The sequence below is a fragment of the Tachypleus tridentatus genome, chromosome 12, assembly GCF_004210375.1.
Source record: "Tachypleus tridentatus isolate NWPU-2018 chromosome 12, ASM421037v1, whole genome shotgun sequence".
NCBI classification, from domain to species: Eukaryota; Metazoa; Arthropoda; class Merostomata; order Xiphosura; family Limulidae; genus Tachypleus; species Tachypleus tridentatus.
In genome coordinates, this window is record NC_134836.1 from 11,939,465 (window position 1) to 12,082,399 (window position 142,935).

Consider the following 142,935-nt stretch of genomic DNA (forward strand, 5'->3'; position numbering starts at 1 on the left):
GAAGCTTCTGACAAGATCTTCTGAGATGAGTGCTCTCAGGATAAAGCTAGGAACAAGTTCTTGCCACCAGAAGTCACTCAAGGATAGGAATGTCATATGGAAGTGTCTGAATTGGTAGTTTTTAGACAGAAAGTTGAATTTTGAGCTTTAATATACTTTTATGTTAAATTGTGAGTTAAATCTTGTATGTTGGATTAAAAGTGCAAATTTGTAGCATGAATTTTTATGTACTTAAAAGCAGCATATTAATGTCAAAGATATTTTATTGCTTCATGGAAATATATTTCAAACCACTTGGCTAAACACTGCATTGGCTTAGGTGAGGAATGGTATTTAATTTTTAAGTCACATGAAGAAGAGTGAGAATACAGTTATTGTAAGCATTTGAATAAAATGAGAGAAGTTTTGAAATTATTTGTGTATATATATATAACTGTTGATATAGGTATACTAGTTATATTTGCATTCTTTGTTTTTTGTAATAATACATATTATCATGGAGTATAGGTTCATAGTTGATTTTTATTGTTTCTGTAGTTGTCTGCTACTCTGTGACATGAAACTGTGTTTTTGACAAGAAAGTTTCTCCAGCTTGTATCTGCTAATGGACTGATATTTCAGATTTTTTAGATATGTCTTTAAGTCAAGTGAAATGCTATACTTTATTTATATCTGCGATTTGTATGTTCATTGTGGACTAGCAGTAACATAATGTTAACACAGTTTGCCAAACTAATTTATTTAAATGCAACTAATCAGTGTAACTATTGTTGACACACAGTCAGTTGCAGCTATGTAACTACATTTATTAATTAATTTATGTGACTTGCATTAATGAAATATTGCTGGTTAAACCTACAGGATTTAACTAATGCTTAGTAACTAATGTGGGTGACTTATAGTGTGGATTTGTAATCAGTTGAAGTTTATTTATCTTTCTGGTAAAATAATAGTCCTAAAACATTAAACTTGTGTATGCACTGTCTTGTTAATGTACTTAATTAGATAAGATGTGATCTTTAAATGTATCCCAGAATATTTTTTTTGGGGTGGGTGGGGGGATATTACCATTTCTTTAATTTTCATTTTAATGGCAACAAGTGGCCAAAGTAAGTGTATCTGAGTAGAAACTTTACAGCACTCTACTCTTGGTTATCATTACTTGTCACTCTGCATGTATGTCAGTATTTCTTTTTGTGCATATACTCTGAACATTGTGATGATGTATTTAATATCTTCCATTTAATTCTTCATTATATGATTTTGCTGTGTGTGTAGCAAACACTTGAGAATAAAACTTATGTCCTTAAAATAGTATACAGTTTAAAGTACATAATCTAATTGTAATGACACTCACTATCAGCATTAATGGTGAAATGTACCAATTTATCTTTAGGTTTAGTTGAAGTAGACCAATATATAAACTTCTTGATCAGATGTGGTTCATTGTTTGAACTACATCTTGTTACTTTAGTGTTGGATGTTTACTTGTGTTCCACATGCACAAGCTGTAGTTGCTTATTTCTAATGTTCGAACTACTAAACCAATAACCCCTCTTTCATGTCGAGAACAACTATACGTATAGATAATGAGACTCGTTTTGAGAAGAAATTCTGGCTCTAATTCTTAAAGCTAAATTTTTAGTTGTCATTTGAAAATAACTTTTGTTTTCAATAAATACTTTTTAAGATCACTTCACTTTGTATCTTATAGTTTACCAAATGTGTTGATAATGATAAGAGAAGCTAGTCATATTAAAAACATGGTGCTTCAAAGAATTCTGTGGTATATTAATATCTGAGGCCAAATACATGGAAGTAATTGTAAAGTGATTGTATAGATCATGCTGTATATTGTTATTCTATTTAAGCTGTAAGCACTTGTTGATAGGCCTTCTCCAAGAAAAATGTCTTCTGTTATTGGATGATTAGAACATTAATTTCATTTGTCAAATAAAAAGGATCCATAAAATCTAAGATGATAAAAGTGAAATTATCAAAACTTTTGCCATTTCCTCTCGGTGTTTTCAGTGATGACTATTACTAAAAGATATTTAGACAATATTAATCTTCACTTAAAAAGAAATATCATACTTAATTATTCAGAAGATATTGCAGAGAAAAATAACTTAACCCAATTGTAACTGTAGCAAGTTAGAAAATATGTGGTAATAATATGATTTGTGAAGTTTATTTCTGACCACAGCAAAATATATTTAAAAATTCACTTGATTCTAATTAGTAGTATCATAACTTCTTACCTAATTTTCTTATTAAAACATTATTCCATTTAAGTAAAATATTAATGTAATGACTTTATTGGTTTCAGTTTATTAGTTATTTATTACTTATTCCCTTTGAAGGTCAATGTATTTATGTTACATAATTTGTTAAGGTAGGTGGAATAAGAAATTATACCAGGGTTCCTCTATTTGGATGAGTAAGAAATTCAATATTATATATTTCAAATAGAACTATAATACCCACAGTGTACATTTTTATAACAATGACAGTTATTCTACCCTAATAACACAAAAATGTTACACTAATGTGTAAATAATTTGTGAAAATGGCTAATATTCTTTGAATATTTTACATTTCTACACCATCTAATATTCCTAATAATGATAAACCTAAAAAGATCTTTGTGGCAATTTTTATTCCGTTGTCACTGATTAAACAGTGCTTTCCTTCAGAGTACCACATGATGGGCTACATTTGTGTCACATCAACCTGGAAATTTACTCAAAATATACCCCTGAGGTTTTGAGTTGTGAAAAAGTTGTGTCAAAAGATACTGAAAGAAATAATGAAGATTGTTAAAGAACTTTATAAAGGAAAAAAAAAAAAGTTGCTGATTGCCTTGGCTAGAAAAAATGGTAAAACTCTTCAGAAAGTTGGAAATATATTAATTTTTTGTAAACTTTAGAAAAGATATTAGTGCCAATGTACTGAAGATGTAGGAAATTTAAGGCCTTTTACCGTATCTCTCATTGGCATAGATATGTTTTTTAGACTTCCTGTTATTGATTCTCAAGCCTGTAATAAATATGAAACAACATTTTTATCACATCTTTACCAAAACTATTTGCAGTGAGGTCAGCTGTTTAATACATATTATATTTTCCAGTGAATAATCATGATTTGTGGCTATTGACTTGATCTTTTTTTTAATACTTATTCATGATAATTAATTACTATAATCACTTTGAACTTATGAAAACTTTTCAAAACAAAGCAGAACTAAACTGAATGTTTGAGTGAATATTTACTATACTTCAAATTCTTAATAAAGAATACAAGTTGGCAATCATAAGGCATAGGTTAAATATCCAAGCCTAACACTAAAAGAGTTTTTATCACATCTTTACCAAAACTATTTTCAGTGAGGTCAGCTGTTTAATACATATTATATTTTCCAGTGAATAATCATGATTTGTGGCTATTGACTTGATCTTTTTTTTAATACTTATTCATGATAATTAATTACTATAATCACTTTGAACTTATGAAAACTTTTCAAAACAAAGCAGAACTAAACTGAATGTTTGAGTGAATATTTACTATACTTCAAATTCTTAATAAAGAATACAAGTTGGCAATCATAAGGCATAGGTTAAATATCCAAGCCTAACACTAAAAAAGTTTCAGTTTGCCTTATGTTGTGTTTTATTTATTAGAATTTCTTGCACAATTCTGCTTAGAACAGATGTCTGAAACATAAATGTCATTCAGGTCATCCTGTAACATACAATCACTTGCAGATAAACAGGTCACCATTCCTCTAATTGCTTTTTACTCTGAGCCTCAGTGTTATAGCTAACCCCTATGTATTTTGTCCTCTATAGAGCCCGAGTGTTACAGCTACTTATTTAATTTTGTTCTAGCTCAGTGTTGCAGCTACCTATTATGCAATTTCATTCTAGCATCAGTGTTACAACTAACTGCTATATAATTTTCATCTGGCCTTATTGTAACAGCTAACTACTGTATAGTTCTTTTAGTGTTAGAGCTAAATGTTATGCAATTTTCTCATAGTTTGTGTTATGGGTAAGTACCTTAGTTTTCCAATAATCTTAGTGTTACATTTAACTGCTACATAATTTTTAGAATTTCAATTGAAGAGTTATGCTTTTGCATTTACATGAGAGGTTCACTGCCAAGCCTTGTTTCAGTGGAAGAGTTATGTTACTGTGATAACTTCAGCAGTTCAGTGGTAGAGAGGTGCTACTGTGAGAATGCCAGAGGTTTGACGATAGGCCTTGTTCAGTTGGAAGAGGTACATTACTGTGAGAACAATGATTCATTGCCAAGCCTTGTTTCAGTGGAAAAGGGATGCTACTATGAGAACACCATAAGTTCATTGCTAAGCCTTGTTTCAGTGGAAAAGGAATACTACTATGAGAACTTGAAGTTTGCTGCTAAGCCTTCAGCCTTCTTTAGTGGAGGAGTTGTGCTATGTTGTAAACAAAATAGGCTTATTAGAATTTGTGATGGACCAGTTTCTTTCCTTTCAGTGCTAAATCTAAACAATTCGAAACCGGGACTGGATAGGCCAACTTAGGTGACAAATATCAATGTTTGAACTGACCCGTTAGTTTTCCTGGCGAGTTATAATTAAAATTATACTACACAAAGTAATTTAAAGCTTGTATTGCTGTAGTTTCTCTTGCTGCTGTAAACTAGATTTAAAAATTAGATTTAACGTTATTTAAGTTTTTAATTCAAAAATTAAACTTTGTTTTGTTTTACTTTGTTTCCTTTTCGCAAATTTTAATAATTTTACTTTAACTTTTTACCAGGCCGGGTGGTTAAGGCACTCGACTCGTAATCTGAGAGTCGCGGGTTCAAATCCCCGTCACACCAAACATGCTTACCCTTTCAGCCGTGGGGGCGTTATAATGTGACGGTCAATTCCACTATTCCTTGGTAAATGATTAGCCCAAGAGTTGGCGGTGGGTGGTGATGACTAGCTGCCTTCCCTCTAGTCTTACACTGCTAATTTAGGGACGGCTAGCGCAGATAGCCTTTGTGTAGCTTTGCGCGAAATTCAAAAAACAAAAAAACTTTTTACCGGATGTTTGGCGCAGATCGCCTAGTTGATTTTCGACTAGGTGAAACGACAAACCAACTAACTAGTCAAAAATATGGAGTAAGTTATTGGAAGGATCTGCAACACTTTTATCTTTCAAATTATCTTGATCCACAATAGTAACAGATTTCCAGCAAAGCTCACATGAGGGCAGTGACAGACTAGAGAGAAGACAGTTAGTCAACACCAAACACCACAAATTCTTGAGTTACTTATCAACAAAGATTGAAAGGGTGAGTACATTCGGTGGTAACTGGTATTTAAACTTGCGACCCTTAGATTTGAAGTAAGATATTTTAATCATTAGGCCATGCTAAGCTGTTTTGTGATAGAAATTAAATTTCTCCACCAGAAAAGCTTCTGAAGTTCAAGTTCTTGATTAATACTACTGGTCATTTCATAGTAATATCTATTAATGTAATCGCAGTACAAAATAAACAATTTTATGTTGTAAAACATTTTAAAAGAAGTACAATGGATCGCACACGGCTATTTTCTTATATAAACATAATCCCGAAGGTGATTTGATGTTTAGTCGAGATGTTTTTGTTTTTTTTAATAAAATGTTTCACCTACTTTATTTTATAGTTTATTGGTTTTGATGCCATAAACGTTTCTGGTATATATTTTTATAACGCTCTGATAAACCAAGATGGACTTTCACCGAGTTCAAGGTAGAGAGGTTACTACTGAAGTAAAACTGTAACAAGTTGTACTAGAGACAGTTATAGGCTGTAAAAACTAGAAATGTTACAATGCACCACATTATAAATAGTTACTGTGAAATATTAATGAAATGTATTGGGCATATATATTTTAGACCAGTAGCTGGTTAAAGCTTCTAATTGTTGAAATGTTGGTGGTAGAAATGTATTTTGGGGTTTGTTTTCAAGAATTGACCACAAAGGGTCGAAAACATTTAAATTTCGTGACTATTTTGCCTAGTTTGTGTGCTATGTCCAAACTTTTTTTATGCTCTTTGAACGAATCTTCTTTAACAATATTTATAAATTATCTTCTTGCAACAGCATATTCATATTGAATAACGTATTCGTAAGGTAAACTTTGTCCACAATAAAGTTTTAAGTAATCACTTGCTGTCAATTTGTATTTCAGGGTCTGAAATATAGGCACTTAAGTTATCATATGACTACGTTTTATCGTGAGAAATAACACAACCTATAATTAAAAAGAGGGGTGTTTTATTGTTTAATGCGGCCAAGTATTAATCATAATCGGTCTCTTTACTGTACGATGAAGACACAATGGTATTTCTAACTAAAAAAAGCTACAAACATACTCGATTCGAGACTGGCGCATTGTGACTTTTAACTATTTATTCCATCATTAGGTTAACCAGACCTGCATCATCATGCACTGAAAGTTTTGTCATTAACAAAGTTTAAATAAATTTCATACCGTAGTATTTTTATCGTTCAATCGATTTACTTGCATCAGTTAGCATAAGAACAGAGCTCCTAATAAACCTATACCTATGTTGGCTGAAATACCTGCGACTAATATATCTACACTAATGTCATTTCATTCGGCCTACTAATCATTATTAAAAGGTTACATTTTCCCGTTATCGATCAATTATATCATATAAATTAGGAAACCAACAATAAAATATTTTACTTGGGTATTTGAATTATTTGATTACGCTCAGTTAAAAACTTTCTAAGAGTTGTTTTATTACAAGTTAAAGTTTTTACAACAATAAAATATTTAAATTTAAAAAAGATTGGATATCACTGGTTGTAACACTGCAATGTCGTGTGGAAGTCTTGAGCTCATATGCCAGTAGAATCAGGCTGTTATGTTTTATTTTTTATGGTTATATAAGAGTGTATCAAGAACAACATTTGCTCGTGCCATAAAAATATGGCTAGGCATGGCCAGGTGGTTAAGGCATTCGACTCGCAATCTGAGGGTAGAAGGTTCGAATCCTCGTCACACTAAAGATGTCTGCTCTTTCAACCGTGGGGGCGTTTTAATGGTACGGCCAATCCCGCTATTCGTTGGTAAAATAATAGCCCAAGAGTTGGCGGTGGGTGGTGATGACCAACTACCTTCCCTCTAGCCTTACCCCACTAAATTAGGGACGGCTAGCGCAGATATCCCTCATATAGTTGTGCGTGAAATTCACAACAAACACGCCATTAAAATATACTAAATTATATTCAAGGATACCTTGCAAAATATATGTGCGCACACACAAAATGTTTCAGTGAGATATTCTGAAAAGGATAGGAATTTTCTATACACATACCGTCAGTATACTATAATTAAATTTTAGAAAATATTTTCATGGAACATTTATTTAGACTTAATTTTCAGAAGTAAAATTTATTATCGTTAACCGTCATATGATAAGCATTGAATTAGTATATATAATAGAAGGTTTGTTTGTTTTTGAATTTTGCAAAAAGCTACTCGAGGGCTATCTGCGCTAGCCGTCCCTAGTGTAAGACTAGAGGAAAGGCAGCTAGTTATCACCACCCACCGCCAACTCTTGGGCTACACTTTTACCAACGAATAGTGGGATTGACGGTCAGATTATAAAGCCCCCATGGCTGGAAGGGCGAGCATGTTTGGCGCGACGGGGATGCGAACCCACGACCCTCAGATTACGAGTCGTACGCCTTAACACGCTTAGCCATGCCGGGCCCAAAACAATAGAGTATACGTTTTGTTTTGGCTTTAAAAATATTGATTATAATATAATATAATTAAGCAGAGGTTGGGATTTGTTGTTTCTGACGCAGTCCTTCCTCGTGATTTTATTTACGTATTTAACTTCATTTAAATGTATTTAATTTCACTGTGTTTTGTTTTGGCTTTTAAAAAATGGTTATAACATCCATTAATATATATATATATATATATTAGTAAAATTAAATAATAACATCCAAATGAAGCTCAGAGAATAAATAAAGTCATGAGGAAGGACTGCATTAAAAACAACAAATTCTAACCTTTGATTAATTATATTATAACCATTTATACATGCTTAAAAAAATGTATGTGGAATATTTTTTTTAATACCATACAGGCTATCATATCAGCTAAAAATAAGATTAATGAACAGCAAGAAAAATGTAGTTCATATTGGTATAATTTGTAAAAAATTTTGTGCATTAATTATAATAAAAAATATGGTTATAAAATATATAAAACTCGCATTCACGGTTACCATTTTCAATTTTCTAAAATTTAGTCATATCGAAAGGTTTGTTGACAATATTTAATTCCAATTACTACGTTGGCAGTATTTTCCTAACATTTTTAAATTATATATAAAAATAACTTGTTATAGTAGTTGAAAAACATTAAATAGGTAACATACGAACCTTTCAGAATGAAATACTGAAAATAATGCAGAAAAATATCATTACATGTTAAATGAATTTAATCTCTAAATATCACATAAATAATCATTTTATAAGGACTTTCTTCTTAAAATTATCGGTAAGGTCACATAACAGACATTAGTGTATCAGATACGTTCTAATACATTTACTATGGCTAGAAATATTTAAAAATATCGAAAAGTGACCTCGACATGATAAGGAACAAGTATATATGATAAACAGGATATTCGTTTTCATTACATTTTTAAGTATTTAAACTATAGGTACTTTTGGGTCTCGATGTTTTGTTTTTTACAGTAATTTGTCTTCGTAATACCATTGTTCACTTAAAAACAAAATATTAAATGGTTATAATATTGGAATAATTATGTGTCAGAATGAGTTTGAGCTCGCAACAAAATTTCATGAACTTTAAAAGCCAGAACAGTATGTTATTGTGAATAATAAATTTATCATGTTAACTATATTAGCAAGAGTGATAATATCTAGTTTTTTTGTTTTTTTTTTCTTTTGGCCCGGCATGGCCAAACGTGTTAAGGCGTACGACTCGTAATCTGAGGATCGTGGGTTCGCATCCCCGTCGCGCCAAACATGCTCGCCCTTTCAGCCGTGGGGGCGTTATAATGTTTCACTCAATCCACTATTCGTTGGTAAAAGAGTAGCCCAAGAGTTGGCGGTGGGTGGTGATGACTAGCTGTCTTCCCTCTAGTCTTACACTGCTAAATTAGGGACGGCTAGCACAGATAGCCTTTGAGTAGCTTTGTGCGAAATTCAATAAACAAAACAAAGAAACAAACTCTCTATGCTTCTATTCTTTTTAAACTTCCATTCGAATATTACTTGTCATTACAGATATTAGAATTAGGCCTATTACCTTTCTCAACATTGCACTATCTCTCTGAGAGCTAGATAAATGTTTCAGTGTTAGAAATATGATTTTAATACTAATGACAAGAAAATTAGTTATTATCATGCTTCGCTATATTGGTAAAGACATTCGTACGAAAACAGTTATTGCCTTTCTAATATTTTACTAATAGTTGATATAAAATTCTCCTGCCAAGTTATTGGCTTTCCATTGGTTAAGTAAAAAACGTCATATGTGACGTTTATCGATGATCATATGGATCGTGCCAAGTATTCAAAGAAAGAAGAAAGGAGGTTCTGATACAGGAGGAGGGCATGGTGTATGTTACTGTCAGTTTAGGTTTTACTGTAATATAGCTGTTATTTTAGCATTTAATTAATTGACCCACTTTATCTTATTGTACTTCAGTTATGTATCAGAATTTTTAATTAGATCTTTCAGTTTTTTATGGAATATGTATTTACATCATCGATTTCGCTGATTTATTATAATGCAGCAGTCGAGACAGCCTTTGTTATCAGTGCTTGTTTAGGCCTAACTATACAGATATTTATGCATATCCAGTCCGTCTTGGAATTTTCCAGCATAAATTTAAAAGGATATCTGTATCAAAATGCCATTATCTCGAAATAAGACTTGTATTCCTAGCGTAACTGGAACAAACAGCATTTCTTCTGCAAGCGAAACATATCTTCCAAAATTACCCGAAAATATAGAAAAAGTCACGTTGCCAGTTATTAACAATAGCTTCACAAGCAATAGTTTTGGATTAAATTGCCAAAGAGCATCCATACAAGCCCAACAGTTGCCCAGTGAAAACAGTCCTGAAGATAATAACAGAACTTGCAGAAGACTTGCAACGAAGTCGGGCAGTGTACACAATAACCCATACATGCCACAAGTTGGAAATTGTGATGAAACATCCGATAACAGAAATGTTTCTGGAAAAAAGACCCTAGTTGCCACCCCCGAGCAGGTAATAAAGTTGTATATGCATAAACTCACACCATATGAACGCCATGAAATATGTAGCTACCCACAAGTATACTTCATTGGTGCCAATGCAAAGAAAAGACAGGGTGTTATAGGAGCTCCAAGTAATTGTGGCTATGATGATGAGCATGGTTCATATTTACATGTACCTCATGATCATATAGCATATCGATATGAAATGCTTAAAATTATTGGTAAAGGAAGTTTTGGTCAAGTAGTGAAGGCATATGACCACAAAACCCATCAACATGTAGCTTTAAAAATGGTTCGTAATGAAAAGCGTTTTCATCGACAGGCTCAAGAAGAAATTCGCATACTGGACCACCTTCGTAAACAAGATAAAGACAATGGCATGAACATTGTTCACATGCTAGAGAACTTTACATTCCGCAACCATACATGTATAACGTTTGAATTGCTAAGTATTAATTTGTACGAGCTCTTGAAAAAGAACAAGTTTCAGGGATTTAGTTTGCAGCTAGTTCGTAAGTTTGCACATTCATTACTTCAGTGCTTAGATGTTTTACAACGGAATAAAGTAATCCATTGCGATCTGAAACCAGAGAATGTATTGCTTAAACAGCAAGGTCGTAGTGGGATTAAAGTGATTGATTTTGGATCCAGTTGCTACGAACATCAAAGAGTGTACTCTTACATTCAGTCGAGATTCTACAGAGCTCCAGAAGTGATCCTAGGGGCTAAATACGGGACATCAATTGACATGTGGAGTTTGGGATGCATCCTGTCAGAACTTGTTACGGGTTGTCCTTTGTTACCAGGAGAGGATGAACTGGACCAACTAGCTTGTATAATTGAACTTCTGGGTATTCCACCAAAGAACGTATTGGACCAATCAAAACGTGCTAAAAACTTCATAAATTCTAGAGGTTATCCTCGTTACTGTACACCGACAACTCTACCCGATGGAACTGTATTTCTTAATGGAAGTAGGTCAAGACGAGGAAAGATGAGAGGTTCTCCAGGCAGCAAGCAGTTTACAACTGCTTTGAAGGGTTGCGACGATCCTCGATTCCTTGACTTTATAAAGAAATGCCTTGTATGGGATCCAGCTCTTCGTATGACTCCAACTGTTGCTTTGAAACACGAGTGGTTGAGACGCCATTCAAGTAAGATATCACAGAGCACAGATAGCAGTTCTGGCCCTTTGATAAAAGCAGAAGTTGGTAATGCAGCTGTTACTAATAATGTTGGTACTCTGATAACTCGGATGAACACTATAGGAAGTACTAAATCTCGAGTGACAATCACTATGGTTGGGGAGAAAGCATCGAAAGCAGTAGAAAATCAGAGCAAGTTGCCAAAAATTATAAACTCAGTTACTTGATGATTGTCTTGCTTAGGACCAAAGAAATGCTAGCCAACAGTGGAACCATCCTACTAGCAGGTTACTGCTCTCTTATGACTCTAGCTGAATTTGCAATCTGTGTGAGTCTAAAAGGAAGGTTTGGTAGTTTTATAGGATTTTATCATTTGCAGTAGGGACTACTTGTGAAGAGGTCATTGTTGTCATGATGAATTGTGAATTGTCTGTTAAGTCTATAGCTCAGGTGAACGTGGTAGTGTATTATTTATATTTTCTGGAAAAGACTTGTATGGTTTCTTGTTAAGCTTTGTTGAGCTGTTGTAAATTTTCTCTTTAAACTGTGCTTTTGTTAGCATTGTATTAGCTTCTTGTTTTAAAATAATGTGAAAATCAAAATGTTAATCATTTGATCAAAATATTTATATGTAGATAACTGGCATTTAGCAGTGTGTGCATGGAACTTATTTAATAGGAATAACAAATTCCAATCCATTCTTAATGCATTAACAATATATTTAAGAAATGTGTTTGTTACTGTGTGTCTCTACAATGCATTTTAAATTGAGACAGGTTTTTACAACTGTGGTATGTTTATAATAGTTGATTTTTCATTCCCACAACTGATAAAGTGAAGTTGTAGAGGTTGTAATCTAATTATAGCTTAAATAACATTATATTAGATAGCCTGAAAGATTTTCTGTGTTTTTAATGTTGTTATGTCTTGGAAGTAAACTAAAAACTTTATATAAAATGCATTGAGTAAATTAGAAGACTTCGTGTTATGAGGTGTGTGTTTGGCCCCAATTATTAGTTTGTTCAATATAAAATTATTGAATTACAACGTGAAAAGTGTTTGTTATATTACATACTGTGTATCTACAGACTTTTTTATGGTGTAAATTTACAAAATTAGATTTTACAACCTCAGAGGCTAATCTTAGTGACTGAATTATTCTCTTAATTTAAAACCTCTGAGGTTATGAAATATGTGCATTGTAAATTGTTTTTTCTGAGAATTTAAAACACGATCAGTGCAAGCTACTTGTACAATGAAAGCTAAAAATTAGCCTAATAACTAAAAATATAGCTATTTAAGATACTCATTTAATAAAGTTGTATGTAAAACCATCATTTACCTGGAATCTGAAATTGTATGTGTTTGTCTTTGTTTTGTATTTCATAATGAACGGATACTGCCTTTGAAAAGTAACTGAAAACTTCTTTGTTTGACAGAAAATATATATATTCCATGTGACATCTTTTTAAAATTCTTTTTAACATGAAAAAGGAAGATAACCCTATATACCTGTGTTGCTATAAAATTAAATCATATTGTTTGTCAGAATTAATTCAGTGTACTACATTCACATGGGATGTGGCAATATGCCAGTTCGCCCAGCAGATCTGTTACTGAATGATATACATCTGTTCATTACTCTTTGAGAGAAGCTGTACCCTTACCTATTTGAGGGACATCTGAGTTGTACATCAACATAAACTGGTTAGTTTGCTTGTGGATGAAATTATTTATTGCTTGAAAGTATTTCTAGTAAGTGGTTGTTTAGAAATGGTCAACAAATAAGTTAAGCAATGGGTGTTTAAAAAGAACAAACTTACAAAAGTTTAGATAAATATTTATGCTCCCATTAGTGGTTCAGCTGTAAATCAAAGGGCTCATGCTGCTAAGAACCAAGTTTTAATACTTATGATTGGCACAGCACACAAAAAAAACCATTGTGCAGATCTGTCTTTATGAACAAAGAAATAGTTTTAGTTCTGCTAGTGTCTTGTGAGTGTGGTAATACATGTTAAAATAAAGTGGTTTACAATACAGAATTACCTGGTGTAGGCCTTTATCTGAAATGTACCAAATAAATTCAGTTTTAAGAGGTGAAAGCAGTAAATGTGTGGTTTTACTTTTACCTTTTTATTTGAAACTTCAACTTACTGATGTCTCTTGTACACACGTAATACTGTGTTGTTAAAATAAGTACAGATGAACAGTACAAGCTCAACAAAAGGTAGTATCCATATCTGATGTGCTTACTGTACAGATGTCAGCTCTGTGGAGTACACTGTTATTACCTTGAATCAACTTTCCCCCAATTAAACCTAAATAAAACAAAATTGATATTACTCAGGATTTTTTACATGTTTAATGTTTTATTTTTGTAAAATCTAAAAAAACTTTCTGTTATGAAAGTTGAAAATCTTGTAAAAAATAGTGATATAACATTTTACTGGAGAATAACAAATTAATTATAAAAATCAAATAAACATACACGTAATTACTGGAAATAAGAGTGTGGAAATCAAATTATTAAAAGTTGTAAATGTGAAGTGGTTTCATTAGTAACTTAATAGACTTTAGATCTAGATTAGCAGTAGGCTTAATCTGAGAAACGGGGGCCCTAATGTTCAGCTAACCTTTGATCTTAACATACATTTGGCTTAGGCTGTTTCTTTGTGGTCTTTGAAACTGTTAAAGAAATGGTTACTTTAATAAATGTATATCATACTCTCTTATTAATTAGTGATGTCGAGAAAACCCACTTGTAGAGGAATATATATGCAAAAAACGGCTCGTTTGGGTTGAGAAAATATTTTACATAGAAGAGCGAACAACGTTTCGACCTTCTTTGGTCATCGTCAGGTTCACAAAGAAAGAGATAACTGACCAGAAGCTGACCACATGTTTGGAAGGGATTGTGTGACTGAGTGTCAGAATGTAGAGGGCGGTGTTAGATGTTTGAATAATTTATTTATTTTATTATATTAATATAGGTATAAAGGCGTTCCTTTTTCACTCTTCTATGTAAAATATTTTCACAACCCAAACGAGCCGTTTTTTGCATATATAAGTCTCTTATTAAGTCTACATTATAAAAGGGTACCAGTCCATAAATTGCATATTTACATAATGTAAATATAATGGAACAAAATATTAATTTACATAATATAAATATAATGGAACAAAATATTCCTACAATGTTATTCCATCAGTCTTTCAGGTATTTAGATAGGACAAATGTCACTCACTTTTGAACTATATAGTTAATTATTCTGGTGCATAAAATACTAATAAAATTGACTCCAATAAAATTTTCTTTTCTCTTAGCAGAGTTTAGAAATACAAATGTCAAAAATTATTTATCCAACTGTCATTTTATATATATACAGGGTGTCTGTAAAGTCCTTGTACAGTTTGAATTTTTAATAACTTTTATATAAGATATAAACAAACTGTAAAATGAAAAACACAGACAGGTAATTTATTGAAGTTTTAGCATGTTTACAAATAGTAAATCCTCTATAGACAACATAGTTTCTATGTTTACCTTTGATCTTCCAGTTTGTGGCTTATCTTTAATAGAACCAGTCTCCTTAAATTTTTTTCATTCAGTTTTGAATTGAATTTCAGTGAGGCACTTTCTTGTTGTAGTGAGATCTAAATTTTCTTCTGATTTGTGATACTTTAACTCAGCGAGCCAGGGTACATGATTAACCTTTTCTTCAGTTGAAGCCATTCATTCTAGTAAAGGGTTTATTATCTGGAAAATAAAGAAATTAGAACAAATGAATCATTAACAATTTTATTTAAATCCTGAATAAATTCCCTTTTTATTTCATTTTAGAGATTAATAACTTGCATGATACAAAGATTCAAATTGCACAAGGACTATGGACACCTTGTGTGTGTGTATATATACACACACACAAAACAATTAAGTAAAAATAAAATAAGTTAGGAAGTGTTTAATTGTTTTATTTCTAATATTTAGTTTTTGTAGAATAGTAAAAAATAAGTAAGTTTTAAGAATTGTAGTTCCTATTCAGGCATTCAGTTCTTTGTGGGTATTTTCTGATCGATTTGCCTGTCACAGATTTGTAGTGTTCAATATATGTTCCAAGTGGCTTTGGTTTGGATATCTTAATGATAGTGTATACTTGAATTCACTTCTTTGTAGTTAATTGTCACTGAGTTTCATATTAACTTGTTATGACAACAGTATAAGTGTATAATGATACACAGGATTGAAATTAAAGAAAAGTATCACTAGGTATTGCATCTAGTAGTTGGTTATATCTTGTTCACTAAAAACTTTGGTCTGAAAAACAAGTTTTCAAACAGCTTAAAGTTATGTACTGGATTGTTGCTACAAAGTTAAGTTTAAACAATCCTATTTGTGTTACAGTTGGCAATGTACACTAAGGTTTAGACAACCCTATTTGCTGCTGATGGTAATGTACACAACTTAAGTTTTATCCATTGGTTTCAAGGCTGTGGATATCTTCCCCACCACAGTGTCACTCATGTTGTCCGGTTGTTTTGTCAAATAGGAGATTGCTGAATTTCCCTCTAATCTGAGGTACAATGTTGGCTATTACTTTTTTTATAAGCCTACTTGGTTGGATTTATACAGCTTCCAATACCCTCAGGAAGATAATTTAAGAAAATTTGGATAACTGTTCCTTGTTGTAGTTTATCCTTTCCAGGTTTTTAAGTGTACTTTTAAACTTGCTGGAAGACATTTACAATGTGTTTTAATAACATTAATATTATCAACTTGTGAGATGTTGGAAATTCTTGGTGTATTTTTTTTTGGACATTTTCTGTAAAACTCTTCTGTGTGTGAAGTCTGTTATTTTGCTATGGCTTTGTATGGTCTTTGTGGTGTTTGATTCAATGGCTTGGCAATAGTCTTCAATCTACTTAAAGCCTGAAGTGAGTAATAGCATTTATCACAGAAGACCTGTAACATGTCACTGAAATTGTTCAGGGAATGGTTTTCATTTGAAGCACCAGGACAGCTATTTCTAGTCAACAATGTATGCTTCAGAGGCTTACTAAATGGGGAATCTGTTTACACTGGGTGTTAATACACCTGCTGCAACACCAGAACCATTGAAGCTATAATCAAGCTACATACCACAGACATACTAAATGGCAAATTTGTACTGTCAACACACCTACTGTAACACTAACACTGTTGGAGCTATCGTCATTGCTATATATCACATTTACTAAATGGTGAATCCCTTTGTACTGGGTGTCAACACCTACTGTAATATCAGAGCCAATTATCCTCTCCACAGTGATCTTTGTGTGTGTGTTAACTGTACAGTTCTCTAACATTTGTGTATTGGTTTTTGTGACCTTTATCTAGACTTTGTTGTGTTTTTGTTTGCTTTTGTTGATGTCTCTCAAGAAATGACAAGTATTGTGAATTTTTGACAGTCTCACTTATTTCTCAGTGACTACATATAACCATTCCTGTGAATGTTCCATGTGTGTGGTTATTGTTATTTTCCAATATCTCACTTGAGTATCAGAAGTTCACACAGTATTTAATAATGCTTCATAAGTAATTCATTATTGGCAGCATAATAAACAAATGAACAGATTTTATTGTCTTTCTCTTTGATTTTGATTTAGCCTCATTGGTTGGATCTGAAAGAAATGCAACTCTTTTAGACATGGTATGTTTAAGCAGGTGCATATGCAGAATTTTTTTGAAGGGCAGGGCTCAGCCTGTACAAGGGCACATGTATATGAACAGTAATATATTTGTGATTTAACAATATAACATAGTTCCAGGAGTGTCTGAGAAAATTGACTGGTTCAATTAGTGTAAAAAATGTATGATCTTATAACTTGATTTAAATTTCCACTTATTCTTCTACCAAATGCTTTAATTTTTTATGGTTGTGATTTTTAGATATAAGATACTGATAAATCTTCAAAGTGAGGCCCCCTCGGTGTGGATTCCTGTAAGTGGTGAGGGGACCTCCCAGGGAAGGTTCTGTTCTGTCTGGTTACATTCTCTGGGATCTAAACATCCACCCACGTGTTTGCCATTCGTGGCGACTCGTGAAGGGGAGGAGAGGATCCTGGTGGTTGAGGGGTCAAACCCCAACACACCACTTTGGCCTTGAATTCCTGCAGACGGACGACCTTTGGGTGGCCCCCCTTGGTTCAATCAACTGGTCCACTTGGGCTAGAGCCAACCAAGTACCAGTGTTGGAAGTTCTCAACAGGTGTTGTGGACATTGTGCCTGATGCTGGTGTTTGGGTATAGTGTTCACGAAACCCTGGCGTTGCTGCATTGTCCTTGCATGACATTGTAGTGCATCCCCTTGTAGGGCTCCATGGTGGGTACCAAAATTCTTCTTTTTTCCTATGTATCCTCCTTCAAAAAATTTGAATAAAATAGTGAAAAACAGTCAATAAGTAAGCGACCACATCTTGAACACTCTGAGCAACAATCTTCAACATCTGTAACACATGTACCTCATTTTATTATATTACATTCTTTTTCAGAAAAACCTTTAGGGCAATTGTTCCCCTTTTTTATTCAGAAGGGACTAGAGGGTCTTGCTGGCTCTCCAAAGTCAGTAAAGAAGCTTCAATCTGGAGACATATTAGTTGAAACATCCACAACCCACCATAGTAAACTCCTCTTGAATTCAACGGCAATTGGGGATATACCTATTGAGGTTACCCCTCATGCTACATTGAATTCATCATGAGGAGTTATTGTTGAGAGGGATTTGAAGAATGTCCCCGAGTCAGAGATTCTCGCTGGTCTCTCCACTCAAGGAGTTTCTGCAGTGAGGTGCATCTACACTCGCAGAGATGGAGTTACACTGCCAACAAATACCCTCGTTTGGACATTTACTTCATGACGTGCACCTGCCACCATCAAGGCAAGATATCTAATTTGCAGGGTACAGCCATACATTCCAAACCCTCTCCGATGTTTCTTATGTCAGAGGTTCTGCCACTCAAAGACATCATGTCATGGTTCCCTGACATGTGCTCATTGTGGTGGCAAGGACCACGATGCCTATGAATGTGACATGGACCCACATTGCATCAACTGCAATGTTTCTGACCCTTCCTACTTTTGTTCTTGCCCAAAACGGTTGGAGGAAAAAGAGGTGCAGTGTTTGAAAATGATTCATAACATTTAGTTATCCTGAGGCTCGGAAATTGCTGTCCACAACTCCATCTCGGACATATGCTGCTGCACTTCATTCCACAACTACAGTGGGAGTGCAGACAAATCTTTCTGTGCCTCCAAGAGAATCATTTTCAAAACAAATGAAAAGCCTTTTGACCTCCATGGTTAAAAGGTTGATGAATCGACTTCCACACCCATCTCTGTTCCTCCCATACATTTCAACAAACCTCAAGATCCACATCCTTCAGTTTCAAATACAGGCATTTCTTCTGATACATCTTTTTCTCCCACCCCAAGAGGCAAAACAATCATTCGTTAGCGTCCTCAGTCACTGGAATCCCCTTCCAATAACAAAGACCTGTCCAATCGACCCAGGGCAGGATCCATGAAGGTTGATAGACCTCCTCCGACTAAGGACAGTAAAGAAAAAAGATGTGGTCATAACAGAAGGGTTCTCCAGCCTCTTCGCCTACCTGTCATTAAAAATGGCCACCTTAATACAATGGAATTGTCGAGGTTTACGTTCTAATCTGGATGATATCAAAACAATGATTACTTCCTACCATCCTGTATGCCTTTCCTTACAAGAAACATTTCTAAAACCTGCTGATACAGTCACCATTCAGCAGTTTTCTCTGTACAGAAATGACAGGCTGTGTGATGGACGAGTACATGGAGGGGTGGCACTGTTGGTTGATCAACACGTGCCCACCCTGTCTTTGTCACTCAACACACCCTTGGAGGCCGTAGCCATCCGTGTTTTCTTGGGTCATACCATCACTGTTTGTTCTCTCTACCTGTCCTCTGGAGAGAGACATGATCAATCAGACCTTGATGCTCTCGTTGAACAGTTGCCGTCTCCCTTTCTACTCCTGGGGGACTTTAATGGACAGCACGGAAGGCTCAAAAATGGGCCTGGGATACTTTTCGTAGATATCCCACACTTTCAAACCTTGTCACTTTCCAAAGGGCCCGAGCACGTTTTAGGTGGGTAAGACGTCAAAGCCAGAAGGAATCTTGGATTAAGTTTACAACTAGCATATCTTCTACCACCAGTTTCAAGGTCAAATGGGACAGGATTCAAAAAAGGTCAGTGGGCACTACAATTTGTCCCTCTCTCGATCTTACTCTCTAATGGTCTCTAATGGTGGCTGATGTCCGGAGCATCGCTGATACTCTAGGTGAAAGCTTTTGCTGAGTATCTAGCACTTCTGCTTGTTCCTCCACCTTCTTGGCCATCAAGAACTCGGGCAGAGAGTTCACCTCTTTCCTTTTGAACTGACTGTCTCTTTGACTATAATTGTCCCTTTACACTGGTGAAACTGAAACTGGCTCTTCGTCGGTCTGGCAGTACATCTGTTGGACCTGATGATGTACACTATGACATGCTGCACCATCTATCTCCTGCTTCTCTTGATGTCCTTCTAATTGTCTTTAACTGGATCTGGCATGAGAATATTTTTCCTGATGCCTGGTGCCAGGCTATTATTTTACCTTTGTCTAAGCCAGGGAAAAATCCTAAGATTCCTTCAAACTACCATCCAATTGCTTTGACGAGCTGTCTCTGTAAGATCTTAGAAAGGATGGTTAATGCTCGTCTTGTTTGGTTCCTCGATTCAAACAACCTCCTCTCGCCCACCCAGTGTAGGTTCCGACGACAGCACTCCACCACAGACCACCTAATTCAAACATCAATCAGAGAAGCCTTTCTCAAATGCCAACATCTTGTATCAATATTCTTTGACATTGAGATGGCTTATGACACAACATGGAGGTATGGCATTTTGCGAGACCTCCATACATATGGGTTACGTGGCCATTTACCCATGTTTATTAAAAAATTTTTACTGGACAGGAGATTCCAAGTTTGTGTGGGTTCGACACTTTCCTGTTCTTTTGTACAGGAACTTGGAGTCTCTCGGGGCTGTGTTTTAGTGTCACACTTTTGAATGTAAAGATAAATGCCATCACTGAACAACTCCCTCTCACTGTTGCGAGTGGGTTGTATGTCGACAACTTTCACATATCGTGTCAGTCATCGAACATGAGATATATTGAGCGGCAACTACAAACTGCCCTCAATCGTGTACTGAAGTGGACTATGGCGAACGGCTTTAATTTCTCTCTCTCTAAAATTGTTTGCATGCACTTTTGCTGCCAACAGGGTATTCACCCTGATCTTGAATTTTATATCGGTGAAGTTTCGCTGCCAGTGGCCCCTGAGACCAAGTTCTTGGGGCTTATCTTTGACCGCAAGCTGACCTTTATACCACATTTAAAGCAGCTACGGGTCAAATGCACAAGAGCACTGAACATCCTCCGTGTCCTCTCTACTACCAGTTGGTAAGCAGATCGATGTTCTATGTTAAAGGTATATCGTGCTCTTATTCAATCAAAACTCGACTATGGATCAATGGTCTGTGGCTCTGCCAGACCCTCGGCCTTAAAGTTGCTAGACCCCATTCATCACCAAGGACATTAACTCTGCACTGGGGCTTTCCGCACCTCTCCAGTTCAAAGCTTATACGTTGAATCTCATGAACCTTCTCTGCACCTTTACCGTTTGCAACTATCTTTACTATATTCTTCGAAACTTCGTTCCTTACCAAAGCATCCTACCTGGGGATGCGTTTTCCTTCCTCAGTGGGCCGTACTTTTTCAGGACAGACGATCTGCCATTGTTCCTTTTGGCCTTCACATCCAGGTGCAATTGGATGAATTGGGTTTGTCCTTGGATAACATTGCAGAATCCACAGGTCAGCCCATCCCATTTTGGCTCATTACAGCCCCCAAATGTGACCTTTCATTCAGTCATCTGAAAAAGGCAGATACTCCAGATTGGAAGTACCGTCATTTATTTAATGAACATCTTTCAAACAATCATTCCGTTTACATTTATACAGATGGTTCTAAATCAGGTAATTCAGTGGGCTTTGCTATGGTTTGCTGCGGTTCGGTGGTTCCTCACAGAATCCCCTCTACATCTTCTGTGTTCACTGCTGAACTGTACGCCATATCTCTTGCCCTGGATCATATTGAAGCTAAGCAGTATTCCAACTGCACTATTTATACTGACTCGCTTAGTTCTATACTGGCCCTGGAATCGCTTCACGTTGGCTCACACTCTGTTCTCACTGATATTCAAAACCGACTGGCCCATTTCTCATTAACTGCTACTTCTATCCAGTTTTTCTGGATACCAGGCCATGCTGGTATTCGCGGGAACGAGCTTGCAGACACAGCAGCTAAATTTATCTGCTCTGGCACTGTCACCACTGTGCCTATTCCGTACGTGGACTATGGTCTTGTATTCAAGACTCGGCTCCGTGCCAGCTGGCAGTCCACTTGGAGTGAGCAATGCAACAACAAGCTTTTTCAAATAAAACCTTATATTGGGCTTTGGCCATCTAGCTTCCATAGGGTTCAGAAGGAGAAAGTTGTTCTAACTAGACTACACATTGGTCACAGTGTTTTGACTCATCGTTTTCTTTTATCTGCAATTGATGCACCAGTGTGTAGTTTGTGTAACACTCAAATCACTGTAAGCCACATTTTACTTTATTGCCATCGTTATGACTCTCAACGACGGCACTATTTTAAACATGTTTTTTCCCAGGGTTTATGTGTAACATTGGACAGTGTTATTGGTGATGGTGACTCTGTCCACCTTGATAAAGTTTTTAGTTTTTTAATGGCCATTAATCTTTTTAATCTCATTTAATTTCATTCTCTTTAGTTCAATTTGACATTGAAAAATGGCCAGAACATTAAATAACTTGACACCAGGACTGGAAAGGCCAACTTCAGATGACTAACGCTGCTGTTTGAACTACTTGTTAGTCGTCCTGGCAAGTTGTTATTCCAATTTTGCTGCATGTCTTTTAAACTTTTATTACTTTACCCTTTGGTACTGGCCATAATGACACGTAACCCGGAACCAGAACTGGAAAGACCAACTTCAGGTGACTGACGGTGGTTCTGGTACTTACCTGTTAGTCTTCCTGGTAAGTTATGATCATTACCATTCTGCTACAGAAGTTCTTTACAACTTTGTAGACTGGATGTCAACATCGGTTTTGAAATTTTCTGTTTTTAATTGCTGTTTCGTTTTTACCTTCTTTTACTTTTACAAATTTTACTACATTTACTTTGCTTTTACCTTTTTACTGGACATTTGGCTGCTCATTATTATTATTTTGCTATATGTCTTTTAAAACATCTATTATTTTACATTTTGATAATGGCTGCTATGACACACAACCTGAAACCAGGACTGGAAAGGCCAACTTCAGGTGACTGACGGTGGTTCTTGAACTTACCTGTTAGTCTTCCTGGCGTGGTTATGATCATTACCATTTTGCTAGAGTAAGTACTTTACAACTTCTTTTACTCTGCTTTCTCTCTTACCATTGTAGACTAGGTGTCAACATTGGTTTTATGCTTTTACTGTTTTTCAATGATGCTTTGTTTTACCTTCATTTCCTTTTATGTATTTTACTACATTTAATTTATTTTTACCTTTTTACCGGACGCTTGGCGCAGATAGCCTAGCTGATTTTTGCCATAAAACACTAAATCAATCAATTCAAAGTGAGGTGATTTTTGTGTATTTGGATAATTTTGAAACAATGTTCAATGGTATTTTAATATTTATTATATACATATTTCACACACACACACACACACCTAGTGAGAAAAATAATCACCATTTCAAAATTGTGTCTACGTAAAGAGTTGCACATAAACAAATTTAAGCTTGGAAAATGAACTACATTTATCAAATGCATTCAAGAGACTATATAAAGAGGAATAAATTTGGAATTAGTGCCTAAAACCGTAAATTGTATTATTATTTGAAGGTAAAGGAACAGCATAATATTAATTCTATTACTTCTCAAATATATAAAAGTTCTGTTTGCCTGAAAAATTATTAAGTGATGAGATTTCTATTGAAATGTACTGAACAACCATGAGCAAAAGTCTCTCTGATAAACATATTAACACTGAAGACTCTCACTGCCAACATAAATACATATGCTTTTATACATCTGTTATTTCTCTTAAGATATTCTGTCACTACATTATTAGTGTTTATCTGAAAATTATGATGAATAATCATCAAGTATAAACCAGCTGGTTGCACTTCTCAGGTGGGTTTTTGATCTTCTTAGACAAGAAAAATAAACCTCAGCTCCTGCCATATAATAGGTAGAATATGGCCAGTAATCAGTAATGCTCTCACATTCAGATCTATATTTTCATCAGCTACGAAAATACATTTGGATATATTTTGGTTGGCTTTACTCACTTTCATGTGTTTCCCATTATTTCATTCCACTTTTTAGTGAAGAACAACTTGACATGTGGTGAACAAATTGGTATGTGGACCAACTTGGCATGTGAAAATGACTTGACATGAACATCTTGGCATGTGAAGAACATCTTGACACGTGAACAACTTGTCGTGTGAAGAACATCTTGACACGTGAACAACTTGTCGTGTGAAGAACGTCTTGACACGTGAACAACTTGATGTGTGAACAGCTTGGTGTGTGGAGAACAACTTGGCGTATCTGGCTTCCAAAAGTGTAATATTTTGTTAAACTTCAATTATTTTTTGCACAAAAATTTCTTAGCAGGTTATGTTTCCCTGAGACAGTCCATGTTTCATATCATTTAACATGTAATCAAAGAATGGAAATTGAATATTTTTAATGTGATTCTCCTCAGGTGTGTTACTAGGAGTGTTCTCTCTGTGACGCTGTTGTCTGTGGAATTGAAATGTTTGCTCCAGTTTTATCCATAATAGTTACAGCTTGTTTGTGTGTGTCATGAAATTGTGGTTCAGTGTTTTCTCAGTAAAATGTTAAATTCTGTTGGTAGTGCTGTCAGTTAGTGAGAAGGTGTAATGAGCATTGATGCCACTAAGGCTTACACAATAATACTTTTGGGATTCAAGTTTTCTTAAACAGACTAGGATCATTGTCTACAGTGTTTATTTACACATTAAAAAAATATAACCTCACAACTAGAGCCATACATGATCTAAGATCAGAATTTCATCCATTTGTCACAGAACTTGTAAGGTTAACTTATTTTGCCTGAGAAGCTGTGTATACACAGCCAGAAGTTCCAAAGACAAGTTACACTTAGAACTAGAAATTTGATCTCATTATGATGTGTTAAAAGAAAAATAATGCACTTGGAAAAGTCATATATTGTAAACTGTTATCTTGGTAGTACATATATCAGTTATTTATCTTCACTTAATTTATTTTTTTTTGTTTTATTAAAGGACCCATAACTGCAGAGATTCTCTAACCATGTTGAAACTTGGTAATTATATAAAGACTTTAGTGATGCATTAACCAGAATGCTTTGCCATGCTCATCTGTGTTTGGTCCTTTTTGCCAGTATATAAAATAATCAATATGACAAACACTTTGCTTATTGCTTTGGAGTTTTGTAGTTCTGAGCAACGGTAGCCATTGTGGAAAGATTTTACAATCTAGAATTATGCATGTATAAATTTAAGATATTTCACAATACATAAATGTGGTTAAATATCTCTTATAATTGCACAAATACTAATCGTGCATTGTTGTTTGTTAAGAAGCTAACAAAAAGAATTGGTGAACTCAACTTGTACTTATTTAACTTAAATTTTTTCATTGAGATGTTAGTGTATTCAATATAATTCATTAAATTAGTCAAATTAAAAGAGAACTATTCTTTGGTTTTTGTGCTAAATAATTGTCACTCTAAGTAAGCCAAGCCATTAATAAATACAGAATGTCCCATATTTTTGGAATACTTCATTAGCTTTTTTAAATTTTTCTGTCACTGAATCAACATAGAATTTAGCTGTGATCTCAAAACATTAAAAACAGTGCACTTTGAACATATTTGTTACATTCTATCACTGTTAGTAGGAGTAAAATGTTTAAAGAAAGTATTTTATATGTTAAAACATTTATTAATCTTTTTGTGAAGCATTTGTTTCACTGTTAAAATAAATTATACCAAATGATCTACAAATATGCCATACCTTTGTAACATTCATCATGTACCTTTGAAGACAAGAAAATGTTTGCATACAGTATGGCCTTAACTCATTGCAATAGGTAGTTTCTAATAGCTCTTGTAATAAGAACAGTCCTTGGAGATGTACTTGAATTTTCCAGTGAACAGAACTTGAACTAGATGGAAAATATGACATCATTCTGTTTATCTGTCAGTGCATCAAGACTTGTTTTCTGATGAAGACCTTTAAAATATGTTTATATTCATTGTACTTCCAGTGCATTTATGTATCTTTCCATCTTTCTCACAGTATTATTAAAACTTGTGGGAAATTCAGTTTTTCCAAACACAGGATCCAAGTTTTCCAGGTGCAATTTAAAATTTGAATGTTTTTTTTTTTGAGAATTCATGTTATGCATTTTCTGATTGATTCATGGCTTTCCAATCAGTTGCTAACTGTTCAGCTTACTCTTGCTGTTGGGAAACAATAGCTCAGGCTTAAACCTGGCATAATCTTATTGAACTGCAGTACAAAATATATTTTACCATACAGAATAATTATGGCAATACATCAGTATATTTGTGAAACATTACATTCCTAGTAGTTTACCTTGTCACAGGTTTTTTAATGGATGAATGATCATTTTGGAAATTAATGATGTGGGTTGGATAATTCTATATTGGGTAAGGCAGTTTGTACTAGTGGTTTTGGCCAGAATGGAACCAATATGGAAAATATTTTTCAGAGTTGGTTCATCTAGCACTTTACTATCTTGTTTCTTACTCGAATCATCATTGTGTTGGTTTATTCTACAAGTCTACTGCCCCTAATGACTATATGTTTATTGGGAAACCTATAGAAAAAGATTTTCAAATGCTCAAAATTGTTCAATATTTACAAAATGTTCTTTTTTAGGGTAAAGTATAATTCTGGAAAGTAGTGAATTGGATGCTTATAAAACAGAGTGGACTTGGTTCAAGTTTAAGTTGCTTCTGTTTAAAGTACATTGTAACTGGTGTAATATTTGATGTGATAAGTTATTCTATTACTCATTTGGCTGGCTTGATTGGGTAAGGACTATGGCACTGTAATTTTTTTAAATATAATATGCATTTTCCTCCACTAAAACATTAGAAGTTAAGGTGCATATAATATATGGTAGCAAATCTAAATTTTTTTTTTTTAATAGCCAGTCCAGATCATCTTTTCCAAAACACATTGTGAATAATAATGCATACTTACTAGAAATGTTGTGTTTCAATAATGTCTAACTTACGTTTGTAAGGTATAAACAAGGATTGTCTCCAGTTCTTAGGATTTTTAAACATGATTTTTGAAGTAAGATGATCAAGAAGCCAAGTCTTGTGATTTATTTACATGAAAACTTAGACATATTTGGATATACAAAACTGGTTACCCATACATTGTTTGATATATTCAGAACTACAAATTATTTTTGATTAAACTTCCAAATTCTCTTAATATTTTGACAATTTGCTGGCTGTGATTGCAAGCACTATATCAAATGTGCCATAAAACATTATACAGATTAACGTTCTTTTCATCAAATGGTTAATCTGACCACAGTGTTGCTAGAGGCTAGATCTGTATTATTTATGATAATGAGGGAAATTTAACTTTTTGTTCATTAATATTGGAGTACATGTTATATTTAGGAGGTAATATGTTTGAAAAATTATACATCTGAGTAAAGGACTGGGGTTTTGGTCTGGCTACCTTTGTGGCTTAAAACCTATGGTATATCTGATAAAAAATAAGTGAAGACTTTGGTCTGGTTGATTTGAAGAAGGTTTAAGTTAAAGAGTAATTGATATATCGACCATATCAAGTACCAATAAGTCCTTTTACCCAGTGTTATGGCTCATTAAGCCAGGTGTAATATGACAGACATGTAGTAGTGGTTGAGATGTTATGTATGCTGTCATTTGTATGAAAAACAAAACACATCATATTGTGAATTAGATAAAGTAAGTGAAGCATAATTATTGATAGTTTTAAATTAAAACATTGTCAGGATATGGAGATTTTCACCTGGTTCACAGGTAAGTTAAATCTATGGATCTAACTTATTACAGTGTTAAAACTATGTACAATGTTTCATGGAGATTGTTTAAATCCTATGATATTTACTCTTACATACAGAAAGAAACTGAATCTGTTTTGTAGTACCTTATTGTTTCCTAACTGAGCTAATGGTCCATCTATTGTGTTAGTATATGTATGTTATGAGATTTAAGAGACTAAACTATTCTTGCGGGATTTTTATCGTATTATTGGGTAGACTTTGTGTGTACATTGTTGTGTAGACTTGAGTACACTGTTATGTAGACTTTGTTTTAGCTTTATTACATATACTGTTGCGTTAACTACAGCTGACTGCAATAGGTGCAAAAAGTTATAGTTTTAAAGTTTAAAATATTAATTTTGTGTGATATTAATCACTAAGTTACGTAATGATTTGTTCAGGTGTAACGTTAGTGGAAAACCTTTTGACATAATTTAAAAAACAATCATTTACGGATATCTAAAGATGTTAAGCTTATAAGAAACTGTTTATTGAGCTCACAAACCGTGTACGATATTCATTAATTGTAGGACCTGTAAGAAAATGCTTTATTTTTTAGTTTCTAATGTGAGGGAAAATTGGTTTCTGTTTATATCGTTGTCACAGTGTAGTGTGTAAATAGCCTGTTTTCTCATTGCAGTGATTTATGATCTTTGTTCGTGTAATGATGGTTATTTACGATCTTCTACTGCTTTATATCAGTAGCTTATCTACGTAGATGACTACAGTATTGACTTAAATTCGCAGTCGTCTCCATGTTATTTCGAGAAGTACTTGTCATGTGCTTGATAAGATGGTGGTGTAGGAGGTCAAGCATCCTCATGGTTGTGTTAGTATTATCCTCTCATGTACCACCGATATCACTTTTAGCTCATTTAATATTTGGGGTATTGTTGTTATGCCGTTGTATTGCTTCTCTGGGGATGTTAATGCATTCCTAAAAAAAAAGGTTTAATAACATACGCTCGGGAAAGAGCACTGCCCATACCATTGGGTCTGTATTGCTCTAACCAACTGTCAGGAAAATAAGTTACTGGACAGTGCTCACAAAACGGAGCCCGTTGTATTACCTTTCAATTTCTGGGATATGTACAGCCTGAAGATATGAAATTTTGTTGCTTCAAGATCCAGAGTATGTTACTTGGACTTCTTTTTTCATGTATAGTCTGGCTGGATGATCAGGGACCGAACCAGTTTTGTTAAATTTGGAAATAAAAGAAGTGTTTCATACAAAATGTCCTGTCACTAAATCGGTTCAGGAATCTCCGAAACTTCCACCCGTCCTTGAAAGTGTAATGACGTACGAACCAACTATGAGTCACGTGGGATAGGTCATGGAAATATCATGGTAGTGAGCCAGATTTTGCATTACCCTCTATAATTTATTTCTTCTAGAAATATTTAACCACTCCGAATTTTAAAACAACAAACACGTGTACTGGATAATGTGTGTGCATCAGGTGGCATTCCATCTTCTCAGTTAATTCGTTTGGATTTAATGAATGTTTAACATATACTTGCTTAGATTTCAGGATATATTTAGTCAGTTTTGGTTATTATATATAGTTAAATTTATTAAAAAGAAAAAAGAAAAATATTAGAACCCCTGAAAAAGGAGGAAAAACGTTTTTTATCTGAAAGTGATAGAAACAGTCATGGGTATCTGTAGATTTTTTTCTGGAGGTGAGTAGTGATGTGAAATTATGAACTGAAAAAAATGTCGTATGCATATGCTGAATGAATAAATAAAAAAAATGTTTCTATGGGGACAACTGCTTTTCACCACCACCCCTTGCGGACTTCCATGGAAATAACTGTAATTACTATAGCTGTGTGATTAGTGAAATTTGCTACGTGATAAATCGTGAGAATTATTAATAAGTTACATTCAAGTAATCGATTGTTTTCCCATGATATGGCTAGCGCTTAAAATAATTTATAACGCTAGAAAGCCGATTTTTATACCTGCGTGAGCGTAGAGAACTCATTGTATAGCTTTGTGTGCTTTAACAAAAAACGTATATTTCGATTACTTAAATAATTGTTATAATCGAAAACATTAATTATCAGGAACATTAAATTCGATTGATTATTGAAATTAATCAATTCAATCAAAATTTTGATCAATCACTCAGCTCCAAGAATCATCTAAATCTAGAGCGAACTGCCAAATTATTAAGAAGTTAGTTAGTGGCCCGGCATGATTCAATATCTGAAGGTCATGGCTTCGAATCCCCGTCCCACCAAACGTGTTCACCCTTTCAGCCGTGGAGACGTAATAATATGACGATGACTTCCACTATTTTTTTTTTATATATATAAAAGAGTGGTATGTGGTCATGATTGGCTTTTACTGTTAAATTAGGGACGGGTAACTTAGATAGCCATCCTGTAGCATAGCTTGAATAAACCAATAACATAAGTAAAAATATGAAATATAATCGTAAATGGGCCCCGGCATGGCCAGGTGGGTTAAGGCATGCGAGTCGTAATCTGAGGGTCGCGGGTTCGCATCCCCGTCGCACCAAACATGCCTTTTCAGCCGTGGATGCGTTATAATGTTACGGTCAATTCCACTATTCGTTGATAAAAGAGTAGCCCAAAAGTTGACGGTAGGTGCTTCCTTCTAGTCTTACACTGCTAAATTAGGGACAGCTAGCGCATATAGCTCTCGAGTAGCTTTGCGCGAAATTCAAGAAACAAACAAATAATCGCAAATGAAAATATGTGTGACAGTTCTGTACTCCCTTTTCTTACCTGTGAACATTAATAGTTAACACTAACAATAAGTGTTGTACTCTACTAATTTTGACAGCTAACGCTGTTTAAACCGTGTCTGATGTTAGGTTTACAAAGTTTCTTTTCTTTACTTCTTAAGCCTACGTAACAAGTTTTGTGTGAATGATATGAAATTCAAGACCATTTTCTCTTTAAGATGATTTGTATAATAATTGGATAAAAAAACGTCTAAAACCACTCAAGACTAGCCAAAAACAAGTAGTGGCCTAGGTTGCACGCTACATCTATGTAGAGTGACAGAACTTTGAGAGAAAAAAACAACAAAAGATCCGTAAACCTAAAATAGACCAACTGTTTTGATTTGATAGATTTGCTTTGGTTTGTTTTAAATTTCGCGCAAAGCTACACGAGGGCTATCTGCACTATCCGTCCCTAATTTAGCAGTGTAAGACTAGAGGGAAGGCAATTATTCATCATCACCCACCGCCAACTCTTGTGCTACTCTTTTACCAATGAATAGTAGGATTGACCGTCACATTATAACGCCCCCACGGCGTTGTACGTTTGGAAATTTACCATTGTATGACCGGATAAAAGTATATATGTATATATAAATGTATGAAACTTTAACATGGGATTCTTGGTCGTATATCTGCTAATTACAAAGGTTTGAGTACATTATATTTTAATATGTAAATTGGCAAGTCCCAAGACAACCTACCTGAAATATACTATGGTTAAACATGATCTATCAAAAATACTTTTGGACAAGTGTTTAGCTTTGTGCAAGTTGTGAGATGCAATATAAAATTGATTACTTTAGAAGTGTGTGTAACAGCCATTTATGGCATAAAGTACTCATATACTCGGATCTTAAAGGTGTATCTAAATTATGGTATTTCTCGTGCTTGATGTGATTTGAAAACAAAGGAGTATAGATAAAATGAGACGAAAGGGCGAGCATGTTTGGTGTGACGGGGGGTTCGAACCCGCGATCCTCAGATTGCGAGTGGAAAACCCTAACCACCTGACCATACTTTGTATAAAGAATAAATAAATGCGTGTTCTCTCTACAAAAGCGGAGACACGAGGTGTTCTGTATATTGAAAGTTTAAGTTACGAATTTGTATACGTTTGTAAGATTTGCTCATAACTAATGTATAAGTGATTTTTGGCAGGTAAAACGTTAAACATTTAAAACTTCAAGAGCAGTACCACAAGGTTTCTCTCTTTTAGGAAAAAAAAAATAAGTAAATATCCCAGGATGCCATGTAATAGAGCTTACAGCGATAGTATCCCAAAGTTTGTTCTGTTCTGGAAACTGAACTAAAAGACGCCCTAATTCCCAGCTAAAGGTCTTAAAACCAGGAAATATTCTGTCAGCCTGTCTCATAAATCTCCGAGATAACTTCTGTTCTTGCAAGAAGTATACGATATAAAGCTATTTTAAAAGAAGGTCAGACAGTAACAATTCATTAATTGTAAAATAAATATTTGTCTGTAAAAATCTAGCACGTTGTTTGACTGAACGCTCTAGGGAATAATACTAGTTTTTCAGAGACGTTTAAACTATTGGAAATTACATTTACGTTGTTTCCATTGAATAGCTCGTAACTCGTGCTGATTGAACGAACGTCCAAGGCTGCTGAAACGATCACAAATTCAGGTTCTTATTCAAAAACGTTTTTTCGAATTAATGCAATGAATTAAAGACGATATTTTCAATAACGCTTACTGTCTATTTTTTATTCTCGTTTTTTAGCGTAAACCTACACAACGGGTCATTTCCACCACGAGGATTCAAAACCCAGATTTTAACTTTATAAATACGTAAACTTACCGCTGTTCCATTGAGGGGGTTCGTAAGAAAGTTTGCTTGTGTTAGAAGAAGTTGTAAGATAGGTTATTTACGCTCTGTACGTGAAGGAGAAATAAATATGGGATTTGTGAAGTTCGTAAACCACCCGCTGACATACTGGGGACGAATTTATTGTTTGTCTGTAAAACACTATTCATACCTAAAACCTGTACAAGCTGCTCCTGAAGAATTATTCGGGAATATTTATAATACAGGTTTAGACGGCATTATCTTAGTTTATGTCCAGTTGGTATTGGTACAAGCTGTCTTCATACTATGGCCCGGGATAGCCAGGTAGTTAAGACTCTCGACTCGTAATGTGAGGGTCGCGGGTTCGAATTCCCATCGCACCAAACACGTAACCCTTTCAGCCATGGGTATTATAATGTTACGGTCAATCACACTACACGGTGGGTGGTGATAACTAGCTGCCTACCTTCTAGTCTTACACTGCTAAGTTAGTGATGGCCAGCGCAGATTGCCCTCGAGTAGCTTTGCGCGAAATTCAAAAAACAAACAAAACAAGCCTTCGTAGCCGGTCCACTCTAGAAGTTTCTGGAAGAGAGAAATGAAATATGTTTTACGAAAAACTTTTGTAAAAAAATCACTAGCAGATTCTCCTTACTGATTAGGAACATATTAATATTTCTGAGGTAATTCGTGATGACAAGAAAGCCCCTTAAAGTAAAGATGTATCTCAGGACGGCTGGTATGGGTATTGAAATAAAGTAGAGAATAACGTTTTGATCTTCTTAGGTTATCTTCAGGTTAACAGAGAGAGTTTGCCACTGATCATGGCCCTGCGCATCTTAGGGACGAGGGTGTAAATGGGCACAGGATTGTTTTGTTTGTTTTTGAATTTCGCGCAAAGCTACATGAGGGCTATCTGCACTAGCCATCCCTAATTTAGCAGTGTAAGACTAGAGGAGAGGCAGCTGGTCATCACCACCCACCGCTAACTCTTGGGCTACTCTTTAACCAACGAATAGTGAGATTGACTGTAACATTATAACGCCCCCACGGTTGAAAGGGCAACTATGTTAGGTGCGATGGGGATTCGAACCCGCGACTCCTCAGATTACAAGTCGAACGCTTTAACTCATCTGGCCATGCTGGGCCTGTACAGGATTGTATTAATAACCTTACTTATTCTGTAACGCCCCCTACACTCACGTACCAGTTTACGTTCCCGTTTCTAAGACGTGTGCCTGGCAACGGTCAGTTTCAAACTCTCTTTGTAAACCTGAAGATGACCTAAGAAGATCGAAACTTTGTTCTAAGTTTTAATATCCAAACCAGCCATCTTGAGACACAATATTTCTTAGGCTCCTAGGCCTCGAATTCTTCATTGAGATGTAAAAATATATATATTTACTCTTTATACCTGATACATAAACTCAGGAAATCGTGCTGAATATACAGAGTCTGACTTCAGAATTTAAAAAAAGAACTGAAAAAAATAACAAGACTGACCCATATTTGGCTTGCTCGAGCGGCCTAGTTTGCAGTCAAGTTTCGTTGTTAATCCGTTGACATGCGACATTGACTTAATAACAGTAACCTGCCACTCATGTTACACCTGCAGCACGTGAACGCCATTGTCAGTGTTGGAACCACCTTCGTAGTTCACTTCCGTGTGCATAGGGTACTAATTTAAATGTCTTTGTTTTACTTTATTTTTAATCTGAAAGATAGCTGTTTTGATTAATCAACAAGGTTTTATATTTATCAGTTTCTAATTATTTTATATAAAAAAATTAAAACTGTATTAAATAAAACGGTGTCCTGCTTCTAGTGGAGCTAAAGCCGAATTAGAAGCAGTGTCCTCTGTCGGGGAGCTTGTGAACCTAGATCTTAGTTGCGTTACAAAAGTTAATCTTTCTTTCTCACGAGTGCAGAATGAAACATTTTTAACGAGTAATCTAAAAAAAAAAAAAAAAAAAGAGTCAGTTTTAAGTGGACACAACTAATATTGATTAGTTCTTCGTCTATTAATAAGTTCAATATAAATTAAAAAGTCAATCCAACTATTCTTTGGTAAAGGTTTGGCGGTGGATGCTCCCGGCCGGTTGCTTTCTCTCTTAGGACAGTAGTTCAAAACTAGGGACCGCGACAAATTGCCTTATTATCGTTTTCATAAGTGAAACAAACAAATAATACTAGAGTTATATAAAAGCATACAGATGATTTAAGAATCCTGAAAATTACCCGATTTTGTATTGATATTAGGCCTAGGATAACATTCACACAACGACAAAGAAAAAAACTTATTATGCTTTAAAACGAGATCTCGTGTTGGGTATTCGTTAATTAAGTATCTTTCTCCTCTATACCAAACTTGACGTGTCCTTATTTATAAGAGGAATATAAGTAGATTTTCAGAACTCATGGATACAGTTCTGACATCGAGATTGAAACTGTTCACAAGTATCGGGACCAAACGAAGCACACAGGTAAGTGTCCCGATATTGTTTTAAATAAGGGAAAGCTATGAAGATGACTGGGAATGATGAAGGATATTAATCATTAGAAAAGAGCCTCTATCAACTATGAAGGTGCTTTAAAACTCATAGCGGTGTTTCAAGCTAGTTCTTATAAATAAACACCTGTACATTACTGTTTAAAGTTTGAGTACGTACATCCATACGAAGTCAGCGTTGATAAAAGTAAAGAAAATTCATATTGATATAAACACAGAGTTTGTGTTTATCATACATATAAAGTTCGGTTAAAACAAACAAAACGTTTGTGTTCACATATCTTCATAAGGACCATGCCAATACAAATACAATAGGGTTATGTTCATATATAAAGTCCGTGTCAATACAAACACAAAGTTCGTGTTCATATATATAGCGTCCGTGCTGGTACGAAGGTAGGAAATTTTTGTTTACGTATAAACATCAAATTCATATTGGTACAAGTCATAAAATTCGTCTTTCTGTATATAGAAGCCTTGTTGATACAAGTACAGAGTGTGTGTTTATGTATATAAGTACATGTTGATACGAAACAGAAAGTTAGTGTTCATACTTACACTTAAAGTTTGTGTTGGTATAAACACAAAGTTAGAGATCATATATGCACTTAAAAGTCCATGTTGGAGATTATGTGTATACTTAAAATCAATGTTGCTATAAACAAAAAACGTTGAAGATCACATATACACTTAAAGATTGGATTGATACAAGTATAAATAGTTAGAAATCACATATGTAATTAAAGACTGGGTAATACAAATTGTTAGAGATTATATACACACTTAAAGTGAGTGGTGGTATAAACACAGAAAGTTGGAGATCATATATACCCTTTAATACTAGGTTGATATTAACCCAAAAACTTAGAGATCATGTATGCATTTAAAGACTGTATTGATATGAACATAAATACGAGGTCTAAATGAATGTCGTCCGTGTTTGGGTAATAAAAGTTCATACCCTGGAGGGTCAGGTTCTCTATGACCTCTTCTTCCTCCTCGTACTTATATTCTTGGCTGATTGATATTTATGACTGTGAACTGAATTTTATTTGGTCCTTTTCAGGACAATGTCCATGTATCTTGGCTCGTATACAGTTTGTATTCTATTAGCAGAATGTCAAGTTCACTGGTGGCATTTTTTTAATACATAAATAAAGAAACCATAATTTTTTTTTAATTTTTATTTATTATATTTTTTATTATTATTTAAAGTTTTTATTTTTTTACTTTTCTATATTTGAAATATAAGTTAACTGGGGAGAGATATTTAGGACTAGCTTCATTATGTATGAGGTACCTGTCTAGTTCGCATAGTAATTCGTTTTTCATCCAATTCTTATTAAAGTACATAATTGTAATATGTAGGAGTCTATCTGGTATGGTTGGTATGTTCGAGTATTTTTGAATGAATTGAGATGATATTGTTCTTGGAACTCTGTGTGCAGTTGTGAGGAGTGTGTTTTGGATTGTTTGTAGTTTAGTTTTAATTATTTTATTGCTTACAGTTATCCATGCTGGAGCTGCATAATCTATTACAGGTCTAATATATGTTTTATAGATTTTTAGAATGTTATCTGTAGATGCTCCACTGTTTTTACCAGTTAGACTCCTAGCATAGTTAGTTCTTCGCCAGACTTTATTTTTATTTCATTCACATAATTGATCAAAGTTAGTTTTGAATCATAGGTCAGACCTAAAAATTTTGCCGATTGGGCAGTCTGGAGTAGAATGCCATTCATATATAGTTCTGGCTGTTGTTTTTTGTGTTTTGTGGATTTAGTAAAGACTACGGGTTGTGTTTTTGCTGTGTTTATTTTTATTCTATATTTTTGACAGTATTCACTTATTCTATTTAGTTGCGGTTGTATGTTCGTGGTTGCTATCGTGGGTGTTGCGGCACTTTTCCAGACTGCCACATCATCTGCCAACTGTGAAGAGAATCCATGATTAGGATCCCTCAGTGGCATATTGTTTACATACATGATGAAGAGTATAGGGCTAACCACCCCTCCCTGTGGGACACCAGCTTGTGGAGTAAAGTATTCAGAAAAAGTTCCTTCAACATTTACTCTACATTTTCCATTTTTCAAAAAGTTAGATAACCAGCAAGTAATTCCTTGCGGTAGTTCTATTTCATTCATTGGGAACCTTAGACCATCGTGCCAAACAGTGTCGAATGCTTTCTCGATATCAAGGAAGCAAGCGACTGTACATTCTTTTTTGTTGAAACTATCTATTATGGTTTCGGTTAATCTGATTAGGTGGTCTGTCGTTTGTCTAAATTTCCTGAATCCATTTTGTTCTTTTGGCAATTTTGATGTTATCTCCAAGAATGTGGAGAGTCTATTACTGATTATTCTTTCAAGAATTTTGCCTACACAGCTGGTCAGGCTGATTGGTCGGTAGCTGTTAGGTTTATTCACTGGCTTTCCTTCCTTATGGAACAATAATATATTTGCAAGCTTCCAAGAAACTGGGATGTATCCTGAGGATAGTGATAAGTTAAAAAGTGAATTTAGGTGGTCAAACAATTTCGGAGTGCCCTTTTTTAGGAGGATAGCTTGTATTTCGTCTTCACCTGGTGCTTTGTTTTTTGTGTTTTTATTGCTTCTAGTAATTCTTGAAGGGATATTTCATTTGTTAGTAATGTGCTTGCATAATCTGTATCGGATCTTGTCTGTTCAAAAAATATGCGGACTGTTGAATTGCGCGGCTCCAGTTGGTTCCAGGGGAATTCGCTTGGTATCGCTAGGTTTGCACAGATCAGCTGATTACGTCGCCATTTCTCGATTGCAGATATCTTTATTTGTGTATTAGCTACGCGGTTTTAAGTGAAGTGCAATTTTTTCGTTTGGCGGATTTCAGAATGAATGACCTGAAGGAACAACGACTTGCTGTGAAATTTTGTGTTAAACTTGGAAAATCTGCGACTGAAACTTTTGCTATGCTTAACACGGCTTACGGTGATGTTGCTATGAAGCGTACGGCATGTTTCAAGTGGCATGAACGCTTTAAGGATGGTCAACAGTCCATTGAAGATGATGAGCGTCCTGGACGTCCTTCCACGTCAACTGACGACCCACACGTCGACAAAATCAACACCCTGGTGCGGGCAAATCGACGTCTGACTGTCAGGGAGCTTGCTAAAGAGTGTGGGATATCAGTTGGATCTTGTTACGAGATTTTGACCGAAAAATTGAAAATGCACCGCGTTGCTGCGAAATCTGTGCCTCAGAACTCGTGAGTTTTTGGCCAAACAGGGGTCCCAGACCTGTAACTTCTAAATAAAGTACATTTTGTTTTATGACGTCAGTCCGCGTATTTTTTTAACAGACCTCGTAGTTCTTGTTCGTGTATTCACGTAAAGTTGGCATGGTTAGAAAAAATTCGTGTTAATGAATATACGTAAAATTATTGTTATTTTGTTGTTACGTGGCTTACGTAACTTCAATAATAACTGGAGTAGTATTACGTATCTTAATTTTAATATTAACTGGGGTTGTGTTACGTTACTCACTCTATTTCAGTAATAATTACTTGTGCTGTGTTACTTAGTTTACGTAAGTAATAACAGTAGTAGTGTTATAATACTTACTTTAAAATTTAATTAATCGGAATAATATTATGTAGCTTACGTTTAGTAAATATTAATCTAGCGTTACTTCATTTCAGTATTGACTGGAGTGGTATTACATAGATTATTTTAGTTTAGTAATAACTGAAGTATTGTTAAGTAGTTTAATGTTAACTAGAGTAATATTACATAACTTGCTTTATTTCAGTATTTTTGCCGTGAGAGCGTTATAATGTGACGTTGTATCCTAATATTCATTGATAATAGAGTAGCCCAGTCAATGTTAAGCTGTGTTGACTCACCGTCTTCCCTTTAGTCTATCACTGCTAAATTAAAACGGTAGTACAGATAGCTCTTGTGTATCTTTGCGTGAAATTCATAACCAAGTGAGAATTGTGTTAGGTATCCTACTTTATTATGGTAATAATGTTGTAGTTTTACGTTACTTATATTATTTCAATAATAACTGCATTGAATTTAAGATTAAAAAATAATACATAAAAGTTCAGAGGTAGTTAGAATATTAAATTTAAATATTACTTAAATTTTATGAAATATCTTAAAGAATTTGTCATTTCTCGAAATAAAATGTATCATCCTAACCAAAAGATGGCAGTTGCTATTTTCAAAGTTTGCGGTCTTTCGTTCGTGATGTACACACATTATACTGTCCGGAAAATAGTCAACAAGTGGAGGGCTTTCAAAGTAACTGCCAACATGCTCAGGTCTGGTCATCCAAGCAAGTTCACCCCGAGAGCAGACCACAAGATGCTAAAAGAGGTCTCCAAACACCCTAACATGTCATCACAGGACCTACAGCAGGCTCTGGCTACTGTTGATGTGAAAGTGCATGCCTCTACAATCAGAAAGAGACTGCACAAGTTTAACTTACATGGGAGGTGTGCAAGGAGGAAATCTTTGCTCTCTAAGAGAAACAAAACATCAAGGCCGAACTGAAGTTTGCAAGAGAGAATGTAGACGAAGACCAGGACTTCTGGAATAATGTTCTTCGGACAAATGAGTCCAATATTGAATTATTTGGACACCAGAACAGAGGATATGTTTGGCGTAAACCAAATACAGCATTCCAGGAAAATAACCTCATACCAACTGTGAAGCACGGAGGTGGAAGTGTTATGGTTTGGGGCTACTTTGCTGCAGCAGGACCTAGACAGCTCACAATTATAGGATCCACCATGAATTCTACAGTGTGTCAGAGGGTGCTTGAGGATCATGTGAGACCATCTGTACGAAAATTAAAGCTGAAGCGGAACTGGACCCTGCAACACGACAATGACTCAAAACATACCAGTAAATCCACCAAGGTCTGGTTGAAAACTAAAAAATGGAGAGTCCTGAAATGGTTGAGTCAAAGCCCAGATCTTAATCCCATTGAGATGCTGTGGGGTGACTTGAAACGGGCTGTACATGCAAGAAACCCCTCAAACATCTCACAGCTGACAGAATTCTGCATCGAGGAGTGGGGCAAACTTTCTTCAGACTGATGTCAGAGACTGGTAGATGGCTACAAAAAACTGCAGTCTCACTGCAGTTATTTCAGCTAAAGGAGGTAACACTAGCTATTAGGGGGTAAGATGTTCTAACTTTTCCTCACTTAGAATATGCATTTGTGTAGAATTACATTTACAGAAGATCTTGAAAAGTCTTTTCTTCAGTTTTAATTGTTTAGTTATATTCTTATTATCTCTCAGTATTGTTAAAATTGAGATTAAATATCTATATATCCAAAAATGTTACAAAAATACACAGGCTTTCATAGCGTGTCCTAACTTTTTCACATGACTGTAACTTAATTTTAATGTTCGAATATGTCTGACAAATAGAGTATTATGATTATTTAATTAAAGTTTCTTTAATAGAAATGTGCCAAGATGTGTATTGAAAGGTTCTACATATGACTACACTAAGATACCTCTAATTATCAACCGGACTAGTGCGTTGTAAGACTACTTACTGCCAGACAATCCTTTTATTCCGCCTAAAACAGGGATGGCGAACCTTTTTGAAAGCGTGTGCCCATAATGGGGATAATCTTCTAAAATATTTCTCTTATGTGCACATGGTAAATTTTAGCAGCAGATTGCCATTTATTCTTCTTCTGAATTATTTTAAATAAAACAGCTTTATGAGTTACATGTTATTAATAACTACAGTAATTCACAATAAATAAAATTAATGAATTATTAGCAATAATAATGGACTTTTTTTGTAAGGAAAAAGAAGGAATCCTCTTGTTTATTTACATTTATTCATTGTTTTACTATTGACAGAAGGCATTTTGTGAAATAATAATCTCTGGTTCATATTATGTAACAAACAAAAAATAAAAAGACAAAGAAAGGAAAATAATCATATTTTACTCTTAGTGAGACTTTTGCTGCTGCACCAACGATGACAGATATTCTATACCAGGCTTGTATTTGGTTGTTTTGAGAGCTATACATGCAGCACTAGCTTCATCAGTAAGTCTATTCCTGTAATTAGGCTTTACAAAGGTCGTTACTGAATGGTTCGCATCGTTAGGTGGTTAAGGCACTAGAGTCGTAATCAGAGGGTCGTGGGTTCGTATCCCCGTCAAACCCTTCAGCCGTGGGGGCATTATAAAGTTACGGTCAATCGTTGGTAAAAGAGTAGCCCAACAACTGGTGGTGGGTGGTGATGACTAGCTGCTCTTGCTCTAGTCTTACACTACTAAATTAGAAACAGCTAGCGCAGATAGCCCTCGTGTAGCTTTGCGCAAAATTCAAACCAGTCATCACCGACAATAATGATTCGCATAAATGTGTTAATCAAAATACTGTTAATACTGCCATTGCAACATTTCTCAGTCTTTCAAAAGTTTCAGCAATAGAATTCCAGCGTTTCAGAACCTCATTTTCTGCGTTATTCCAATCACTAACCGATCTCTTTCAACATTTTCTAGTTCAGCTCTTTAAGTCGACAAATTTTTGCCTCCAAATTGAGCTGCTTTGTAAATCAATGAGTTGCATCTCAAACTTATTCGAGTCAATCCACTGCAAGGTTCTCAAATTCAGTTTGTCTAACGTTGCACTGTCTGCATACTTTATGAATTTTACAGTTTCTTCAAATAACCTGAACTTATTAAATTGTAAAGAAAATTGTTCAAAAATTGAATTAATGATGCTCCGAATGTATATTTTCTTATTAATTTCAAGATCTATCATGTTTGTTTGTTTTTTAAGTTTGGGAAATATTTGAAAGAGCCATTGTAAACATCACGTTTAATCATTTTCAGTTTGATTTCAAAAGATTTTATGCTATAAAGCATAACATCAAGTGTTTTGCTAGATCTCTGCAATTTGGTGTTCAGGTTATTTAAATGTGAGGAGAAATGTGTAAAAAACATCAATCTACATACCCACACAACATCAGATAATTCTTGACAAGAAAATTTTTCATTTGTCAAAAACAAACGAATTTCATCCAAACACTCAACAAAACGTTTAAGAACAGAACATCAACTTAGCCAGTAAACTTTGTCGTATATAAATAGTCCTATGTACACTGAATTCGCCTCTCTCAGTAAATTCCGAAATTGTCTTTTTTCCAAAGCATGCGCAGAAATACAGTTAACTACCTTGGTTACAATTTTCATCACTTTTTCAAGCTTCTTAAGGCCAGCTTTTGCACACAAAGACTCCTCGTGTTATAATACAATGAAAGCCTACTAGTGGATGTCCAACATATTTTGCAACCAGATTTACAAAATCTGCTTCTTTACCAATCATGCTGGGTGCACCATCACCTGTTAAGGGAACTATTTTTGAAAGGTCAACCTGTCGGTTGGATAATTCATTTACTACTGTTTTACATATTTCAGTCCTTGTGGTGTGTTCAGGTAACGTTATCAAGTTAACCAGTTCTTCGCAGATTTCATCAGTCCTACAAAATCGAGCAGTAACGGCTAGTCTAACTGATGATGTAACATCAGTGCTCTCATAAAGACAAATGGAAAGGAACTTAAATGAACCAATATCTGTTGTTAGCTGTTCTTATATGTTTGTTTCCATCTTTAATAGTCTATCTTTTACTGTGTTTATACTCACTGGCAATTCGTTAATGCGCTGAATATTTTTTTTTTCTTTTTCTGGAAAACCGTCAAAAAGTAAAGGAGCACATTCCAGTCACGATTCTTTAATATATTCCCCATCACCAGGTGGTTTCCCATGTTGAGCAGTAATCTTTGAAATATCAAAACTAGCAGTAACTAAGTTGGAACTACTTGAAACAAATTTCATCAATGCACTTGACTGTATGTTATTGTTGATATCTTGAGAAATGTGCTATTTTTTGTTCTTGATCACTCTTATCACAAAACTATTTATGAACAGTTTCATAATGCCGCTTTACAGTGAAAGTCCTGCACACCACGGTTTCGAAACATAAGATGCATAATGCTTTATCACACCAAATCTTTCAGTCCATGATCCTTGAAAATATCTGCTACTGCTCCTTCCACTTGGATGTGTTTGTTTTTTTGCTCGTTGACCTGACATTCTGACAAGCTGAAAAGGGTAAATACAATTTAAAAATATCTCACCACTTAATTTAAATACGAGAATTTAACTTATCGTAACATAACAGTAAGTGGAAATTTCTGTCATTGATATAAAAATAAATCTGTGATTATTTTTTAAAAAAATATACGCATACCACGCCAAATAACATAATTTTAAAAATATAATTCATATATTTACTGCGCTATTATCGCTAAATATCCAGTATTCACTTACAAACAACAAAAGAAAATTATGAGCAGAGCGAAGCCAATACCAACAGTTTACGTCTGTTTTTATTCTTTGAGTCTGCAAAGAATTCAAAACGTGTCATCTGGTATCACGTGCTTCCGAAACCGCAAAACTGACGCCAAGAAAGCGTGAGATGTCTCCTGTAAACATTTCTTACTGCTCCAGGCCTGGAAAAATTATTCGCTGCTGCATTTGGCAATAATGATAATCATTATATATGTTTATTTATTTATTTTGGGTTAACGTGAGGGTTTAAAGACGGCCTGGCATGGCCAAGCGCGTAAGGCGTGCGACTCGTAATCCGAGGGTCGCGGGTTCGCGCCCGCGTCGCGCTAAACATGCTCGCCCTCCCAGCCGTGGGGGCGTATAATGTAACGGTCAATCCCACTATTCGTTGGTTGGTAAAAGAGTAGCCCAAGAGTTGGCGGTGGGTGGTGATGATTAGCTGCCTTCCCTCTAGTCTTACACTGCTAAATTAGGGACGGCTAGCACAGATAGCCCTCGAGTAGCTTTGTGCGAAATTCAAAAACAAACAGGTTTAAAGAATCGAGAGGCGGCACTGCATACCGCGTGTCAGCAAAATTTTTTTGTCGTGCCACTTTGGGCACGCGTGCCATAGGTTTGCCATCACTGGACTCTAAAATGTACAAAGCCATTGTGTGGTGGATACTGCTGTCTTACTACCTTTTCCTATGGTCAGTGATTCAAAATTAAAGACATATTTACCTGAAACCTTGTGGTCTTTGAGTTGAGTGTTTACCCCGTATTTATAAAAGGTGACATTAATTTATTGTTTCTCCTTGTACGAGATCTCGGTTGTGTTGGAGGGGAATTAATTTATTGTGTTATAGTGAAGATAAATAAATTCAATTGCTTTGAATTTTTTTTGGTTTGTACATTGTTATTTTTGCAGTAAATAATAAATAAACAAGATTGTGATTATATAAGTAAGTTTTACTGTAATTAAACTGAGTATATTGGAACATTATATGTGGATAAATGTTAGAAAAACAAATTCATCTACTTAACCTGTCAGTAAACCAAATTAATTTCGAAATAGGCCCCACAGTAGCTCAGCGGTATGTCTACGGACTTACAACGCTAAAACCGGGTTTCGATATCCGTGGTGGTCAGAGCACAGATAGCCCATTGTGTAGTTTTGTGCTTAATTCAAAACAACAACAAAACAATTTTCGAAGTAATAGGTTATATTTCAATAAAAATGAGATATAGAAAAACATAGTTGCAAGTTTGCTCAACAGACGGCAAGACCATCAACTAAGCCTCAGATTGCAAAAATATTTTTATAGCGTTTTTCAGTTTAATACATGTTCAAAGGTGTCTTTTTTCACCCATACTGGTATAGTTAAACATCGAAAAACATGAATAGAAAACGTTACACATTTTTCATATAGTAGTTTCACATTTTATCAGTATTTTTGTGAGTTTTGGAATAATCAATTTAACATGACTAAATATTTAATAATTCAGTTCGCCACACAAAAAGGTGAAACTTTTAATACTTAAGGTGTATTGTTAGGACACTTAGTTACAGTAAACAATACAACATTTTTAGTACATAAACATTCATCAACTGCAGCCATGTGCTACTGTCAGTTGCTCTTACTTTTTTTGCTCACATACAAACTCTTATACCGAGGTTGATAAGAAATTGTTTCTTTGGAGTTAAGCACAAAATAACATATTTGGCTAGTGTACTTTGCCCATTGTGGGCATCGAAGCCTAATATTAACGTTTTTAGCCCTCAAACATACTGCTGAGATAGAGGAGGGCCTGCCGGGAAAAGACAAAGTATACTAATGAATAAAAGAATTGTTCACCACATACCAATCCATTCGTTTACGAAGTTTAGTTCTTTGGTGTCATGGGTACCAATATTTTCAAACAAAACTATAGTGTATTCGTAACGCTAGTTGAGTGTCCGGAATGTCTCGTTTTCCATGTTTCCCCGCCTTCTTCGTGGAAGTCAGAAGTGTTTTTTTAAATTTAGAAAAGGAGTTAATAACGTTGTTGTTATGTGGTTGGAAGTGTTAGTTGTTTTACGACAAGTGTTCGTAATATCCAATATTACGTAGGACGTTTGTAGTGCTAGTTATTTTTTGAAACAGGTTGGCTCCTGATTAAATTAAAGTGTAAAATTACAGAATTCTGGTTCTGGTTGTAAAGGGTTTTACCAAATTCAAACAAGGCCTCGTATCAAGTACGTGTAGAACTTAGAAGCCAACAAAAAATTCGGGAATTGCAGTTTTGTGCGGGACTGTATTCTACTCTACGATTTAATAGTTAATGACTGTTGGTAGATCGGAAAGATAGCTTACGATATCACACTTGACTTGGGAGAACTGGATATTATTTAAATTATACAGAAATTTTTGGAATCAATGCACAAAATATCAGCTACGTACAAGTTTCCAGTAAGTGTTAACACGATTTGTACTTACATTTTTATAGATAGAATTTTCTCTTAGTAACCTGCATTTAAAACTATCGATTTCATAGGTTTACCGAATAAATCTTTCCAAACTTTTAATTTTACAATAGTCAAATGTTAAATAAACGGTTTCATAATTTATTATTTTATTTTGCTATTTCAGTTTTTTTATAAAAAGTATATATTGTCTTTTGATTATGCCCAGATAACTGATAATGATGCTGATAAAGGAATGTAAATTTACTAAGGCAGCCAAGTAACACAAAATATTTAAGTTTTATATCAGTTTAACATTTTAAAGCTTAAGTGGTTCGTTAACTAACACTAACATTTATTTTTACTCGGTTTATGCTTTTAACAAGCTTTATCCAATCTTTAGTGAGTAGTTTAGACTAAATAATGTTGCCATTATTTGTAACTTATGATCATTAAATCGAATATGCCTTGTTACTATAATTTATAAACTTGTATTTTATTTTAATACTAATGAGTTTATTAACTACTGAACAGGCCCATAAGATCAGACTTTCTCTAAGCTATAGAAACATTATTTTTGTAACATAGCAACAATTACGATTATTGTGTTTGATTTAAAGTGTAGGCCTTAAGTTTTTAATTGATGTCAGTTTAAGCATAATTCTTCTAAAATAGACAAGACGATGTGGAAGACAACATTAGAACCAGGAATATATTAAAAACAAGTAAACATTCTATGTTTGATTCGTAACATGTAAAGTTTACTCATAGTTGATAATTACTGGTATACCATGTGTTTGATACCTCTTTATGTTACTGTAGAAACTTCGAAATGTTTTTTTTTATTTATTCAGTTGCATGTGTGTTTTTTCACATTATTTATGATGGAAATTATTAAATTTCTTTCACTCATTTATTTCTCTGTGTTATCAACCTGTGGTATCACTTATCTTTTTCCATGGATGATATTTCTACAAAGTTACCCATACTGTGCGGTAGACAGCAGCCTTTTCCAATGGCAGATCAGGTGATGTCTCGAGTTATAACATCCCTTATGATTAATGCAAATGATCAACAATCATGCGAATAGGGTAACTTGCCCTAGAAAAGGCTGACATTATATGTATAGAAATAAAATTTTTTTTTCTCAAAGTGGAACAGGTTTCTCAAACCCTTCACAACCTATGAACTATCAAATTTAATATCTATATTTGTATGTGAAGTTTGCAATGACTGGTGGAGGTAGTTATTACCTTTCATCTTATACTGCTGTTTTTTATACTAGAGCTGCTAGTATACACACACTTACATTTGTTTGATTAAATGTAGTTTCCATATTTGAAATCTGTATTAATATTTGATAATCCTATAATTTAGTTCTCTATTTATTGAGCTTGAGTTGTGCATTAGATAACATTTCATTATTCAAACTTTGTCTCCAACAGAAACCAGAAATGAAAAGCCGGACACCCATAGATGTCAATATTTATGCCACCAGAAAGACACTTGCTCAGGGAATGATGGACATAGCTTTGCTAACAGCTAATGCTTCACAGCTAAAGTTGGTTCTCTCTCAGCCAGATATTCATGAATATTTTCACATCACTGTTGTTCTTATTAGTGCATCAATTGTTCTGCAGGTAAGAAAAATTAAGTTAAAGAGCTCCATCAGAATCCAGCCAGGTTATTTATAACTGATAACCTGATCAGTATATCAGTAATGTCCCAGTTCTAAAGTTCAAACATATGAAGACCAAACATTTAGCAAAAAATGCCAGTGAGGATAGTTGTCAGAACAATTAAACATACATGTTTGTAGAACAACTTCAAGTTTTATTTACCCTGTAGAACAGTTTTTGATTGAGTTGTGAACAGTAGTTCTCTTCGTTTGTCACACAAAGTTACCCTCACATTTTGTCTAATTCTGGATGATAGCTTTTATTTCCAGTCTCTACACATTTCAGTCTCAGGTTATTTTGATATCTTGAACTAATCCTCTCTGAATTTGTTACACACTTTTGTTTCAGGTTTTTAAAACTATTTTGAACAAATGCTCTCTGACTTTGTTACATAGTCAAGTCTCAAATGTTTTTACTGTTTTGAAAAAAATGGATCTTTTTTATTGTTCACTATTGTTATGCAATCAAGTTTTAGGGAGCCGAAGGTCATCTGTTTTAACTACTTACAGCACTATACAGCAGTGAGTTATCTGTCATTCAGTCAGTAGGCACTAAAATGAAGTCAGTAACACATATACATGACATGAATCATGAGAAGAATTATGCACTCTGTAGACTACAACACAGTATGATGTATGAAATTCTAAACCAAGAAATAAAAATATTTGTTACCCTTAATTTTGGTTTTGTTAACTTTTCAAATAAAACATTTTTGGGAGCCTGTGAAAGTACATCCAGTGTTATATCTTGAATGGTCTTGGAATTCAGTAATTCTTACACCTTACAAACAGATAAGTGGTGGTATATTTTAATAAGTTTTACTCCTGATGCATTGCTCTGAAACTTAGGTAATCTCTCCAATATACTTAATTTCCTTTGTGGTTGGTAACATGTGGTGAAGTTATTCTGAAAAATGCTTTGAAAAACTAAGTATACATTAAACTTTACAGGTCCAGTATTAGGAGTTTTGTACCCAGTGATGGGAGGAGACAGTATGGGGACAGTGTCAAGTATGTACTTGGTTAGAGGTGTCTGGAAATACAGCTTATGGCCAGCATACTTCACTACAGTATACTAAACTGTAACTTTAACTATTATTTCAAGGCTAAAGGGGGTAGAGAAGACTGCCTTTGCACTGGCTTTCCAGTTCAGCTACATATTTGTTAATCTGGCCTGATTAGAAACATTGTACTAAATCTGTAGTTTTGTGCTTCTTTCCGAGTTCAAGGGGTGGTTGCCTCTATTGACCCCTCCACAAAAAAAAAAGACACTGCTGATTATTTGTACACAAAACCATTCACCTAGACTAAATGTTACAACAGCTGACATGTGAAACAAGTATCAGGTGGAACCTAGACTAAAAGTTGCAACAGCTGGCATGCTGTACCACAAATACTAGATGGAACCTAAACTAAATAACAACTGCTGACATGTTATGAAACAAATATCAGGTGGAACTTTCACTAAACATCATAACAGCTGGCATAACGTGCCACAAAAACCAAGTGGAACCTACATTAAATACAACAACAGCTGATAAGCTGTACTGTAAATACCAGATGAAACCTATACTGAACGTAACAATGGCTGACATGTTGTGCCACATACACCAGGTGTGAAAATGTTCTTTAAAATGAAGCAGGTGTGGTGACTTACCGTTTTTATTTTATTTGCTTACATTGTGATCATCACAGCATATTATACTGTTTGATATGCTGTGTCCTGTGCTTCGATTAAGTCTGTACATTTGTCAGCTGTAAAATAAATTGTGATGTAGTTGCAGCCACGTGTCTCATGATATACTAGTGGTTAAAAATATGTTGATTCATTGTTTTCTTAGAAATTAGGTACATAGTGTTTAGCTAGTAATTGTGTGTTCAGTCCAGAAATGTCTTATGATTATATGAGAGTGCTGTTAGGTAAAAGGTTGTGGTTTACACATGTACTGAGCTTTTTGTTTAGACTTTCAGAGAGCTTGAAATGACACATGAGTGTTTGTATCTTTTCAGATTAGGGTTACCAGGTAATTCACATAATATGAGTTAACTGTCTGATATGTGTTACAGTTTATTTCTGCATGAAAGACATCAATGTAAAAACAAATGTTTCCCATTGCTGTAAAACTTTGTAAAATACAAGGAGTAATGTGTAAAGTAATATGATATAAAACTTAAAAATAATGTAACAACTGGTAAACAGGAAGGTAAGTTTTTAAGTAATTATGCCTTATATTTTGTTTTTCACCTGTTAAAAAAGGTATATTTTGAAACTACCAGTAATGTGCAGCATTTTGAGTTGAATATAGTTCTTTATTTTGTTATAAGATTCCTTTACATTCCTGTATGTGTATAGAAAATATTGCTGTCCTAGCAGAGACCCGCAAAACATTTGCAACAGCACTTTAAATACAGGACTTCAACTTCTAGTTATTATTTTTATCAAATACTTTTCAGAATTGAAATTTCTCACCCTGAAAAAAACTACCTAAAGCTGCTCATGTGCATAAAGAAATTTCAGAACATAAATACAAGTTTTGGCCTCAACAATATACTTTGGAAACAGTTTTTTACTGTTATGAAGTATGCTAAGTTCTTCTTTTACCCCTAATCTATGAGTGTGCTTGTCTTAGGCATAATTGATTTTAAGCCTATGTTAAGTATGGCCTGTATCCCATAGAGATACATTACTATAGTAACTTGTATATGTTTTTTGCATTAGTTTAGTTAAGGCTAAACTTTACCTTTTTTAATGTTACCAATAAAACCTTTATAATGTTATTTTAAGACCTAACTTCAGACATTTTACAAAAAACTTTTATATGCTTTTAATACATTGTTTTACAAAATCTACTAAAGTATATTTACATCTGCCTTTTATTAACATCCATTGAAATGAAGTGCATGTGCACATGCATTTATTATAGTAATTTGTAAGCACTTTTTCAGGTCAAAAAATGGATTAGTTCTGTGTATTTTTGGAATTTTGTGACAGAGCATATTTAATGAGGGGCTTTATTTTCAGATTATTGTTGGTATCCTGCTCATACTGGTTGGCCGCTCAAACATAAACAGTGAAAGTGAACAACTTCGGGCTGACCTGTTTAACAACATTACTGTCATATTTAATAAATGGATTAGTTCTGTGTATTTCTAGAATTTTGTGACAGAGCATATTTAATGAGGGGCTTTATTTTCAGATTATTGTTGGTATCCTGCTCATACTGGTTGGCCGCTCAAACATAAACAGTGAAAGTGAACAACTTCGGGCTGACCTGTTTAACAACATTACCGTCATATTTATATTCATCATCACTGTTATCAATGTTCTGATATCAGCATTTGGAGTTGGGGACAGCTATTTAGGTGGTGGTCCAGAGTGGAAGGAGAACACAGATCCTCGAGTGACAGAAAAATTGATTGAAAGAACAGGAGCAGAAAATGACTTGGAACGTTTTGCAAGAGCAGCTGGATTTTATGTTAACTGTACACAAGAACTATAGACATGTAAGTTATTTCAAAGTGTAATGTGTTCCAGGAAGTTGTTTGAACCTACTTGGAGAGAGTCCTTTAATGCAGTCTTTTGGAAGAAAGAAATAAAAACTCTCTCATTGTGTAGTGTGATAAATATAAAAGAAAGAGGCAGCTGTTTACATCAAAATCTTGTCTGAAAGATATACCAAAGAAGTCTTTTTTGTACATAGAAAAATTATACTCTTCCAGTTACAGTGGCAAGCTTAGATTGAATTTCTCAAATCCATTTAGATAATGAACTAAAGTAAAACTTAAAAAAAAATGTATTTGAACAAATTATATTTTATAAAGTCAGCTACTTAAGGGAAGAAAGGTAACTATGTAAATATTCATTCAGTTTCAGGTATTGAAATCACTGTAACACATCTTACAGGGGGTGGACAAAAAAAGCAATTCCACTTAAAAATGTTCTTAATTTGTTATATCTTTTATTAGATAACAGAAAAATATGTAAAACTATATGTTTTTAAAGTATACTCACAAGATCTGTTCAAATATGACTTCAAATCCTAATTTTAGCACTGCCTCTCGTAGATACTTGCACTTTTCATGATTTTAGTCACATATTCTCAAAAGAAGTGTCGTGCAACTGCTTAGTTTTTAGACCTTATTCCAGTTAGCCTACAAAATGATCACTTTTGAAATTATTGTAGAAGAGACACGAATAATGTTGATGCCAAATTTTATTTCATTAGCAGGATGTACTACACTAAACTGTTGGGAACTAATCACACTGTCATTCAACTTTCAAAATGTGACTTACTTTAAACAATAAGAATGTAGATTTACTGTATATTATTTATAAAGGTTTTTAGCATAAAAGAAATGCTCATCAATTACTTTTTGTGGTACGTGGTATAAGTAGTTAAGAGTTTTGGCTCTGAGTAAAATCAAGAGTGCAACACAGTTAACCTCCTTAAGGTTCATGAAATAACCTAATTTGACAGATCAACTTAAGATCTTTGTGTCACTGGGGACAGATACTTTTGTTTTTATCAATTAAGGCTCAGTCTGTCCACTCCCAACCTCTGAATCAAACATTAGTAATTTATTCTCCTTAGAAAGTTCAGTTAGGGAACTGAAGGGGTGTTCGACAAAAACTCCAGGTGTCTACACTGTCCAAATTATGGACGCAAATAGTGTTATATTTAGGAATTGAACTAGTTTTAACAGTAAACTTTTTTTGTTTGTTAATTGTGGGTGGCAACAGGAAGGGTTAAGGCATATTTTCAGGTAGCTTTCGCCCCAGCAACCCCCTCCACTCCCCTCCCTGATTCATTATTTTAAAGTAGAAATTCGCTAAAGGAGTAATAAAAATAGTCTTAATTTTTTTTTCCCAAGGCAGAGTTTTGTTGAATTATAGTTTGTTTCTTATATAGACCGACGTAAGTTTCGTACAATGAAGAATCACTTGGGTGTGGGCGTAAAGTTGGGTTCCGTCATACTTGAAAATGTAAGCCTTCAAAACTTTACAGCCATTCCACCTTGACCAATTTGCCACGGATTTTGTGTTTTTAATAAATGGACCCATGCGATATGTTCGCGATGTCTTTATGATTGGCTGACCTATTTCTACAGTGTATAAAACCCCGACTCCACCGAGGAGACGTGATCCACTGAACGTTTTATTTTGTTACGTTTATAATCATTATATTGAATTCTGAGAAGCGTGTATTCAAGTGTAGCCCACGTTAGTCACGTGCATATTTCCTATTTGTCTTGGAATCCTACTTTAAACAAAAAAGTGAAATACTGTAATAGCTTTTAGTTGAATAGAAATCGTCATGTTAAGGAAGATATGCACAACACTGAAGAGAAAGAAGGAAACCTCGATCGAAGTAATAGATCGCCAAGTTCAATCACTCCCTCTACCTAAAGTTTAATGCAACTTCTGTACAGGGGCATAGGTTTTTTACATCCGATGGGGGGGATGATTTTTGCAGCCACTTATGTGGACTGTTCAATTTGCAAATTGGTAATCTCTGATTACGTGAACCTGAAAGCTGTAAACATGCAGTCACAGAGTAATCTTGTTGCCACGATACTTCAAGGTTTCCATGTAGGTTTGTATAAGTGAGGTGTTGTGAACAGTTTTCAAAATGTTAATCCAATAAAGACAAATGTGTCATAAATTAACTGGCACGAGAATTTATTCCTGTACACTGCACAGTATAAAAGATGGCCATTATACTTGGCAAGGTTACTAATAACTTTCATTGCATGAATTATGTTTTCAAATATTAATAAAATTAGTAATTACCCTTGATAAGTTTATATCTACTGAAAAACTGTTCATGTTGTTTGATAAAAATAATTAAAATGTCTTTGCGAACTCTTGAAAATTACACATCAATACAATGTAGCACATAATTATTCATACTTTTCATTGAAGTAAGATTCATTTAGTTCTCTACTCTACATGTTCCCAAACGTAGACCTCCTTTGTGATGATCTGTTTATGAATTATTTCATAAGCTCTTCTATATTTATCTTGTCGACCTCATCTTTGTGGGTATGACAAACTGCAACATGGTTGAAGCAGCACTGAGACATAGTTCACCTTAACCACGTCTTCGAGACCGTCTTAATGCAGAAGAGCTGCGTTCACATTCTTAGCTGGATACTGGACATACAAGCAAAATTTTCATGAGAAGAAACACTTCACTAAACATTTGCTGGCTTGCTTGATGCATTTTACAGTAAGCATCCTTCACACCTATCAGAGATATTGCTTTTGTTGTTCGTTTGAACATGGGCAACTGAAACTCGAGCCGTTGTGCAGAGATTTCTGGATAGAAGTTTATAACCGAGTTGTCAATCTTACCAGATATGATCATGTTCTCAAGTGCCAGATATTGCCTCAAGTCATTGTTGTCTGCATTGATTCTAGTGGTCAGATGTTCTGTGACTGTGTCCACAAATTCAAAATATTGGCTTCTGTAGTAATCTCTAACCGTTGCAGAATGGTGTGCTGAGCCATAACCTGTGATCCTTCTGGGGGGTCTGCGAATGCGTGGTAGTTCAATAGGCACCAGATCTAGGAAAGTTACCTTTTTTCAGCTTCATCAAATTTCTTGTTGTAATTTTCCTCTGTTCGCAATACCCGAAATTGCTCAACTGTCATTGCAGATGCTTCAATAATGCCAGATACTGTCGCTAATTTTGCTTGGAATGCACGGTTTTGTTCCTCTAATGCAGCTAATGGATGCTGAGCCATCAACAATCCTAAAACTGTCTTTCATTTGTCAAATCTGTCCAGCATACCTCGTGCTTTCACTGCTACATCTGATTTTTCATTTGCTAATTCAGACAAAAAATCAACAATGTCACTGTAGTGATCATTAGCACATGTGATTGCAGATAGGCGGCAAAACTAGCGTGTTGGACACAGTGGGCGGATGTATTTAACTGGACCATTGTGGCTGTCTGACGATATAATATTTTCAAAGATTGTTTTGTATTTGCCTGACCTCTGAAGTAAGGCACCAAGTTCATGTACCCACTGGATAGAATGTCGAACACATTCACAAGCTTCAACTGCATGTTGCATTATTAAATTAGCCTTGTGTGCTCCACAGTGAAAAACAAAGCTGACGATTGCTTCTCTTTTATTTTTGCCTGGCATCCACTGTACGCATCACTCATGTTAGTGGCTCCATCATAAGTTTGTGCTCTTAATTTTGACAGTGGTAAATTGAGTCTAGTCAGTACATCAAGTATAATCGAGGATATTGTTTCACCAGTTGTATTGAAAAACACTGTACCTACCAAGAAATGTCTCATGGACGTCAAGGTTCTCATCTACATATCGTACACATTTTGCTTCCTGTATGGCACTTGTAACATCTTGAGTGCTATCAACCATTAATGCAAAAATTTTACTATGCTGCACTTCGTGTACTATGTTCCTCAGTATTTGATGGCTGAACATCTTCATTATTTCATTCTGAGCCTGGGGTGATATGAATGTGGTTTTCTTTCACAAGTAGGCCGTCAACTCAGGATCTTCCTCTTCCAGGAGCTTCATCAACTGCAGGAAGTTCCCCTCTGTATCAGTACGTCCGCGTAATGCTAAACCTTGACGCAGTAAGAAACGTAAACTTCTGAATATTTTGGCTAGACTTCTTTTGCATTCTTCCTGCTGCTTCTTTTTTCCATCATGTAGCTGGATTGTCACTGGAGTTACATCAAGTGAACCTTCTGGAGATATAGCAAATTTGTGATGAGAGGAGGATTGGTGTTCATTGAATTTCTGTTTTGCCTTTTCCCAGTTGCAAAACCGGTGGATATGAAGGTACACTCCACTGGCCTCTCCAATTTCCCTGTAAAAAGGCCTTTATTTTCCGCCTTGGCACAATGAAAGCATATGACTTTTTAAGTCTGATTGTCGAAGTGCAGCCATGGGAACTCATCAAACCACTTGCCCTGGAAGTTGAGATTTTGCTTTCTGTCGTGGTATTAGTTGTTCGTCTGGATGATATGGCTTTCCATACTGTATCTGTGGAGTGTCAGATTTTTCATTACTACACAAACTTGTTTAACAACTATCTGGTGGTTCATGATGTGCAATAGTTGCACAAGCATTTTCAGACTCGTCCTCTGATGAACATGGTATTTCCTCTGTATGGCAAGTTTCTATTCCTTTGCTTGAGGTTGTTGGATTATCTGCATTGTCACTTGTAGTACTAGTACTGGCTTGCAGAACTGTCTATTATCGGAAAGTTTCAGACGCATGCTTGTCATAATTGGAATCTGTTTCTCAGATGACTCAACTGGCTAAAATACAGTCTTTATTGAAAAACTAACGTACAACGAACGAAGATAGAACAGAATGGAAGTAGGACTGAACTGTACAATGTATTTAAGTCGAACGCGCGAACCTCACAGTGACTACCGAGCCGACTGACCACCTGGGCATCGCTGGGACAATAATGTGTGCTAGTTACAACACAAGTAATTGCAAGTTTCTCGAAAAATACTTAAACAATCACAAATATATTATATTCCTGTTAAAGCTCATCAAAAGACAAACACGTTGTGATATAATGTCTATAAGCACGTCTATTAAATAAAAACACCTAAACAAAAACTAACAATACAATTCGAGTAGAGGCTTCAGGCCGTTGAAATCACTCCTTTTGTGTTCTAATTATACAAGGAAATACAATATTTTTACTATCTATGATAAGAGAATATATTGTTCTTTTACCATAAAGCACCAGCACTTTATTAGAGGGTGGTGATAATCTGAAATTTCATGGATTAATGAGGGACCACAAACACAGGTCTAATGAGCCCTGTTGTAAAATCGAGGCTCAGACTAAAGGGAGCGGAGGGGGATGTTGTAGGGCGCATCTGGATCCGAGCGTCCTGAACTTGTCGTTAACTGTACACTAAACATACACTATGGTCAGTGGATTAGGCAGCTAAGGAGAGTAAGGCGTTCGACAATAAAACCGGCTAGACATGCATAAGGACAATTGCTGTAGGAAAACCGCACAATATACACATCAGATTGATGCAACTACAAGCTACAAATGGCCTGCCAGATCTTGATCACAGGAGTTTACGCTTGGGAGTAATATTTTCGAATTTCATGCTCTGCTCAATCTGTTGTGATGAAAATTTTACTTAATCTTACACTACATACAAGACGTAGGTAGATTCTGTGATAGTGCTTGCAAGCCTTGCATGTTTACTTAGGTCTACTGACTGATACTTACGAATTATCGCTTAGATCGAAAAGCTTAGAAGCACGCCTATGTTAAAGATGTACATTTCGGCTTCTGAAAAAGCCTACATCTAGGCCTAAATATGTAATTCGTTTGGTAAGAACACGAGAATCACAAGAAAAAACATTTGTAGCTCTGTGATGCGATAAAACAATTCAACAGACCAAACTTTAAAGGGGGATGATTGTATGCACCATACCCCCCACCTAAAATGAAGGGAGGATGTATCCCCCCTCCCAGGTTTTACGCCCCTGCTTCTGTAGGGCCATTAACAGCATTAAAAGCCTGATTTACAAGGACCGAAACATTAAACGTACATACAATTGCGTAACGCAACAGGTGTGGAGTTCTAACAGTGTAGGTTACCACATCACAACTCGTGTTGTCGTATATAAATATTTAGTTAATAATCACGTCTAGTGTATTGATGTTGCAACCTTACCTTATTCATAGGTATTCCAGCAACCCAATTCTGTGTCACGTGTAATTATAGGTGGCGCTTGTTGCCGGTTTTATACCCAGGAGGATATTACAAGATAAGCAAGCCTTTTGTATTATTTACAATTTCATAACGCGTATTGTGTATATATATCCACTGTTATAATATTTATAAACTGTATTCGAATATTTATAATTTACATTTGTTACACCAATACCAAATAAAGGGCAGTTAAAATTATCCTAACAAGCATGAAACGTAGATTTCTAATTATATCTGGTTTTTAGTTGATTGATCAAACACCAGAGTTGCTTTGAATAGCTGTTTATTTTAGAAGATTAAGTATATTGGCTTTTTTAGAACTACATAGAATTGCGTTTTGTGTTTATTACTTGTATCTGTGTGTATTGTTCGGTATGGTAACCGCTTTTTACGTAATAAAAATAATGAAATAAAATGCCTTATGATGCTTAAAACGTTTATTTTTTCGTTTGGAACTTTTCTGTAGTGAGTGCCGAACACTGACAACGAGAATATATTTAAGTAACAAATATATTGTGTAGACGAGCTTTTCTTCAGCATTTCACTATCTTCCAGACACTTTGGTTTATCAAAGATTTATATATCACAAGTTTATATGTGATATAAACTGGAGCGTGTCTAAGTTTATTTTATTTTGCATTATATGCTTTAGGAAAAATAAAAGAAGCTAGGCTAAAATTGTCTTTCAATCCTTACTAACGTGAAATATCGAATTTCTATATCGTGTCCAGCAGAGCACAGATAGTTCATTGTGTGGCTTTGCGCCTACCAACAAGAACAAAACGAACCCTAGCGGTTAAAATCAGAACTTTTGGTTAAATGTCACAGTAAGTATTCAAATAATTTGTATTTCAATGGAAATTCCAGTGAATTTTAGTGGTGACCACCCAATAGTTCGAAGTCCCGATAGTCATAAATTTTGGTTTTCACAATACAAGTAAATTCTGAATGAATAATGAGATTCGTAGGTCTATAACAGATATAATCTAAAGGGAAAAGTTTAAAGGACACATCTTGGTGGGAGTTCGGGGGACCAGTCTACCTTAACGGTTTTCTCTCGTTTTAAATACAAACAACAGGAGTATTTAGAGCGACAAAGGAACTAGATTAACAAATACAGTCCTGACGTGTAGATATCAGGGATCTGCAGCTGATGTCAAACAAGAAAATAACATCGTGGAAATAATGATGCACATTATCCATGAATTCCTGAGAAACTGCAACGTTTTTAGGTCATATTCTGAGGTGTTTTGTCATAAAATACCACAAATTTAACCAAACAGTCAATTTAACATTTTAACAATAAAACAGCATCTTCCAGCTAACGGACCTTCGAACTCACGGTCCGTCACACTTATTCTAAAGAGTCCCAAGTTCGCGTCATATTGATTTTGTGTACTGAGAATGCTGTAAAAATAATTCATCCCACTATTCGATTAAAGCAGATCAACTTCTTTCTCTCTGTAGTATGTTAGCTCAAAATTAAGCACTACTAACGTAAATAGTTGATTATAGCTTTGTATGATTATCTGAAACATTTTCATAACATACTTTATTTGGTCTGTATTACTTACAAATGTTAAGAGACGTTTGTATAAAATTAAAGGAAAAAATTGTTCCAAATCTGTCAGTTAAAACTATCATAATGAAATGTGCTCATTCTTATTTTTCACGTAATCGGTCTCGACAAAATGTACTTTTTTATTTAAAAAATGGTTCCGTTAAAGAACTACAGAGTCCGCAGTAAGTCTACACACTTTCAACTCTAAAATCCGGGGTTCTGTTTCCCCTGAAGAACACACCATATAGTGCAATGTGGCATGAGGCTTTGTACCAAAAGGAACGGAGATTACCGAAGTTATAAGATAGCTTTTCAAAAGATGAGGCTTAGAAAACAAATAGAAATTACAAGAGTTGAATATGTTTTCAAAAGATAAAGTTTAGTAAACAAACATTACAAGAGTTATAAAAGAGCTTTTCATAAGCTAAAATTTAGTAAATGTTTCGAACATATAAAATTGTTTTCAACTTAAGACCTGCATTTAGTTTTCAGTAGAATGACGTTCTGAGAATAGTACAAGGTTACAAACATTGAAAGTGGAGACTAGTATTGTTGATGTTTATTCTCAAGTCAGGCACAAAGAACCAGTTTACGTTTACAGACAAGCTTAACATAACTCCTGGTGTTAAACGACTTTCAAGTGTGTTTTTCATATAGCAAAGCCACAAAGGACTATCTGCTCAGCCCACCGAGGGGAATCGAACCCCTGATTTTAGCGTTGTAAATCCGGAGACATACCGCTGTACTAGCGGGGGGCACGACTTTCAAACGAAATACACTAGTTATATATACTGAATATGTAACATTGACTCAAAAGCGTTGGATATTTATTATTGTTAGGCCTGGCATGAATGGTTTTGGTATTTAAGGGTAAATCCGATGTATCGTGTTTACATTGTCTTGCCGTAAAAACACGTTCCGTTCTGTGGAGCTGTGAGTGTGTTATAGGAGTGATGGCCAAATCTCTTTCTTTTTTACACTTTCTAGAGAGCTGGATGCGACAGTTGTTGAATAGCTACCTATTATTACATATTATACACATTAGTCACAGTTTTTGACTGTTTTATTTTTTCTGGGACTGATGCACCAATGTGTTATCTATGTGACACTCAGATCACAATAAGCCACATTTTACTGTCTTGCCATCGTTACGACTCTCAACGACAGCACCATTTTAGTCATTTTTTGTCCCAAGGTTTATCCATAACGTTATACAGTGTCATTGGCGATGGTGACACTGTCCACATTACAAAAGTTTTTAGTTTTTTAAATGCCATAGACCTTTTTAACGCTATTTAGGGTTTTAATTCATAAATTAGACTTTGAGAATTAAAGTACATCTAATTCGATATGAAATTAGAAAATGGCCATAACGTCAAAAACACGAAACCAGGATTGGAAAGGCCAACTTCAGGTGACTAATGCTGGTGTTTGAACTTACCCATTAGTCATCCTGGTGAGTTATGATAATTTAAATTATGGTACAGAAAGTAATTTAAAGTTTGTATTACTGTAGTTTTTCTCTTACTACTGTAAACTAGACATAAAAATTGGATTTAACGTTATTTAAGTTTTTAATTCAAAAATTAAAGTTTGTTTTGTTTTACTTTGTTTCCTTTTTCCAAATTTTAATAATTTTACTTTCAACTTTTTACCGGATGTTTGGCGCAGGTAGCCTTGTTGCTTTGCGCCACAAAACGCCGAACGTAGATAAACGTCTTTCTCTCCATTCCAGCAGTTCCCCTTTCCTGATTGGACGTTTTTCTCTCCATTCCAGCAGTTCCCCTTTCCTGATTGGACGTTTTTCTCTCCATTCCAGCAGCCCCTTTTTCTATGTGTACATTTCTCTCTCCCCATTAAAAGAGGAAAGGGGGCTAATGTACGTCTCTCTATCTCCAGTAATGTTAGTCAGAAGCTGTCGGTTTGTTCACTTCACAAACCTCATTTTGAATAAAGATTGTTTATTTGTTCACTTGTTTGTTTTGCCTTTTTATTTATTTATTATGTGCATAAAACTTCCAGAATGTATGTTGTATGGATACTTCTAAACATAGATGTTAGATAACTCTAAACTTTGATGTTGAGTACCTGAATAACACGGACTAGTTAAAAACGTGATCACACACACAGTTTAACGCAGTGAAACTAAAGCTCTTAATGAATCACACTTCCTACACTACCAGTTTTAATGAACTAGTTGAATATTTATAAGATCATAGAATACAAACTTGCCTTTAAGTTCCGAAAAGAGTTAGTCAGTGTGACACAAAGACGTGTTCTATATCATAGCCGAAGCTACGAGTGTTAATAATGAAAAGATAATCAGTGAAATATATTGTACATTTTGAAAGAGTAAATATACATAAAATAACAAAATATTTCACAAATCCCAGCAGATGTTTATTTTATACTCTTCACTCCGACATAAATAATATATAATACAAAGTTCTCTGACTTCTACACCGGCAACCACTAGGCTTAGCAAAGCTGTTTTTTCAGTACCAATTTGTTTGAAACGGTTATCTGGAAAACATAACTTAGACATAGCTGATAATTTCCTTGTCCGTTTCCTCGATCGAATTTCTGATGTTTCGTAAAGCGTTTGGAGTTTTGCCAAGGGGTCTTTGTACTAAGTAAGACCAGTGAAAGAATTTGGTAATTAAATACACTTAGTTTTTAAACAATCTATATAAATATTATAAAAAAAATCTGCTTTAAGTGGAATTCGAGCCAACAAGTTTGTTGGAGGCCATCGCATAAAGCCCTAAACGTTATCTCTAAATCAAGAAAATAGGCATAAGTTCACCTGATCCCATGATACTTCAGTGAGGAACCTGTTTGTAAGTAATAATAAACATGATTTCATATAAATAAATTAAAATCTTTATCTCACCACGCTATTAGAAAATTAAAAGTTTTGAATATTGTTTATGTGACGATTTATCTAAGTTAGCACAAACCAGAAGAACCACAGATGTGGTAAACATTATATTTTTGTTTTCGGCACAAAACTAATAAGCTGTCTGAGTTCTGTCAGCCACGAGATATCGAGCCCCAAGATCTAGCAATTTAGAATAATAAATTCCCACTGATCAACTGGACTTTTCGAATTGTCTTTGACTAAACTAAGGTTTCCGTTTCACAAATGTATTTATCTAAAATATTTACGTTATTAAAAACCTGTAAACAGCGATTCAAAAACCTTAAATTCATCAGTGGATATCATCTGCTATATAAGCACATTTTTGTGAACTATTTCGTTGTTTGTAGTTTCATAAGATTATTGGTTATAACACAATACCATCAATATTACTACTGGTGTCTCCTGTAATAACAAAAGCATCAATATAACTATTGGTGTTTTCTATAACAACGATACCATCAACAATACTACTGGTATTTCATGTAACAATAAAACCATCAATATAGCTATTGGTGTTTTCTGTATCAACAATACCATCAACATTACTACTGGTATCTCATGTAACAATTAAACCATCAATATAACTATTGGTGATTTCTATAACAACAATATCATCAAAATTACTACTTGGGCTCCTGTAACAATAATACCATCAATGGGCCAAAATAATACGAGTTTCTAGCTTTTGGAGTATGCAACCTTTATCTGATAAAATGGATTACTTTGTGTTTACAACATTCGGTTAACAAAATATCTTACAAAATGCAGGACAGTTATACAGAACTTTTTGAAATTTTAACCTGATAATATCCAACAAAATGTTTATTGCAATCTAGTTATGGTAGGGCAACGTTCATAACTGTTCCAGTCTTCAGTTCGGAAAATTAGATTATTGTGAATCTCTTTTCATTTGCTGGTTATTTGTATAATTTATTTTAAGAAATTGTTGTGGGCCAATCTATAACTCCACATATATTAATGATTGAAATGTACTTATTGGAGTAAAACAGAGATTGAAACAGCTACAAGAATGACCAATATACTTGCCTGGAACTAGTATATTATTGACCAGTATCTCTGCTACAATAATTACCAGGATATTAGCCTGAAGTTAACATGATTAACTGTTATCTTAAGTAGAAAGAGATACATAATTGGACAGTATTTTAACCTCAGACTATTACATGATTGACTAGTAACTTAATTTCAAACTTCTACATGACTGAACAGTATAAAAGGCTTTTACTTTTGTTCATAAGCTAAAGTACTTATAGTAGCGTAAATACCACATGCTTTTTACCAAGTGAAAACAAATATGAAAGAAGTGTTGGATGCTAGGTTTTAATCTTTTCCATACGAAGCAAATATACTCTTTTAAAGTTTTAGATTAAAGTGAAACATAAATTTGTTTGTTTTCGAATTTCGCGCAAAGCTATACGAGGGCTATCTTCGTTAGCCGTCCTTAATTTAGCAGTGTAAGACTAGAGGGAAGGCAGCTAGTCATCAACACCCACCGCAACTCTTGGGCTACTATTTTACCAAAGAATAGTGGGATTGACCGTAACATTATAATGCCCCATGGCTGAAAGGGCTAGCATGTTTGGTGTGATGGATATTCGAGCCAGCGATCCTCAGAGTGCCTTAAAAATTTAGTTTTTTTGCAATACAGATCTACTAGCATGGACGGACAACACAGAACGCTTATTTAGTTAAGTGTACAAATTTACAACGCTAAAATCAGAGATTCGTATTCCCCTCGGTGGACACAGCAGATAGCCCGATGTGGCTTTGCTATAAGAAAACATATACAAACACAGTTAATAATTCAGATAGTTTAAATATGACATCTTTAAATTTGAACTGGGGTTTCTTACTGCTATAACTAGAAGAGCATGTTAGTTACTATGTGTCACAATGTGACCTCAGTTTCTTCAAAACTGAGATTTCTTTACAACGGTCTTATTAAAATATACACTTCAGATAATATTAACAGAATTCTAATTAATTAATAATTATGTTTTTTTGTATGTGTATGTGTGTTTCTTATTATCAACCTTCCATCTTCTGGTATGGACTGAAGGTTAAAAATAAAATAAACTGATCTATTTCTAGTGGCGAAATGGGGATACGAGTTTTGATTGTCCTATTCTAATGTGTATAGTCTGAGAGTCATGGGATCGAATCCTCTTTACCAAACATACTTGCTCGTTTATTTATAAGGGTGTTACAATGATACGATCAATCTCACTATTGATTGTTAAAAAAGTAGCCCACGATTTGGTGATATGTTGTTTTGACTAGCTGCTTTCCCTCTTGTCCATGACTGCTAAATTAGAGACAGGTAATGCAAATAGCCCTTGTGTAGCTTTGCTTGAACTTCAAAACAAACCAAAACCAAGTAGAGAAGTGGTATATATATATATATATATATATCTGCAAAAAACACACAAAAGCTCAGACATTTTCTTCATTTATGGACAACAAAGCTATCTATACATATAAAGCACTAAACTCTGTGTGTCTGTCTGTTATCTAACTACACCTAGATCGCTGAGCCAATCTCGACTAAAGTTGGTGGGATGTTAGTTGGGAAGAAGAGGTACGTTAATAGTGGTTTAATATCCCTCTACCTCATTATCGTTGATTATTGAGCATTTATTATCTTTGACGTAAGTTAACGTTAATTACGTCCATAAATGGCACTACATTCTTACACCAAAAACAAACACTTAAATTTTCTATGAAACAGTTTTTCACAGTCTGGGAAAGGCACTCAAAAGTTTTATACATCTTAGAGAGTGCGCTAGCACTCTTTATGGAGAAATGCAATGAAAAATGGCCACCACTATTGTAATACTACACAAACTCAACTAAAATTTCTATTCCAGCAACCACCATAAGGTTGATATGAAGAATCGTTTCTTGAGTTATACTACTTTTTACTTTGACCTTTCAATTTCAGCCGTAAGACACTTCTATGAACAGTGACCGTTAATTAATAATTACGTGAAACAGTGTAGAAGGTAATTAAGAGGTGAATCTTGAAAGCAGGTAACAGATAGCAGTCCGATTGCTATTCGATTGACCACTTCCTCTTACTACAAAGTCATCCTGACCATCATATGATGTATACCATATTTTAAGCATATACATATCGAGTTTGTAGAGCTTATACAAAACTTTTGGGGGTAATAATGAATATTGGAAGGTTATTTTAAAAATAAATTGTGTTTAAGGTAGTAATTTTGTGTAATTTATCATAACAGCCACCCACACATTTTTTTTTTAAAAGTTCACTACCTAGACAAGGAACAAGTACCTCAGCATGCGGTTTATAAAAGTGATTCTATGGAATATTTGTCTGTATATTCACAGCATTATTCGAGCTTTGTAAATTTTTAGTCTCAGAGGACTTAATAAAATCAGTTTCAAGTTTAGAGAGCCAGTTATTGTTGAAATTTTAACATATCTCAGTCCTTAGAAGAATCATCTTTGGTTGCTTGAAATCGGCTACCAAATGGCTGTCTGGTTGTGTTAATGCAGATTAGTATATAAAGCAATACAATAATTAGCAACGGAACATCAAAATTATGAATATCTATTCCACATAAAATGTCTGTTTCTTCTTATATTGAGTTACAATGTATTACAGTATGAGGAACGTAGCATCGTAATTTTGACATTAATGAATTCATCTGGAGATATTTAAAAAGTTTATTTTTCAAATAAACAACAACAACAATCAAACTTAGTTATAAACATGGTTGTTAATATTTTTCTTTGTGACATATAAAACAAGATTTCAGTTTCGGCATATAATTATAATTTCGAAAAACACCAATTGCCAGGAAAGCAGTCTTATTTATTTTTCCATAATAATTGGATTAAGAATGGAACGTAATTTTTCGTTTTATAGTATTTTAGAAAGAAATGATGGAAGAAACGAATGTTTAATTTCATTGTGGTTTTTCTTTCACTAATTTAACAAAGAGTTCCTTGTCGTTGCACTCGCCCACAGTGGTGCTATTGTCCCGCCTTGTTAGATGGCGCTGCACAACATGAGCTTGTATAATAGCCGATGATTTTTTTTATTCTGATAGCAGACGAAATTTTGTATATTAGTTCTGACACTTAACCTATTTCATCCAATATTTGTATTTGTAAAAAAATTAAGAGTGGGGAAACATGAAGTATATTTATTTAGCAAAGAGTCTAACGTGGTGAATTAGTACCTTAAGTAACTAACTACTTGGTTACACGAAACAGGCTATACGGCAACACCCTTTTTTCAGTCCTACGTATGCATGTATACACAAGGAAATTGAAACGTGTACATGTATGCGGACCACGTGAAACCTGGCTGTAACAAAACTGAACAAATTTGATACTAATATCCACTAAGCACAGATAGTTAAATCTGCGTTAAATGTAGTAACAATTTTGTATTTCTTAGGCCTAATTTCGAATTCGACAATATCTCATTAGCCCTAAAAACTGCGGTGGACTCTTTCAGGCTTGTATTACCATCTTTAATGTTTCACAGTTGCTGGATCTAAAAGTTTCAAAGAATTATAACATTTTTGTGTTCAAAACATTGTATCGTTTGTGAAAAATTTCGAAAAAAAGTGGAAAATGCCTACAGGATCAAATAATGAAAAAGAACTGATGGACTTGAGAAGTACGCCAACAGCGGCGATTTCCGACCGAGCCGATCGGGAACTATTGGAAAGAGAGGTATGTTAGGTTTACCATATTGTAAGTACATTTTTTTATGTGTACACTCACTTTCCTGTTCTCTATCAGTGGGACGTATTGTTGTGATATTTTTGTATATGTCGATAAAGTACGGCGCTTTCTTTTCCAAGGCATTTTGTTTGACGAACGAAGAATATGGGATAAAACCAAACGATTCCGTCCCATCATTTCTTCGAGTAATATAACCGTAACTTCTAAATGAATACACAAATAATGATTCAGAGGCACACCTAACATTCTGTTACGTTTGTCTAGTTGAAATCTTTAATTCTTTTGCAGGAAGATTGAGGGATACAAAAGTATAAGTAAGTAAGTTAAGGTTTATTGTTAGATCTGCGTATCATAATCAACTTGATTTAACACTCTGTTAACACTGTTTCTATACTTCCTACCATTTTCGTTATTGTTGTTAATACAGTTAGTGAGAAACAGATTATACCGTCAGGCTGTTTGTACTATTCGAATGAACTGTAAATTGTGATTATTTTGTGTTATCTGTATCCGCTAATACAGTTACAGTTATTTCCCACTTACTTTAGTTATTCATTCTTATCAAATGTGTTATGTGTATCCGCTAATACAGTTAGTTATTTCCTACTTACTTTAGTTATTCATTCTTATCAACTGTGTTATCTATATCCGCTAATACAGTTACAGTTATTTCCCACTTACTTTAGTTATTCATTCTTATCAAATGTGTTATGTGTATCCGCTAATACAGTTAGTTATTTCCCACTTACTTTAGTTATTTATTCTTATCAACTATGTTATCTGTACCCGATAATAGTGAGATTTTTTATACTTATTTTAGTTACTGATGATTGTCAGTTCTGTTGTATTCGATAATACGGTTAGGATTATTTCCTACTTACTCTAATTACTCATTGTTGTTCATTTGTGTTATCTTATCCGTTAATACAATAATGCTATTTTTCCTATTAACTTTGGTTACATATTGTTATTAACTTGTATTATCTGTAATGATTAATAAAATTGGGTAGTTTTACCAACTTACTTTAATTACATTTTGTTATTAACTTGTGTTATCTGTGAGGTTATTTTCCTGCTTACTTTAGTTATTCATTATTTGTATCTATTAAAACAGTTAGGGCTGCTTCGTAATTTCACTAGTTAGTATTGTTGTGTTTATCTGTTTGCGCTGATACAATTAGAATTTTTTTTTACCCACCTTATTTACATATTATTATTAAATTGTGTTATCTGTACCAATTAATATAGTTAATGTTATTTCCTACTCTTTTTTATTTATTTATCGTTATCATTTATGTCATCTGTACCCCTAATACAGTCAGGCTATTTTTCGTACATGCGTAACTTACTCAGTGTTATTTTAACCTGCTAATACTGTGAGGCTGTTTTTTTTTACTTACTTTTGTTTGGTATTGTTTTAACGTGTGTTACCCATTTTCATTTATACAATCATACTGTTTTTGCACTTATTTTAGTTACGAGTAGTTAGGGCATGGCTGTAGACACCGCGCGCTCATTGGCTGTTTCAGGACATGCAAGGGGGCAGAATGATGACGTCATAGTTACACAAAGTGGAACCAGAGATCACGTTGCTATGGGGTATAATTCTATACAGTGACATCAGAGGGTATGTTAGGTGAGGAAATGATCATTCGGCTATCTATAATGATAGCGCAGATAGTTCACGAGCGAAATACAAGGTGATGTAGATCAACATGACAACAATTTTATATTACCAATCAAAGTATTAAATTTAATAATTTAGTATAATTTTCATAATATTGTATTTACAGTCATCAGTGCCTAAAGTTGTTTTTTTATCACAATTAGTTTTAATTTGTAAATAAAACATTAAATCTGTCATTTTGATCTCTAGTTCCTACCAATTTTATAGTGTTTTTGCTTATCATACTATAAATGAACTCTTGCGTGAATGATAGTGTAAAAACCTTTTATAACGCAGTGTGCAATCCTAACTTCGCGAAATTTTTGTCCTGTGTGTATGTATATTTGTAATAGGGGTCACGATTTTCCCGTCATGGAAAACTTTATTTTTGTCCATTTTCGGGGTGCAGATAAGACATCATAAATACACCACACGCGGATCTAATGCACAGGTGCCATCTATAAAACATAATAGTACTGTCTGTTGTATGTCCATGTAAATACTTCTACAGGGTGTGGATGGATCTTCGCGAAAATTGGTATCGAGGTTCATTACATCCATGAAAAAATTCACTCAATTTTGCATTTAGCGGTTTCTACGAGTGTTTTTGCGATTTTTTTCCCCATTACTTAGCCCCTGTTGATGAATCTTCACCAAATTTGGCACGATGTTTTTGGGTCCATGAGGAGATAACTCAAATTTACGGTTTCACATTTTGTATTTTGCAGTGTTTATGAGTGTTTGGGGATTTCTTAAAATTATATATAAAGGAAACAACTTTTCGTTTCCTAAGACAACCTTTCATTAATTATGAATTTACATAACTTCCGTCCCTGGTACGGGTACCCAAGCTAGTGCAATTAATTATGTAGGTTTTACAAAGACATATGTACTTCTACAAGCAAATATTGTTACTAAGGGTCATATTTGTATAGGCGGATAATTCAATAAGATGATGAGGTCATCATAGGGCGACTCAAAATGTTATCAACGTCTATATTATATTAGCAAAATTATTATGTTTTATTGATTATATTTCTGTGTAGTATGTATAACAATAAACGTGTTTTTGTCAAAATATTTTGTAGGATAATGTTATTGTAGGCGGTTGATGTAACTATGACAATGTTACCATAGTTTGTAGGATTGATTATTTTACCTTGTTTGTATAGTATACTTTTTACAAATGTCTGTCCTGAAAAGGACGTATTTTCCATAATAACAGCTGCAATTTTCGTACAATAATTTAACATACAGTCTTACTGTTTCACTTCTTACACATATTTCACCAGTTTGACTTTATGAATTAAATATATTCTTATGCTATTCCTCTGTTATATAACTATGATTTTTATTGTTTATTACAGTGAATGAGTTATTAACAAATACATTGACAGTTACTTTATAGTTTTTACTTGCATGTTTTACATAAGCTGACAGTATTTCTGTAGGTGGACCGTGTTACCAAGATTGTAAAGATAGATGGTAATAATATGGTTTCTTAGGCAGTTGGCGTAACTATAGAAGGACGCTGTTATCAGATGGATGGTAATATTAAGAGTATTGCGCGTGTTGTTGTTATTATTAAGGATATTGTTTATATAGGTGGGTTTTTCAAAGTTTCTCAAGAAGTGATTAATGTCATTTAACGTTGTTGTCTTGGTTTAATTAAATGTTCTAAAAGAGTTACAAGTACAATCAGTGTTTTAACGAAACTATCATTAGAACGCTGTTACGTATGTCAGTTCTACCATACGTATGATCTTAATTTATCATTTATTTAAACGATGCCAATAATTTACCTTACATACATTTACAACTGTTTATTGCTTTATGTGTAAAACACTTCGAAAATTCGTTAGTTCCATAATTTTTACTTCTGTATTAAACTTATATGATATGCTCTTTTCATTTGCTGACGTTTTAAACGTAAAACATAATCGTAATTCATTTCTATAGTTAATATAGTGTATAACGTTTTATCACTTTCAATTTAATGTTTAGTTTTATAAGTTGATTTGTACTGCTAAAGTTTAAAAGACCTACATAAATAGTTACGTTTAACCATTACTGTTCTCACCTTTCTGTAAAAAATTTCATAAATATTTGTCTAGACCTTGTTTCTTGCAGGTTGGAACTTTATGCATGTATACTTGATAAGTCGTATTTTTGTCACTTCAAAATGAACGTTTAATACGGACAGGTTGCTCTTTCAGTCCTTTTGCTGATGTATTTGTCTAAGACTACAACCAGTGTGTCTAAGTTTTGAACGTCAAGATCATCGACAATTTAAAAGTTTATCACAAAATAAGTCATTGAGTATATGAGAGGAGAGGTCGTCACGTGGGTGAATAATCAGTCTCCTCTTTAAAACTCACAGAATAAAAGGTCAATACTGTTGAAAGGTTTTATAACATATAAATCTATGACTTTTTGGTAAGGTATATTATTTGCAGTTTTCCCTGCAGGTTCATCTTTCAAAAGTGCTCGGGTTATAGGGTTTTTATTGTTTTATATGATAATAGTCATATCAGTTTATAATGACTCAAATACGTATATTAAATACTTGTTGACAAACGTAAAATTATATTCTAATATTTAATCTTAATAGATCCCCAAAGTATCAGTTACCTCTCACAAGTGAAAACAGTTTATACCCGAAAAAGAGTTCACAGTTGTAATTCTAAAAGAACGTTGAATCATAAATCAAGTGATTCTTCTTTAACAATTTCTAAATCCAATACAGTTACTGTTTTATCATTCCTTCAACAATGTAAAAACTACAAATTTGTCAATCATACTGATAAAAGTATTAAAACTTCAAGATACACTGCTATCCTACTTATGTAAATATCTTAACTTATACTGAATTAGTTTTCATACTACATTTGTGTGTTATGTTCATATTACCATTTCAGTTGAATTTACCTTTGTCATTTCTGTAACGTTCTGTGAAAACAAACATTGAATATATTATGAGACATCATACTAAAGATATCTCACAACATAAATAAACGAATAAAGGATTCAAACATGTGCATTATAGTAAAATAAGATTAATATTGCTAGTGCCAAAAAATATTTGTTCACAATGCACGTTCAGTTCATGTGAGATTTCAGTTTGTAGGTTCAGAAAACTAGTTTATCGACTATTCAAAAGCAGATTTTCCTTATGTAGAGTTTGGAACAATGTTTCGATAGCCAAAAAGTACCGTTTCACTTAAATATTACAAATAATCAGTTAGAATTTAGTGTTGAGCGTAAATATCAAATTTCAGATAATTATATATCTTTTATGATAAATTATACAACAAGTATGTCTCAATTTTTATCTTTTATATAAAACTCGTGTTTCATCAGAACCCATATGTCATCGTTAATGTATTTTGATAAAATCATGTATTTAACAAACATACTGAAACGTTTGTTAATAAAACTTCAAGATACACTAATATAGTGTTTACGAAAACACTGATCTCCAGTTCAATGTAATAACTGCAGTGTGTACGTGTTCTAGCATTGAAACACAAGAAATCACCATAAATGAAACATTAGGGCCTTCCCCAAAGTGATTTGAGCTAATAACATCACAGAATGTTTCTTCATTTAGAAATTCTACATCCTTATTGCTGGACATTAAATATTTTGATCCTCACAGTATTCTTATTCGTCACTTAAAACTGATGTTCACTATAGCCTAATATTATTTCGCCAGTATATGCATATAAAATCACAGACTGTCAACACATATTAACATTTATTAATAAAGCTTCAAGCTAGAAAAAAGGTGACTTTGTCAACGATTTATCATAAATAATGTCCAAACATTTTAAGAACAAAATCTGTAGAAACTTTTGGAAAATATTTTAATTTTATTACATCTTACGATGAAAAATATGGTTTGCAAGAATAGACGGTTCTTTTACATTTTATAAATATCTCACGTTTACTGTTTATCATTACAAAATATATTTTACAACCAAAATAAATTGTATGTAAGCCTAATAATAAAGAACAAATTTTGTATGTCACTGAACCTAACAATGAGTAAAAATGAATCTATCTACTTCACTATGTAACGATGTAAAAAGCTAAATGTACACTCATGTTGTATGCAAATTTGAGATTACATTAGAAACGTGCTACTACTAGAACTCAACATACTTGTAGTTTGAAACTACCTTTGTTTACAAATATAACTTATTAAGATATATACAGAGTGTGATTTCTTCAGGATGTATTGTTTGGATACGCAAATATCTGAATAGTCCATCTTACAGTTTAGGTTGTTATACTTACAAATCATGCGAAGGGAAAATTTCGCGGCAAACTTTACACCTGTTTATATGTAGGAATAACACAAGCTGAAACATTTATGAGTCATACCACAGTGGATTGCCAAGGTCAATTTATCCCTTTCATACAAGACTAATATATTTCATATAGCTTTCTTTGTTTTAAAGCAAAGCCATATTGAGCTATCTGCTGTGTCCACCGTGGGGAATCGACCCCCGGATTTTAACTTTGTAAGTCTGTAGACATACAGCTGTCCCACTAAAGGAATTCAGTTTTTATCCAGTTCATATATACTTATGTTCATTTAGACTGTCCTACTTGTGTTCATTAATCATGTGACAGTTAATGACTTGAATTTAAGAATCAGTCTGTTCCATTGTCTTGTAATACTTGAAAACACAAACGAGTGTAATATAGAACAACAAAGACTAACTGTACAAATTTGATTCTTCTCGCGTAGAAGAATCTGTCGGAGAATGTGTTAAATGTTACATCACCCTGTCATTGAAACATTACCTACCGTGACAGTTAAATCCTACTATTAATCGGTAAAAGAATAGCTTGTGGTGTTTTGTGTGGACGAGCTGCCTTCACTTTATCTGTGACGGCTAAATTAGGGACAGCTAGTGAAGAGAGCCTTCTTGTAGCTTTGCGTGAAATTAAAACCAAACCAATTGTTTAGACTTTTTACAGAAAGGCTAGGTACATAATTTTGGACTGACGACAAATAGTGAGCAGCACTCTCCGCCAACCCCTAGGTTATTTGCATCTTACCGAATATTGGGATCAGAAAACTACTTTTACAGCACCCATGGGGCCCAAAATAGAGAACGAGAATTGGGAGGGATAAGGGATGCGAGCTACGAATCTTCGGATCCATCTCCAAGTATGCTAGTCATTAAGTCACACCGATCCCAAACAACAAAGATAAATATTTTGAGAAGTTTCATCGTCACTGCTGGTGGTCAAACAGAGGTACTTAATTTTATCTCGTTCAGAACAACGGAGGTGACAAATATGTGTGTGATATAATTTTCTTTTATAAGAAAACCAAATATTGCTCAACATTTTGGGAGAAAGTTTGTAGGTTTAGTGTATATACATATGTCTTACTAGAGACAATATCAAATGATTGAATTTTCAGGAACCGCCACATCGGCCTGTTCGTCCACCGTTGGATGCCAATTTGTACGCTACAAAGAAGACTGTGGCTAAAGGAATGATGGACATAGCTTTACTTACTGCCAATGCTTCCCAACTGAAGTATGTGCTACGTGAAGGAGAAAATAGTTCCTTTTACCATCTCAATGTCGTGTGTATAAGTCTGTCCATCTTTCTTCAGGTAAGCTACGCCCTAACACTTTGGTTTGTCGTTTTTGATTGCATGCTGCTAAAATCTATTACCAGGGGCGAATAAAATTATATTTCAACTTTGAACTGTTTAAAATAGGTACAAAGTGTAACAATGAATGGTTAAAGCTCAGCTTTTCACTGTTAAAGAAATGTTACATTGATAGACAGTTAAAACAAGAATAACATGTAAAAATGAAGGAAAATAATATAATTTGGATCAGTGAAAAGAAGAAGAATATGCTATATAATTAAAAATTGTTAATTGAAAAAGATAGAGTAGAAATTGTAAGAAATACAGACACAAGATAGCTAGCTTAAAGTGCAAATGCAGTCGCAAAAGAAGTAAGCGCGTAAGTTTTAAGAATAAACAACAGTAATTTATTGAGTAACAATGGAGACCGTAACAAAAGGAACAGTTGTTCAACTTGCAACTGTTTAAAAAACGTGACGCATGACACCGAAGAACGATGGCTAAACTTAGGAGTGTTATGATTTACTCTATTCCCCAGTACAGATTGGGTGAAAGTGTCGCTTGTTAAATCAGTATCGAGATTGTTTAAGTTACTTTAACGGTATGTTTTGAATTATTGTTTTATGTATTTAGTTATAGCGAGACGTGAAAGTAAACAAATTACGTGTTGTTTTAAAGTTTTGTTTTATCTCTCAGGTCGTGGTTGGGATTTTGTTAATCCTCAACAGCCGTTATAACATCAACGTGCCAACAGAACAACAGAATGCTGATCGTTTGAATAACTTTATAATGATTGGTATTTTCCTTATCACAATCATCAATATATTTGTGTCTGCATTTGGAACTTCTCAGTAGACTGGAAGATGTCAGATGTTGAACATCACCATCCTTATTTGATGAAAAACGAAAGCCTCTCAGAGCTGTCTGATTGTTTGAAGACGCTTTTGCATTTTCTTTAAGAACAAACATACATCTGTCATGTAACACAATCTCTCAATCTGTTTGATCCATTTGAAGAGTCACATTAATTTCATATTGTGTGAACGTCACATGTTTGTTTTACAGTACACTAACATTATATCATACATTTGTCTCATCTTCAACACACGCATTAGATACAATCAATATCTTTATTTCAGAACAAGATTAGATCGTGTCAGAACAAAGTGTTGCTCATATGTTTCTTTGACTTATTGTTTGTTTGTTTTTTGCACCATAACGTAGTTAAAACTATTAAGCACTCTTATTGTAAATGCGAAATAATGTCTTTTTAATATTTTTTATGAAGTCTCCTTTATAACCAAATGTTGACCTCAACATAGAGAAATTATAAGTCTATACAAAAAAGTCATTTTTTATAACGGTTTTATGTATTAAGGTAGTCACCATTTTATGATGTTTGGTTTTATACGGTTTTTTCCAATTGTCTTTTTTCTGTTTTGTATCTACTCTTTCTATCATGGTTTTAAAACCATCATGTTCGTAACTCCAAATAAAATTAAACGTATTTATTTGCAATTTAGTGACCACAATGTTGATGATGACTAGGAGATGATGAAAAACAAATGTGTTACTTCCGTAAATCAGTTATTTAACTTTTACATCATGTTTATTATTATTTAACCTGAACAATATTTGCACAAACATATAGAGGGAGCCACCTCTGAAATACCAAAGTTTGGATAAAGTGCTCTCATCTTTTGTAGAGATGGGTGGGCTTTCTCTGCATAAAGTAGGGAACACCTGATGTGTAACATTTTAGAGCAAAAATGTAGAGTTGTGTTTGACTCTTGGGGGGTTACAACTGCTGAAACGGCTGCGTTTGTTTCAATGCTCAGAAACCTTAAATTTGAACAAAATGTTCTTGATATAAGCAAGTTGTGTTTAATGATGTATATATATTTACAAGTGTTTATGCGCATCACTTGAATAGTTTGCTCTCTAATCATAAAAGGGATCGTTACAACAGACACTGCCAGTGATAATGAAGGACTGAAACAATCTCGGAGTTCTTTAATTTTTTGACCAAAAAAAAAGCTATATATTTCAAAGCTATATATAAATTATCCATAATGATGTGAACATAAATCTCAAGGGTTGATTTGGTTATACACAGGAGGTGAAAGGGGATCTTTAAGTTTGAATTGGTTATACGTTGATGATTTAAACGAATTTTGAAGTTTGGTGTGGATAGAATAGGTACAGGGACTTTGAAAGTTAATGTGATTATACAGCAAGTTTTTGTAGAAAACTTTGGTAAACTATCAATTACAATGTTGGTGAGACAATGATGGAAAAAAATTTGGACAAAACCTCTTCCCTAAGTCGCTTAAATTTATTTTTTAATTTACATATTTTTAGTACTTGAGTGAATGTGCAACTTTTTATGTATCCACGCTGTACATAGTTTGTTTGACAATAAATCATTCTGAGTAAATACGTTGTTTATTAATTCGCACAAATAAATATATTCTGCGACAGAGTGCTTTTGTAACACGTTTTAACCTTTATACTCGAAAGATTAACACATAGTGAGAAAAACAACGAAACCATTGAACCAACCTGCATATGTAAAACTGTATGTATAAAACGAATGACATTTTTTGTTCGTGACGCTCCCTCTGTCGGCATCGTTCGACTTTCTGTTGGTTTTGTACGATTTAGCTCGATGGTTTTTTTATCAAAAAGAAAGATCGAGTTCAAATACTTTTGAAGTGGGGATTTTTTATACATTTTAAAAAATATATTAACTCATCTTATTTAAAGTAACATATTACAAAATTTTATGAAAAACAACAATAGCGTGATAATCTACACTGAGGATTTGATTAATACGTTAGCATTTGATAACAAAGACTTTTCACAGTGATTATAGCGCTCGATTATAAGGTGGAAATGTTGCGTTCAAATCCCACTTAAGTCAGGATGTTTTTATTGTTGTATTTATTTTATATTTATATATATATTTACAACGCACTCTTTTGAATGCTCAAAAATATGAATATAATTGTATATTAAGACAGGAATAATATCATACTACATAATAAACATGAGCGACTGAATTTACCTAAAACAACTCTAATTTGTACCTGAGCTAATTTACTATATTGTTTTAATATCGTGTCTGAGCTAATTTACTCTATCTGTTATAAATGTTTACGCAACAAAAAGATACATTATTACTGATGTTATTTAACTTAGGTAAACGATTTTTAAAGTAGTTAGTCATATTTATAAACATTTATTTACGAAAAGTTCAACTTTCGTGTATTTGCCCTTCACCATCAAAATTCATAAATCACAGGGTCAGACATTTGACCCCTAGGAATATTTCTTCGACAACTTTTTTTTTTGTAAAGTTTAGTTTACAAGTTTGATTTAACGAAAAGGAGATGTAACACAAGATCAAAAATTTGCAGAAGGCAAATTCTAATCAAGGATAACTTGCACGATATAACCAACGATATAACCAAATATACATAAAGCGTTACTTTCGTGAAATAATAGCAGTAAGATAGCCATTCTCCATACATGTGTTTTTACTATAATATAATTAATTCTGGAAAACACATTCATAAAACATTCATTTAAATTTAATTTTTGGAAGAAAACTAATCATTAATTGCCATCTGTCGGCCAGTTAGTTAGTAGATAATAATGTTTATTATAATTTTTAACTTACAAAGTATATCTTCACGATATGTTGGGAGCTTTAAGTAGATATTACAAGTCTTTTGTACGGATAAAAGTAAACCTATGTAAATATAATAGTACTGTGTGTTGTATGTGGATGGATATTCATCAAATTTGATATGGAGGTTCAATAGGTCCAAAGGGTGATACATACAAATATTCAGTATTGCGGGTTTTTTGTGTGTTTTTACCACATTTATACCCTGCTGATGAACACTACCAAATTTTCCATGAAGGTTTTTGGGGTCCATGCGGAAATACGTGCAAATCTGCGATTTTATATTTTATGTTTTGCTTATTTTATTGGCGTCTTTTTTTTTATAATTACATATATGAGAAGCAACTTTTCATGCCCTAAGATAACCTTTCATTAATCGTAAATTCACACACCTTCTGTGCAGCGGATACTTCAGCTAGTACTGTAATAAAGTACATACTGAAGATTTTTTAGTGGTTTGATTTGAATTTTCACGCAAAACTACACGAGGGTTATCTGTGCTAGTCATCCCTAATTTTGTTAGAAGGAAGGCAGCTAATCATTATCACCCATTTCCAACTCTTGGGCTACTCTTTTTATTAACGAATAGTGGGATTGACCGTAACGTTGTAATGTCCCTACACCTGAAAGGACGAGCATGTTTGATATGAAGGGGATTCGAACTAGTGACCTTCACATTAATAGTCGAGGGCCCTAAACATATCGGACAATTTGTTAATGAATTTCCGAAGCCTTTACTGAGCCAATGAAACTGGATAGTTGTGCTAAGATTAAAAGTAATTTTCGTATTACAGTTTTTGTACTTGACTTGCAAAACTTATAGAACCTCCCAAATGTATATCAAAAGTATTTTTTCAGCAAACCTCTATATTTTATACTATGTTTTTTTCTACTCTAATACTAATTGTAGCGATATCGTCAATGTGCTGTCAAAAGTCAAGTTAAAAAACCATGAAATAAAGTGAATAACACTTTTGTTTTCTTTGAATGGGTAATTTATTTCTTCTTCCAAGTTACTTATCTTACCAGTGTCAATTATTAACCTTTTCATTTCTCCTTTCTTCTAATTTTATGGTTTTATTGCTTGTACAGGAGTAATTCGTGTGTCATTTAAAAATAAATCCCAGTAGAAGCCAAGCAACAATTTAATCCAAACAAGGCATGATCTTTATATAAACATAAATCAATTTTTTTTAGCGAATTTGGGTTTGCCGAAAATAATTCATGTAGCTTTAAAATGTGCACTTTAGAACACATAAAATATATTATTCAGAGAATGAAACAGAATACTTCAAAATTACTATAATTTTAGCTATAAATAGGTTGTTACGTATTATGGTTTATCCCGGATGAGTTTCCAATTTATCGTGTTACTATTTAAAATAGCTTGAATCTGAATTAAATTGTAATTTTAATTTAGAAGTTGATTAAACGTAGAAACGTGTCAGGTTTATGATGTTTGCCAACAAGATTGACACACAGTTTCCTTTCTTAACACAAATATATTTTAATATAATAATAATACAATTTATAATAACGGTTATTATAAACTTACAAATAATATTAAGTGTTTCTCCCTGTATGAAACTTCCTTGATATCTTATGGAAGGTTTACGAGCAAATTCATTTCGAATTAACGTAGAATCAGTTCATTTGACAACGAGCTAGCTAGCTCTATATTCTTCACTAGTCTCACGTCGTTTACAAGCTGACTTTTCACCGCTAAAGTTATGTAATGTTTTCGGAAAAATATTGATGTCTGATTTGAATTCACTAAATTTAAATATTTTGTTTAAAATCAATAAACGTTTTTGGTCAAATATCTGTAGTTTCCCGATTAATAGGTGTTAATCACAATTATAGCTGCCGAGGTTTATAGTATACCAACTGTAGCAAGTCTCTTGGCCCGTCGTTTATTTTGTTAAAAGGCAGAGCCTCACAATTCCAGGGATTGGCCCCAAACGTTTTGCATTATTTTTCCTCGAACGTTCCGCTAAGCCACAGGAGGTAATATGTCTACATCTATCTATCCTTTTTTTATTTGTTTTATTTGAGGGCATAGCTACACAGTGGGCTCTCGACACGTGCTCAATCAAGGATCTAGCCTTTAATTTTTGCGTTAACCCGCCATGGGTAACGTATCCATATCTTTAAAAGCTGTCATGTGAGATTTTCATTTAGTTAGAAAGTTTTACAGCAAAGTTTGAAAAGTAAAATCTTTCATACGTTTTAATTGGCATGCATGTAAACAAACACGATATTTCTTTTACCAAAAGTTTTTCGTGTAACTATACGAGTAGCTAACGAAAAATAAGCCTCTAGAGAAACAAAAATTAAGGGAAAATATGCAATTAACACATTTCTTTGAAAAATAATTACATATTAGATATTGAATAACCTTCAAAAGAATATCAAATATTAATTTTAAAAAAATTACATATAATGACAAGAAAAGGAGCTAAAATACTGTATTGTTTTAATATTGTGTCTGACCTAATTTACTGTATTGTTTTAATATCCTGCTTAAGCTGTATGTGTTTTCTTATAGCAAAGCCATATCGGACTTACTGTTTTGTCCACCGAGAGGAATCAAACGCCTGATTTTAGCGTTATAAATCCGTAGACTTACCGCTGTGTCAGCAGAGGACTGTGTCTGAGTTAATTTACTGTATTGTTTTAATATCGTGTCTGAGTTAATTTACTGTATTGTTTTAATATCGTGTCTGAGTTAATTTACTGTATTGTTTTAATATTGTGTCTGAGCTTATTTATTGTATTGTTTTAATATTGTGTCTGAGTTTATTTATTGTATTGTTTTAATATTGTGTCTGCTAATTTACTGTATTTGGTACAGGTGGTTAAGCAACAAAATACATGTAACATATGTTTAGCTACCAGAACAAGTGAGTAACCCGTACAATATTTGTAACAAATACTTAAATAGCAGAATACTTGTAAAAATTATTTTAAATACAAGAATACTTGTAACAAGTGTCTAAGTCACAGAATACTTGTAACAAACGTCTAAAAAGTAGAATACATGTACGAAGTATTTAAGTGGTATAATACATGTAACAAGTGTTTAGCTGAATATTCGTAATATGTGTTTAACTAGTGGAATATTTGTAAAATACGTTTTAACTAACAGAATACTTGTAACAAGTGTTTAACTATCAAAATAAGTATTTCAAGAGTTTAACTAGTATAATACTTTGTACAGGTGTTTGTGTAAATAAATGACAGAAAACACAGCGATTTGTTCTTATCATAAGATAGAAATACCATAAGCCAGGAATTAAGAGAGAAAAGAAAGTTGTTTATTGATACTGTTTGGAATTACATGTCAGATATATAACTGATTTATAGAGAAAATACGAGAAACGCCAAACTTCAAATATACTCTTCTTATTTCCCCAGACCGGTCAGTCTCCATCCAGGGTCGTACAGTGGTCGTGGTCGATCCTTCCAAATGGATAGTCTCTGACGGGAACGGGTGTTCAGTCTTTGGCTTCCTTCTAGTTGACCGGTAGACGGGTCAGTCTCAGCGATTTCCTTTTTCAGTTCACGAAAAAACTTGTCAAGGTCAGTTAGTGCTAGAATACTCAAGTAAGGATTGTAGCTCCCCGGTTAAAGTGCTCCATCTGTTGGTGAGAACCGTCAATACTTGTTCTCTTTCCGAGTCCCATGGTGTAGTATGGTGGTTTGCCGGCTGTTGCACGTTTTCCCAGCCCAATAAACCGCCAGCCCGGGTCATAGTTGGGCTGCTGCTTGTTACGTATATCTCGAGTGGTGTATCTTTGACTCTCAAGAACTCGGTTTCCGGGTGATCTCGAGATAATTTCGCCAACTTTCTGATCCCAATTCACTTCATTCTCAGAGTAGGGTATCACGTCATAATTAAAACCCAGACTGGATGTGAATTCATGGTGATCATCTATTCAGAAAATAATAAAAAAGAATAATAAGCAAACGGCTTTAAGGTCATTATGTATCAATGTCAGTTACAAAACAATGGATCTAGAGATGTAATTCACTGTGTTAGTTATTAAACTATATATCCAGAAATGTAGTTTACTGTGCTATTTACACACCTATATATACAGAGATGTAGTTTACTTGTTAATTAGTAAAGTATAGATCCAGTGTTGTATTTTACTGTGTTATTTACATATCTCTAGATCCAGAGTTGTACTTTACTGTTAGTTACTAGACTATAGATTTAGAGATGTAGTTTAATGTATTAGGTAATAAATTAGAGATCCAGACATGTAGTTTACTGTGTTAATTACAAAACTATACATCCAGATCCAGAGTATTAAGTTATAGATTCAGAAATATAGTTTACTGTGTTAGTTACAAAACTCCAGATCCAGAGGTGAAGTTTAATGTGTCAGTTACAAAACTATAGATCCAGAGATTTAATATACTGTGTTAGTTACAAAACTATAGGTCCAGAAATGTAGTTCACTGTGTTAGTTACAAACCTATAGATCCAGAGTTATAGTTTACTGTGTTAATTACTAAACTACAGGTCCAGAGATGTATTTTACTGTGATAGTTACAAAACTGTTGATCCAAAAATGTAGTTTATTGTGTTCGTTACTAAACTATAGATCCAAAGATATAGTTTACTGTTTTAATTACGAAACTATAGTTTCAAAAATGTACTTCACTGTGTTACTTACTAAACTAAAGATCCAGAGATTCAATTTACTGTGTTAGATACAAAACTATAGATCTAAATATGTAGTTTGCTGTATTAATTATAAAACTATGGTTCCAGAGGTGTAGTTTAATGTGTTAGTTACAAACCTGTAGATCCAGAGGTGTAGTTTACTTTTCTAGTTACAAACTGATAGATCCATAATTGTAGTTTACAATGTTAGTTACTAAACTATGGATCCAGAGATGTAGTTTACTGTGTTAGTTAGTAAACTGTAGATCCAAAGATGTAGTTTGCTATGTTAGTCACAAATTTACAGATCCAGAAATGTAGTTTACTGTGTTATTTAAACACCTATATATCCAGACTTGTATTTTACAGTATTAGTTACTAAACTATAAATCCAGAGAAGTAGTTTACTGTGTTAGTTACTAAACTATAAAACCAAAGTTGTAGTTTACTGTGTTATTTAGTAAACTATAGATCCCGAGATGTAGTTTACTGTATTATTTACTAATCTGTAGATCCAAAAATGTAGTTTATTGTGCTAGTTAGTAAATTACAGATCCAGAAACACAACGAGAACTGAAACAGCATCATTTCGTTGGCATAGTTTTAGAACTTTGTAACACTTTGCATACACCGCTGTTGCTGTTTATATACAGGATATTTAAGTATGAGTTTCTTAATTTCATTTATTAACATGAAGTTAGTCTGGTATAAGAACATAATATAACGTTTAGAGGTTGATGAAATAAGGTTATATTTATCAGATGATAATATTTTTTGGCTATTCGTTTATCAGACTTTCTTCTAAATGTTGAGGTGATGCTAGTTAACATCTATTTCGAAGACTCTCCTAAGTAACTGAGCAGACACTCGATAACAGTTAAATTACATTACTCTGTTCATTACTTTGTGTGCTGATAGAAATGTCCGTTCCTACCACAGATAAATACGTTAATTTACTGAAAAGTGTTCGTTCTTTTCACACAAAAATACACGTAAAGTTGAGATTTGTACAATTTTTTTGAACATTTGTTTAACTTTTATCTATCTAATTTCACAAGTTCTTACTTTTCATCTTTCACACTAACAAAGTTGTTACTGTTCATCTAACAACTTTCACACTAACCAAGTTGTTACTGTTCATCTATCTGTTTTCGTATTAAACAAGTTGGTACTGTTCATCTAACTCCTTTCTCACTAACCAAGTTGATATTGTTCATCTATTAACTTTGAAACTAAGTAAGTTGATACTGTTCATCTACCTAATTTCACACTGACCGAGTTGTTAATGCTCATCTATCCACTTTCCGTGTGAATCTGTTATTTTCCTGCCTTTGATTCGTTAGTGTATTAGTTAGCGGATACTCTTTGTCTGGTGAAAAAACAACACGATATTAAAAGACTTACTATGATTCGAATCTCTGAAATTAATTCGTTGCTGTGCTCGTGCTCTTCTTCTGTTTTTTAAAGTACGTTTGTCACTCACAGTCAAAGTTTCAAATAGTCTGCACTTAGCGATTAAGTTGTTGCAAACTTTTCCGTTAGACTGGCTTTACTAGAAATTACTTAACATTAACCTGGATATTCAACTATTAGGCTTAAACCTGGTAGTTAGATTCGTACTAATATATCGTATTTTGTTTAAGAATGTATTTCTTTTAAGGACCCAAATAAAAGAAAGTTACTCCTACTTGTCGTTCTGACATGTTCTCTCATTACAGTCTTTCCCTCAGAGTGGTTAGTTAGATTGCGGTGTCCTAATGATGCTCCCCAGATCTAATGTTCCTTTCAGGGCTGTCTCAATATTCTTAACTCTCTCCTAAGCTGATAGATCGGAACAATCACAAAAGAGTTGAGGTTCCCTCAGGGCCAATGTCAGTTTAATTACACTTTCGCGTTCATATACTTGGCATCGGTCCAACAGCCACGTATTAATTCGTAATTGTTTTAACAATAAACAAAACAAATCCCACTTCGCCACATTTTCTAGAGAATTTATAATATGATACAAAACTATTTTGGACGACAGGAAGATTTCAATTTAAAATGGTTCTTATTAAGCTCATAGTTTTTATTCACTTTGTGTTTGATTTATAGATGTGTTTAACTTTATATTTATAAATGTACTTTGCTTTATGTTGTATTCACAGAAGTCCTTTACTTTGTTGTTGTTGTTAATGTCTGTCGCTATGGGTTTAAATTTGTTTGTTTGTTTTAGAATTTCGCGCAAAGCTACACGAGGGTTATCTGCGCTAGCCGTCCCTAATTTAGCAGTGAAAGACTAAAGGGAAGGCAGCTAGTCATCACCACCCACCGCTAACTTTTGGGCTACTCTTTTACCAACGAATAGTGGGATTGGCTGTCACATTATTACGCCCCCACAGCTGAAAGGGCGAGCATGTTTGGTGTGATGGGGATACGAACCCGCGACCCTCAGATTACGAGTCGAACGCCTTAACGCACCTGGCCATGCCGGGCCAGGGGTTTAAATAAAATATCAAATTTATTAATGAGAACGACATTCCATACGTAAACCAACCGGTATAAAACTATATAAAATATTTTTCCTAACCGTCAGACTTAGTCCTCGAATTTCAGCTAAGTTATAATTTCTAAAATATGTACTTCTAGATACTTTTGAAATAAAATCTATCATTCAACTTAATTTTGGTTTTATATGAAACTCAAATCAGAACTAATAAATTTTAATTTTTTTTAAATATAATAACACAGATATGTTTTAAAAAATTACAATAGCTTTGCTCAATATATTTTCCCATTTACAAATGTTAAAAGGTTTATATTTAAGTAAATGGGTGAAGAGGTTTAAAACATAAAATATAACGATAGCGTCGTTCAAATGTCACACTAGTAACTAATACATTTTCACTTTAACTTTCCATTAGGATACGGTGATCCTGATAAAACGTAACTAGGCCTATGAATGACAGAGTTTAAACAGTAAATGGGTATTTAAAATCCGAGAATATCATATATAAAACACTGACCTTTTCTCAGTTTATGTTACTTACACTGTTTACACATCATGCATTTGACCCTCATCTCCCTGTAATTTTCTAGACAGTTAAACTAATGTTATTACTAATCTGTCAAAGGTTACGATTTGAACGCCAATAAGTGACGAAGCACAAGAAACCAATAGTCCTAAAATCTGAGAAATAATCACGTAAACTGATTTTTATCACACATTTTAGGCCTAATACTAATCTAACTTCATTTATTTTTTATCCATATCCTGTGAAAAGGATTGAGAGAATCATTAATCTCTGATCAAATCATAAGACTGTTGACTGTTTTCGTCGGAGTGTTGTTGTCAAAAGTGTAACGGTCATACCTTATTTGGAACTAATGAGTAAGTAACGTTATAACTAGCGATAAACGATTTTGTGAGTTCTCTCTTTAACTGAATTATTTCAACTGCTGCTTTGTTTCACGTGCACCTGCTGTTTTTCTCTTTCTTGTTAATACTTTATTTTTTATAACATGTCATGTTACGGTCACTTTTTTCATTACTCTCTAACTAAACATGTTTATCTTTTTGAATGCATTGATTTTTATAATCTTTGAAACTGAAGGTTTGTTGCTTACATTTTTAAGAATATTATATTTAGTCCTGCAAACGCAGAACAATCACTAATATGTCTCTTGTGATTTAAATTATGTATGAACTTTTAACAAGTAAAAATTACTTCAAGCAATAAAGCTAATTATTATATGTCACACATTTTGAATTCAACAGATCCATACGTTTTTGTTTTTTTTGGTCTTCATAGGAAAAATTCAATACAGCTAGACGTTTACTTTATTGGCTCTTATTAGGATAACTTCGATGTATCTAATGGTTTTTTTCATTGGATAAGTACTTTTTGAAGGTTTTCAGTTGAAACACAATGTTCTCAAGTGAAACGGTCGCTCATATATAATGCCAAGGCCAATAATCGAATGATTTTTATAACAAAAAAAAATATACAAAAGCAATGTTATATTCATCACAACAATCTCTACTACTGAACACGAGTTCCAGTTCCCTTTCTAGTCATCCCCGTCACGCCAAACATGCTCGCCCTTTTAGCCGTGGGGGTGTTATAATGTGACGGTCAATCCCACTATTAGTTTTTCAAAGAGTAGCTCAAGAGTTGGCGGTGGGTGGTGATGACTAGCTGCCTTCCCTCTAGTCTTAGTCTTACACTGCTAAATTAGGGACGGCTAGCACAGATAGCCCTCGAATAGCTTTGTGCGAAATTCAAAAACAAACAAACATCCCTTTCTAGTAATAATATATCAAATACCGAGTGGTGCACCAGACATCAAATACATAATGGTGCAGAAGACATCAAATATATAATGGTGCAGAAGATATCAACTACAAAACGGTACAAGATACATTAAATACATACCGGTATACAAGAAACGAATTACATAATGGTACAATAGACATCAAATATAAAACGGTGCAATGTACATTAAATACAGAGTGGTACAATAGATACTGAATACAAAATGGCACAATAGACACTAAATATAGAATGGCGCAATAGATACTAAATACACAATGGTACAATAGACATTAAACACAAAACGGTACAATGGATATTAAATACAGAATGGTACAATAGACATTAAATACAAAACGGTACAATAGACATTAAATACAGAATGACACAATAGACATTAAATACAAAACGGTACAATATACATTACATATATAACAGTATACAAGAAATGAATTACAGAATGGTACAATAGACATTAAATATAGAATGGTACAGTAGACATCAAACACAAAACAGTACAATAGACATTAAATACAAAATGGCACAATTGACTCTAAACATGAAATGCTAACCAAGATATGAAATTCATAACTGTATACCAGAAACGAATTACAGAATGGTACAATAGACGTCAAATACAAAACCGTACAATAGACATTAAATAGAGAATGGTAAAATAAATATTAAATATAAAATGTTAAAATATAGAAATATAATTGTATACAAGGAACGAATTACGGAATGGTACAATATACATTAAATACAGAATAGCACAATAGACATTAAATACAGAATGGCACAATAGACATTAAATACAAAATGGTATACAAGAAACTAAATACAAATGATACAGTAGACATTAAATACAAAACGGTCCAAAAGACATTAAATACAGAATGGTACAATATATATTATATACACAACGGTACAATAAACATTACATATATAACAGTATACAAGAAACGAATTACAGAATGGTACAATAGACAGTAAATATAGAATGGTACAGTAGACATCAAATACAAAACAGTACAATAGACATTAAATACAAAATGGTACAATTGACTCTAAACATGAAATGCTAACCAAGATATGAAATTCATAACTGTATACCAGAAACGAATTACAGAATGGTACAATAGACGTCAAATATAAAACCGTACAATAGACATTAAATAGAGAATGGTAAAATAAATACTAAATATAAAATGTTAAAATATAGAAATATAATTGTATACAAGGAACGAATTACGGAATGGTACAATATACATTAAATAGAAAATGGTACAATAGACACAAAATACACAGTAGTATATACCGTCTGTAATACATTACTGTCCAAAACAACATTTAGATCTAATATTAGATACTCTGTAAAGGACAAATGAAAGCGTCGAAACTTGTAACCACATAAACACATTCTCACCTAATAGTAGATATAAATCTTATGTTTTAGTACTCTACATGAAATAACAATCGAATCTTCTAGATGCTTGTACAAGCACTTTGATAAATAACTTTAACGCTGTCGGAATGTACTATATTAGCTTGAAGATTAATAGCTGTACAGATTGGATTCGTTGGGGAATTCTTTTCTCCAGAGGAATAGGAAAAATGTCGCCTATCTAACGTTCAGATAAAACTATTACACAACATAATTCTTGGGTTCTTGTAAACGTGTTAAACCTGTGTAATACATGTTTTTTAAAACCATTTAAATACTAAAGTTTAGAGTGTGAAGTAAAAGTAGTTTAAATGTAGCTCACGGAAGTATCTATTACAAGAATGTAGCATTTGGAGTATAGTATATAACAAACAATTTGTAAGTGTGCTACCAGGAAACAGAGTTATTACAAATATTCATCGTTAACTTCAAATCATAGAAAGCCACGTCCAAAGATCATGACAAAAGCTAATCTAGTAAAAGGTATAAATAATCTAATATATATCGGTCTAACTAGAACTAAACAATTCCATGTCATAAAAAAACCTATAAAAATTAGAATGTATTGATTCATCAGTTGAGAACCCTAGCTATCTATAATCGATATTTTCGGTCATAATTCTAATAATGTTTCTCTAGGTTTGGCAAGCTCAGAAGATTTAAATTAGTGTGAAATCCATGTATTATACTGATAGTGTATAATAATGCTATTAATAACATGCATACACATTATATATATGTATATATAAATAAACGAAAAGTTATATATATATTGTGTATGTAAGAAGTATTTCACCTTTAATAGAACTAACAGTAGAGAAGAAATGGAAACTTACTATAACTTCTTACGTCAGAGTGCTTTAATTGCGTATGATATTTAGTTGTGTATTTAAATAATTCTGTGTAGTACAAACTTCTTTTGTGTACAAAATGTATGAGCATTCCTCGTATTAAAAACAAATACGAATGTACTTATTAATATAATAAATCTTTCAGAAGAAATACTGGACACAAATTGAAAATAGCTCATGTCAATAACTAATTCCAAAGAATGCATTGTTTGCACACCTGTAAGTTTTACGAACTAAATGACAGAATAAATTAGCAGTAACTTCAAAGAGCAATTGTTTCAGCACTTAGAAATTCCTCAGTAACCTTGTTGTTTATACTTGTAAACAAGGAGTGTTTGTTTGGTGATAATGCTTCTTTTATAATATTGGAGTGCCGGACTATACTGAGTGTTTCACTCCTTTCAGTTTAAAGTTAAGTTTGTTAATTTTCCTTTATTTTCTGCTATCATTCTTAAAACTGGAATATAACACTGTTAAAGAAAGTTTCTAACTTTAGCGTTCTCTTTTTCAGAGCTACTTGGGTCAGGTGAAAATTAACAGCGTTCATGCTAAGTCCTCTTATAGGAATATAACAGCTCGCTGTTTAACACACATGTCGAGCTTTTCTTGTCAAGGAATCGGGAAGTGAATGGAGAGTAGGTGAATCGCCCATTATTTTCATAGCCTGTTGGCCAATTAATCTTGAAGGAGAAACCAATCACTGTTGTATTGGGCCCGAATAGGGTCGGATACTCGAATATTTATTGTTATTTTATAGATTTATGTAAGAATTATCCCAGAATTTACGCAGTTTTTCACCAGATTTTTACGCAGAATTTCTGTACTTTTCACATTTACATCAGTTAGCCAGAGAAGCAAATATTATATAATTTGCCTCACACAACACTGGTGCCTAGGTTTTAATTCGAAGTACTTGTCGTTATTATTGTTATTTAGAAAGGTTGTGTTAGATTACAATTTTATTTTAATTTGTTATGCGCTAGCCTAAGTTAGAGTGAGGAAGACACACAAAGTTAATGACTTATTATTGGATAAAATATTGTCGCACTTATTAGTTGCACATCTTTTTGGTTTTAATACACTCGTAAACAAACGATCACTCACTCTCCAGGTAAGTTTACAGTTTTACAGATATGGTTGTAGGTTTTAAAGGTATCTTTATAATCTTACAAGTATTTTTATTATTTTACAGTTATCTTATAATTTTACAGATATGTTTATAGTTTTACAGGTTTGCTTGCACTTTTACAGATATGTTAACAGATATAAATGTTTGCTTACAGTTGTGCATGTACATTTATAGGTTTACAAATATGCTTGTAATTTTACAGATATGCTTACAATTTTGCGGGTATTTTTATTGTTTTACAGGTAGATATGTTGACAGTTTTACAGATAAGTTAACAGGTATGTTTATAGTGACTTGATTACTAATTGACTGTAAAGAGAATGAACGTATCTGGTGAGTTCAAATATTTTACTATTTCTTCATACTAGAATAATAAGTTTTTTCCTCTGGTTTACAGATATTTCAGATTATCTGATCCGTTAAAAACCGGCCGTGGAATGCTTTGAAGGTATGATTTTACTTTCACACGTTGTTCTATAGTTTTAACTTTATAGTTTTACTCGTGAACGTATTTTAACGTTGTATGAGTTATCGTTCTACAGTGTCAATCAAGAGTTGCAAACATAATCGATGAACTTCTCTTGAGGATTAGTTAGGGATGTGTTGAATTCTAAAAGATTGTGTCACTTAAAAATAACTAACTGTAGAGTATAGAAACTGTAAGTATAGAAATATGTTAAATATTTAAACGATGTCGTTGTTACCATTTGTATGTGTGTGTGACCAATCTTCATAGCAAAGTTATCAAATTAATTTTTAAATTGAATTTGTGAAATAAATATGAATTTTCTAGCACACATTATCCATTTTTCTAAATTGGACCAAGTAATGTAATTTATACGTTATTTTCTAAGTAATTATCACTAAATAGGGTGTGGAGAGAACCAGTCTTAAGAACAAACAAATCGAATCAAGTTTAACTTCGATGTGTACGACGTTATATAAATCGTTTCCAAATCAGCTGAGGCCTCGTAATTGTCAGAAAAGTTATTATTTTTAATGCAAGTATGTGCAACAAAACATTTTCCACTCGTTGCACTTTCCTTGTCTAATTCGCCAATTTAGTTTCTTGATAACGCAATTTGTTTGGAAGACGTAAATTATTCCATTACGTTAGATACTGCTGGATTAATTACAAATATCCAAATAATACTCTCAACGTTCCCAGAGTTCCTGTGATTGACGTACGAAATTGAAAACTAATTAATTTTTTTCATTAAATAACGATAAGAAATGTTCAGTAAACATGTTTACCGGTTGAAATTCATTAACTGATATATATTTAAAAAACTGATTAACTGATAAATTTCGTGTATCACTTAAAAGAAAAAAATAATTTTAGTTTGTATTTAACTAACTAATAGTTCTTGAACTAGAACCAAACTGACGGTTTATATATATTGAACTAATAGTGATTGTGATGGACCAGACATGACCAGATGGTTACGACGCTTGACTCGTAATCTGAGGGTCACGGGTTCCAATCCCCGTCACACCAAACATGCTCGCCGTTTCAGTCGTGGGGGCGTTATAATGTGACGGTCAATCGCACTATTCGTTGGTAAAAGAGTAGCCCAAGTGTAGACGGTGGGTGGTGATGACTGTCTTACACTGCTAAATTAAGAACGGCTAGCACAGATTTGCGCGAAATTCTTGTAAGCATACTAAGACTACCAACTACCGGTCATGATTTTTACTGACAAGAGGAAAGCCAGTCTTTTCGAAGCACCCCACAATCCATAGTTCATGCTATAAGGTTAACTATCACTGTTGTAACACATCTTTAGCTTAAAGTGGAAAAAAATATTTTGTGATACAACACGGATTTCAACCCAGCTCCAAAATCCACATTCTCCCAAAGAACAAACTAGTATCCTAACTACCACTGAACTGACAGTTAGTGGGTATCTGATAAATTATTCGCCGTTTTAAATAATATTGTACAACGGTTAATATTTATACACTGAACTATTAAATATTGAACTAAAGTACACTATCAGTTGATCTTTAACCACTTAATTACTGACTGTTGAACTAATCCTATACTGACGGTTGGTGTTTTCCTACTTAACTATTAAACTAACACTGTACTAACAACTGATGTTTTTCTAATTAACTATTGACTGATCTATAATATTTTACTGACAGTTGGTTTTCTACTATATAACTATTGCCTGTTTAATTAACAATGCATTTACGGCTGATCTTTACGTACTTAACAATTGGCTGTTGAACTAACTAACACTGTATTTACAGGTTGTTTTTTTTTTTGCCTATTTAACTATTCGCTGTTGAACTAACACTGTACTGACGGTTGTTCTCAGGGTTGGTCTTTAACTACAAAACTGTTGGCTATTCAACTAATACTGTACTCACAGTTGATGTTTAATCACCTACATATGGCTCTCAAACTAATACTGTATTCCAGATTGGCTATTGAACGAATACTCTATTTAAAGTTGGTATTTAACTATATAACTGATTGCTATAGAACCATTAATGTACTCAGAGGTGGTGTTTATCTGCATAGATTTGGTCATTGAACTAATACTGTACTTACAGCTAGTGTTTAACTACATAACTTTTAGCTATTGAACCAATACTGTACGCAAGATTAGTATTTAACTACATAACTGTTGGCTATTGAACTAATACCCTACTCACGATTGGTGTTTCACTATATAATTGATTACTATTGTACTAACTAATACTGCACTCACGGTTGGTATTTAACTATATAACTGATTGCTATTGAACTAATACTGTACTCACAATTGGTGTTTAACTACATAGATTTGGTCATTGAACTAATACTGTACTCACAATTGGTGTTTAACTACATAACTGATTGCTATAGAACTAATAACGTACTCACGGCTGTAGTTTATCTACATAAATTTGGCTGTTGAACTAAAACTGTGCTTATTGTTGGTGTTTCATTAAATAACTGTTGGCTATTGAACTAACAGTATACGGTAAGTTTCTGTTTAACGAAATACGTACTAGTGATGGAAATAAAGCCACTTAAATAACTGAGACCAGATGCTGACTTAAAGATAAGTTTTGTACAGAAAATATCAATTCCTGGAAGTACAGTAGATACAGTCGTTATAATTATTGTTAGTTATAACCTATTAAAGATCAAAAGGAAATACTGAAATGTAATATTACGTATGTGTTTCTGCAGTCCTTGTTTCTCATTATACGTACATACGTTTCTTGTAATAACAACTTTGGTGCTGAATTAGTTAAATGTGAGTTAATTATAAACAACTAGATAGTTGGCCGTTTGTTAATTTAAGTTTTTTAAAATTATAATCAACTAACAAGTTGACACTTGTATTGCATAAACCATCTAGTTCAGTTTTCTTTCATTATAATCAACTAGCTACTTTACTATTGTATTACGTAACCCTCCTAGCTAAATTTCTTTTAATTATAATAAATTAGCTAGTTGATCATTGTATTGTGTAAATTCTCTAATTAAGTTGTCTTTAATGATAAAGAACTAACCACCCTTGTATTATGTAACCCATCTAGTTAAGTTTTCTTTACTTACAGATACAGTCATGTGAAAACGTTAGGACACCCTACGAAAGTCTGTGTATTTTTGTAACATTTTGGATATATAGATATTTAATCTCAATATCAACAATACTGAGAGATTATAGGAATATAACTAAATAATTAAAACTGAAGAAAAGACTTTTCAAGATCTTCTGTAAATGTAATTCTACAAAATTGCATATTCTAACTGAGGAAAAAGGTAGAACACCCACACATTTATTCCCACTTAAAATGGCTCAACTCACACACAGGTGTATCACACCAGGTGCACATGATTAGAATCGTTATTTAGCATTTTGAATGAGGCTTGCCCTATTTAAACCTCAGACATTTAGTTTGGTGTGCTCCTGACTGTTGAAGTGAGAGTTAGCACCATGGTGAGAGCAATGGTCTGAGGCCTTCAGAAAGAAAATTGTAGCAGCTTATGAGTCTGGTAGGGATTTAAAAAGATCCCAAAAATTTTTGAAGTCAGCCATTCTACTGTCCGGAAAATAGTCAACAAGTGGAGGGCTTTTAAAATAACTGCCAACATGCCCAGGTCTGGTCATCCAAGCAAGTTCACCCCGAGAGCAGACCACAAGATGCTAAAAGAGGTCTCCAAACACCCTAACATGTCATCACAGGACCTACAGCAGGCTCTGGCTACTGTTGATGTGAAAGTGCATGCATCTACAATCAGAAAGAGACTGCAGAAGTTTAACTTGCATGGAAGGTGTGTAAGGAGGAAACCTTTACTTTCTAAGAGAAACATCAAGGCTAGACTGAAGTTTGCTAGAGAGAATGTAGACGAAGACCAGGACTTCTGGAATAATGTTCTTTGGACAAATGAGTCCAAAATTGAATTATTTGGATACCAGAACAAAGGATATGTTTGGGGTAAACCAAATACCGCATTCCAGGAAAAGAACCTCATACCAACTGTGAAGCACGGAGGTGGAAGTGTCATGGTTTGGGACTGCTTTGCTGCAGCAGGACCTGTACAGCTCACAATCATAGAATCCACCATGAATTCTACTGTGTATCAGAGGGTGCTTGAGGATCATGTGAGACCATCTGTACGAAAATTAAAGCTGAAGCGGAACTGGACCCTGCAACACAACAATGACCCAAAACATACCAGTAAATCTACTAAGGACTGGCTGAAAACTAAGAAATGGAGAGTCCTGAAATGGTTGAGTCAAAGCCCAGATCTTAATCCCATTGAGATGCTGTGGAGTGACTTGAAACGGGCTGTACATGCAAGAAACCCCTCAAACATTTCACAGCTGACAGAATTCTGCATTGAGGAGTGGGGCAAACTTTCTTCAGACCGATGTCAGAGACTGGTAGATGGCTACAAGAAACGTCTCACTGCAGTTATTTCAGCCAAAGGGGGTAACACTAGCTATTAGGGGTAGGGTGTTCTAACTTTTTCCTCAGTTCGAATATGCATTTTTGTAGAATTACATTTACAGAAGATCTTGAAAAGTCTTTTCTTCAGTTTTAATTGTTTAGTTATATTCCTACAATCTCTCAGTAGTGTTGAAATTGAGATTAAATTTCTATATATCCAAAAATGTTACACAAATACACAGGCTTTCATAGGGTGTCCTAACTTTTTCACATTACTGTAACTAGCAGGTTGAGCCTTGTATTATGTAACCCATTCAGTTAATATAGTTTAATGTATCAAAAACATATTATATATAGTATGTTAATATGTTTCTATGATATGTTTCGTTCATTCTTTGAGTGTGAGTTTTTAAAATGTTAAGAAGGTATATTTTGTATATGTTGTATCTGTTAAAAATAAGAAATTAATATGAAAATTATATGATAATTAAAAACCTGAACTAATTTAAACACTTTAAATCACAAGTACATACGCATGTAGTTTTGATTGCAAATTAAGGTTGTAGTTTCGCATTTTGAAAAGTTAGAATAAAGAAACCTAAAGACATTAGAAACACCCTAGAATATACAGTCATTAGTTTGTGAAGGTTTTAATTAAAATAAGTTTATTTTTGAGCTTACCCATTGATTGTACGAATGTGTCCGGTAGAGGACTAGCTAGTGTCCATTTTAAAAGTAAGAGGATATGGGCTATCGTCCACTGGGTCATAGTTTTGGGAGTCCTGTTTACGTTGCTTACAATTTCGGCTTCTCTGTGAACCATCATCTTTAGAATCCTTTATATGCGGGCATACTAATGACGTCACTTCACATTTCTTGGTAAATGCGCGCGAAATCGACTCACTCGGGTTTTCACGAGACAGTCTCTCAACCACGTCCAAATCTTCTGTCTCTAGTTTATCCATTGCACAGCTGTGATGGATATTATAAACAGAGAAGGACGTCCAAGAAATCACATTGGTCATACATTACTATTTCTTTGACGTTAGATATAAAGGATCTGGTTTGTGTATCAAAAAGACAACAAATGACTCTGTGAACAGTCATTTCAGGATGTGGTTGTTGTGAACAATGAGCAGGAGTATACTTTAGAATTTGCGTCGCTCGTTGTATAGTTCTCTTTTACTTATAATATTTATCTTGGTTGTACTTAAATCCTTCATTAACAGTTTTCACAACACTGATTTTGTTACTTTAAACTATTTGTTGAGGAGGTGTCTTTTAAATTACATTCATAACTGAATTAAAAAATGTTTAGTATCAAAGCAGTAATTAAGAAACTAAAGTTTAAAATAGCTAAGTGATGCAAAACACAAAACAGATTAAAATTTATATGATTTACATACAACCAAAATTAGTTGAAAATAAGGAAATTATTGGTGAAACTTCTCGAAATTATATTGTTAAGATACAAAGCCAGTAGTTTAGAAGCTAATGGAAACTGTGCTTATGATAGAACGAAAATTAACATATAAGTTACAGAAACTATGTACTTAAAATATTAAAACAATAAATGCAAAAAATTTGAAAATTATATATATATATATTTACAGGTAATAATGTTGAAAGCGGCAGGAACTATGATAAATTGCGCAATTAATTAATTTTAAAACTAAATAAGTGAAAATACCAAATAAATAAAATAATTAAGGTTTTCGACAGAAATAAAATCAGACTAGAATTTTTTTTCATCCTAAACTTTTTTACGTTTATATTTAAGATTAATGTTTACTGTTCTTTATATTGTCGACGTTTTCTTTGTTGTATTTCATATTTTCACTTTTCCCAAGCATTTTGTTTGTATGTGTCTCTTCCATATTAACATGAAGAAATAAAGATTCGATTCCTTAAGGATTTTGATCATTTGCTTATTTAAAGTAATTTTTGAGATTCATTATTCTGTGTCCAACGTTCTGTCTTCCTGACGACTTGAAAGAGACAAGTGGATTTCTGTGCGATCTATTTCACATATCGGTTTCTTTGCAAGCTTTTATACGCTTTTATAATTTGATGGTAATATATTTTTACTCAAAAGTGTTTTCATATCTGTCAATGCAAACGTAACAGAAGTTTTCTAAGTTTTACATACGGAATTATTGTTGTTATGTAATTCCTAAAAAAAAGGGACATTAACAGATGGTTTTAAACTATTTGTGGTTTCTACGAAAGTTACAACTTTCGAAGTTAGTTTTTATAGCAAAGCCACATTGAGTTATCTGCACTGTTTATAGCGGCGAAACGAACCTCGGATTGTTTAACCATTATTCACTATGAAACAACATTCAACATAAAATTAAACATTGACTTCGATCGTTGTTATGTACAAACTTTAGTCAGTACTGTGTAAACTGACTTTGGTCATTATTATTATACACGTGCAAAAAACGTCACAAATTAGTGTCTGTAAAGCTTTTATTTTCTTTTAATTTTTAGTCTATTTTCTTAAAAACAAATAATGAAAACACGGATTGCATCAAATGATTTCATTTCATTTTCGGACTATTCTTAGGTTTTCGTACACAGACCAACGCCTTACGTCCTTTCTTTTCGAAAGTACACCAAACTGTTTCTTGTCTTCTCCAGGGTAACGCGAATTATGTATTGTTTTATCGAAATTAAGCGTAACTGTGTATTTAGTTTTCAAAGTACGTCTTCTATCTTTGAAAGTAGTGTCTGTTTGTTTTTTAATTTCGAGCAAAAACTACACGAGGGCTATCTGCGCTAGCCATCCGTAATTTTGCAGTGTAAGTGGGAAGACAGCTAGTCGTCACCACCCACCGTCAACTCTTGTGCTACTATTTTATCAGCGAATAGTGGGATTGACATTATAACGACCCCACGGCTGAAAGGACGAGCATGTTTGGTGTGACGGGGATTCGAACTCGCGAGCCTCAGATTACGAGTCGAGCGCCCTAACCACCTGGCTATTGTGTTGTGTTAATCTTTTGAAGGGAGAGCGGACTGTGTCGTTTCTTCACTAAAGTGGACCTAACTGTGTCACTTCCATCCTCAGGCTACAGTGAGCTACATCTTACAGAAATAGTCTGTAAATATATATATACATTTTTGAGAATTCAAATCGAATTATTTTGAAATTCGTCTGGAGGAATGGGTTAAGCTGTTTATAGAGTTCATTTATATCTGGAAATATGACGATAAAAGAATAATTAAAGAATAATTTCACTTGTGTTGTTGGGCCCGGCATGGCCGAGCGCGTAAGGCGTGCGACTCGTAATCCGAGGGTCGCGGGTTCGCGCCCGCGTCGCGCTAAACATGCTCGCCCTCCCAGCCGTGGGGGTGTATAATGTGACGGTCAATCCCACTATTCGTTGGTAAAAGAGTAGCCCAAGAGTTGGCGGTGGGTGGTGATGACTAGCTGCCTTCCCTCTAGTCTTACACTGCTAAATTAGGGACGGCTAGCACAGATAGCCCTCGAGTAGCTTTGTGCGAAATTCCAAACAAACAAACAAACACTTGTGTTGTTGAATGTAGTTTAAACCTCCTGTTGTCTGGGTTAACATGTACTTAATTAAAATCTCCAAGTTCGTTACTTCAATCACAACCCAGATGAGCACGTGTCCAATCACACATCATACACTCACTAGCTCTTAATTATTTGAACCACATCAATTTCGGCACGTAGTAGTAGATAGTTGAAAACCCTTCCCCCTCCCTGAGTGCGGGGTTCCCATAGTTAACTAAATTGTTTCTTCTCATTACACGAAGCTTTGCTTCTCGAGATTTAGCCCGGCATGACCAGGTGGTTAGGGCGTTCAACTGATAACCTGAGATCACACCAAACATGCTCGCCCTTTCAGCCGTGGGGGCATTATAACGTGATGGTCAATCCCACAATTCGTTGATAAAAGAGTAGCCCCAGAGTTGGCCGTGGGTGGTGATGAATAGCTGCCTTTCCACTAGTCTTACAATGCTAAATTAAGGACGGCTAGCGCAGATAGCTCTCATGTAGCTCTGCGCGAAATTCCAAAACAAACAAACAACCAATCTCGAAATTTGATCAGGTGAGATTGACTAGTTGATGATTAATATGTAAAGTCCATATTTATAACTTATATGTTGTTGCTGCTTGTTGTTGATGAGCTTGTAGGCACAGCTAGAATTTTCCTGCTTTTTATCATAACCCTTTGCGACGAAGTATATTCAAGATGAATTTATAACACCCTCGATTTAAATATAGTCGCAGCATACTTAATGATTATATGACGTTTACTAAGACCCTGCGTAAAGCCACTCTTAAAAACTCAGTACTTGGACACATTCTACACCCTCATCCCAAGATAAATATATATCACACGCTGCAGATTTTCTTATGATTTCATAAATTTCCACGTCCTGAGAAACAAACTGCAAACGAATCGTTTTAGAAACGTGTCTTCAGAAAGCAACAACAGTGTAGACTAGACCAGGTCCTTCACTAGAAGCGTGTCCAAGATCTCAAACAGTATACAATACAATGTGGTCAGAGAAGTAATAACTAACGGATAAAAATCGGAAAACACACAACACTTGAACCAGGGTTAATGATTGTACTTGTTAGAAATTTAGAGTAAATCAGTTTAAATGATAAGACAGGGGTCGTGTGAATCATAGTAAATCGGCCTAGGTTCTCTCAAGTTATCCTGAAAGGGCTTAATCTGAATGAAAAGTTATGTTAGGGAAATACTATTTTATTAATTGTTGTGGGAACGATTTTCTTTTATGTAATTGAAGTATTTTAATGTGAATGCATTTATATTCCTGACAAGTGTTGTTTGTATTGAAATTCAGACCAAGTGTACAGTAGCAAGATTTAGTGGATCATTAGAAATTTAATCTCAGAGATTTCCTCTTTTAGGATTAAGCTCGGCTCTCATATCCGTTCTGGTCAGCGGCAATAATTACACAACTGTAACCCGTTAAGCCTGTTTCTGTGGCTCGTAAAAACAAATGATGTCATAGAGTCAGACTACTGTACCGACAATTAAATCTACAACGATTCCAAAAGCCCTCTTCATTGTTTTTCTTTTACAACGATGACAACTTGGAATGTATAATACTGCTTAACAGTACTGTTGTTTTCGACACGTCTGTTTGTTGCTTTTCTTCATTTTCAGAGAAATATTTCAAACTTAATTATTTTGAAAAACCCTTCAACTGGGTGAATATTTTAAAGAAAAATTTAAATTTCTGGCTGGATGAGTCTACCCATGATGGTAGGAAAAACTTTTGATACAAATATACATCGTAGTAAACCTAAAAGGTGGAACATTTCTCGATAGAAGCACACGTTGTGGTGAGTTCAGAAGGTTGGAAATATTCTTGATACAAATATCTATCGAAGTAAGTCTAGAAAATGGTAAACTGATGTTTTCTGGTATATGCGATAGTCCATTTTTAGTCTTTAGGTTTCAAGTTGTTACTGAAAATAAATGACGACTAAACATGATGGTATAGTTAAGTAAAAACTTCAAAACAATGACTCCTCACATTAATCCATAAAGTTACGTCTTCTGCTGTGTAACAAAATATTAACTAGTTTAGGTACAATACATTACTAAGTAAAGTACACTCCGGATATTAAAATAGAATGAACTGGTGGAGAAGAGGATATTCCAATCTTCTGAGCTAAGTTCAGAGATTGAAAACAATTATCATCATAAGATTAATCTTAATAGAAAGTCTTACTTGGTACAAACCTTGAATTCAGCACTTTGTACTTCCTTATTAATACTACCTATTTTTCATACTACCCTAGGTAAACAAACTGTATTTGATATTATTACAACTTCTTATTCCTTAGCGTCCCTATTTAAGTGTAGAAATACGATTAGTTTTATTGTTCATTGAGTAGGGTGTGACCTTGAATAATATGTCTTACTAAATAGTTATTGTGTTTACTTAGTCAAACCAAATCGAGACTTAAGCCTGAGTCAGCTTCTTAAGCGATATATAACTAAGCATTAGTAGAAATTAACGTGGATTTTAATAAAGGGCTCTATAGTTTTCTTACAGCCTAGTTACGTTCGTTTAGAAAAGCTGAAAACTTTATTCTATGTACCGTCAGGTCTTATCTGCTAGTCCAGACAGACGGTGACGTCATGCTAACGAGAAGACTTGGAAGTTGGTAAGAATCACAAACTTCTGATTCTCAACAATTGGAGTTTCTATAAAACTGATAGTTTAAAAAATAAAAGGTGTAGCTCAGCCGAACATAAAAACAAGATAGCTTAAGTTCATTGGAATATTACACATCCGATGCAAAGACTTTATGACATACTTTTTATACAATAATTCATATCATGCAAAAAAGAAAAGATGGTATTATTGAAAACAGTATAATTGTTTGCAAGAAAACAACAGAAAACAAGTTACCGCTGTACGTTCATATATTTTGTCATTAAACGAAATGTCCGCATTTCTTATAAAAGTTTTAGTTTTCGGTTTGTATTTTCCAGCTTAAAAAAGTAACAGAATTTCTTACAGATATCTTAGTTTCTCTGGACCTCTTTTTTAGTTTCAAAACAAGAATACCCGTATTTCCTATGCAGATTTTTAGGTTTCAGTTTCCATTATTCATTGTTGTTCGATTGCGTTTTGAAATGTTATGAATTTGAGTGAATACATCTGTTGTTTAATTTCTTAATGCAGATTTCGTTAGTGTAGCATTTCGTGTACTTTAGCTTATCCTAATTGCTTTAAAAAAGCCATGAAAAAGAGCAGTCATAAATGTATTACCAAGTTAATTCGATTTTATCTTGCTACAAATATGTCAGATCTTCAAGGTTTTATACTTACAATGTTTATTTTGGGTTACTACGTTAATCTGATAGTATCTTAATGCAAATCATATGATGATTTATGAGGCGTCATTTACGTTTCCATGGAAGATATGAAGAACAGTTTTTTATCATAATAAATAGCTGCCAAGATATGTACTGCGCCACCTCCTGTACGTTTCCCATTGGAAAGACAGCCATCCTTCCCTCATCTGTTCTCCATGTAAACGACGAACACGAATCCTACCACCAGCTTTAACAAATCGAAAATGAAAAAGATGACATGTCGCCAGTGTCCTAACTGTAAATTGGCATGCTGTCTTGTCCAAGTAACACGGTAACGACGGTAAATTTTGGTTAATATAGGCTTGCAGATTGACCTTTTGCAAAATAACCTTGTTTAGTTTGTTTCCTATTCACCGTTATTCTAAATAGCCTGGAATGAATGTTTTCTCGTCATTCCTGTTGTGATGTGTTGCAAGACTTCTTTCGACTTTGACGTATTAACCTGATCAAAATACGGGAATCTCGGGCAGTAATTTTCATCGTTTACCAGTTAACTTTGCTATAACAACGTTCCATGTAGTCTCAAGATGTTTGAAGATTCTGGATACAGTGCACTGGGGCACCCACCAACTGTTTTGGCAATGTCCGTTTGCTGCGTACTATTTCGGGACAGTCTAACAATTTAACGCCCTATAACTTTTAGAACGTGACGAGACTTGATTCCACACCAAATACAGATAAATTATGTGGACAAAACGTTGATCTGTTTCTACAAATATGATACAAAAAACACACCCTTTTATACAACGCATTTGTGTATGTATGTATGGTTTGACAAACATATGTTCAAAACAACTTATATGGACCAGAATAATAACTCACATACCTGTCCGATCTTACGCTACTTTTTTGTTACTATTCGGGCGTTTATTCAGTATCGACTTCACGCATGTAGAAAACAACATTAATATAGAATAGTATGCAAACATTTTGACCAAAACTAAACTAAAGTAGCATCTTGTTTTACTTTTGATATCTGAACGTTTCAATGACCCATCATGAAGTAACATCTAGTACCATTTCGTAAAACACAAAATCATTAAATGAGTTATAGTAAAGTAACATATAATTTCATTAAATATGTTCAAAGTATTTCAATGACCGACAGTAAAATAACATTTATTTCAACTTAAAAATGTCCAGAATTAATAAATTATTTAAAATAATATATTATCTTGTTCCATTTCTTGACGTGTTTGTTTGTTTTTTTAATTTAGCGCAAAGCTACACGAGGGCTATCTGCGCTAGCCGTCCCTAATTTAACAGTGTAAGACTAGAGGGAGGACAGCTAGTCATCACCACTCACAGCCAACTCTTGGGCTACTCTTTTACCAACTAATAGTGGGAGTGACCGTCACATTATAACGCCCCCACGGCTGAAAGGGCGAACATGTTTGGCGCGACGGGGATGCAAGCCCACGACTCTCAGATTATGAGTAGAGTGCCTTAACCACCTGGCCATGCCGGGCCCATTTCCTTCGTTCACTTCTCACCTGTAAAGCGTCAAATTAAAAGCGAAGCCTCGTGTGACCAGGCAAAAGAAACTCAACTGACCTGAGCTGATACGTTTGTTTTTAGTTAATATTCAATGTTTAATATAGAAATGTGACTGACTGAACATTTAAAATGCAAGATTCCTTCCTACCAAACTTGCGAACTTTAATGTAATTTTTATAACTGTTGTAAATACAGTAAAAATACTCCTTGGTTTTGAATGCTTGGCTTTAAGAAGTGTTCCATTTAAGAGTTGATATTGTTCTAATGTTTGAGGAAAATTTTATCTCCAGTTGGCCATAAAATTAACTATATCTATATTTTGAATTCTCTAATAACTTGTTCCCATAAAAACAGTTTCTTCATAAAAAAGCTCAAATTATTATTAACGATAAAATTCCTCAAAAAATTGAAAGAACAAGATTTAAATGAAATTAGATGCGAAGCCATAATTTGGTTTTTACTGATATTGTGAGGCTTATGTTGCAAAATACTTTGTAAAACAGGCGTAAAGAAATATGGCAGACTTGATTCACAATTTAGGTGATAGAACTGTCCATGAAATTTATTTTTATTCTCCAAAAACTTAGATGTTTCTTCGCCAGACTTGTGGACTAACTCATCCTTCATAACTACGTGATTTGGGTATTTCTGTAAACTGTAGTTTTTGAAATTTTAAAAAATTAGAATTAATAGTGAAATCAGGTGTATGCAAAATTGTACAGTGGTAACTTTAAATACGTCTTTGTAAATACAAACTGAAGGCTGAAGTAATCGAAAGATTCAAACCAAGTCAATTTTCTTCAAACATGTATAAATAAAACACGTATGGACATTTTTAACCCTTTGTAGAACTACCAAATTCATCGTTTATGACGCAATATTTAGGCACATTGGCATGACCCTGGCCGTCACGCAAAGGGAGGCTTCGTCTGCTGATTATTACCAACTTTATAAATATTTTATTTATAATTCTCACTTCTTGTCTAATCCTTTTACTTACTGGTTCACTTTTAAAATGTATTTTTCAGATTTACATACTAACGGGACGTAGGCATAGACGTAGGTCGGTTAAGGTGTTCGACTCGTAATCTGAGTATGGCGGGTTCGATCCCCGTCGCACCAAACATACTCGCCCTTTCAGCCGTGGGAGTGACAGTCAATCCCACTATTCGATGGTAAAAGAGTAGCCCGGGAGTTGGCGGTGGGTGGTGATGACTAGCTGCCTTCCCTCTAGTCTTACTCTGCTAAATTAGGGACGGCTAGCGCAGATAACCCTCGTGTAGCTTTGAGCGAAATTTTAAAAATAAATAAACTAATGGGATGTAACCAAAAAAAAATAGCTCTTACATAAAACTGTATTTAATTATAGTCCTATAACATCAACTGTTGCCTAATATGAAATTAAGCTTTACTTGCAAATATAAAAATCAACCCATTAAAATGTTTGGAAAGAAATTTAGTGGAGTAAAGAATAGAAGATATAAGCTAGAAATTGCGAAGAGACAAAAAGGTAAAGTAAAACAATGACTTCTCACTTTAGAAGGGGTAACAAAAACTAAGAAAGAAGATGACAAAGAGGAAGATACAGATTCGTCAAAATCACATGCTTGCCCTCCCAGCCGTGGGGCGTATAATGTGACGGTCAATCCCACTATTTGTTGGTAAAAGAGTAGCCCAAGAGTTGGCGGTGGGTGGTGATGACTAGCTGCCTCCCTTTAGTCTTACTCTGCTAAATTAGGGACGGCTAGCACAGATAGCCCTCGAGTAGCTTTGTGCGAAATTCCAAACAACAACAACAACAATCGTCAAAATCAAGAAACCGATAAAAATTGGAAATATGGAAAAACACTCAAGTAAGAGTGAAGACGAGAAAGAAGAGGTAACGGGTGAAAACGACAATTTAAGTTGCAGTGCCGATGCTGACACTGATCAGAAGTTTACTCAATCAGCTGCTTTGTCTTTAAAAGATATTGGTTGCCTTAATTTTTTAACGAGTGAGCAATCTTATATTGAAAATGCGATGGTAAGACTTAAGGCTAATTTTTTTCCAAAATTCAGGTACCATCCTCCCTACAGAAAAAAAAAAAAAAATCCATACCATCGAAGAGCATTCACTGAATGGAAAGATATGGAGAGAGTACTGAAGGAAAACACTAGGGTGCATGAAGTCTCAGGTGAGAAAGTTCAGGGCGAACGATATCATTTGAAGGAAGTTCTTAAAAGACTTTTTGAAATTATAAATCTCTTGTCCTCGCAAAACCGTACTTTAATAGGGCATGTAGAAAACTTACGCGGTCCCACTCATGGAAATATTCTATTAGTTTTGAACTTTCTTGCCAACTATGATCCAGTAATAGCTTGCCATCTATCGACAGTTTGTGTAAATCAAAAACCGCGGCAGGTATTCAGTTTAAAGGAAGCGGCGCTAAAAGTGGTTGAAAATGTTTTCATTCTCCTCATGAGATTTAGTTAAGCTAGAGAGTACTATTTTTTGAAGCAGGGGGAACGCAAAATAAGACTATAGAGACTACAAGGAAGGCAGCTAGTCATCACCACTCACCGCCAACTGTTGGGCTACTCTTTCATCAGCAAATTGGGATTGACCGTCACATATAACGCTCCCACGGCTGATAGGGCGAGCATGTTTGGTGTGACAGGAATGCGCATCCGTGACCCTCAAATTACAAGTCGAGTGTCTTAACCACCTGGCCATGCTGGGCCTAGGAAACATTTTATTCGCAATTAGTTTTACTAGCACATTAATGGTTGCACGTGTGTTGTGCAAGTATATTTTGGAATGTAATTAGATGATTCATAGCTTTACTGTTAATTTTTTTAACCTGACTTCATATTGTGTTTAATGTAAATATTATTGTAAAAAATAAGTGAATTGCAGGAGACATTTGATGTAGTAAAGACGATAATTTTGGTTAAACGTAGCTCTTTAACGATAAATGAATTATAAAACATACAAATTATTAACAACTCGAGTATTACTATTACAGATCATGGTTAACACGACCATTCCTCTTATTTTATAAGACCCGGAATGGCCAAGTGGGTTTAAGCGTTCGAGTCGTAATCCGCGAGTTAGAATCTCCGTCGCACCAAACATGCTCGCCCTTTCAGCCGTGGGAGCGTTATAAAGTCACGGTCAATCCCATTATTCGTTGATAAAACAGTAGCCTAAGAGTTGACGGTGGGTGGTGATGACTAGTTTAGTCATACACTGCTAAATTAGGGACGGCGAGCCAGATAGTCCTCGTGTAACTTTGCGCGAAAAACAAAACAAACTTATTTTATATAAATCGGTGACATAGTGCAAATTATCAGGTGAACCATGGACAGGGAAGCTGCATCATAAATATACCACAGGTATTTAATGTACCCTGTTTAGTCCACATCGTAGCAACTTGATGAAAAATATCGTTAAATCACGTTCATTTTCGAAATACTTTCAAATCATAACATGGAACGGATTCAATAATCTTCATAATTATTGAAAAACAAATATTAAAAACTTAGATTATAGGTGGCAGCTTAGATGACGTCACGATTTTTAACCAACGCCTTAATGACAAATATGAATGGTATGACAGTACTAATCAGGTTCAGAACTCATAGAAAATTCCCATTTTGTTGAATGGAAAAGATGAAAATTAATTTGTTTTTATAACTTATTCGGAATATATCTAACAATAATGATACTTCTAGTTCTTAAAACGTTACAAATCTAACGATAATGTTTTGTTTTTTTTAGTTTTTCAAACAAATCTAACTTTAATTACGCAAATCAGAATAATTGTTTATTCTGCAAATCTTTCAGTTTATAAAAAAAAATCTAAGCTGTTTACATTATTGGTCAGAACGTTTAAGCTCACGTGCTTAAAAAAAATACATTCATTCGAAGTTCCAGTGCCTGGCATGGCCAGGTAGGTTAAGGCGTGCTCCTTGTAATCGGAGGGTCGCGGATTCGCATCCACGTCGCGTCAAACATGGTCGCCCTTTCAGCCTAAGAGTCGACGGTGGGTGGTGATGACTAGCTGCCTTCTTTCTAGTCTTACACTGCTAAATTAGGGACGGCTAACGCAGATAGCCGTGTGTAGCTTTGCGCGAAATTAAAAACAAAACAATCCAAACACTAAGTGGGGATACCCAAAATATCTCTTAATTCCCTATGTTCGGGTGTGAGCAAATTAAATTATATACTCCCAGGATTGATTTTAGACTCTAATATTCTCATTACTCAAAAATGTATAATTTGTTTTGAAAATAAACAACCGTAAAGTAAAGCACGTGATTACAACGACATGTTATTTTGGATATTTTTTATATGTAAAAAAGTGATGGGCAATCAGCTAATAACAAATTTTCGAAATATAAATATTCACTAATTGATTAGAAAAAAGCTTGAGTCATACTTACAATTTTTGTGTTATTACTTTAAAAAGTTTTCTGCAAGAGACATGCTACTTTTTACACTCCACTATTTCCTTGATTTGCTAGAAAAACTTAACACAAACATATTATATACATTTGGAAAGCTCTGTCCATCGTCTATCGTTTAGAAATGGATATATGTTTGTGTAAGGTACGTATTTGGCCCAGAACACTGGCGACATCAAATTGGACATTTAAGAAAGCCTGGCCCATAAGCTTTCAGCCGAGATACGATTATTATTTATTACAAGATACATCAGGTATAAACACTTGGCCACTTCTTACCTTAAACTATTACACTGTAGAATATTAAAAAAAGCAAAAAACATTTTGACTAAATAGAAAAGGTCCCCCTGGTTATTACAACTTTTATTTTCATGAGTATGTTGCAATTACTTTGCGTCATCCGACTGCAGTAACAAAAACACGAATAAAGTATATCACAGTTGTATACATATTTTTGTTTTACAACGAAATCAGATGTGTCAATAAATATAAATGTGTTGTTTTATTGACTTAATAATCACTTCTATAAGTAAAGTAAATTAATAAATAATTAATTGAATGACTGATAACATATGAAAAAAATTATTACATAGAAGATGAGTGCGATGAAGGATCACAGTAAAGTTTAGTTATTTTTCTTCAGATGGCGTTATTACTATCGCTGAGTTTCTTCGTTTGACCTAACCTAGCTTAATATCAACTATTGTCAGTAACTGGTAATCTAGAGTACAGCATATTGTGTACTTTTTCGAGTTCTTTTCTTAACATGGCCACTTCAGCTTTTAGTTGTAAATTTTCCTGCTCTAATAGCGCCACTTTATATTTCGTCTGTTCTTCCTTGCATCTGCGCAATTCACGAGACCGTTTCGCTGACTCGTTGTTCTTCTTTCTGCGTTCCCAATAAGCATTGTCTTTAAATTCCTCCGGTATGGGCTGTGGCTTTTTCTTGGATTTCTTCAGTGATGATGTAACTGGAGAAAAACTCGACCTTTCTTGGTCAGTCTCTTGTTTATGTGTTTCTTTGGTCGAAGAAAAGCTCGGCCACTCTAAGTCCATGCTGCTACCGTTCGTCGGTGAAATTTGGCCGGGTCGAAAAGACAAAGGATGACGTGTGATAACTGAAATCGTTGTTGCCTTGTAATTGTCTGGAGAGAAAAGTAAAGTAAAATAATATAGTTTAATATAAAATAATAAGTAACAGTTTTCACATCAATAAACTTTTGTAACATTCAATTTGAATTATTTAACATTACACCGTTGGTTCGCAACCCTCTGATATGTTTTATGTCGCGATCCTTGAGAAACCCTAAATTGTATAACGAACCAGGATATATTTACATGTAACACGAAAAATGTTTCACTTTGAGCTAGGGACATATATCACACCTAGACATATTTTAGTAGACATACTAGTAATCACGCGAGAGTTCATAAACCTAACATGAAACTTCATATCACCCTGCTAGAAATAGTAATAAATAATATAGGGGGGAATTATAATATTCATGTAGAATTGTTTGTTTTTGAATTTCGCGCAAAGCTTCACGAGGGCTATCTGCGTTACCCCACCCTAATTTAGCGATGTAAGACTAGAGGAAAGATAACTAGTCATCACCACCCACCGCCAACTCTTGGGCTACTCTTTTACCAACGAATAATGGGATTAACCGTCACTTTATAACGTCCCCACGGCTGAAATGGCGAACATGTTTGGTGCAACGGTTATTCGAACCCGCGACACTCAGATTACGAGTCGAACGCTTTAACCCACCTGACCATGCCAAGCCTTCATATAGAAATACAATACAGAATAATTGACCTATGGTACTGAACATGCACTATTCAAGTCTATTAATAAGTATTCGTTAGATATTATACGCAAAGCTTTTGTTCGTCATGAAATAATAAGCACATACAATGTCCACACCACACACAATGTCCTGTCAGTACACCCATTGTTTTATCATTTCACCCAATTCCTGCCACTACACCAATTCTTTTCTCATCACATCCACTTCCATATCAGTGCATCCACTGTTTTATCATCACCTGCACTGCCCTCTCAGTACATCCACTGTTTTATCATCACCTGCACTGCCCTGTCAGTACATCCGTTGTCTTGTCGTTCTGAATATGCTTTAACACTAAATACTTATGGGAAGAAAGGTATTTAGACAAGAGGAAGAAGCTTTACATTCGTTTTCATTTCGATAAGAAAGTGGTAGTGAAATTGGATATTTTCCAATTATGCAAGAGACGGTCACGGTTGAAAATAACATCATTGTAAAAGTAAATCTCTGGAGTTTAAATTCCATCGGTGAAAGAAAGAAAAAGATTGTCACGGATTTGGAGGAAACCTAACTGATGTTTGATTCGTTGGTTTTACGTGATGATAAAATAACTACAAACCACGATCTAATATAATTCTAGCTTCAAATATAAGAACGTCCTCTCACCATTTCGAGTCGCAAGAGTCATCATTATCACCATCAGGTGCTGTCTCCGTTGTCTTTGTGGTTAATGATTTATTTCTTTGTTCTGAGAGAGATGAAAGTAAGTCACTCATATGTGTCTCCAAACACAGTATGTGTTGAACAACTTCGTGCAACCAGTAAGTCATCTTCGTAACGTGAGAGGGCGCACGTTCAATCAGGGAATTACAGGAAATATTGTTATCATATTCAGTTCCTGTTTTAACGTGTTTTTTTTTTTTTTGTTGTTGTCAAATTTCCAAGATTGGCTAAAGTTCAAGAGTTTCTGATTGTGCAACGTTGGTTGCCTAGGAAAACGAGTAGAAGTTTGCTTGGCAATGTGAATGAAAAAAAAGGATAAAAGATCACTAGTTATGGTTATATTTTCTTCGGTGTTTCTACGTACGTTCATATGTACATATGAAAGGTATACGATTATGAATATTTTACACCATGAAGATGTCATTTTGCGATAGGCGTATTGTTAATGTTCATATTAATTGTACACGAAGAAGACTACAGTAGAATGTTCTTACGTGAGTAGGAATAATTGAAAATTCACATGATAAGGTTCCATTACGATCTTAATAGGCCTGGCATGGTCAGGTGGTTAAGGCATTCGACTCGTAATCTGAGGGTCGCGGGTTCGAATCCCCGTCACACCAAATATGGTCACCCTTTCAGCCGTGGGGGCGTTATAATGTTACGTTCAATCCCACTATTTGTTGGGTAAAAGAGTAGCTCAACAGTTGGCAGTGGGTGGTGATGACTAGCTGCCTTCCTTCTAGTCTTACACTGCTAAATTAAGGACGGCCAGCGCAGATAGCCCTCGTGTAGCTTTGCGTGAAATTCAAACCAATACTTAACATTTCAGTACATATTTGTTTCTTGCGTAGGTAATATTCTTGTGTAAGCAATTTAAAAATACATCTATATTAAGATGACTCAACAGAAACGAAATAAAAACAGTCGCTATTTTCTACGAGTACTTTCTTCATCAGGGAAAGAACACACTGATTCCACAGTATCTTTAGATGAAAAATCCCTTACAAATATGAATAATTTATTTTGAAGATTAATATAATTTTCCAGCAATTACTGTACATTTCATACTGATTATCTTGTAGACCTGATTGTTTTGCTAAACCCGCAGTTGCTGTCTGGTTTTTTACTGTTTGCTAAACCAGCAATCATTTTCTACTTCTTTACTAACTGTCTGCCAAACAAGTAAATACTATGTATTTTTACTAACTGTTTTGTTAAACCCTCAGTTACTGTCTTCATTTTTATCGATTTTCTGTCAAATCTGTAATTACTATGTACTTTTTACTAACTATCTTCTAAAAATAGTAAACAATGTATACTTTTGTACTTACTGTCTGTCAAACAAGCAACCAGTGTATTTTTTCTTTATTATTTTCTATATTAGTAACCACGTTACTTATATTTCTATTCTATTTAACGCAGTACTTTAAACAGACTGTTCTGAGGCAGCATTCTATCAAAATGAACTAAATCATTCTGTTATGAGGCAGCTTTCTGTTATAATAAACTAAATCGTTCAGTTCTGAAGCAGCATTCTTTATTTGGTTTATTATGCCAAGTTCTAACTTATTTATAATTCAAATCGTCTGATTGGTTTACATCTACATAAAGACGGTTTTAACCGACTTGCTAAAGTAACTTACCTTTATCAGACTCAGAATAGTTTCCACCACTAGACTGGTGGAAAGCTAGGAGGCGAGGTTGTTGTAATAAGGTGGGACCCATGTTGATGTGCTAATTGACCAGGAACTCCTCCCAGCATCGAATAGTGTAAGAATAAATAAGACACGTTGTCTAATGATCTAAACTCGAAAGGTTCTATGAACTTCAACGACTAAAAGTGCATGTTGGCACGTTTTCTGTTGCTCAACTGTTGCTTAATCACATTAACAAACAATGACGTCATAACGTTATGCAACTTCGTAGCTTAGGAATTGTGGTGTTCGTCACGTGCGAGGAAAATTGCGTCATCACGAGACTAATTTTAACACGTTGCGTCAGGTTGAGAGATATGGGCCCGGTTATCCGTCTCTGAAAATGATTGTTTTAAAATACGATAAGCTGAATTTTAAGACACTCCCTCTAGTGTGTATCTAATGTACCAATTTCTCGCTTTCTGTTTGTTAGATAATTAACAAAAGCTTCTTAGTAACTGGAGAACAAGGTGTATTAGTTATAACCAATACGTGATCCAATTTTGACTGAGGTGGACAAAATTGAGCTCATATTACCAACCAAATTTTCTGAATAAAACTTAAACGCGCATTCACAACGACGCATGTGACTTTTCGCTCGAATTGATTTAAAAAAAATTCAATAACAATAGCAACAAACTATCAAGAAATATATATGATACAAAACTTTCAAGTCATGAAATTTGATATGGAGTAATAAAATAAGAACACGTACACATCTTGCAACAAACTGTAATTATACATCACAACAGTAGGTATTGTGACAGACTATATTTATATACTTGCTAGACAGAACTCATAAATTGATGGTTAATGAAAGGTTATCTTACACATGAAATGTTGCTTCCCTCATATGTAATTGTAGAAAACGCCCATAAAAACTACCAAATATAGAATGTGAAACCGCAAATTTGTATCTTCCTAGCGGAGCCCAGCATGGCCAAGCGTGTTAAGGCGTGCGTCTCATAACCTGAGGGTCGCGGGTTCGCATCCCCGTCGCGCTAAACATGCTCCTCCTCTCAGCCGTGGGGGCATTATTATGTTACGGTCAATCCCACTATTCGTTGGTAAAAGAGTAGCCCAAGAGTTGGCGGTCGGTGGTGATGACTAGCTGCCTTCCCTCTAGTTTTACACTGCTAAATTAGGGACGGCTAGCACAGATAGCCCTCGAGTAGGTTTGTGCGAAATTCAAAAACAAACAAACAGACATCTCCATAAAAATAACCTGTCAATTTACGCGGATGAGTTTGTACATGTACAAGTAACCAGCTTCCTTTCTACACGGTGTTTGGAAAGTCACTGTGCACTTATATATTTATTAACAGACATGTTTCAATATAGAATACAGGAGCTAAATATGAATGACAATTATAAACAATGTTGAAAGTGACCCCCGTTGGCATCAATACAGGTCTGGACCCTTCTTATTTTGTTTCCAAATACCGCTATCATTTGCTGGCTTGAAATAGACTGAATAGACATATGATTACAAAACTGCAGAGTGACTTTCCGAACACCCTGTACAATCTAATATGATTACAAAACTTTGCAGTGACTTTCCGAACACCCTGTACAATCTAATATGATTACAAAACTGCACAGTGACTTTCCGAACACCCTGTACAATCTAATATGATTACAAAACTGCACAGTGACTTTCCGAACACCCTGTACAATCTAATATGATTACAAAACTGCACAGTGACTTTCCGAACACCCTGTAGAATCTAATATGATTACAAAACTGCACAGTGACTTTCCGAACACCCTGTACAATCTAATATGATTACAAAACTGAACAGTAACTTTCCGAACACCCTGTACAATCTAATATGATTACAAAACTGAACAGTAACTTTCCGAACACCCTGTACAATCTAATATGATTACAAAACTTAACAGTAACTTTCCGAACACCCTGTACAATCTAATATGATTACAAAACTGAACAGTAACTTTCCGAACACCCTGTACAATCTAATATGATTACAAAACTGAACAGTAACTTTCCGAACACCCTGTACAATCTAGGTACATTGTTGACTTAAATATTAAAACTTTTTCTACCATTAAATCTTGTGTGCTTTAGAACGATTAAAACTTCGTATCTGTTCCTAAAGTAAACCTCAATTACTGTAAAATCTATAACTTGTAGTAAAATGTGTATATAAATTATTAAAATATGTATATCAGTATTGTATGAGCCTTTAAACTGCGAGTTGTCCAGAACACTTTTCAATGTAACTTTTCGGGCTGTATCTGTAGAAAGAGTAACATTTTTTGTATAGAAACTGTTAACAAGCTTTTGGTTAGAAATGCTCAATTGCTTGAAATTACAAAATATTATTTTTATTGTTCGTATCACATTAATACAAAAATACGAACCAAATGGTAATTAAAATATGGCCACGTGACTGTTTGAACCCGTATCTACGAAGTTTCCGAACTTTGAAGATATAAGTCCAAAGTTTAGGAGACGCAACGTTCTTATCTTTTGTTCTTTCCCCAAAAACATCGTAAGGGTTAACTGTTGTAGTGGTAATGTGGGTTCTTGATTCAACTAGTTAAGCCAGTTTAAAAATGATTCGGTTTAGATCTGTATGTTGGACACTAGTAAGTTTTATTGCTTTAACTGAAGATACTCACCTATTTACGTATTTGTTTATTGTTGATTTTAGTGCAAAGCTACATAATGGGATATCTACGCTCTGCCTACCGCGAGAATCGAACCCTAGGTTCTAGCGTTATATCAGATCTCGTAACTACTATACAGTAAACTCACGAAACACTTCTACAAATTAATTTACATCACAGCAAGAAGCGTTATGAAAAATGACAAATATATTAAAAACCCTTTGACGATATAGAATAATTTACGTCACGTAACGATCGTTAATACTGAAAAACAAACCTCAGAATTCAAAGAAAATGTGAAACGTAACTGTGCGGTTACCGACGTGTTCCCTTCTTACACACGTAAATTATTGGTAGAATATGACGTAACCCAGAAGTAACAAACGATGAAAAATGACAGAAGCTACCTATCCTAATTTATCATACTCAAATTGGTAAAAAATAAAATAAAACCTTATACATTACGTAAATCTTCCAGTTGTAAGGTGTGAACTACATAAGATATTGTAAACATAAAAACTGTTGAATTTCTAAGGTTGAAGTCATAAAGTACCTACTATGGTTTCACTCCACTTTACTACAATTTAATCTCACCTTACTATATATATTTTGACCTCACTTTACTGTTATTAACAAATTCAAAGAATGTGGTCTTTTCGCTATTTAAAAATTCCCATAAACTGTATCTTAACAACTTTTTCAAATTATTCACTTACAAAACCATTAATATAGTTAACCTAATGCAGCCGTAAACTAATCTCATAAACAACGAGAAAAATCGTTTCTACAATCTGATAAAAGAGACCAACATTAAAATGTTAAAAGCTGACAAAGGTAACATTACTGCAACCATGTACAACACGCAATACGTGGATAAAGCTAACAATATACTTCCTTCCATACGATAAGAAATTTAAACCCACCAAAAACAACCCAACAAACAGACACGAAGAACAATTAAACAAAACCTTGTCATAAATGAAGTTGTAATACTCAAAACTGAGCACTCTTCATAGGATTTTACCAATAGTACATTTCACAGCTGGTTGAGGTTGTAATAGTATAAACTGGCACTCATTATAGGTTTTTAAAAACTTATAACTGTAGGTTAGTAAACGTTACAGTAGCATTAGATATACATTATTGTTATAGTTCGATAAATATGTTAGAAATGTTAACACATCGTATGTTATGTTTTTTTTACCTAACTGCTACTGTTAGGCTTTGAATTGTTTGAAGTTAAGCACAAAGCTACACAATGGGCTGTCTGTGCTTTACTCATCACGGGTATCGAATCCCAGATTGTAGTGTTGTAAGTCTGCAGACACATCACATTATTGTTATAGTTCGATAAATTTGTTAGAAATGTTAACACATCGTATGTTATGTTTTTTTTTTTACCTAACTGCTACTGTTAGGCTTTGAATTGTTTGAAGTTAAGCACAAAGCTACACAATGGGCTGTCTGTGCTTTACTCATCACGGGTATCGAATCCCAGATTGTAGTGTTGTAAGTCTGCAGACACATCACTGTGCCACTGAGTGGCGTTACCGTTCGGGTAATATTCTAATAATCCAAACAGACCACAAGTTACGAGTTACACAAAAGTAATTATTAAATTTCAGTGTAGTAGTAATGGTCTAAACTGATCACTCATTATAAGTTTTACCAAAACTAGTTATTATAGTTTGGTCAAGTTGTAATAAACTAATCACTACTTATATGTTGTTATTAAAACTATTTGTTTTAGTTCGGTGAAATAGCAATAGACGAAACTGAACTCTCATTATACGTTTTTATCAAACTAATTATTATAGTTCGGTAAAGTTGTAATAAACTAAATTGACCAATCTGTATACATTTATGTCAAACTAATGATTGTAGTTCGGTAGTAATACTCCATACTGAACACTGGGTTTTCACCCAAACTAAATGTTATAATTCTATAAAATTGTAATAGTCTACATTTTAACTTTGCATATGGTTTAAAAAAATGTTTTAGTTCACTGAAGTTGTAACAGTACAAAATTATATTTTCGTTGTACATTTTTACAAAACTTGTTGTTGTGAACTCATGACCTTGTACTGGTATAAACTGACCACCTGTTATACATTTATTCTAAATCAAATTGTTAAAGTTCGGTATAGTTTCGTCTAAACTTATCATTTCATTCACACCACGTTCGGTGAATCTGTAATACTCTAAGCTTACCACTCGTATACGTTTTTACAAAAGTAATTGTTATAATTCTGTAAATTTTCAGTGATCTAAACTAAAAAAAATATATAGGTTTTAATTAAAACTCATTGTGACAGTTTAGTGAAGATGTAATGGTATAAATTGACCACTAGCTATATGTAACGTTTTGATAGCCTAAACTGACTACTCATTATATAGGTTTCTTTACCAAAACGAAAGCCAAAGGTCGTAAGATCCTCTCATACATTTTATGTTACCTTCTTAATTAAATTCCAGTTATATGTGATCTATAAAAAATAGTGTATGACACTCTAGTTAGTCCTCCCTTGGACAACAATAAGTCTACGGATTTATAACGCTAAAATCAGGGGTTCGATTCCCCTCGGTGGACACAGCAGATGACCCGATGTGGCTTTGCTATAAGAAAACCACACACACTCTAATTATAAACTTTTTATCATAATTATACCTAGTAATTATTTTTCGCTAGTAACCGATTTATTATAATGAATAACGAATAGTTCAGAACACAGTTCCGACTACAGTGAAAAGACCTTCAATCTGTGGTAGATTATTTTCATTTAAAATGTTTAATCTAGCTGTAAATAAATATACTGCATGATATAATAATCGTTAAGTAACATATAATGACTGGCCACATTAAATTACAATATAGCAGTAATTTCCACTCTATCGACATAGTTTGTGTGAAAATATGGTTTGTTTTGAATTTTCGCGCAAAGCTACACGAGGGCTATCTGCGCTAGCCGTCCATAATTTAGCATAGTAAGACTAGAGGGAAGGCAGCTAGTCACCACCGCCAACTCTTGGGCTACTCTTTTACTAACGAATATAGGGATTGACCGTCACATTATAACGCAAGCATATTTGGTATGATGGGTATTTGAACTCGCGACCTTCAGATTACGAGTCAAGTGCCTTAACCATCTGGACCTGTGAAAGTATGGAGAAAAAATGTTGAACTCAAATGTTATAGTTTTAAATTAACTTTGCAAATTCCTCATCAGCTTTAAAGCCACTCTGTTACAAGATAAAACAAAGGTATCGTTGAAGTTAAACCCGACAGGTTAGTCGGTTAAATATTCTTATATCATAATTTGTGTACTTATCTAGCAGTAATTTTAGTCTTTTGATTAACAATCGACAACAGTAACACATAACGATTGCTGCCTCCCCCAGAACACCGGTATGTCTACGGATTTACTTCCCTAAAACCATGTGTTCGATTCCCCTCAGCAGATAGCCCGATATGGCTTTGCTGAAAGAAAATATATACACACACGTTCTGTTGTTTTACACTTTGTACGTGTTCCATCAACGTATATTCATTTCACGTAAGTAACATTATAAGAATATAAAAAACAACAACATTGTCAGCTTATTACATTTACTTTATTATTGTAACATAGAAAATGTTCAGAATAAATAAAAACATTTATTTTTTGTCGGTTGTAAAAAGAAGGAAGAAACTAAGCCAATAATACGAAGAGTAAAGCCATCGTTTATTTGTAAAATTAAGTACAAAGCCCCACAATTTGTGCTCTGCCCACCACGAGTATCTAAACCCGATTTTTAGCGTTACAAGTCAACAAACATACCACTTAGTGGCACAAGTATCGCCGTGCGAGTTGTTTAAACATTGAAATATCATGGGATTATGTATGTTCAGTCTAGTCTGTAATATTAATTCACGATTTGTACTACAATTATTTTTGATAAAATTTTAAAACTGTTAGAATGGAAAAAGTGGCTTTAATTTTCTGTACAGCAACATCAGACTGGTGAGAAACCATCAACCAAATTATTTTTTTAAACTAATACATTTACATTAGTTTACAACCAATACTGTATAGTTGCATCTACGTTGTTTAATTTTGGAAGCTTTCCAGTGAATGTAAGGTTTTTGAAAAATTATTTATGTGAGTATTGTTTTCATAAGGTAGGTGGCACTGTATACGTGTATACGTTTCTATGACAACGGTTAATAATACCTGTAAACAATAACTTGACACATTTTCTTTGCTACCTGCCTTTTCAGTAAAGCAAATAACGTTTCCTTATTGATATATTATAGGTAGGTGTCAATATTTAAATAGAGATCTGATATAAAAGTCCCGAGTTGAACAGTTAATAATGATGTAGGTGTTATACCATATTGAACAAACCAGAAACAATGTATACGTTACACACATCCGTACCTAAACCAGAAAACAATTATGTAAGTGTTACTATTGAGCAAACCAATAACAAATGTTACACGTTTCTCACTAACCTAGCTAACAATGATACACACACTGTTGAGTAGAATAAATTAGATAAACATGATTAAAAAAAAAGCAAAGTATATATGCAATGTAAGTATAAGAACACTGTTTGCATTATGAAGAAATCAACATTACCAATATATGGTAATCCAAAAGTTCTACCAGTTTTAAAAGAATTATAATGTGGTAATGTACACTCTCCTTACTGTACTTTTGTTGGAACTTCGTCAGTTTAGTCTAATAGTGTTAAGTCAAGTGTAAAAATTTTTTGAAAAACTGAGAACCTTTTTTCTGTTATTATTCAAAACTAGATCTAATTAAGTGATACATTTTTGGTGGCTGATGAGTTTTCATTTGGTAAAACATTTCTCCACAATGATAACTATAAGACAACTTACTTTATTAAAAAACACAAACTGAAATCAAATGTCACATTACAAAGGATACAACAACATATACACGAAGGAACAAATACATTGTGAACCAGATAAACTCATAGCTGCAGGCTTTGTTATCCTGGTAATAATAATCATGTACATCACTGAAACAAAAAGAGTGCCTAATACTAGTAAAACACCAAGTTTCACAGCTAGACGTTGATCGAGCAAGAAGAACGAGCAGAGCAGAAAAGAGATGTTAGTTTTGTTCTGGTCTTGTTGCTTGGTCATTACCACAAAAATCATGCTACGGTAATCAACACAAAAAAGAAGGAAGACACAGCAGATCAAAGCAACACACACTTGGCAAGGGTCTTCTTTTTCCTTTTTACCTGCAAAATATAATAAACAATGGCATACGTAAATATATGATCCTTCAGAAACAAATGTGGACCTTATAATATACATATTTTACATTCATATAAAGATGTATTTTTCACACATCAATCTTGGGGTGTGAACACAAGATGAGGGTAAAATTAAGCACATACTTGAAAAGCACTTTACATAAGATAAAGAAAATAATTGTCTAAAGTGTCACAGATATTTATGACAAAGCAATTAAAAACACTTTATATGCAAAAACGGCTCGTTTGGGTTGAGAAAATATTTTACATAGAAGAGCGAACAACGTTTCGACCTTCTTCGGTCATCGTCAGCTTCCGGTCAGTTACCTCTTTCTTTGTGAACCTGACGATGACCAAAGAAGGTCAAACGTTGTTCGCTCTTCTATGTAAAATATTTTCTCAACCCAAACGAGCCGTTTTTGCATATAAATTTCTCAACAAGTGGGTTTCTCGACATCACTAATTAAAAACACTACTTAAGATTAAGGAATTAATTTATTTAATATAATTATTTCTATAATGCCCAGAACAGCCAGTAACACATATCACACATTTTAAGAGGTTCAAAGCATTATACATTAAACATGTTTTAATATTTAAAACTGTGAAGTTGCTAAAACTAGTGTTAAAGTAAAAATATATTATGCAGTGAGATAGAAGGATTCTAAAAGTCTGTAACAATAAGCATGTGGAATTCCCTGAAGAAACTGTTTCTACCATGTCTTTAAATCAAACTGATATTCATCAGATATGTGCAGTTCAAGCTGAAAATACATGACTACAATGCCAGTTTTAGGGTACCACAAGTAGAAAGGTGTGGACCTGTGTGAATATAATTACAAGTTATTTGTTTAATTCTAGTCAATTAAAGGTGCATAATATGTTATCAATCACTTATAGTTAAATTAATTTGTTACTGAATATTACAATCATACACTCACTATAAATATGTGTGCTGATTAGCACTCTGCCATATTTGCTAGAGTGTAAGAAGATACTTTTTATTCTTAAAACAATGCCTGATTTTATCCCTAGTCTTAAACAGGTTCAAAGATATAGAAATTCTAGTAAAAATCTTTGGCTTATAGCACATTCAACCAAAACTACATTGTTCTCTTTACTTTTGTTTGCTTTTTCAAGTAGGTGCATCAACATCATGCCACCTATTGTTTTACAGTAACATATTGCATAATTTGTCTCAATTCTTTATAACTAGAAATTATTTATCTTGCATGCTTGATACTATTAATTGAGTAATTTGTGATTTGAAATGTACTCATCCATTATACTAAACTACTGTTAATATTACATAAAGTTTCTGGTTAAAAACTGAAGAAACCAGAAGAAAGTATCATTATTTATTCCCATTGTCATCAAGAAAATGACTGTGTAGGATCTGATGACAGTCATATTAGACTGGACATTTTACTGTAGCAGATACTGTGTGATATTTGTAATTGTGTTTTGTTTTTATCTTATGATTTCATGTAGTTTATTATTTAGACTTTAGTATTAGGACTATTACATTTTTTTAAAGTTTATATTGTTCCTAACGCATTCTACATAATTAGAAGAGTCTATAATAACAGTATGTTTACAGTGTTCAGTACCAATGATAAGTTCTGCTCAATCAGGCCATTTGGGATACAAGAAACAATAGTGGTTGGAACACTGTATAAACCATTTCTTAGAATAGCAATTGTTATGGGGAAAAGTTTTTGTCAAAGCAGTAAATGACAATTATAAATAATTTACTCATGAATTTACTTCCAACCACTACTGAAAATCCATGGGACTAGATATAGAATACAATGTTAAAAATATAACAGACCTAACACCAATATCTGATAACAAATAAATTTAGTTATAATAACACTTTGCCAACTTAAAAATGGTGTTCACATCATAACTATTGTTTAGTTTTATACGTTTCTAACCATAGTAGATTCACACTTTCCTCACCACATTTTACTTAGTGGTTTTGACCTCTTTCTACTTCCTTGTGGGTGGTATTGTTTTCAATAAAATGGTTGCAGTTACAGAATATTAAAATGATTACTACATGAGGAGCAGAGCAGCCCACACTTATTCTGACCCCTTTCAGGGTAAGTATTAAGTCATGATAATTATTTAGAAATCTCCTACCTGCATAAATCTTACCAATATTATTTTACATATATATATGACAAGACTGCTTTACAAGGTTTCAGAACTGTACATAATTATTTAAAACACAAAAATATTTTGCTTGAATCTTTTTTCATGAGTTGGAAAAATGAATTTCCCCAAGTTTAAGGTTTTCAGTAACAAATAGTATTTTTTTAAGAAATAAAATAATCTCAAAAATTACCTGGACTAGAATGTTAAGTTAAAACCTATAAAATGTTATTAAAATTCAAAAGAAATATCATAAAGAAATACTAGAGCAACTGAAAAACATAGTCCCATAGACACAAGACATTTGAAAGTTAAAATTACTGCAGCTGTACTGACAATGTTCTCCCATAGATTAAAATTAAGCAGTTATGTTAACTAAATGACATTAAAAAGCAAAGACAGGTGCAAGTTCTTGGAACACCCAGATGAAATCAAAACTTATCAGTCTATCACATGTTTGGTGATGAAAAGAGGGTCTAAGCTACAGAGTTAAAGTTGAAAAATTACTAAACATTATTTCACAGGTTTTGAAAGCTTCTCACAACAACTGTCAAGTTTGAAAAATAAAATAAAACTGGTTGCAAAACTTTTTAACAGTTAAAACTCAAGCCACAAGTAGCAACCTCTACATATTAGATGCTGTTTATACTTAAAATAATTTACAAAAAGAAAAGTACCTCACATGAGGATGAAACCCAGGTTTTAAAAAATTGTGAGAACATTGCAATCACAAAATCAGATGAAGATGATCCTAAATAAAATATATTACAGGGTGGAACCTATTACAGGTACTACCAGTAAGTTTATAGAAATTAGGAATAATCCCACAGTAACCAGCAGACCAAAACTTAACTTTCAAATTAAAAAAAAACAAAAAAAAAAAACAAAAAAAAAATCAAACCAACATGATCATAAGTGTGAAATTTAATATAGATCCCCTAAAGTTCACATATAGGGACAGATGTCCAGTTAGAAGACTTACAACCAACCACTGGGAAGATCTTTGACCCCATTTTGAAATATTTTTGTTTGGGTTACTTTTGAATTTCAACACCTTAAAAAAAGATACTGTTTAATGGTATTTAGAGTGTTAGTTATGACATCAAGCCATTCTTTACAAACAAAGCTCTAGACAAAACCACTGATTTTTGTTATAACATTATGTTAATCATGATATCAAGCCATTCTTTACAAACCTACCTGTAGACAAAACCAATGATCTTTGTTATAAAATTGTATTTTCCAAGAATGAAATTTCAAGAATAAAATAACAGATTTTTTAAAATATCTTTATATTTTGCATATTTTATGGATTTATGAACTGGTTAGAGCTCCAGTTCTGTCAATGTTTTCCTGTGATTTCATGAGAAACTTTTGTGACAGTTCTGTTCTGTACATTTTAAGCCCATGTACTTCAGGATATATGCTGATTACACATACATGGTCTATCTACATCAATGTTAAGTTGGTCAGAGAATTTATCTAATTTTTGAATGGAAACATTACAATTTAAAGTTTATTGTTGAAAATTAACAGAATGACAAACTCACTTTCACTGGTCTTTGTTTATAATTTGAAAGTTTCTTAAAGTGTACAATATAACCATTTTGACAGGACTTTTACCATAACTTGGAAGTTCCTTAGTGTGTCATAAACCCATTTTCAAAGGACTTTCTTCATAATGTGGAAGTTTCCTAAAGTGTACTTCAGAAACACTTTCACAGAACTATTTACAAATTGTACCTATACTGTATCATTCATTCCATTTCACAGGACTTTTTCATAATTTGGAAATTTCACTCAAGTCTTTAAAAAAGATCAGAGCAAAAATAGCATATAAAATAGAAGGGAATAAAAAACCTCAGAAGAAATTATTACCTATTGTCATTCCTCAGCAGAATAACCAACACAGATACTGAAAAACTAAATAACTGATCCACTGGTATGTTAAATTATCTGAACAACATTGCCACTGTATTCTTTCTAATTAAAAACTACTTCATACATTATTAAGACAATCGAGACAATTTTACCCACAAGTTCTATTAAACTGTGTCTTTAAAACAGTCTAAATTGAAAGCATTCTTCAACTTTAAAGGCAAACAACATATACTGAACACTTCAAAAGCAGCTGAGAGTACTATTACCAACCACCATCTAAACCAATGTAACACTGTGTCTCTTTCCAGTTTCTACCACATCATCCACAATTCCTTGGAAGAAAATGTAAAAGAAACTTCAATTGTTAATTCTGTTAGGAAATTATCAACCAAAAGTAATTTAACAGAACATTTGCACAGATAAAGATCCCTATTACATGTTCTATTATTTTCTGTTTTGTGGTATGAGGTCATACCTAATATTTGTAGTTGTTCTCTGATGAGTATGAAACAAGAATTTTAAACAAAGTAATTATTCAAATTCCTCTTTCTACTACACTAGCCATGACTTTGAACACCAAAATAATTTGTCAAAACAAAACAAAACTGACTTTAATAGAAGCTATAGTATTTATATATAACTTAAGCCTCACCTGAAGTGCTGCTCTTGTAGCAGTTTCAAAAACTTCCCTCACCCCATCTTTGGTTTTAGCAGAACATTCAAGATACCCATAAGCATTGATTTTTTCTGCCATTGTTCGACCCTCTTCTGGAGAGACTGGTTTTTGCTTCATTTTAGCCAATTCTTTTATAGTATGGGGGTCATTTCTTAAATCCTACAAAACAAATAAAAGCAATTAACAGAAAGAACACAAGATACTAAGTAGAAAGTCTAACTCATTTTGGTTTAGGTTTTTCATGCATGCCTGAGACAGTACACTTTAGTTCAGAATTATAATACATTTCTATATCACACTAACAACTGAAAAATAACTTTAGTAAATATGCTTAATTATCAGTCTCATACTAACTGTGTATTTACCATGAGACAGAAATAAAAATCTTAATTTTTTTCAAGCTTATGTAGCATTATTCTTACTTCAACATTTCTGTTGTCAGATGGCAGTTAATTTTAATTTTCTAACTATTTAAATAAGAAATACATCTAACAATGGTGGAAGAAAAAAAAAAAACTGAAAATATTTGCATTAGCATACCAAGATTTCTTTAAAATATCCAGATAATTTGTTACCATGTTTCTGAAGCTGCTATACATTTAAATGTCTCGTACTTCTAGGGTCAAACATAATTCTAACATTTTCTATTGCTAAGTTTATTTCCTCATTTTAAAGAAGAAAAAATCAGCTTCAAAACATTTATAAAATCAAGAGTTAGTAATACAACAACTTTACTGTTGTTCATGTTGTATTTTACTCTGTCACTGTTATCACTTCAAACTAACTAAAGCACACAATCTGTTCCTGATGTTTCTGAAGCTAAAGCCAAGAAAAGTACAATTTAGTCATTATTTCTATGTCCTCCTGTATCCTGTATTTTTCATGCATGGCTTTAACAATAAAAATAGTGGCAAACTACTCTTACAAGGATATGTCTTTCTCAGAAAAAAAAAAAAAAAAAAAAAGAAAACTTTATAACTGTCAATAAACTTCACAATAATTTTACATTAAAAAAGATTTAGATATCAATAATATGCAAGACATGATTTTAGGTATAATGAAATTTGCCAAGCCATTAACCATCATGTTCATTTATCAATTAAATTCAACCAACTGATTACTGTCATACCAAATTTTGATAGTTGAATGACTGAAAAGAGTAACAACTGGAAACAATAATTCTGATTAGTTAATTATGGAGCTACATTATTACAACTAATAAAAGGTTTCTGTTCCAAAGTTTACCCTTAATGATTTTTGATGTTTCGCCAGCTTTCCGTATTTAAACAGTAACATTAATTAATCTAAAAATAATGATGATCAACCCTAATGACACTATTTCAATTACATGTGCAGTTGGAATAACTGAGATAGGAATAATTGGAAAGACTAATGAATTTAATAGTAATTTTAATTAATTAAGAGCTTTATGTGACATAGATGTAATCAATGCTCATACATCACTGAATCAGATAATAACTAACAATAAACTCCCAAGTACTGAAATAAATCTATTATGCTTTCAATAAATGTTTAGTGTTAGACAAAATATTCATCAAAAGTAATTTAAACCAGTAACCATGTCTTGATCTCTGTTTGTTGAAAAGGTAACTTTCCAGCTTACTCAAGTCGAATTGTTGAAAAAATTTGTCAAAAACTGTCTTCTAGAAAGAAATATAACTGAATTATTTTTTAACTAATGCTTTAATACCTGAAGAATAGAACTATACATATAACAAAGCTGTAAGTGAATATTTCTTGTATATCTGATATGTTTTTAAGTAAACAAAAACTGCTATGTTGGAAATGTGAACATGTAGTGTAACAGAAGTTTAATTTTTCAATGAATCCCATACACGGTTCCCAAGCCACATATTCTAGAAATGTGCATGAAAATTTTTTAACTTCTCTTCTCAACATACCACACGTTTTTTCAACTGTTATAGCCACATTTATCAACCATTTGGATACTATAATTAGATTTACCTCATGGTGTCACAATAACATTTAGTTGTAGTGTAATGATTAGGATACTCTCGTGTCTTTCGGTAATTTGTTTTATCAAAACCACTATAACAATGGCAAGAACTATTGGCAACGTTACCCAAGTAAAAAAAAAACACTTGCTGCTCAGATTGAAAGACTTGCTGTCTTCAGGAAATATCTAAAAATAAAACTAATGACTCTTTGTTTATCTTGATGACAGTAGCTACTTGACAACAAAATGAGATTAAAAAAGAAAGTATGAGTGTGTGAAAATTAATTTGTTTATACATCAGGACTTCTAATAGTTTGTTTAATTTACTTTAATTTTTCACTTACAGTAACTACTGTCTATTCAACTGTAAATATAAGCAGTATTAAAAGGTGCAAGTTTTAGTTTAAACTGATTTACTGATGTAACACATTTTCATTTACATGGTGGTTTCTATTTCTACAGGATGAAAGATTTAAAACTGGACACAGATACAAAATGTGTAACTTTCAGAATCAAGATCTAATGACTAGTTTTTCCAATACTGTAAAATGTAATTTAATGCCATTATAACATAGTTACATCTATTTATTTCAAATTGCAAAATCGTTAAACATATTACAATGTACCATTCCATAAATACACATTGCTCTGTTCACATTAACTCACTGACTGCTGATTTACTGTATAGAGTATTGTATCTCTGGCAGTTAAGTTTGGGTGTGCCATATATGGTGTATGGTTTGTAAAAATTCCACTTCTTTAGAGCAGTCACAATTTATGGTTTAAATGCATTACACAGCAACACTGCATAAATATCCAGGTATTAAAAATACACTTTCAAAAACCTGACCGAGTTATAGCTACTAATAAATTATCTTCCTTTGATTCATAAATCAGATACTGCTTATGTAATTAATATATAGAAATGTGATTTTAAAACTAGTTTCTTGATTAATATTGTTACATTTTAACTTTTCAACAACTAAATTTTAGATATTTATTATATTCTTCTTGAAATACTTTACAATTCTTTCTAAAACTCATCCACATAGTAGGTGAACAATTAAAAACCAACACAACAGTACTACTTCTTAACACATTTCAAGCAGTAGTAGTAAATGTTTTGTAATTAGTTTATTCTCTGCTTTCAAAGGGAATATAAATTTCATGTATTTTCTACTGTTGTGGTGACTTCAAAATATTCACAGGCTATCATGACAAAATGAGTACAATAATGTCATTACTGAGAATATCACAAGTTAAGAAAAATATATATGTAATGTGAATACATTCTTTGTCTTTATACTAACCTAATTTTTTTTTCCTAACAGATTTTGAGCATCACTTGATGGTTATTACATACCCTTTTTATACTAACCCAATCTCTATTTTTGTAACTAATTTAGGGCACCATACGATGGTTATTACATACCTTTTTATACTAACCTAATTTCTATTTTTTTAACTGATTTAGAGCACCACATTATGATTATCACATACGTTGCTTCTTAGTAACCGATTCACAGCACCACATAATGGTTATTACGTACCTTTATTTTTCACCTAAAGGCTCATATACAATTACATAAGCAGTTTTACTTAGTTTTGCACATACAATACAATTCAATAAATTATAAGTTCCAATTTATCTTCATTTGGTTCACTAGTTAACAGTGGATTCTTTTTGTGCCTAATTTAATAAGATAATTAAATGTCTACCTTTTTGTTCCCTACTAAAATGATGGGTACATTTGGACAGAAGTGCCGAACTTCTGGTGTCCATTTTTCAGGGATATTTTCCAAGCTGTCAGGACTATCGATACTAAAACACATCAGAATAACATCAGTATCAGGATAAGACAGTGGGCGGAGACGATCATAATCTTCCTGTCCGGCTGTATCCCATAATGCAAGTTCAACCTGACAAAAAAATAAGCAAAAACCTCAACTTAATTTTTTAATAAGTCTAGAATTTGAGTTAAATGAAGTTATATGTATGGTTTTTCAGAATTTATAGTGTATGCTATGAAGGATCTGGATATTTTGACAATAGTTAGAAATTACCTCTCCTTTCCAGATAATTTTTGCTACTAACCCTGATGAGGAGACAGTAGTGTAAACAAACATTGAAACAAAAAAAACTTTATTTTAATTGTCTACAGAATAAATGTATTTTTTTCCATAATTACTTGTTAGTGTTTTTAAAAGAATAAACCAGCTTTGTCAATGCTACATATTCTTCAAATTACGTACTCATCAGTCCACTGTGGTTATTAAATGATAACCCACCACAACACAAAGTCTATCCTTGTTCTTTAGATTATTTCCTTCTGCATGGTTATTGAAAAGGGATGGAACTTCTCCAAAACAAACAAAATTCAGTGATAAGTATTGAGTCAGAATGGACTTGGTATTTATTCTGAGAATATTAATTCATTAAGCTGTAGTTGGAAGTGAATTCTTCACTCCACCTCTATATGTTTTTAATTTGTTTAAAATTTACTGTAACACTGACTGTGGTATTAACAGAAAATACAAAATGTTTAAAAACCCTAAGCTAGGCATTTTACACTAACCATTGTTTTATGATTTTCTTTAGTGAAATACAGAAGTTATAAAGCAGCCTTGCATTTTGCAAGATTTAACAGTTTTCATCCAGCTAGTTCTCCAACTGGACTTCACATTTTAGGATTAGTTGGAAGAAATATAACTAACTTTGCCAGCAACTTTCAGTTTTTAATTAAGAATATTTCAATGATAATACTGAATCATGCAAGATTTCAGTATTTTATATAAAACAACCTTTCACATCCAGCAAAATCACAACTTAAAATGCTTAATTAATGGCTATTAATAATTAACCCTAATTGGTGACTATCGACACCAAAGTTAATTAAGTGCAAGTATCTTTACCTTCTATGTCCAAATGTTATTAATTCTTTAAATTGCTAATGGGTCTCCTTTATAATAATTTTTTTCACCAACAAAAATGCATCATACTGAGTCCACTCAATACCTTCCCTTTTTGAATAGTGTCTCAGCTCTGGTTAATTTTTGGAAGTAATACATTGACTGAAACAGCATTTGGTAAAAAAAACAATTAAAAGTATATTTTTATATATTTCTGACTCATTAAAAACAACAACATTAAGCAACTAAAACACCCATTCACAAAGACACATTTCATAAGTAAAAGTTACTAGGACATAATAGACAAATACACAAAACTGTGTAATTTTCAATAAAATTTAAATTCACACTAAGAAAACAATATCAGATTTATGTGGAATTTAGTTTTGACACTTCATGTCCTCTTCAGTCAAACTTTACTGTAAGTTACCCACACATTTTAGCATAATAAAAGTTTTGTACATGTAATTTCACATGAAACAGACAACATTAAAATTAAAAACAAAACAAAAAACTACATTGTTTGGCACAATGAAAGGGAAACTATTTATTAGTTATTTCATCTGACAAGTCATTAGGAATAAGAACTGCACTAACTGTTAATGGATATACTAATTTTTAAAACAAGATCAGGACACATGGGCTAGTAGGTAATAAGTACAGGACAGATCCCTGTACATAAATAGAAGACGAATCAACCAGTCTGTCCAATTCAAAAGACTGTCTTTCTTAAGTACCCCCCAGTTACTGTTTTCTTACTCATTTCCCCCTTCTCTACTGACTCACTTATTTAATAGTTTTAGTTCAACATAAATTAACTTTTTAGCAACTGTAAACCCTACTACTTATTAATCATGAAATGCTTGGGTTGTGTGTGTGTGTGTGTGTTCATTTTAAAGTTATACCATTTCCATAATTTTCCTTTAAATAAAAGGTTACATATAAAATTTATTTTTGTTAATATAAATTATAAAACAGGAAATATTTTACTCCACCTAAAACTCCTACAATTCTTACACTCTACTTAAAGGGAAAGTCTGAAATTTATTGCAAAAGATTAGTGAATGTTATAGCATAAATTATATACATTACTCAATGAAATAAATACTGTTGGTTTAAGTTTTGATTTTTTCTATTTACTTTAATCCAATAATGTATAATGTGAACTCCCTGTAACACCTTATGCATGGAGTTCATCATTCCACACTTACTTGTTTTCCATCTACTTCAATATCAGCAACATAGTTTTCAAATACTGTAGGTACATATACTTCGGGAAACTGGTCCTTGCTGAACACAATAAGGAGGCAAGTCTTACCACAGGCACCGTCTCCAACAATGACCAGCTTTTTACGAAGGGCTGCCATGGCTAGGCTACTATCTGAAATGGAAAGAATCCTTAATAAACAATAGCCAATAGAACTGAATTATTTTAGTTTGTCAAAACTTGTGTCAAATCTAGTATAAAACATTTTATTTTACTTCTTCTGCAAAGATGTTTTAATTTTAATATAAACATGAGAAAACTACAAGTACAAATTCTCCACTACCACACAGAAAATCACTGTCAAGATATTCACATCCACATTTTAAACACTGCCAGATTATTGATGTCTAGATTATTCTTTATATTCTGTAACATTTTGACTCTGTCTGTTGTAGTCAAATCATTTGTTTTTGCTTGCTGTATGTGTGCATGTGTACAAATCTGACAGCAGTTACAATACACAACAATGATTTGTTTTTCTACATCTCTAGACACTTATCACAAAGCTTGTCATATCATTTAACTCATCTGGTGGTCATTACTTGCACTAAAACTAGCATAGAAAAATGTATCCGTTTTGAGATGTTTCCCTATTCACTAGTTTTGTGGAAAGACAGTATGAAGAACTATTTACTAAAAATACTTTAAACAGCTAAGGGCTTGATTATTAAGAATGCTATTGCTTTTTGGTAATTTTCCTCCTACAGCTTTTTTCAGATTCTGTCAAGTTATTTGTTTATGATTTTTTTTCTGCTATTAGAAAGTTTGTTTCAGACTTAAGAGAGAAGTAGAAACCAGGATTAAAAACACAGACAATAAGCCAATACAAGTACAAAAAGTTGGTAGAATAAGACAAAGATTTAACATTACAGAATATTTATTATTACTTTGTTAAAAAAATAAATTTATGGCATACAAAAGCTTTCTTTAATTATCAAAAAAAAAGTATCCAATGGGTGTTACTTTTCAGCCTTAGACCAACATAATAAACTGAAAATGGATGACACAGGTATGAAAATAAATTCACCAATTATGACTATGTGCACACCAACAATCAATGAATGGAAATTTCAAAAAACAATGAGCTACAGGCTATAAGTTTAAGACAACTTTGCACAAGAATATTTAATCACCATTTTTAAGCCTCATAAATATTAGTGTTAAACCAGTAGGCACACTTACGTGTACCTTGATATTATACAATCATGTTTATTACACATATGGCAAAGTACTTGAATAAAGTAGACAGCATATCAGAAAATAATTACTATTAACAGAATAAATTAAAAATTACAAAACCCTAGATGAGAAAACAAATAATAATGTTTAGGATAAAATTTCAGTTAACAGTTATAAACACATAAACACTAAGTTACTTAACCAGTTTGGACAACTGATTAGGTTTATATTCCCTAATCGTTTCTACATGAACAAAGATTTTAATGTTCAGTAATATATACAAGTATTCTCAGAAGAACAATGTCCTGTTTAAATATCAAAGAATAGAGCCTTGATCAAATATGAAAAGAGAAGAACCATCAGCAGAAGATAGAGATACAATTTTTCTTGTGTTGTCTTCTTTAATCATAACTTGACTGAATAAACTTGATCAAGAGATTCTGACAACACAGTGATGGAATTCAAAGTTATTATCTTATTAATTGATAACCACAATAATGATAAAAGCTGCAACAGGTAATACACTACAGTACAAAATGGTTAAAATAACTATGAAGAGAAAATTGACCAATATTCAATCAGAAGACTCTGGCTGGGACCTAAGAAATAGTAGTAGTACTAATAAAACCTACAAGCTTAATGTATTGCATCATCCTTCTCAAATGGCTGTCTTAATCAATTTTGTATGTGATACAAAAGGGTGAGAATAGCAAAGATATATAATCAAACAGTATTCAGTTAACCCTGATATTCATCAAAATAGTTTGAAAGACCTCATTTCTAATACGAATTTATTGATTACAAGTGCTCCCAAAATTTTTGTCTATGTTACCAAGAATGAAGAAATACAGATTCAACCTAAAAACCATCTGACTGAAAAATGAGATAATAAATTCTTATAATCTATGTTAGAAGTTAATTGTCAAACTAAGAAACAAAATGAAGCACAATTAATTGAAATTGGACTAAGTGGAAAAAGCACCAGCAAAAATGTCAATCAACAGGCAAAACTGTACATCCAGAGACTTCTATAACTTTATTTTGGTACCTAGAATGGTTATGTAGTTCCTCAAGTTCTTCAATGGATAAATGTTTTATTTTTGCCCAAATATACACTTTTCATAGTCAGATTTGATAACACAAACTTTGACAGTCAGCCTTATGTCTTCTCAACATCTTAGTTTTATATACACTAGTATTTTTCTCTCCACCTGAAAATCCAAACATTCCCAAAACAAAGCAGCTTAAGGTGAGATTGTCAATTTACAAGACATGTCTCTTACAATGATATTATTGTTATTAGTTTGTCTTTTAATCATCTCTCAACATTATTTTCAGAACTTTGTACATGAAGTTATCTTCGAAATTCTGGAGCACATTAATAACGTAAATTGGGTTATTTTTTATTACTCAAGAAAAAATCAAAGCATCAATAAATATATTTTGAAATCAAGATAAAATTGTATACATAAAACTATACATTCAAGAAATAATTATATAATTATCAGTAATACTAACAGTAAATAGCAAACATTACACATAAAGTTCATTGCTATTATTACTAATACTATTAATACACTATTGCTACTAGTGTAAGTAATGTACTCAATTAATTATTTTATGTAGGTCTAGAGCTATTAGTTCAAATAGTATTTCACTATGTAAATATATCGAATGATCAGATATATTAGTGTTACTATAATATTACCATTGCTACATTTAGTAGCCTAAAAACTAACGTATTTTCATAGAAATATTAAGTTATTAAATCACGATTCATAATCACCCAGAAAATGCGATGTACGAAAGTTGAACTAATAATATGTGGTTTTATTTCATAATTTTCTAAAACATATAATTCACAAATAACATTATTCATTACCTGTATGCACTAACGACTAGTAGAAGAGTACTAAGAGTATTAATAACAAAAACTTCACCGTCAACTTTACCGGATGACGTTCTCTTTCTCTGTTTTGACCAAGTTAACGTTACTGAAAAACTATTTTGGGCAGTTACAAGTACTCTTTTATTTAAGCTCTACGTATACACATACACACACACATACATACATACATATATCTATCTATCTATATATATATAGAGAGAGAGAGAAATTAAATTACCAATTTTTTATTAAGTTTCCTTTAACACTTACCAGAAAATAATTTTCTGTAGTGTCCTTACCCTTAAGCTATAAGCAATAACCACAATTCTAACAAAGATAACTTACAAGATAGTTTAAGTTCAACCTAAGACAACATAAGCACCGAGGAATTCTGTGACGTATATTGACGTAGCGGAAATGCGTAAATAGACTCCTACCGTACTTCAGGTTTTCAGTCTAAATTTATACATTAATTATGATAATAAAAATAAATAGCATATACAACATACAACTTAACTTGTCAAAAATACAGCATGCATTTTGCGGAGGATGTAAAAATCGAAGACTAACCGAAACTGCTTGTAGCAAAATATGACTCACTCATTCAAAAACACTCTTATTCTTCGGTGTCGGGTTTTCAGTCCATTTAGATACTCATATGAAACAATTATATTCATAAAATACGTATGTGCATAACAAACTAATTTTGAAAAACATAGTAAAAACTGCTTTGCGATAAAAACAATTGAAGTTGTTGATATATTATGATTACAGTATATATTTTTTATGCTTAATAAACTCAATACCGTCGGTTATTTTCACTGTAGATATAAATACAGATTTATAAAGTATTTTACTATATTATTAAACAAATTTACTTAAGCATCATCAATGAAGTACAGAGGGCGAGCAAATAACCATTTACTGGTACTGAATCTTCAAGTAGCGTAAGAATCGCAATATTTGTGTAATAACGTTCGACACGGCAAATAACTGTTATGGTCATACATTTGTAACAATCCGCTCGTCTTTGTAATATTATCTAACAAAGGCACCCAATGACAGGACATTTCTAGTATTAAAACAATTTGTTCCGTTTACTGGTGTGTAGTAATAAAATGTGTCTTACGAAGTGACATAATATTGTATGTTTTCAAAAAATACCTGTAATGATAATTATTAATACACAAAACTTAAGAATATAAGCCGTGGAAGAAATTTAAAGGTACTTCTGCTGGGGGTACTTAATGTCGAATTTGTGGCATCGCCCGTATGAAGTATCTCCAGCTTTGATATGCTGTCAGAGTTAGGGAACTTAGCCATTTAGAATTTATGTATGGCTAGTGACCCCTATCACTCTCAATCCTAAAGGGGAAGCAGTTCCTAAAATATTTAAAATGCGTACAAAATAATCTATCGATTATGACAAAAATCTCGTGATGCATTTTGTGAAAGAATTAGTGTATTGAATAAAGTGTCACAGTTTCAACAACACTAGACAACAACAAAATTTCTTTGCTACTAGCAAATAATGCAACTATTTCTGAGCAACTTGACGACACTGATTCTAAAATCCTTGTTGAAAATTACTGAAAATCTCTAGTAGTTTTCGAGTTATGATAAATTTATCCAAAATATTTTTATATATCGCAAAAATAACTTTATTTATTAATTTAAGCCTGTGTTTAAGAATGTTCGAAAACAATACACAATAGCAATAAAAGTTTTAAAAACGCAAAGGGTATAGTAAGAATGTATATTGAAATTCCCTTCAGGTTATGTTCAAAACTTTTATCGCAGTATTGTTATTATTTATTTATTTTTACAAAATGACTGCTTGACTTATTACAATTGATATAGCTATTCCATAGTAGAAATATCTTGGTGGGAGTACTCACCATGCTCATTGCTCGCTGCATCTTTATCGCTTGGAAATAAGTCTAAACGGGAGTGTAAGAAGTACATTTTTAGTGTCATTTTAGACCCCATTTTTTCTAGTTCTAGAACATATTGTTAATCATCAGAATATATTTTTGATCTCTTTGATTTTCTAAGAAAATTTCGTCAATCATTTTGAATCATTCTTAGACAACAAGTTATTTCTGATTGAGCACTGTTTTAACATCATCATCCATCAACACTTCTAGAATCTGCGGCCCAACTGTGTCCTTTTATTTTTGGAAACTTGTTAGAAAGATATCTGAAACCATTACTATTTTTGTTATTCCTTTTACAAATTTCGTCACGAGTCCCGTGGTAACAGAAACATATGTTGAATATTCACCAGAGACTGGTACTCAATATTATGTTTTCCTGGCATGTAATTCTCTCTTTTAGTGGCCATTCCTTTTTTTTTTTAATGATATTTTATCATCTTGGCTGTTTTACAGACACGAAAAGCAACAATATTTGGTATACCCACTCTTAAGGCCTAGCAGACGTGCAGTAATGTTTACATCATCACATATCTTCTCACGTATAATGATCATATTTGATGGCTTCAAGTATAATCTGAATGCTTTGATAATTATATTTCATGCTAACAGCATGAACAACAGGTATCGATGACTTAGTGTTCCTATCGTACAAAAACTACAGCTTTTAGTTTAACTTTAGATGTTTTGATAAAAAAATGTCCATTCTCGAGGATGAGGTTCAGTACCTAATTTTTCCATTAGTTCATCAGCATTTGTTCAGAAACATAAAGGATCTTTCACGCTGTAGTAGAAACAAGACCTTGATGGTGACTTCAGTAAACTGAAACTATTGTTTTTTGAGCTAATAAATTATGTTACTGTAAACAATATCCAAGAAGTTCCTTATTCTGCTTTGATATAAACAAGTCATATATCAGTTAATTTAGCTCTTTTTGGTGTACGTGGCACTGGAAGACTATTCCCACGAGATACTGGTTTTATTGCAAATGTAATGTCTGGATATTTTATGTATTGTTTAGTTTGGGTTGAATATCCAGAAACATTACTCACACACAAAAAAAAACAACAACAGACAGTTAGATAATCTTTGAGCTTAGTACAAATCATGGAAATTGTAAATGGTATACTTGCTCTCTCTTCTTATTCAGTTATTGTATCAAGCCAAAAAGAAAAACAAACACATAAAGCTTCTGCACAAAAGCAAATAATAAACAAACTTCAGTACAGCAGTCCACAGTGCATTGTCCAATTAAGTTGAGCAAAGCAGAGAACATAGTCTTCTAATGATTTCTTCTCTTTAATTGAGGCCAACATATTTAGTGCTTATCGTTGGTGCACCGTCGTAAGACTGCCCACGGAAATCTTGAATCCGTATATCACTCTTTACAAGAATATCATTTGGAATTATAACACATTTTGCTTTTGTGTAACTGCTTATCGATAAGAATGTGGCAAATCTCTATGCATAGCCACCATTTAGAACATATGTAAAGATTTGTATTCTCAAGACGGCTGGTATGGGTATTAGCACTTTAATTAAAATAAAGTACAAGACAACGTTTCGACCTTCTTAGGTCATCTTCAGGTTAACAAAGAGAGTAATAATCTAAAGACTGTTTTTATTTGATCCGTGTGGGATATGTCTGGAACCGAATCTATAGACACTGAGTAGTACTTGAACATTTTGAATTTCTGGATAACGGCGGTCACAACACGTTACACACAATAGGCATACAGTGACATTTTTTAATACACTAATTTTCTTACATAATGCGGCATTAGTACAATACTATACACATACCAGAAGACTTTGACACTATTTAATATTCTAATTATGTTACTGAACAAGGCACCAACACAATATATTCGCCCCAAAGAAGACACCAATACTTTATTTAATGTACTAATTCTCTCATAAAAAGGGACACTGATAAGCTATGTTGCAGACAATATGACGGCTATGACACATTATTTGATATACTAATTCGATTAAGTTGATGCCCAATTCTGTGAGAAAATTGATGTATTAAAAATATCCAAGCCTTCTTATTATGTGTAAAATATTGTGTTAGTGCCCCGTTCCGTAAGATAATTATTCTATTTAAAAAAGCGTAACGAGACAATTATTTGCACAGCAGAAGCAAGTTACACTTTTTTAAAATCTGCGCCTTCTTATCAGGTGTAACGTTTTATGTTGATGCTTATTTCCGTCAAAGAATTAGTGTATTGAATAAAGTATCACTTCCTCCTATTGTTTTTAATGTAATGTGTTAATGCCGTATTGTGTGAGAGAATTATCGTATTAGATAAAGTGTCAATGTCTTCCCTTGTCTGTAATGTCTTGTTATAGTGACTCGTTCCTTGAGAGAATTACTAAAGTTGTCACAGTAGTCCCTATGTGTGCGTGACATACTTATGTTGGAGCCCTGTACCGTGAGTGATTTAGTATATTAAATAATGTGTCACTCTTTTCTAATGTGTGTATAGTATTCTGTTAGTGTCTCCTTGTGTGAAAGGATTAATGTATTAAATAAATGCCACTGACTTCTTATTGTGTGTAACGTTCTGTGTTAGCACAGAGATCCGTGAAAATAATTAGTGTTTCATATAAAATGTCACTTTGTCACCAACCAGCTGAAAGCGTGTTCAATAGTATAACATATTTAACTTTTACCTTCAACTTAACACATTAGTAAAAAGATCATGCCCATTTCAAAAGAGTCAGAAGAGAAAGTTTGTTTGGTTCAAGATTATTCGGTAATTGAATAAAACTTACTCATATACAGGCGTACACTGTACTACAGAATAAAGTGTCTTTAGATTTTCAATATTGTCAACAGGGAAGAGAACTTTGATATTCATTTTAATACTATAGATGGCAATTTTTCCGTAAGAAACGAGTTGGTATTACAACAACAGGGATTCTTCTAATTGTATGTTATCGTAGAAAAAGATTATCCCTCGGTGTGGATTCCTGTACGTGGTGAGAAGACCTCCCAGGGAAGGTTCTGTTCTGTCTGGTTACCTTCTCTGGCATCTAAACATCCACCCACGTGTTTGCCGTTCGTGGCGACTCGTGAAGGGGAGGAGAGGATCCTGGTGGTTGAGGGGTCAAACCCCAACACACCACTTTGGCTTTGAATTCTTGTAGACGGCCTTTGGTGACCTCCTTGGGTCAATCGGCTGGCCCACTTGGGCTAGAGTCAACCAAGTACCAGTGTTGGAGGTTCTCAACGGGTGTTGTGGACATTGTGCCTGATGCTGGTGTTTGGGTACAGTGCTTACGAAACCCTGGCGTTGCTGCATTGTCCTTGCATGACATTGTAGTGCATCCCCTCGTAGGGCTCCATGGTGGGTGGGATCAGTGGGTACCGAAGTTTTTCTTTTTTCCTATGGATCCTCCTTCAAAAAATTTAAATAAAATAGTGAAAAAACAGTCAATAGGTAAACGACCACGTCTTGAAGACTCTGAGCAGCAATCTTCAACATCTGTAACACACGTACCTCATTTTCTTATATTGCACTCTCTTTCAGCAAAACCTTTAGGGCAAATGCCCCCTTTTTTATTCAGAAGGGACTAGAGGGTCTTGCTGGCTCTCCAAAGTCAGTAAAGAAGCTTCGATCTGGAGACATATTAGTTGAAACATCCAAAACACAGTGAACTCCTCTTGAATTCAACGGCAATTGGGGATGTACCTATTGAGGTTACCCCTCATGCTACCTTGAATTCTTCACGAGGAGTTATTGTTGAGAGGGATTTGAAGAACGTCCGCGAGTCAGAGATCCTCGCTGGTCTCTCCACTCAAGGAGTTTCTGCAGTGAGGCGCATCTCCACTCGCAAAGATGGAGTTACACTGCCAACAAATACCCTCGTTTTAACATTTACTTCACCACGTGCACCTGCCACCATCAAGGCAGGTTATCTCATTTGCAGGGTTCGGCCATACATTCCAAACCCTCTTCGATGTTTCCAATGTCAGAGATTCGGCCACTCAAAGACATCTTGTCGTGGTTCCCTGACATGTGCTCATTGTGGAGGCAAGGACCACGATGCCTATGACTGTGACATGGATTCACATTGTGTCAACTGCAATGGTTCTCACCCTTCCTACTTTCGTTCTTGCCCAAAATGGTTGGAGGAAAAAGAGGTGCAGCGTTTGAAAACGACTCATAACATTAGTTATCCCGAGGCTCGAAATTGCTGCCCGCCATTCCATCTCGGACATATGCTGCTGCACTTCATTCCACAACTACAGTGGGAGTGCAGACAGATTTCTCTGTAACTCCAAGAGAATCGTTTTCCAAACAAATGAAAAGCCTTTTGACCTCCATGGTTAAAAAGGTTGATGAATCGATTTCCTCACCCATCTCTGTTCGTCCCATACATTTTAACAAACCTCAAGTTCCACATCCTTCAGTTTCAAATACAGGCATTTCTTCTGATACATCTTTTTCTCCCACCCTAAGAGGCAAAACAATCATTCGTTCACGTCCTCAGTCACTGGAATCCCCTTCCAATAACAAAGACCTGCCCAATCGACCCAGGGCAGGATCTATGGAGGTTGATAGACCTCCTCCGACTAAGAACAGTAAGGAAAAAAGACGTGGTCGTAAACAGAAGGGTTCTTCAGCCATTTCGCCTACCTGTCATTAAAAATGACAGCGGTTTACGTTCTAATCTGGATGATATCAAAACACTGATTGCTTCCTACCATCCTGCATGTCTTTCCTTACAAGAAACATTTCTAAAACGTGCTGATACAGTCACCATTCGGCAGTTTTCTCTGTACAGAAATGACAGGCTGCGTGATGGACGAGTACATGGAGGGGTGGCACTATTGGTTGATTAGCATGTGCCCACCCTGTCTTTGTCATTCAACACATCCTTGGAGGCTGTAGCCATCCGTGTTTCCTTGGGTCATACCATCACTGTTTGTTTTCTCTACCTGTCCCCTTGAGAGAGACATGATCAATCAGACCTTGATGCTCTCGTTGAACATTTGTCGTCTCCATTTCTAATTCTAGGAGAGTTTAATGGACATCATCCCCTCTGGGAAAGTACTGTTATTGATAGGAGGGGTCGCTCTGTAGAGCGTATGTTCTCTGACCACAATCTTTCTCTTTTCAATACTGGTTCTTCCACTTATTTTCATGCACCTGGTCAGTCCTTTACCGCTATTGATCTCTCGGTTTGCTCCCCTTCATTATTCTCCCATTTTTCATGGAGGGTTGACAATAATATACTAGGCAGTGATCATTTTCCTATACTTTTGAGAGAGACTGGCCGTAATCGATGCCACCCTACCCGCGTGCCCCGATAGAAGCTGGATCAGGCAGACAGGTCCACTTTTACTGCTCTCGCAGAACTTGATCCTGCCATCGTAAATCAGCCATCAATAGACAACTGTGTGGCAGCTGTAACTGGCTGTATTATACAAGCCGCTCCTCAGTGTATTCCTAAAACCTCGACACTTTTTCCACGAAATCCTCGTCCGTAGTGGAATCCTGCTTGCCACTTGGCACGGAAGGCTTATAAACGGGCCTGGGATACTTTTCATAGAAATCCCACACTTTTGAACCGCATTGCTTTCCAACGGGCCCATGCACATGCTAGTTGGGTAAGACGTCAAAGCCAGAAGGAATCTTGGATTCAGTTCACAACTAGCATATCTTCTACCACCATTTCCAAGGTCATATGGGACAGGATTCGAAAGGTCAGTGGGCACTACAATTCTGTCCCCCTCTCGATCTTACTCTCTGATGGTCAGGAGGTGGTTGATGACCGGACTTTCACGTCTCGTGTCAGTCATCGAACATGAGATTTATTGAGCGGTTCAAAGCTTATACGTTGAATCTCATGAACCTTCTCTGCACTTTCGCCGTTTGCAACTATCTTTACTGTATTCTTCGAAACTTCGTTCAGCCTTACCAAAGCATCCCACCTGGGGATGCGTTTACCTTTCTCAGTGGGCAGTACGTTTTCAGAACAGATGATCTGCCATTGCTCCTTTTGGCCTTCGCATCCAGGCGCAATTGAATGAATTGGGTCTGTCCTTGGATAACATTGCAGAATCCACAGGTCAGCTGATCCCACCATGGCTTATTACAGCCCCCAAATGTGACCTTTCTTTCAGGTCATCTGAAAAAGGCAGATACTCCAGACTGGAAGTACCGTCTTTTACTTAATGAACATCTTTCAAACAATCATTCCGTTCCCATTTATACAGATGGTTCCAACTCAGGTAATTCAACGGGCTCTGCCATGGTTTGCTGTGGTTCGGTGGTTGCGCGCAGAATCCTCCATACAGCTTCTGTGTTCACTGCTTAACTGTACGCCATATCTCTTGCCCTGGATCATGTTGCAGCTGAGCAGTACTCCAACTGCACTATTTATACTGACTCGCTTAGTTCTCTACTGGCCCTGGAATCACTTCACCTTGTCTCACACCCTGTTCTTGCTGATATTCAAAACCGACTGGCCCATTTCTCATTAACATCTACTTCTATCCAGTTTTTTTGGATACCAGGCCATGTTGGTATTCGCGGGAACGAGCTTGCAGACACGGCAGCTAAATCTATCTGCTCTGGCACTATCACCACTGTGCCTTTTCTGTACATGGACTATGGACCTGTATTCAAGGCTCGGCTCCGTGCCAGTTGACAGTCCACTTGGAGTGAGCAACGCGACAACAAGCTCTTTCAAATAAAACCCTATATTGGGCTTTGGCCATCTAGCTTCCGTAAGGTTCGGAAGGAGGAAGTTGTTCTAACTAGACTACGCATTGGTCACAGTTTTTTGACTCATCGTTTTCTTTTATCTGCAATTGATGCACAAGTGTGTAGTTTGTGTAACACTCAAATCACTGTAAGACACATTTTACTTTATTGTCATCGTTACGACTCTCAACGACGGCACTATTTTAAACATGTTTTTTCCCAGGGTTTATCTTTAACATTGGACAGTGTTATTGGTAATGGTGACACTGTCCACCTTGATAAAGTTTTTAGTTTTTTAATGGCCATTAATCTTTTTAATCTCATTTAAGTGTTAGATATTTATTCATTACACCTTTTTAATTGTGGTTCTCTTTTCAAAGTTTCAATCTCTCTTGTTCAATTTGAACTTGGAAAATGGCCAGAACATTACACAACTCGACACTAGGACTGGAAAGGCCAACTTCAGGTGACTAACGCTGCTGTTTGAACTATCCGTTTGAACTACCCGTTAGTCGTCCTGGCGAGTTGTTATTCCAATTTTAAACTTTTATTACTTTACCCTTTGGTACTGGCCATAATGACACATAACCCGGAACCAGGACTGGAAAGACCAACTTCAGGTGACTGACGGTGGTTCTGGTACTTGCCTGTTAGTCTTCCTGGCGGGTTATGATCATTACCATTCTGCTAGAGAAGTCCTTTACAACTTTATAGACTGGATGTCAACATCGGTTTTATGCAATTTTCTGTTTTTAATTGCTGTTTTGTTTTTACCTTCGTTTACTTTTACAAATTTTACTACACTTACTTTACTTTTACCTTTTTACTGGATATTTGGCTACTCATTATTACGATTTTGCTCTATGTCTTT

At 33.9% G+C, this 142,935-nt stretch overlaps 6 protein-coding genes, 3 long non-coding RNA genes and 1 pseudogene across 16 annotated transcripts in view; 5 read left to right on the top strand and 5 right to left on the bottom strand.

The window, feature by feature from the left end:
• LOC143234616 (ADP-ribosylation factor-like protein 8B) overlaps nucleotides 1-1,312 on the top strand; it is a 19,984-nt gene extending 18,672 nt beyond the window's left edge. Inside the window, exon 6 of the mRNA XM_076472084.1 lies at nucleotides 1-1,312. This exon is cut by the window's left edge and continues 55 nt beyond it. The gene's annotated coding sequence lies outside the window, so the exon portion shown is untranslated.
• A 7,802-nt stretch (nucleotides 1,313-9,114) lies between these two features.
• On the top strand, nucleotides 9,115-13,547 carry LOC143234614 (dual specificity tyrosine-phosphorylation-regulated kinase 2 pseudogene; annotated as a pseudogene). The gene has a single exon (XR_013018735.1). The product of XR_013018735.1 is annotated as a dual specificity tyrosine-phosphorylation-regulated kinase 2 pseudogene (transcript).
• Nucleotides 13,548-13,616: 69 nt separating this feature from the next.
• On the bottom strand, nucleotides 13,617-33,966 carry LOC143234617 (uncharacterized). Its single transcript, XR_013018736.1, has 3 exons — nucleotides 33,797-33,966; nucleotides 14,990-15,202; nucleotides 13,617-13,763 (listed from the first exon to the last, which is right to left on the bottom strand). It is a non-coding gene; the product is annotated as an uncharacterized LOC143234617 (long non-coding RNA).
• Nucleotides 33,967-40,631: 6,665 nt separating this feature from the next.
• LOC143234621 (uncharacterized) lies at nucleotides 40,632-43,230 on the bottom strand. Its single transcript, XR_013018739.1, has 2 exons — nucleotides 43,155-43,230; nucleotides 40,632-42,926 (listed from the first exon to the last, which is right to left on the bottom strand). It is a non-coding gene; the product is annotated as an uncharacterized LOC143234621 (long non-coding RNA).
• Nucleotides 43,231-45,082: 1,852 nt separating this feature from the next.
• Nucleotides 45,083-60,552, top strand: LOC143234619 (ninjurin-2-like). 3 transcript variants are annotated; one of them, XM_076472089.1, is made up of 3 exons: nucleotides 45,083-45,604; nucleotides 47,043-47,237; nucleotides 60,316-60,552. In XM_076472089.1, the coding sequence occupies exons 1-3, from the start codon at nucleotides 45,572-45,574 to the stop codon at nucleotides 60,532-60,534; spliced, it is 447 nt and encodes a 148-aa protein (XP_076328204.1). In that variant the 5' UTR covers nucleotides 45,083-45,571; the 3' UTR covers nucleotides 60,535-60,552. The 3 variants fall into 3 exon arrangements, with proteins under 3 accessions (XP_076328204.1, XP_076328205.1, XP_076328206.1); XM_076472090.1 differs by having other exon boundaries at nucleotides 60,319-60,552; XM_076472091.1 differs by lacking the exon at nucleotides 60,316-60,552 and adding an exon at nucleotides 50,473-57,453.
• A 4,960-nt stretch (nucleotides 60,553-65,512) lies between these two features.
• LOC143234627 (ninjurin-2-like) lies at nucleotides 65,513-75,972 on the top strand. The gene is made up of 3 exons (XM_076472097.1): nucleotides 65,513-66,237; nucleotides 73,356-73,553; nucleotides 74,232-75,972. Exons 1-3 carry the CDS (start codon nucleotides 66,136-66,138, stop codon nucleotides 74,388-74,390), a joined length of 459 nt encoding a protein of 152 aa, XP_076328212.1. The 5' UTR covers nucleotides 65,513-66,135; the 3' UTR covers nucleotides 74,391-75,972.
• A 4,549-nt stretch (nucleotides 75,973-80,521) lies between these two features.
• Nucleotides 80,522-95,357, bottom strand: LOC143234625 (uncharacterized). Of its 2 annotated transcripts, none has more exons than XM_076472095.1 (2): nucleotides 95,198-95,357; nucleotides 80,522-81,160 (listed from the first exon to the last, which is right to left on the bottom strand). In XM_076472095.1, exons 1-2 carry the CDS (start codon nucleotides 95,340-95,342, stop codon nucleotides 80,829-80,831), a joined length of 477 nt encoding a protein of 158 aa, XP_076328210.1. In that variant the 5' UTR covers nucleotides 95,343-95,357; the 3' UTR covers nucleotides 80,522-80,828. The 2 variants fall into 2 exon arrangements, with proteins under 2 accessions (XP_076328210.1, XP_076328211.1); XM_076472096.1 differs by lacking the exon at nucleotides 95,198-95,357 and adding an exon at nucleotides 83,590-83,755.
• Nucleotides 86,116-102,087, top strand: LOC143234628 (uncharacterized). The gene is made up of 3 exons (XR_013018741.1): nucleotides 86,116-90,065; nucleotides 100,641-100,700; nucleotides 101,497-102,087. It is a non-coding gene; the product is annotated as an uncharacterized LOC143234628 (long non-coding RNA).
• A 5,611-nt stretch (nucleotides 102,088-107,698) lies between these two features.
• Nucleotides 107,699-111,775, bottom strand: LOC143234624 (hepatic leukemia factor-like). Of its 2 annotated transcripts, none has more exons than XM_076472093.1 (2): nucleotides 111,521-111,775; nucleotides 107,699-108,506 (listed from the first exon to the last, which is right to left on the bottom strand). In XM_076472093.1, exons 1-2 carry the CDS (start codon nucleotides 111,600-111,602, stop codon nucleotides 108,058-108,060), a joined length of 531 nt encoding a protein of 176 aa, XP_076328208.1. In that variant the 5' UTR covers nucleotides 111,603-111,775; the 3' UTR covers nucleotides 107,699-108,057. The 2 variants fall into 2 exon arrangements, with proteins under 2 accessions (XP_076328208.1, XP_076328209.1); XM_076472094.1 differs by lacking the exon at nucleotides 111,521-111,775 and adding an exon at nucleotides 109,818-109,975.
• Nucleotides 111,776-119,073: 7,298 nt separating this feature from the next.
• On the bottom strand, nucleotides 119,074-133,837 carry LOC143234633 (ras-like GTP-binding protein Rho1). Of its 3 annotated transcripts, none has more exons than XM_076472112.1 (5): nucleotides 133,681-133,837; nucleotides 130,288-130,457; nucleotides 127,886-128,086; nucleotides 124,165-124,347; nucleotides 119,074-119,459 (listed from the first exon to the last, which is right to left on the bottom strand). In XM_076472112.1, the coding sequence occupies exons 2-5, from the start codon at nucleotides 130,441-130,443 to the stop codon at nucleotides 119,415-119,417; spliced, it is 585 nt and encodes a 194-aa protein (XP_076328227.1). In that variant the 5' UTR covers nucleotides 130,444-130,457; nucleotides 133,681-133,837; the 3' UTR covers nucleotides 119,074-119,414. The 3 variants fall into 3 exon arrangements, with proteins under 3 accessions (XP_076328227.1, XP_076328229.1, XP_076328228.1); XM_076472114.1 differs by having other exon boundaries at nucleotides 133,756-133,807; XM_076472113.1 differs by lacking the exon at nucleotides 133,681-133,837 and adding an exon at nucleotides 133,405-133,549.
• Nucleotides 133,838-142,935: the final 9,098 nt, after the last annotated feature.

What these genes read in the sequence shown, in the direction of transcription:
- LOC143234633 (XM_076472112.1), bottom strand. Translation starts at nt 130,443, where the DNA reads ATGGCAGCCCTTCGTAAAAAGCTGGTCATTGTTGGAGACGGTGCCTGT. An exon ending in TTTTAGTAGGGAACAAAAAG is followed by an intron (nt 124,348 to 127,885) that starts GTAGACATTTAA and finishes TTTGTTTTGTAG; the next exon opens with GATTTAAGAAATGACCCCCA. An exon ending in CTACAAGAGCAGCACTTCAG is followed by an intron (nt 119,460 to 124,164) that starts GTGAGGCTTAAG and finishes TATATTTTGCAG; the next exon opens with GTAAAAAGGAAAAAGAAGAC.
- LOC143234619 (XM_076472091.1), top strand. Translation starts at nt 45,572, where the DNA reads ATGCACAAAATATCAGCTACGTACAAGTTTCCA. An exon ending in CAGCTACGTACAAGTTTCCA is followed by an intron (nt 45,605 to 47,042) that starts GTAAGTGTTAAC and finishes TGTCTCCAACAG; the next exon opens with AAACCAGAAATGAAAAGCCG. An exon ending in GTGCATCAATTGTTCTGCAG is followed by an intron (nt 47,238 to 50,472) that starts GTAAGAAAAATT and finishes CTTTATTTTCAG; the next exon opens with ATTATTGTTGGTATCCTGCT.
- LOC143234627 (XM_076472097.1), top strand. Translation starts at nt 66,136, where the DNA reads ATGCCTACAGGATCAAATAATGAAAAAGAACTGATGGACTTGAGAAGT. An exon ending in GGGAACTATTGGAAAGAGAG is followed by an intron (nt 66,238 to 73,355) that starts GTATGTTAGGTT and finishes TTGAATTTTCAG; the next exon opens with GAACCGCCACATCGGCCTGT. An exon ending in GTCTGTCCATCTTTCTTCAG is followed by an intron (nt 73,554 to 74,231) that starts GTAAGCTACGCC and finishes TTTATCTCTCAG; the next exon opens with GTCGTGGTTGGGATTTTGTT.
- LOC143234625 (XM_076472095.1), bottom strand. Translation starts at nt 95,342, where the DNA reads ATGATGGTTCACAGAGAAGCCGAAATTGTAAGCAACGTAAACAGGACT. An exon ending in CACATTCGTACAATCAATGG is followed by an intron (nt 81,161 to 95,197) that starts GTAAGCTCAAAA and finishes TTTTCTGAATAG; the next exon opens with ATGATCACCATGAATTCACA.
- LOC143234624 (XM_076472093.1), bottom strand. Translation starts at nt 111,602, where the DNA reads ATGGGTCCCACCTTATTACAACAACCTCGCCTCCTAGCTTTCCACCAG. An exon ending in CTATTCTGAGTCTGATAAAG is followed by an intron (nt 108,507 to 111,520) that starts GTAAGTTACTTT and finishes TTTTCTCTCCAG; the next exon opens with ACAATTACAAGGCAACAACG.